Below are 137,495 nucleotides of genomic sequence, written 5' to 3'. Positions count from 1 at the left end.
AATTTTATATTACACTATCAATATATGTATGCTGCTGTTAATGGTTTTTAAATGAGCTCACAATTAAAGTGATGGGTTTTGAGGATTTTACTAGAAAAAAAGAGACACTAATTAACAGAATATGCTTCTAAAATATGGATGGATCCCTATGCAATATTAACAAAGAAAAATGGTTAAAGCACAAGGTTGTAAGCACAAAGTCAAAAAAGTAATTCCATTGCAGACAATTAAGTAAGAGAAAAAGAGATAAATTCTATCTTTAATCCAAAATGCCTTCTAGTAACCAGTTACAATTACATTACAATCTTTATTTTATTAAGCCACTCCAAACTAGACAAAACCCTTCCTATACCCTTGGGCAGGCTTTCTAGTCCCATGGACATCGGAATGGTCTATGATCCAAATTAACATTGACCTTGGCAAAAATTCAGGGATTCTCTTTACATGAAGATAAACAGTTTTTTAACAATTTCTTCAAGGTATTAGGTAATAAAGTAAACTCAAAATAAAGCATAAAACATAAGCCTCCTGATTTGGCATTGTTTTTTATTGAGCTTAAGCTAATAGATGTATGATACATCACTTCTGATGCAAGGTTCCTAGTGGTATTTCTCACTTGTATACACGTATGGTATTATATCGCTCAAAGATTTCCTACTAGGACTTTCCTACATACTAACTTCCACCAGATTATGTTATCCCAGTCTAGTGCCCTTCTCAGGAGCTCCTGATAGACAAAATTTTTGAACAATTCAGGAATGAGATCAATGTTCAATGGTTATGAACTGTTTCTACAGAAAATTTATATTTCACTTTGTTTTCCATCTCTTAATATCTCTCATATCAAACAGACTGTCAGCATGAAGTCTGTTTGACAGTAACCTTATGCACTGAACATGGTAATTTAATGTTAGTAGAGCTGGCTGCATCTGAACGCTCCTCTGCCACTGCACTGAACAGCTAATGGCTTACCTAAAATATGCTTTATGTGGCTTCCGGATTCCTATTTTTTTTTCTTGAGTAGACTAGTGTTGAAGAGGACTTTTAAAAACTTTGGCATACACACCCATTTTAATAGTTTTTATAGTCTGGATGCTCTACAATTCTCCTTCATTTCACCTTTTGAGGACAACTGTCATTAATGTATTGGTGTTATGCTATTTGACTAAAGCAACGTGAAGGACAGCACAGAGCAGGAACAGAAGACGTCTGCATGAAAACCTGTGTTGAAAACACTGTGGTTCCCAGTGCTTACAGAAACACAGGGAAACTGTAGGAATAAGAAATAGGAAGAAAGGTTGGCCAGGGATGAAAATAAAAATGCTGATTCCTCGATGGATAAAAGGATTTTCTGAGGCCAACCCTTAGAGGTTAACAAGGAACACTTACTGAGATAGCAGCACCTGGGAAGGTTGTGGCAAAGGTAGAGAGGTGAGGATGTAAGGATCACCTGGAAAGATTGGAGGAGAAGAGAGAGAAAAGATGCCCTGAATGGAGAAGAAGAAGAAGAGGGGCTTCTAGGTTGTTGCCTGCTCCTCTCTCTGTTTTCCTACAAATGGTGCCCGAACAGGGACCTGAACCCTGGATGATAAGAGAAGCTCTAGAGGACTGGGTGGAGAAGCGAGCTCGACAGGGTGAATGTGAAACACTGTAAATGGTAACAAATCTCTGAGCTACGTGGGATGACTGTGAGCCATAGAAGCTCTGGATGCTCGGGAATACACGGGAGTGTGAGTTATGGAAGCTCTGGATGCTCAGGAAGTGAGCCTCAGAAGCTTTAGTTACTGAAAAAGCAGGAGAAAAGGGAAGATAAAAAGGGAAAACAGGACACTGAGCTTCAGAAGCTCTAAAAGATTGACACTTGGGAATAGAAATGTAGGAATAGGAATTTAATCATTATTTAAAAAAAAAAAATGTGGTGGTGGTGGGGTGGTGGGAATGTAGGAATGGGAAGAAAAGTTGACCAGAGATGAAAATAATGCTGATTGCTTGATGGATAAAAGGATTTTCTGAGGCCAACCCTTAGAGGTTAACAAGGAACACTTGGTGAGATATAAGCAGCACCTGGGAAGGTTGTGGTAAAGGTAGAGAGATGAAGATTGGAGAAGAGGCAGTGGGGCCTCTAGGTTGTTGCCTGCTCTTCTCTCTGTTTTCCCACAGGAAACTTTGAGGAAAAAAACGTGTGTTTCTGAAACAGGCTGGATTGCCAAGTAAATTCCCCAGTGGTGGGGAAAAACTGGAAAATGTTCTATTATAAAGGATTACATAAGAATCTGAATGTTCTGTGATGGCAATTTTTGTAATTACACTGTTTGCCTTAGAGAAAACAAAAGACAGATTATACCAATGATACAAAGCAAAGAATATCAAAACTTACAGAAAAAGCCTACCCAGTAAGGCAAAGGTCCACCCATCAGTCAGAGAACAAGAAAGCAAATAACAGATTTCCTTCAAACTTTAGGAATTCAATTTCAGATGGATACATCTAGGTAAAAAATATGGAAGTGTAGTTGAGTTACTGAAAAATCCTATCCCCACATATACCTAAGATTTAATTTCTTATTACTAAAACATGTGTAATACTCTACCAGGAGATCTAATGCATCTCTACTAAGAGATGATTAATCTCCACCAGGAAATGACTCCAGAACTACGTTTTGGTTTTTAGAAGACAGCTCGAAAACAAAACAAAAGTACCTGCATCTGCATTCAGCATGGTAGGTATGGGCTATACATACATCGTTGGAGTTGTGTGTCCATTTTTCCATCTGTCCAATTCCCCATTTCAACCTGACTCAAGCTGCAAGCCTTGCACAGATTACACTGCTCGGCCGATTTTATGCTCTATGGGAAGAAAAAAAAAAAAAGAGAGACGACCACGTGTGCTTAGGTATTTAATAAATATATTTATGGATATCTTTTAATTAAAACAGAAAAGTAACTTTTATAGCAGGTGCCCAAGGATTTCTGTGAAAGACATTCACATGAAAAACTGGCCTGCATTCAGTGTGGAATCTGGTTCTATTTTGTCAATGTTTTTAGGAGAGCATTATGATTTATTTAATGGCAGCTGGCAGTATCCTTACCAACATGTGTGTCCCTCACAGGGTGCCTGTCAGAAACGCTCAGCAGGCAAGATACAGAATTTGTGTTTTTGTTTGTTACTATAATAGGAAAAGTCCTTAAGTATAGGGCAAGAGAAGAAATTTCACTTGTGAAGATAGAAAATAGGACAACACAGAAGGTCTCAATCTCATTCTTAAATTTGTGCAACAATTACAAGCATTTTTACCAACTCTACCATTTACAACTACGGAGAGTCATGTCTTTAAAGAGGCTTCTTTTAAAAGGCTGGCATAGAAACCTTGCACAACACAGGAGCATTACTGAAAGCCCAGTAGCTAGGACTTGAGTGGAGGAGCTGACATCCTGTGTGTTGAAGCATGTGGTCCACTGAAAGAGTGTGTAAGTCAGAAACTGAAACTTAGTGACCCTTAAGGGAGGCAGTAAGGAGGAGGGTGCTGGCCTCTTTTCACTGGTGGCCACTGACAGAACTAGAGGAAACAGCCAGAAACTGAAGCATCAAAAGTTCCGCATGAACTTGAGGAAAAATTTCTTAACAGGGAGGGTGACAGAGCACTGGAACAGGCCACCCAGAGAGGTTGTGGAGTTTCCTTCTCTGGAGATCTTCAAAATCTTCTTGGACGCAGTCCTGTGCCACGTGCTCTAGGTGACCCTGCGTGTGCAGGGGGTTGGACTAGATGATGTCTAGAGGTCCCTTCCAGCCTTAAGTGTTCTATGATTCTATGAACTACCTGTGAGGTGGGAATAGCAACACTTTGTTCCCTAAATAAGGGAAATGCAAAGAAAATGCATTAATGAGAATATAATACTCAGAAATCAAAGTCATAATGACCACACAAAGGCTAGACCTTGTCTCATGGTTTGGGAATGGAAATTGCAGGAGAATGATTGAGCTCTGTGTAGTTATGGCACAGAAACCCAGCCAGGCTCACTGAATTAATATGTCCTCTCCAGGTACACATGGCAAATATGGAGGAGCTGAAAACATCTCTTGAGCCTATAAAAATATTTAACTTTAGACAGTTACCAAAAATCATTCAGACCCTGGAAAAATACCATCCTTTGAGACTAGAATGAACTGTGTAAAAAGAGTTAACAAAATTAATGAACTTTGAGTAAAATATGTTGAAGGATAAAGAAATAACTCAAAAGGACACATGCAGTGAAACATTGTACCGGTTCTTAAATGTTATTAATAAAAGTTAAAGACCCAAGGAAAAATGAAAACCAAACACCACTCAGACATTTACTTTAGGTACCTCACAGAATATATGGTAGAATTAAACCAATATTAAAGTTAATGCAGAGTAGAAGAAAAGATCAACCTGAGACAGATAGTCTTTCCACATATATTAAAATATGAAGCACTGACATATATTGTCAAGCTGATTTTACACTGCCCACTGTTCAAAGGAAACCTCACAAAAATCTTCATTCACAATCCGCAAGATTAGAATACAGTTAATCAAGGATTAGTGGTAAACAACATTTTTAATGGAAATACATTAGTTTCTCAAGCACGTGTTTAGCAGTGCCTTTGATATACCTCATGATTTTTTTTCCTTTTTTTTTTTTTTTAAAGGAGAACAATCAGATTAAACACAAAGCCATATAAAAATATGTCTCAAAACTCTCAGTTGCATTTTGTAATTATTTACATTCAGACTGGCTATGCTAGTAATTGTACTGCCTTCTGGAGTAAGCGAACCTGGGTAAAGCAGGTATAAAACTTGATGACTGCTGTTTCATATCCTTGGTTTCAGATGTCTCTGAGTTTTCGAAGTAGGACATTTTAGAGAGAACCACTCATTCAACTCCATACTACAGGCGTAAGACTAATATTTTGAAGACCTCTAATTCAAAGACCTGTTATTTTTACTTGACCTTACTTCCTGTCATTGGCAAGAAGCGAGTTGCTTCTATTCACCCTAATAGCCATATAGTATAACCCTTGCTGTGAACAACTGCTATTTATGCATCCCTTTGTAGAACACTCCAATCTTGGGAAGTCATATGTCTGCCTCCGAAGGGTCATTTACAAACGGCCTCTTGTTTGACCTAAGGGATACATCACGTTGCCTCGCCCTGCTCTTTCTACCTTGCATGCTGTATTTCCTTCTTCTCATGTTCAACGCTGCACAGGTGGTTCTGTGTTTCAAAACCAGGTGTGTAAGGCTGAAATCATCTGCAGAAATATTTACCTCATTATTTTTAGCTGGATTTCAGAATTTATAAAAATACAGGTATTTCTCTTTAGGGGGGAAAAATATTTTTCATGGCTTCTTTCCCGTTTGTAAATAAAAAAATTTGATGTCTTACCAGAAATATTTGTCATCTGACCAAATATGAGTAATATTCAAATACTTACCATCTTTTCCAGGATGTTATTAATCATAAGACAGTGATAATAAATGTATAGGTACAAGTATCATAAGGCTGTATCTGAAGAATTAAAAGCATTTTCTACTATTGAAAGAGCCATTAGTATATGGATTACAGAAGATACTTTAGAAGAAGAGATGCCAAATGTGGAAACTTTTTTTTTCAATAGTATAGAAATAGATTTGGTCACATAAATATACCTACTTGAAGTCGTTCCTAGCAGAAAAACTGAAAAAAATCTCTTTTCATTTCTCAATTATGTTTCACCCATATCTATATTTCAGAAGCACATAATATCAATATGGAAAGGAAGCACATATCACAATATGGAAAGGAAGGTATTTTATGCATTTCTATATGATTAGTAGAATTTTTTTTGTTATTGTTGAACCATTGGGACATATCAGCTGCACTGGGAACTTATTACAAAGATTCAAGCAGTCAATAAATAAAGATGATATTTAGCACAAACTGTTGTCATGGGATTTTTTTTCATCAGCTTTGAAAGGATTTCATTTTAAATCTGTGTGGACAAACTAACAAACAAACAAGGGGGTCAGACAAGCATTTCCTCCCAAAAATCCCTTGCTACTGCATTTTATCTCCTCTGTTATGGAAGGAATTGGCTGTTGAATAGTTTGCTTGTGCACCACAAAGCTGAACCTGCCAATAATACTATTATCAACATTTTAAATGTATATATTTACATATCTTAAATAATATTCACCAGAATATAACTTCGGTGATGCCCCAGCAGGGGCCCCGGCATCAGGTTCCATACCTGAAAATACTGATAAAATTGAATATACATAAATGTCTTTGACAGAGAACGATCTCTTACTACCTTACTTTTTCTGCGGTCATTTCAATTCTTGCATAAATTATTTTCTTTCCTGAAAAGCTAAGGATTGTTTTGTATGAGACACTATGGAATTAGCATATAAACTACAACTCTACTAGGGAGGATTCATAGTAAATCAGAGTGTGTGAGATATTTTATGAAGGTTTTCTTTGGGAAAATACTAAATTTTGGGGGTGCAGGAAGGGAGCATTTTCACTGCTGCAGTGGAGCATTTGATGCTTTGCTTCGCAAGTGTTTATTAGTTAAGAAGAGAAGACAGGAAATAAGAGATTTGTAAGTCAGAGGAGAACTTTGCTAGAGGGGAGGTGCTGAAGGAAGGAATATTTGGTTGAAGGTAACTTACTACTGCAATTTTTCAAAGACTAGCTTGGGAACCAACCTCATTTTTTGTGATGACAAAAGTTGAGGGGGTATTGCTGAAAAGAGAATGATCCAAATGACATATGAAGAAGGAGATGGTCGTAAAGGCTACAGTAGTGAAAGCTGGATGAAAAGAAATATATAAAGTACAGGTATATATTTAGCAAATAATATTGAGAATTTAAATTAGGCTAAGGGGTTCATCAGCTGGAAACAGCAGAGGAAAAAAGATCAGGATGTATCACCTGATCATGGAAAGACTGAGTCACCAACATGATATGGCTGGGAAAAGCCAAAAGTGGTCCTGGAATATATGAAGCAATGCATTTCCAGTGGAAGTAGTCAAGTATTCGTAACACTGGAGAAGGTGTTGCTCTAATCTCATCTGGAATAATGCTCACCTTAGTTCACATTTTAAATTAATTTTTGTTCAGAACTGGATGACTGAAGAGAAGGCCTGCTGCAGTGATAGGATCCTGGAGAAGAGAATGAAAAGGCTTGTGTGGTATAGCAGAATGAAGAGTTCTAGGGTGGGTCTCTGTAAATAAATGAATCAGTTGATTAAGCAAAATGGAGAAAATGTATTTAAGACCAAATTGGTACAACAAATAGACAGTCTTGCTCTGAGCAACATTTTTTTCTTATTTCCTGGATTTAGAAAAAGGTTTTTAACCATTAGAAAAGTGACATTCTAGAATATCTTTCCATTGGGGATAGTATACAAAAAAATTAGTTGGTATTAAGACCAAGTCTGATATATTTTGGGAATACATTATATGACCAGATATTAGTTACCTGCAATAGCCATGTCAAAGTAGGTCTCTTCTAGTCCATCACTATGATAATATATATTGCTCATGATAAAATGTGTTTGCTCAGATATAAAAATTACCACTTTGTGTCAAAATAATATTATTTGTAAAATGATACTGATATTGACATAGTAATATTGTTTCTCTCAAAATCTAGAAACATCACTCCTTTCTCTCCCTGTACCATTTGCTTCAGGAGATAGTAAACTTGGCACTATTTCATAAAGCAATAGTAATGTTAGGAATATATTATACAAAATCTTGACCCAGTTATATTGAAAGTTCAGTATACCATTACTTCCAAAAGAAAACATACCTTAGGATGTGGTGAAGTGTTGAAAGATTTTTTTTCCAGGAGCATGGATATTTTAGTTCTTATTTTCTGTGGCACATAATGATAATATGCCAGGAAGTTATTAGTCTTTGATGTATGACTTACAGCCCAGTCCTGCCATTTTAACTCAGATCTGTTGCAACTCCTTTTGAGACAAGGAGTTTCTTTTACATTAAATGAGTATTTGAGTAATGAATACAAAACTGTATTCCCATTTACTACATTGAATAAAATGAGCAAACCAAGTAGGATATGAGAGAGCAAGGAATTCATATTTTGCATTGATTTAGTCTGTAATAGAGTTGTTTTCCAGATTTAACTTTTATTCCAAATTGTCCTACTGCATGATAAATCACTCAGAAATGCTCAGGTCTATGAATATCTTTTACTTAATTCATCTTTCCAGATAGAGATAATGAAGTGGAGAATGTTAATATTCAGGCACAGAAATATTGACAACCCATTAGGAAATCTGAGCACTTCTGCAGTAAGCCAATATTGCCGCTTCTTGCCTCACTCTTTCCTGTCATAGTTTTAGCTACTACTCCCAATACTGCAATGTGCAAACATGCACTGGGACCTGTGTCTTTAAGTTGCAGCAGATTAGATGGTGTGAACATTGTAGATATTACTGCCCTTTCCTGAATACTTCCAATTCCTGAAGAATTCAGAAATGAAAATATTGGGTGCCAAAATTCTTCAGCAGCCCTAGGAAAGCTTTTGATTTCATTACGGTATCTAGAAGTTGCCAGTCTTCCTTATTTTCTCTGCTCCCCCTGAAAGTACACTGGATACAAAAGCCCTCCAGAGATTAATTTCATTATTTTTGAAGTAACAATTATCTCATCGGTGTCAATGTTCTGTATAGTCCGTATATGTGTCAATGCCTGTTCTGAAATGGTACTAGGAGATTTCTGTGAAGAGCAATGAGAAGGCAAGGACAGGCTTAGCGCACAGAAGCTGCTCAGGACAGAAAATGCAAAGCAGGCTCACCCTTCCTGGAGGCTTATCCTGTGATTCTCACTTCTGCAATGGATTTGACTCCTGTAGGATCTGTCAGCCTTGGGAATGGAAGACATACACTTTTCCATAAATTAGAAAATAGTTACTGTCTCTATGAGATAGTATGAGTGAGTCTGATGTCAAAAAAAAAAAAAAAAGCCTCCTATGAGTTAAGTATCAATAAACAGTGAGGATGATGAACAGACACCACAGTCATGTAAAATCAGAAGGGGTATTTTGTACCTAACACTCCTGGAACAGGGAACTGTCCCAAATGAAAAATGATCTTTAGCCAAACTTTCACATACCTACAGGAGCAGGTGTAATATTCCATTTGTTTAATATAAATGTACGTTTCTTTTACCCAGGGTTCAGTTACCCATAATCCTGAACACACAGCTCTCTGTAACAACTGCCACATACCAAGCTGAATGTTCACCTGGAAAAAAAATATAATCCACAAATTATCCATGACATGCTGACATTTTTTCCTTACCTTGTCTCTAGCTTTAATTGAAAACAAAACAGTTGAAGTCTTATGTTAAGAGCAGCCAATTGAACTAATGAAACTAAGGAAAATCAAAAAAGAGAGAAGGAGAGGGGAAGAGGGGAGAGGGGAAGGGGGGGAAGAGAGAGAGAGGGGGGGGAAGAGAGGGGGGAAGAGAGGGGGGAAGAGAGGGGGGAAGAGAGGGGGGAAGAGAGGGGGGAAGAGAGGGGGGAAGAGAGAGAGATAGCACCTCTGAATAGAGAAGGCTTAGTGGTACGTGAAATCTAAAAATTATGTTTAAAACAAGATTTTAGTCACACTACTACCCATAATGCCCACCATATACTTACATATCTCAGTGGGTCTCATGCTTCCAAAGGAAGAAAAATGTTTTCTAAAGGGGTAGAGAGAGGTGAGGGGATGACAAGTCACTCAAAGTGCCAAGTAAGGAATCAGCAAGCCCAGGAAGGAGACTTAGGCCCCAGCTGGGCAGTCTGGAACCTGCTCAAAATATGTGGAAACCTCTTTGCTCTGTGGTGAAGATTGGTGAAAAGGGCACCTGTATTTAGCAAGAGGCTGCTGCACTACGTGTCAAAGTGGGCTATAATTGGCATCCAGCAGCCTCTGCGTAAGGCCACATGGTTAGAAGAAATTGCTAAATTATTTGACTTGCAAACCCAGTTTGAAATGCTAACTCCAGAGTATTTGTCTGAGTGATAAACTCTTTACGGAGAAACCTTTGATCTCCAATGGAGTAAAGACCCTTCAAAGTCCTGAGTTTGGGATAGTCAGCCCGAAGGACCTTTGTTTGCAGCCCTCACTGGAAAGGAGGAGGGAAAAGGTGTCTTGCCCAGCACTTGTCCAGAAGTTCGGCTTGACTTGTAAAGCTGAAAGGTGAAAGGCTGTGCAGCCTTTCCCCCCAGCCAAAAAGGTTACTCAGCTTTATGGCATAAGGCATTTCTTGACTTTAAACTAACGCCTTCGACTTAGCAAAAACAACTGTAATCTGCAAAAAGCATTTTAGACCGAGTGAATTTTCTAGTTCCTGAAAAAAAAAGGTGAAGATCAGATTGAAAATGGCCTATGCTAGCTCATATGCGCAGCATGTTACAATACGCTATGTGTCTCTGGGACCATGATGGAAAATAGTGCAATCAATTTGCATCTTATATCTGGTAGAAGAAGTAATTCACTTTGTCACTGAGCTCAGACCAAGAGGGCCAGCGCTTGCACATGTGCTAACGTTACTCTTCAGCATCACCTGAGCTACATGCAGCGGCGACGCGTGCTGGCTGTAGTCCTCTCCACAGAGTGGGACAGCTGAACCACATGTGAACTCACTCTCTGCCGCTGCAGAGGCAACCTCTGGCGGGGGTATGGACCAAGTCAGTACCCCTTTCTGCCTCCTGATTTTTTTCATTAATAATATTCTTAATTTCTAAAATATCTCATGGCAAAAGGAACTGGACCTTCAAAAAAAGAAAAAATCTATCAGAAGTGGTAAGGTGCATGTGTTTCTCCCTGCTCCAAAAGTTCACTTCCAATGAGCAGTGTCTCTAAATGGCAGAAGATCTTTTACTGCTGGTGTTAGCCTCTGCTGAGCTCCCAAATGGGACAGTGTTGCTTGATGGGGTCATCTGTTTACTTAAAACAGGACTGGGATTAAAAGTTCATTTTCATAGGCCATTAAAAGACAATGATATATTAACAACTTCAGCCAGTGCTGAATTGGGCTGAATGTGACTCATAAGTGAATGACACCATATGCCAGCCCTCCTGTTTCTTACAAGATTTATTTCAAATACCTTCCCTGTTCATCTCAGAAAACCTGGAAACAGCCATTTTCCATAACAATCAGGAAGGTGTACCTGTAGGCAATCTCTGACACATTATCTTCCCCTTAGAGGTCACTAGTGATTCATTACAGCATATTTACAGACATACCACAGCCATTTGGATTTGTTTTAATGAATCAGTAACACTCAGTTTCTGACTAACAAGCTTACCCGTCATCCACATGTTTGGTCACGAGGAAAACACTATTAGCATCTCCAAGAAGCATACTTCTTGAGGAGCATCAGATACCAAGATCAGTGAGTACTTCCAACCTGGAGCATCCACACAGAAGGTAAAGGAGAGAGAGGGGGAAAAAAAAAAAAAAGGCATAAAGATTTAAGTCATTTACATATCTCCAGGCAGCAGAAGTGAAAATGAGCAACAATTCACATCGCTTCCAATCGGCAGTGAATTTAGGCATGAAATTCTGAGTTAAGCCATTATATAATATTTTAAATTATTTGAAAGTATTTTTGCCAATTAACTATGGGGGCTCTGGTTCATAAGAGCTGCAAGCTAAATTTAAGTAAGTCAGAAATACAGACAATACAAGGAAGACTTTCTTGATCAAATATTCACGCTCAGAGCACCCATCTGACAAACACACCTGCTGAAGGTCCAGCATCTGACTGTAGAAGATTCAATTTAAGAAAAATGTCCTTTTTTCCACATGGCATGTTCAGATTGAGCAGGGGTGGTAACCCTTGAGGGGAGCCTCAACTAAAGCAATGCTCTTAACCCCAAGGGTCTGCTGGGAAGCAGCCACGCCATCAGCAAGACCATGGCAGCAATGACCTCACTGTTACCATCCCGAAGGGAAGACTGGGATGCACCATGGCAGTCTGGCATGGTGAGATACTCTCTAGCTGAGTAAGGCCCACTGTGAGGCCTGCACAGTTTTGTGGAAGGTAAGACATGAGGTTACACTTTGTCCAAGGCCTTGACAGGGGCCTTTCCTTCCTCGAGCCATTCCCGAAATCATACTGTCACATGGTCAGAGTTAAACTACCAAACAGGATCTTTTGGAGTGAAGGATTCTGTTTGGACAAAATTTCCATTGCCTCAGGTATTCTGGGGCTAAAAGATTAATGAACCACCACATTGTCGCAACCTGAAGAGCGCAGAGAGCCTTGGGAAGGGCAGAGCAGCCCTATGAGCTCCCAAGCAGCCCTATGAGCTCCTTCTGGTCAGGAGACGGATCACCCTGTCTCAGGTGTCCCCTTCACAGTCCAGCTGCCAGTTAGCTCCCTGCTGCACACCCAGTGCTCACATATGCCGGACAGGGTGGCCTGCGCCTGGACCCCTGCCTGCCCTCTGCACAGGCCGCAGCAGCAGGGTGGTTAGGCAAGGCCTGTGCAGGAGGCCATTTGCTGTACAGCTCCCCCCTTTCCTCCTCCAAGCGCGTGCTTCTCGCCATGCTCCCTCTTCACGTTGCTGTGATTCTCCTTCCTCCTCGCCACTCTAGCACCGCTGCTGAATTTTGATGAGAGAGACACAGGTGCAGCCCATGGCATTTATTCATTTGGAAGCAAATGCAACATTTTTGAGGGCCCAGGTAGGTATTTGGGAATTAGCATGTGGAATGCCAGGTCAGCTGCTTCTTTCAATCCGGAATGAGCTCTTGTATTTTTATATGGTCAATTAAAGGAAATACTTGCCTTGAATCCGCAACTGTATTTTTCCTTTTAGCTATTCCAAACACTTTAAGTCTCATGTTAAAGTTAATGTTAGCTCCTTATGTAATTCATACAGTAGCCACAGGCACCAAAAAAAAAAAAAAAAAGAAAGAAAAAGAAAGAAGAAAAAAAGAAAAGTTAATTTCTTAAAACTGTAGCTCTCCTCTTTTTATGTTTGCAATTTCAATTAACTCTTCTAAATAACTGACAACATGGAATATAAAACATTCCTGCAACAATGTAGGTCTAACAGCAATTACGTTGATTTACTTTGGACCATGTTAAGTTCAGGGAGTAGGATAAAGAGACAAGAGTTTAAAACTTCTTTCACACTGATGTAATAAATTCAGTACATGGCTTTAAAGTTAGGGCAAAATAGCTGGTAACTGAAAGTCAGAAAACCCCTTGTTTTGTTTTCCACTGTGATAGAAAACAATAGATTATGGGAAAGTTCTTCAGAAGGTGATCAGAGGAAAAGTTCACCAGCATCTATCATGGGCTGTGTCTCTGTGGCCTGCTGGGATAGGAGGGAGGGACATAAAGGTGTCAGCAGTTGAACTGATACGGTAAATCACAGTAGTGCTAGTAAAGTGCAATGGCAGCCTCATGTAACTGCCTTCAGACCTCTATTTCTTTATTGAGGTTGTGCTCAGGACACATCCCCTCTTTGTGACCTTATCTCTGGGGCAGTGGGTTGTGCGCTGGTCTTTAGTTTACGAGGACTAATCTATTTGCAGGTTAATAAAAGGTGAAAAGAGCAATCACCAAGGAGCCACCAAAGTAAACGAACAATACCTTTGACTGCTTAAAGAGTCTTGTTTTTTTTTTCATCAGTGTGCTCTATCTCCTGTCTCTTTCTCTAAATACTTTGATAATAAGTACAGATGTCAACTTTTAACTAAAAAAGCACTATACAAAACAGTAGAAAAATAAAAGAGATGATCCCATAAAATGCAAATTGTTCCACCTTGTGAGCATGTATCTAGTCTTTGTAAAATGCACTTTTCTTTGTCTTTCCACATAGCTGGAATCTGTGGTCTTTGCTCGAAATGCTGCCTGGTAATTAGTTCTTCTCCATGATCAGTGCTCTCTCAGCTCAACTCACAGGAAAGGTCCCCTTAGAAATATCACAAATCTGGGCAATTTCATTTCATATAATGAACAAAAAGGCCATGACATGCTGTTACGTCAAGCAATCTTTTGTTAAGATTAATGAACTTTTGTTAATGATTAATTATGAGATTCGTAATACATGCACTAGCCTGCTGCAGTGCTGTCAGCAGCATCATTACCATCAGCAATGTGCATTTAAGATAATGACACCAAAAAGTGCAAGAGGACAGGAGAAGGAGGAAAACACGAGTGGAAATCACCTGTTTCTTATGCATCTGGGGCTTCAGTGCGGTGCTGAAGCAGCGGCACCACTTCCTCCATGTACAACGCTCACACTGTGCCCTGGGCTTCCATCCCACCTCTGTCGGTTCTTGTGAGAAAGAAGAGGCTATTCCAAGGTCAGGGATGGTTTTTGGTTACTTTGTGGCCCCTGCCCTTTCAAGAGAAGCTTTAGAGAGTGGTATTTTATAACTAGATGTATGATGTAGATTGATGAACAAGAGAAACAAAACCACCCTATTCCCACAGGCAGTCCCGACTGTAGCTAGTAGTGGACTATTACACCTCCTTGCTTCCCATCGTGTACAGGAGGTGTTACATCAGAGGGACCTAAATATAAAACAAAATTGAGGCAAAGCAAACCACAAACTTTCTACTCCTTTCAGGCAATTAAATCATTGAGTCAAAAAATCCCAGACTTACAATCACTGCACTGAACATTCAAATCTAACCCTGGAAAGGTTTTTGTCCTTCTGACATTCTACTCATAGAAACAGCGTATTTCTGAGACGCAGGTATATCAAAATACTTTAGCGTTGGTGCTATGCCTCTGCTTGAAAAGCAGAAAATAATGAGTTTGTACTTTTCCTTCCGAAAGGAAAAAAATATTTTATTTAAGGCAGCAAAAAGAAAGCTGGCCTAACACAATCTGAGCACATTCATGTGAGTGCACATCTCCTTCTTACACTGTCTCAGCTCCACCGAGACCCCAGTTCAGGCCTGAGGTCCCTGTGCTGCCATTGAGCTTGTCAGCTCCTGGCCACCAGGAGAAGTTACTGACCTGCCTCCTACCTTAAAGAGTGCAAATGGGTTTGCCTTTTGGTTACTTTGTTTTATCTCTTGAGAGAACCTGTCAGGGACCCTCAGCTCTGGAATTTATTCCCCCCTTTGCTCAAAAGTAGCCTCCAATAATCTTTGACCTTCTGGGTAAGCTGTGAGGCCCAAATCCAAGGATTTGTGTTGGGAGAGGCATAAAAAAAGGCTAGTATTTGTAGGCGTGGAAGGAAAGCATATTGTCTATAGTTGATTTAGTCCCTGGTTTATAATTTTCTCATGTTGAGGCTGTTATCTTGTAGGGCAGTGTAAACTTAACCTGTGGAGACTCGAACTTTTCTAAATGGTCATAAATTGGAAAAAGAAAAAAGAAAAAAAAAAGAAGAAAGAAAAAAGAAAAAGAAAGAAACAAATTAACCAGTGCATGAATGATTGTGGGTTTGTGAACAGAATGACCCTGCAAACAAGTACATCATAAGTCACTTTTGCTAAAATGATCCATCCAGCTTTGCAAACTGCACAAGTTCTGAATGTGTCTTTGGGTTACTAACAGCAAGTGAAACCTCAGTGATGATAGAGGAACGAATAACACTTTAATTAAGAAAGTGCAGAAAGCACTGCATATATTACCTAGCCTATGTTGCAACTGCAAGCCAGCTGTAAAAACCTATTAAAACAGTCCTACAATCTTGTACTCTGTAAGTTTTCTTGCCTGTTGCCTTTTAAATATTTAAATCTGAGATTCATTAAGTGCTGTCTCTCCTGCTCTCACTCTTTGGATATAAACAGATTTGTTAAATATTTTATTTCTAACCCACCCACGAAGTTACATTCATTTACATAACTTAATGAAGGCTGCATTATTCATTGAACTTCTCATGTAACATTTTTCATAAGACATTATTAAACAAGTGAAGCAAGCCAGTCTGGTAATGAGCCTTCTCTAAACTTGCTGCCGGTTACGTTTCCTTACTCCTAATCTATCACTCTAATGGTTGCAACTAATAAACTTTTAAAATCATTGCCACTAATCTGTATATGCTTTACATTGAATGCTGGATGTATAACTTGACAGAGAATTTACAATACAAACCACCTGGCAAATAAAACTCTGGATTAGCAAATGCTATCCAAACCTACACTTTCTTTTTGTTATAAAGAGAGGAGACGATTATAGGTAACACAGTACCTCTAACCCATAAATAAAGTAATTGGTTTGGGGCTGGAACGTAATCTCCTGAGCACTGTGTCTCAAACACAGTAATTGTGAATGCCTTTAGTTTCAGAAACATTGCCAAAAATCAATGGATTAGAGTTTGGTTTATGTGAATAGAGTCAGACTTGTTATAGGATCCTGTGAGACTCTTCTAGCAAAGATGCTGTATAACAAATTTAAGGTAAAAAAGGAAAAAAGACAGAAGGACAGAAAGACAGAGGCTGCTTACGCTTATGCTGCTTAATCCCTATTTTGGGACTAGGTCTAAAGTAATTGGATTTTCAGGGAGTCTGAGCAGTGCAGTTCCCTTTGAGATCAATAGCAGCTTTTGAATATTTATACCTCATAAAATCAAGCTACGGATGTGGAGACCTAATTTTGTGCATGTTAGTTTAAAGCTACTGGGGCACATTCCTTTATCAACAGACATCCTAAACACCTCTGCTGATGTGTAAGATTAACGAAGCCAACAGCATTCTGTTTTCAAAGGTGACTAGAGACAGGTTTGAAAAGGCAGTTTAAGAAGTTTCCTGTAGCACTTAGGAAGGCACCACTTGAAAGTTGATGATGGAATATTTTAATATTGTTACATATTTTTCTCAGTACCTCTCCAAAGGTTGTTTTAAATCACTGAACAGGATAAGAAAACATAAGAAAGATTGAAATAGGGAAGAAAGAAGGGCAATCTTTTTGTCAGTCTCTCATCTTACAAGGTCTAGAGAAAGATTCCTGTAGAAATAGCACACACACACACACAAAATAAAATACACAAAAATATGTGCAATATCCTAGGTAAGCAATATTGTCTATTCAGTTGCTGTTTTTTTCTGAACCAAAAGAAAAAAAACTCTGCTCAGCTGCTGAGCTGCTCAGCTCAGCAACTTGTCTTTTTATAATAATTTTACTAGCACAAACTGAAAAAAAAATTAAATCATTTTTATCATCAATACTTATTTCTGAGGCATTCATCTTCATATTTTTTCTTATTCATGTAGTCATTTTCAAAAGACAGCACTTACCTCTTCTGACCTTCTGAAAAGGTCTGCTCTGAATATACCGTTACCTTTCAATTGGGAATCAGTTTAGCAAGTGACTTTCCTCAGTGTCAGGTAGTTCTTTGGTGATGCTTGTGTTCAAGCATGAATATAGCGGCATCTCCTTAAGCAGAAACACAACTTAAGCATTGCACAGAGACCTCAGAAACCAAAGCACTGGTGATACTGCTGGTTGGCAGGAGCTGTGGTTCACACAGGAGAAGCTGGGCTTCCTGCAGCCCACCTTACCCTTAGAGGATAAACACATAACTACAAATAAGGCTTGGCTTTTCACTTCAGACATCAGATCACCTGCAGCATCTGCAATTTAAAACCTAGACCTAGCTTATATACATGTGTATATATATATATATATATAAAATATATATATTCTTCTTTTTTTAATGCCATGTTAAGTAACACAAGGAACATGAGACATCCCAAAAAGGTCTGGTTATAAGAAAGGAGGATGCACTCTCCCAAATCAGGGTTTTGAATGTTGTAGACTCTGTGTCTTGGACAGTCAGTCACTTACCAGATACAGGGGACATTTGCAAAATGCAAGCTAGAGGGTGGCACTAGGAACAACCTCTCTGCAGCGGGGAGGTTAAAGCAGCTGCGTCCTTTTTTTCCCCTCTGCCTGCCTCCTCTTTCCCCCCCAGTTGCTTTGATCCCCAGCACAAACACAGCGGCTGAGGCCTGGCTGGAAATCAGGTGTGTTTTCGCTGGTAGGTGACTTCTCAGCTGGGTTGGCTCTGCAGCGATGCGTGGCCAGGGCGCAGGTCCCCCTGTGCAGCATCCCAACCTCGGCACCTGCCCGTGCAGCCAGGACCGAGCCAGCAAAGCCACTTCTTGCTCGGAGCTGGTTCACAGCCAGCACCCAACCTGTCAACATCCAGCTGCACAGAGGGGATTAGCGGGGCTTGTAAAACCTGCTCAAGAAGTCGGGCAAATACTTGAGCAATTAACCCGCGCTGAGTTCCCTGTTACTGCAGCTACGCTGCCGCCGCGGCTCACGCTGGCTTGTTTAAAGCGACCTCGGAGATGCCTAAATTACACAGCAGTGACAGACGATTTAACCACAGAGATAAATTATACAGGGGCAGTGCCTAACTTAGGGTTATGTTGTCATGATTTACAACAGCCGAGGATATGTCCCCAGATGTCCAGGCAAAAGTATGATTTCGTTTCCCTCCAAAGATAAAAGCATTGCAAATGACTCAAAAATAATAATAAAAAAAGAATCAGAGAAATGTACAGTCTGAAACTTACACTATGAAAAGGGCATATATTCTTCAGACATCGCTTGGATTCCTGCTCTTAAAAAATATATATATATATTATTGAGATCAGTCCCCATACGTAAACCTCAACTAGCAGTCTTCAGTTAAAAATAAGTAAAGCATTTCTAGACTTTTGTCTGCAATTTTGTTTTGTTAAAGAAGAACGTGTGAACAAGGAATCCCAAAGCGGGAGCCTTAGCATTACCCAGATTTCAGGATCATCTCTGAATCAGGAGGAACATTTATGCTTTTCTACTAGTAGACTGGTAATAAAGGGGTCTTAAACTTAGGTTATTCATCAAATCGCTGAAAAGCCCATTAGGGTAGGATGTTTGCACAGTAAAAATTACTTAAGATCTTAAACTTTGCCAGGAAGACTCAGGTACAATCTAAAAAGAGTAGGTTTTGCATTCTAATATTAAAAAAAAATGGTTATAGCTATACTCATTTTTAATCATACATAGGATTTATCTAATGTTTTATGTTATGAAGTTCATGTTTTGGTTAACTTTTTAAGCACATATCAAATGAATGAGAGACATTCCTTTAAAAAAACAAACAAACAAAAGTCATAGATGCTATTAAACATCTGCAGGGTTTTAGAGCAGCTTAATTTCATCCTTAATGTCAATCTTGGGAAAACTTAAAGAAAAAAATACTGTTTTCCAGAAGAGAACAAAAAATTAAATTATTCTATATGGTGCTGTGTTTGTGACACTGAATTGCCTTGGTTTTCTTTATAGCTGTTTATAGAGACAGCCAACATTATTTGACTTCTGAGGGAAGACTAATAGGTGTAGTGATGGTGGGGGTGCAGAGAAATAAAGAAAAGAAAAAAAAGGCAAAAAAAACCCTCAAAAAAACAAACAACAACAACAAAAAAAACTTATGGTTAAGCCAAAACAGAGGTCATGCCTAGGGCATTTTATCTGTCCTGCTTACACAGCCCTAGGGAATTGCATCTCAACAGTTGATTCTCTGTTAATCAATTCACATTAGTGCCTGCCTTTTAGTTCTCACTTTGCTGAATTCCAGGGAAGAGGTTTGCGCAGGAGCCGTGTGTGCTATCTCTGGCCTGCTCTCAGCAGTGGCATGGAGAGATGAAATCACAGCAGATTTTATTTGCTCCAGGTGCTGATGCTGTCCTGACTTACGGTACCTCCATAAGTCAACAATCATAGACAGGGGACTGGACACACAACAAGATCCAGGGGCCAGTTTATACAGGCCTGGTGTAAGTGGGAGGAGAGTTTTCAGAAATACTTTCTTCTCAATCAATTTCTCTAGCTATAGAGAAAGGCTTTCAGTACAGGCTCTTCTTCTACTGTCTCCCAAGTTTACATGCTGGAGAAAAGTCATGGCATGTGGTAGAGCGTTTTTTTTTTTTTTTTTTTTTTGAGTTTCTGTGTTTTCACACTGCTTTTGCAGAGGGTAAAATTCAAAACATTTTACCTCTTTTAAGTGAGAGCCACATTAGTGCATATGGGGGAGGGGGCAAGGGGAAGTAAGTTATGAACCTAATGGGGAGAGAACAAATCATTCACAAGACCACATCTGACCTCGCATCTAAACCCCTTTAGACCCATTTCAGCTAGTTAAGCTACTCTCTAATATACAGGCAGATCTTTGTACAGAGGATCTTCAAAAATAAACTTTATTATCAGCTTAAAATTCACACATTAAACATAAGATCTAGACACAAGTAATACTGAAAACTTTCTCAAACAATAACCATTTAGGTAATTTGGATGAGTATCTAGTTACAGTTTTTTTGTCTGTTTTTTTTTTTTTTCAAATGTCTTTAAGAATATTTCTTAATACATATACTGTTCTGAAATGTCTTCAAACACTTAGCTGGTCAGCTTTCAATAACATTTTTAAATAGAGGAAGACTTATTTCTATAGAAATAACATTATCTAATTATGAATCAGAGACCCATAATTGTAGTGCTTGGAAAAAAATATCATACCCTTCTGAAATATTTAGAAGACATAAATAACTATTAAACATTTACAAGTTTAAATATTTAAAGGCCTTTGTCACTAAAAAAAAAAAGTTACTTTGTACATACTAGATGCTATAGAAATCCAGCCAGAGACGTTGACCCCTCAGATTTGGCCACTGAAACCTATGAATTTGGTAGGCAGGTTGTCCACGGGGTACACTATCGGGCCAGTTTTCATCATAGGAGGTCCATTGAGCAGCTGCCAGTCACAGCTCCGAGCCAGCTCCACTGTAAATATTTTTAGGAGGACTTTGGCGAACTCTTTGCCTACGCAGGTCCGCAAGCCCCCACCAAAAGGGATGAAACTGAATCGAGAGGAGTCCTCCGGAGCTGGAGCCATGAAGCGATCCGGGTTAAATTCATCCTTGTCGGTGAAGAGATCTGCCACATCGTGAGTGTCGCAGATGCTGTAAATAACATTCCAGCCTTTAGGGATCTGGTAGCCCTGTCCAAGGGGAGAGAAAAGAGTCACTGAGTGCCAGGACCTGTTTGATCAGCCAAAGCCTTGGCATGGGCTGGGTTGTTGGACCCACCTCCCTGCAGGCCTCCCTATAGCCCCTCTGCTCCCCAAATCCACAGGCGTCTGCGGCTGCCCCAAGGAGCCGAGCCCAAGCCCCAGCCCTGCTTACATTGAGTTCAAGGGTCTTGAGCGCAACCCGAAATCCTCCGGGAACGGGTGGGCTCAGCCTGAGGGTCTCCTTGATGACGCAGCCCGTGTACTTCAGCTGCTCCAAGACCTCCATGTCCAGCTGCTTGTCTTGGTGAGAGCCACACAGCAAGCCCTAGGAAGGGAGGTGCTGCCGTGGCATTTGCTGAATGGTCAAACAGGGCGCTCTGCCCCATGCAGGCCAAGGGGACTCCCAAATGTGGCACAGACCCAGGGGCTTGGCAGCACCCACTCCCGTGGAGCAACTCCAGGGAAGCACCCACCTTCACCTGCAGCTCTTTCCTCACTTTCTGCAGGACATCGTGATGGAGCCCCAGGAAGGCGATCAGCGATGTGGCAGCACTAGCGGTGGTTTCGTGGCCCCCAAAGAGCAGCTCTGTTGCAGACTCCTTCAGTTCCTTGCAGGGGAGGCAGAGAAGGGTGAAACAGGCCTCAAATGATGTCTCCCCAAGGTCCAGGCTGCCACCTTCCTTGAGGGAGACAGAGCAGCTGCGCGGTGCTTCCAGCTGGAGCGGGTGCCCCAGGGTGTTGGGCTCCCTGCTCCGCGGGACACAGCCCACTGGGGTGCAGCCCTGCTCCTGTGCTCCCGCTCGCTCCCACAGCCTGGGGGCGGCCCGTGCCCACAGGACACGGGGTGCAGCCCGAGCTGCTTCATTGCATGGGGAGAGAAGGCAGCACCTGCTCTCTCCATGCTTTCCCTACGGGTAGCACGCTGCCGCCAGGGAGAAAAGCGGGAGGTGGAAACAGCCAAATCTGGCCCTGAGGGCCTGAGCGCAAGCCTCTCACCTGCATGTTGAGCTGCTCCCCGTTGCCCTGCGTGTGCTCCATCAACAGCTGCAGGGCATCCTTGTAGCCACCCTCGGGCTCCGTGCGGGCCATCTTGGCACGGATGTTCTCCTCGATCTTGGCATGGATGATGTTGCGCGCCCGCAGGCCCTGGGCAGGAGGCCGCGGGCCTTAGCCTCAGGGCCACCCACAGGGCCAGGTCCCCCTCTGCCCCCAGCATGCACGGAGCCTTACCCGGTAGAGCCCGCTGAAGGGCACGTCAATGGGGAGGGAGAAGAGGTTGCGGATCATCTCCTCGAAGGCCTCCACCAGTTGCTGCTCACCATCGGGGCTGGCTTGGCGGGGCTGGAAGCCCAGCAGGATCCTCATGGCAATGCGGAACATGAGGCGCTTCACCTCCGGGTACACAAGGAGGCAGGGCCCGGCGGCACGCACCCACCGTGCCAGGCAGGCGCTCACCTCCTCCTGGATGACGGGGACGTAGTGCTGCAGGGCATCCCGTGAGAAGGCCTGCATGATCACCTGCCCGGGGAGGAGGAGAGGGAGGAAGGGGAGAGGGGCTGAGCCACGGCGCTGCAGGGCACCCGCTGCCCGCCCGGGCACCATCGGGGCCACCCATACCTTTTTGCGGTGCTTGTGCTGCCCGTCGTGCAGGTTGGAGAGGCAGCCCGAGCCCAGGATGGTGCGCACCGAGGCGGGCCACTGCACGGAGACGAGGCGGTGCTCGCCCAGCAGGATGTGCCGCACGTTCTCGGCGCCCATCACCCGCACCGTGGGGCGGCCGAAGAGGTGCGTCTTGTAGATGAAGCCATATTTCCTGCGCTTCATCTGCAGGAATTTCCGCCGCTGAGGAGGGAGAGGAGGGGAAGAAGGTAGAGGAAAAAAAAATAAAAAAAGAGGAAGAGAGGCGGTGACAGTCGCTCTTCCCCACCTGGGCACGGGAGCCCGGCAAAGCCACTGCTCAACCCCATCTCCTGCAGCGAAAGGAGGCGCCGGGGCGCCGCTGGGCTGCGGGCGGCATCGCCTCGCTTACCTGCAGCACCATCTGCAGCGTCTCCCCGAAGAAGGGGAGCCCCATGGTGCCCGGGGGCAGCGGCAGCGGGCAGCTGCGGTCGCGGCCGCTCGCGCAGTACAGATCCCAGAGCTTGACGGCGGCCAAGAAGAGCAGCAAGGGCAGCAAGAAGGTGCACAGAGCGCTGGCGACCAGGGCGGAGAAGCCCATAGCTGGGCTGGGCAGCTCAGCGCGTCCCGTCCCGTCCCGCCCAGCCCCCCGGGAGCTCCAAGTGCGTGGGCCACGCTCGCCGCCCGCAGCTTTTTATACCCTTCCCAGGTTGCTGCCCACCCCACCTTGATACGATAAATTAGTTCACCCAAAGTTCATCTTTAATTGCGGATTGCGGCCTGGCTCCTCCCCCCGAAATCTTTAACTATTTGCTCGGCGCATCCTCCCGCCGTAGACGGCGGCTGCGCTCGCTCTGCGCGGCCACGGCTCCGGCTGCCCCCGCGGATCTATCGCCGCGGAGCGGCAGGTTGCGACAGAAACGCGCCGCTCCGCCCGCGCGCAGCCCGTGTCCGAGGCGCGCGGAGCGGAGCGCGGTACCCGAGGGGCGCGGAGCCCCTTCCTGTCTCCCGGCGGCGCCTGGGGAGCGGCGGAGCCGGCGCTGCCTCTGCCCGGGAGCCGCGGGCCTGGGGCCGGTGCCCGCTCCGGACGGGGCGCTTGGCCGGGGGCTGCGCCGGGCAGAGGCATCGCGGCGGCGAAGCCTCCGCCGCTGCCCCCTGGTTCACCTCGAAGGCCTGGCTTGTGTTTCTGCCCGTCCCCGGAGGAAGGAGTAGCGGGCTGCCGTCCGTCGCGGCCTCCCGATGCAGGTTCAACCGCGGGTCACCGAGGGAAAGGGAGGTGAGCGCGGAAAGCGAACACCCAGCCCGCCGCGCCGCTCCTCTGCCCGGCGAGAGGCGCTCGGGGGCAGCGGCTGCGCCCGGGGGCTGCCCTGCCCGCCCGGCCCGGCGGCAGCGGCGGGAGGAGCGCGGGGTCCCGGCGGCCGCGCCGCTCGCGACGGCTCCCGGCACCGCCCCGCGCTCCGCCGGGAAGGGGCGCCCGGAGCGCGGCTGCAGGAACCGCCAATTAACTGCAGTGCTCGCCGCCTTTTTTTTTTTTTTTTCTCTCTTTTTTTTCCCTCTCTCTCCGCACTCCTCTGGCCGTTTTCCTTTCTTGCTTCTAGCGTGATCTCCAAGAACCCTTGGGAGCTGCGTGCGTAGTGGCTGAGAGCGCGCTGTCATTTTTAAAGACACTTTTTTAGCGGCAGGCTCGCGCGGCGGCCGGGATCCTTCCCTGCTCCCAGCGCGCCCATCCCCGCGGCCACCGGCCCTCAGCGCCGGCCGCGCCCTGACCCGCCGCTCTCCCCTCGCCGGGCGCTGACCCGCTTGTGACCTACAACACGGACCGTGACATCTGCGTGAACCCGGCCGGCAACCGCGCCAAGTTCACTGTCTATCAAAATAACGAGATACGGTGGCCTAAGCACCGATAATTGCCACAGGAAGCCTTTATTATCTGCCCAGCTGCGTACGCGGCCACCACCGGCCGGGGGAGAATCAAATGGGGAAGAGTGAAAGAGATAATTAAAAACATCTTGGAAGGGGGTCAAGAAATTAACAGCCTAATATGAACGAACTTTGATTACGTGTAACAATTATTACACTTCATTTGAAAATGCTTGTGTTTATTTGGAAACAAAATCAGTTTCAACCTTTTTTTTTTTCCCCTCCCTTTTTTTTTTTTTTAACCACATTCCCGTACATGTCTCAGTGGGCAGCTACTGGGCTTACTAGTACTCGCTGTAATGTTTGAGCATGGTGCTGGGGAGCTCCTGGTCGTGTCTGCTCCATGCTGGGGGCTGAGGGCCCTGGCCCTGCCCTGGTTGGGAACCCCTGTTCCCCCACAGGTCACAGCCACATCAGCAACTCCTGCTAATTACAGTGGTCACTGCCACTTGCAGCCACGGCCTCCGGATTGCACCTCTGATAGCTGGAAGGATTCGCCTCTGGGACAAGGTCAGGAGGGGCAGGGGCTCAGGATCATTACAGAGGTCGACCTGCCAACAGCACGTAACTCAGCCTCGCTGGTAAACCTTTTCCAGATTTGACCCGTCACATTTGGGAGTCACATTTCTGCCCCAGGTAGTGGCTGGGCCAGCTGCACCACGATGCAGGGTTCTAGCGCAGTCACGATGTGCCAGCGAGTCCGACTGCAACAGGGTTATTTTGGGCAGGTGCTGAAGCGGGGCAAAGGCAGGAGCTGAGGGGATGGAGAGACTGTCTGAGCTGCTCTGCCACAGCCTCACGTCCAGGCAAGCGCTGGCGCCCTCGTGGCCATGGCTCCCTCACGGTGGCCCGTGTGGGGACAGGCCCTGGTTTCCTCGGCTGCTGTGAGGTGAGCAGCAGCTTTCCCGGACCGGGAGTGAGAAGCTTGAACGAGTTAGAAACTTATCCCCATGTGGCCAGGTACTTTCCCAAGGTCTGTCCTCACCAGGACTCACTTCCAAACCCAAACTCATTTCCTAGGAGAAAGCTGGCTGGTGCTGTACCAAGGCAGGTGTCCAGCACCTGAGGTCCTCAACCCTGCACCTGCAGGAGGTCGGGGTCCAGCCCAGGCAGCTGCTGAGCCTCTGCCCATTGCCTTCCTCATGTCCCTTGTGACGCCAACAGCATGAGCAGGTGCACAAAGTTCCCATCTTGAAGCGGTGGCATTCAGAAGTTTCCCTTTCCAGGCGTTTATTCCCCCAGGCTCCCTGCCCTCAGCGCGGGTGGCAGCAGAGCAGCGCGACTGCAGATGAGGACTGCGCCGCGGGCCCCAGCAGCAGCAGGGCGCTTGGACACGGCGCTTTGCCTGACTGGAACACCACAGGATGCGGCCGCTTTGTGCCTGCTGCAAGGGGCAGTGCAGGAACCAGGTCAAATGTTCACAATAAAGATGTGTTTATACCCTATTGCTCTAGCTATTGCTGATGCTGGGTTAGGCAGAGCAGGGTGGTGGTGGTCTGCAGTGATGCCTCCTCCCCACACCATTTTCCTGCTCATTCCCCCTCTCTCAAAAGCTACGGTGAGGCAGGATGCTCTCCTTGCTGCTCCTATGGTACCCCCAGGGCTGGGGGCTGCAGCTGAAGCACCCCGTGCTTGGGAGGGAGGGCAGTGTTCTGCAGGTCCCCCCTACCCAGGGGGCCACAAAGATGGAGGGGGATGGTGGGAAACCAACAACAAAAACCTTTTCTTTACTCCCTGGTGTTGAAGGTGGCATGAGGGGCTCCGCAGCCAGGGGCCACGTGCTGCTGGCTCAGTCCTCGCTATGGTGGGTGGGCTGCGAAGGCCGAAAGTAGAGGTGCAGCCCGTCGCCGGCGGGGTGCACGATGGGCACGGTGCGCATGGCGGGGTAGCCAGGGGTGGCCAGCTCCCAGCGGGCCGTGCGGACTAGCTCAATGGCCAGCAGCTTGAGGATGGCCCGCGCCAGCTCCTGGCCGATGCAGCTGCGCGCCCCGCCGCCAAAGGGCACGTAGTGGAAGCGGCCGGCAGCCTCCAGCCGGGTGGCACCAAAGCGGTCGGGGTCGAAGCCGCTGGGGGGGCTCTGGTAGACGGCAGCTGTCTCATGGGTGTCACGGATGCTGTACATCACGCTCCAGCCTTTGGGGATCTGGCAGCCCTGGGGGGGAGAGCAGGGGGAGCGTTAGGCGCCCGCGCCACTAGCTCTGCACGGGGGGCAGCCGCCGAGCGCTAGCGCAGGGGGCACTTACGTCCAGCTCGAAGGTCTGCAGCGCCGTCCTGTAGCCCCCGGAGACGGGAGGCAGCAGGCGCAGCACCTCCTTGATGACGCAGTCCAGGTAGTGCAGGCGGCCCAGCTTCTCCAGGCTGAGGTCCGCTGCGCAGCGGCAGCCCGGCCCCGGTGCCTCCTTGTGCCCGGCGCCGCTCGGGGCAGGGCCGGACGCTTGCAGGGCAGGCGGCTGCCGCAAGCAGCCATCCCTGGGCTCCTTGTCCCCCATCACACCTGGCGGCCACCTCAGCTCTTCACAAGCGTCTTCAGCCATATCAAGGAGCGCCGGCTTCTCCCCAGGGCGGCCCCGCGTGCCCAGGGTGCTGGGGCAGGATCCTGTGTCGGCACAGCATGGGCACTGCCCGTGCAGCTCATGGGACACCAGCTCCTGCCTGATCTTCTCAATTGCCCAGGGGTGCTGCAGCAAAAGGAGGATCAGCGAGGTGCTGGCACTGGCCGTGGTGAAGAAAGCAGCAAAGATGAGCTCGATCGCTGACTCCTGGGAGAGGAGGGAAGGGGACAGGCTTGAATGACATAATCTGGCCATGATTTCAGGCTGTTTTTGCCTTTGGGGGGGTCTCATCTCTGTGCAGGGCTTCCCTGCTCTTCTCCACAAACTTGTGCCCACCTTGGGTCAGCAGGGACTAAAAGGGGAGAAATCCTTATTCACCCATCACAGAGAGAGATGGAAGAACAGGACATCCACTTGCCAAGGCATTCACACAGAAACCCAGCTGAATATCCGTCACCTCCAACTCAGCCTTTCTGAGTCATCCTTCCAACATTAACAAATTTTAACAGGCATCACAACATGCAGTTTAGCATACTGACTACAGTTCTCTCCAAGCATTAAGTTTTTTGACTTCATCTGCCAGTTGCTCTTGGTGCCCAGCCTTTCTGGCCCATGGGGCGTCATGAGGCTGCATGTCAGTGTGTATGTGCTAGATGCCCTGGCTCAGGCAGGTTGCATTTGATCCACTCCTATTAAAATCAACCATCTGCTTGTGCAGAGGAGGACCTCAAGCCAGCAGAGCCAACAGCAGAAAAACCTTTGCTGTAGCAAGTCAGTCCAGGAGGTCCTGGCAGGGAACTACTCCACAGGGATCCACAGATCTGGCAAATAACTGTTTTGCTTTTTTAAGTCTAATAGCTTGAAGGATGGCAGCGTTCCTGATAGCTCCATAGCGGAGGTGTCCATAAGGAGCTTGGAGGTTAACTGGCTCAAACACATCACAGCCGTGTCCGTAACTGCGTTGCTGCGGACGCCCATCCCCGCTGCCCGGGATAGACCCGGTGCAGGGCTCCACGGCACAGCCCACAGCAGGCTGCTGCAGGCGCTGCCCTGTGACAAACTGCAAAATAACCCCCCAAAACTTAAAGGCCCTTGGCAGCCTGCTGGCTTGGCTGTGTTGCTTATAGCTAGAGCAGCCTTGAACCAACATTCAACTCATGCAAAGTTACAGAAAGATCACACTGTTTTTCCTATCCTTGCAGGAAGCCAAAATGAAAATGTTTAGGTTAAAAATACCAACTATTGCCATTTCCAGCATGCATGGAAGTGGCTAAGCTGCCGTTTGGGATGCTCAGCACAACCCCCCCGCCCGCCCCAGCAGCACTGCAGTCACTTCAGGGGTGGACGGACACCAGCAACAGGCCAAGGAAAACAACATGGCAGGAACAGCTCTAAGCCTCACACTTGCTTCCAACGCCAGCAAACTAAAACGGAGAAACGAAAGGCAAATTGCCAAAATAATGTCAGTGAACCTTGGACCCCTGTGAAATCACAAGGAAAATAGAAAAACAAACCTTGCCTTGGCTTCAGTATAGTCAGGATTTAACTTACAGTATTATCTGAAAATCTCCGTGGCACTGTGCCATGGGGCTGGCAGTGCTGGGCCTGGATGGATGCAAAAGTCATGGGAGAAGACCAGAGGCTGATGCCGAGGAGGAAGGCCATGGCTAATATAACGGAGATTATTCTTCGCTACTGGTCCCCAGCACCAGGTATTGGCTGGACATTAGGGGCTTTCACCAAAGTGCAGCTCTCAAGGGCATGTTCAGATGGAATAAAATACCTGAAGTGACAGTGAAGTGACAGTTTCCCCCTGCTCCCCGCAGTCTCCTGCAGCCACTACTAAGAGTTTCTGCTTTCACAGCAAGATTAAATGCATCTCTTAGACTCACAATGCGCATTTAAAAATCAGAGCATTTGATTACCACAGGAGGCTTTCAGGGCAGACTCTGCACAGTGAAATACCAGCCCTTATGCCTCTCTGCATCCATTTCTGACCGTGCTGCTATGCAGGATGCGACACCGAGCTGCTCGTTTCCCTCTGCCTTTATAGCACCAATGCAGCCGGCGATGAGGAGGCTGCTTCCTCCCACAGCTCCCTCACTACTGCCCAGTGCTAAAGCCCGGCTCCTCACCAGGGACTCGGGCAGATCATGCCTGTCTCACCAACTCGGTCACTGACAGCTGCTACTCTGCAAGCTCTTCTTTTTTCTTAAACCTTTCAAATTTTTAATCTTTTTAAGACGGTACTTGTGGCAAAGGGTTACATTTTTAATGACCTTTGTATTGCTAGGCTCTAGCTGAGTTCATGCCACCACTGCAAATCACAGGCTGTGTAAGAAAATGCGACATCTTCCTTCAAATTGTTTGAACAAGACAGGAATTGCTAACTAGTATCTGCTGGTGTTAGGAGCATCTCTCCAAGTTGTGTAGCCATGACTTGCTCTGAACTTTTGACCAAACTAGACCCTTTCAATGGATGAGAGCTCTACTCTGTTTTATTACAGTGCACAATGTCACCATATTTACAAGTACATGCAGTGTACTTTGCAAGTAATTTTGTTAGATACAGACAAGGTAGAAAGTCTGTAACTGTGAGGGTATAAACACCTTAGGAACCTGCTACCACCTGAATCCCCTGGCTGAGTCCTTTTAAGTCACTGACACTTCACTAAGCGTTTTATTTAACATTCTACTGCTGTTGTCCATTTGTGATCACAGCCAGAGACATGATGTGTAACGTACATGTACATACTAATAGACTGGTCAATTGTACTCACTCTCATTTTGATTTGGCAATTATTGCCATAGATTTTCCTGTTTACTGCGCTGAATATGTACTCGTTCTAACTGTATCTAGTAGTCTCTGTACTGTCTTTCAAACACATTAGAATTATTTACATATTTCACTTTTAAAAACGTTTGTCTTGAGACAGTTTTCCTTAACTAGATAAAAAAGTAACACTATGCATGTTCATTAGCTTTAAACCGAATTCAGCTACATACCCATGAAAAACAATTTCAAAACTTGTCATACAAATTTAGTTGCATATTTCTCACTGACAGAATGACCTAGAGATATGAATTATATGGTCTTAAGTCCATTTTTTTCAAGGTTTTCTGATAAAAATGCCCCTTACTTTCAGTTGGTAGATTTGCTTCCATAAGGACTACTGGAGTTGACTCTTAAGTCATGGGGATGGCTCATGTCCATCACCGCAGCATGAAAGTCCCCAGGCTACATGATATAATTAATGACTAGGTGATAGAGACTGATTCACAATCCAGCATCTCACCTCTGGGCTGATCTGGGGTATTTTGGGACCTCAGAGATTTTTGAGCTCACAGCACTGAGGAATATGGTCACATTATCTATAGGCCCTGCTATGCTACACACTAAGGAACACACAACTAGCTCCAATATTTTTCAGATAATAGTATCTAGAGCCTTTTTAGTTCACTGTGATGTATAGAAACTTATCACAGCTGCATAACCCTAATAGCATCCTCTCTAAACCAGGATGAAGCCAGGAGGCAATGAGGAGGAAATGCTAAAGAGTATTTATTCTCCTCTTAGATACCAATTCTTTACTACTGCAAAGAGATGCAAGCCTAGAGAACCATGTAAGCAGTATGCTGCCCACCACACCCTGGTGCTGCCCGAGGGCTAAGGGCTGTTTAGGCACCCCCTTTGCTCCAGCACCTTCTCCAGGTGAGGTACCCATCCACCCTCAGCCCTCTTCAGTACATTGAGTGCCACTTTCAAGAAGGAAAATGGGCTGTTTTCCATGGCAACTGGCACAGAGAGACAGGCACATAGCAAGGCACACTGAGTCCAAGCTTTCCTGCATGCATTGGAGATGGTATCCCCAGAGTTGGTAAGAGGAGGGCAGGAGCCAGGGGCTTGATGTGGGACCCTGCGTGACCCTCCTCCCCTCACCCAAACAACCACCAAGTCAGAAGGGGAACGGCAAAGGAAGAGTCTCCTTACCTTTAGCTCCTGCATCGTGAATTCTTTGCCATGCTCCTTGGCACTGTTTATTATGAAATCCAGAGCATCGCTGTGACCTTCTGAGTTGTTTCTCTGCAGTTTCTCCTGTATAGCCTCCTCCATGTACTTGTGCAGCATGTCCCGTGCTTTGATTCCCTGTAGAAGGCAGACACAGTTCAGGACAGCCTTAGAAACCAACCCCATCCAGAGCGACCTGGGACTCAAAATGTGGTTGTCTTTAATCCCAGGGTCAGTTAACAGCAGAATCTGCTTGATCCATAATTACCCAGCCCCAAAGCCTTGCAAGATGCACTGCTTTGGTGTGATCCTTCTGTCTTTGGGTGAACTGCTGCAGATTTGTTTGACTTTCTGTTGTGAACCAAACACAGCAAGTCCTAAGAAACACCTTGTGGGGAAAAGACAGCAGTAAGCCCACAGGACTGGCTGCAGAGGGACCTGCAGTGAACCAATTCATGGTCTGTTAGGTCCAAAAGAGGCTCATTCAAAGGAACAAGAAGAGGCGATTTAGCAAAATTAAGCCCAGGAAGCAAGGAAGATCTGATACTGTGACAAATGCATGGCTTTTCCAGAATATAATAGCTTACATGTATACGTTAATCATACCCAATCTCCAGTAGATTTGTTCTCCTAAGCAGCAAAACATTTCAGAAGATCTCTGTGCAAAGTGGGGATGAACTGAGTGACAGAGTACGGCTCTGAAGCACAATGCCTCCCTCAAAAGCCTAAAGGAACAGAAGTTTGGGACAAAGAGTGGCTGGACCAGGGGCTGGAAATGAGATACAAGGGCTCAGAGTTGAGGTGCAAAAGACTGAGTGAAGAAAATAGGACAGCGAGCAGGAAAGGAATCAGGAGCTATATGCAACTTGAAGAGGTTGGTTTAGGGTCAGACAGGCTGTGTCTGATGGAAGAGGAGAAGGAGGAACGGGAGAGATGGTGAAAGCTCATGCCGATGGCAACCTCCAAGTGGAAACTGTGGACAAAGGAACATGAGCTGTGACCCAGCGTAAAGAGCTGCGAGGAAGCTGGAGGAGAAGTAGGACTCGCTGAGAAAGGGTTAGGGCTTGGAGTGGAAATCTCGGAGTCTGGACAAGACCTTGCTGAAGGAGCCAGGAGACTTGGGTTGCAGCAACACCGGGCCTGAGGGGATGGAAAACCCAAAGCCTGCGTAGAGAAAGAAGTAGGACACGGTACCCATACTAGGAACGGGGGTGTGGGGAAACAGGCCAAAAGGGGAAATCCAGCAGGGAAGAAGTGCGTTCAAGGAGGCAGGAAACTGTCCCTCTGGCATGTTCTCCTCCAGGCCTCCTCATCGTCCTCTGCTGCTGGGGAGAAGACATTGAGGACTGCAAGTGGCTCTCGCACCCTGCGCCTGCTCCGAGGTGCGCAGAGAGGCCCCTGCTGCGCCCACTTGCCATTTCCTCATGCCCACAGACCCCCCCACCATGAGCTGGCATGAGCCCAGGCAGGGTAAGATGAGAGAGGTCCAAACATGACAGGTTGTGTTGCTCCAGCATGGACAACACACACGCTGGGGAAGGAGAGCAGGCTACGGGCACACAGAGAACCTGAGCAGAAGGGGCCTGACAAGCTGCTTAGTGGAAACTAAAGCCTCGGAGGAGCTGAAACTCACCCTGGGGGAAAGGCTTCATCCAGGCACACGGCAGCCCCGCGCTGTACAGCACAGGGGAGGAGCAGGAGTGGGTGAGAGAAGGGAGGCCGGAGGGGCGGCTGCTGGGCAGTGCTGAGCATGGCCCAGGGCGCTGCAGAAGGGGCCGCCCCGGCCCATCGGGGTCCGCGTGACGGGCCTGGGGACACGGGGGTGCATGTCGCAGGGCCCAGGCCAGTGCCGCTGCCCAGAGGGAGCGGGGCAGGCAGCAGTACCTTGCGCAGCCCACTGAAGGGTATGTTCAGGGGCAGGGAAAAGAGGTTCTCCACCATCTGGTCAAAGGTTTTGGCCAGGTCCTTGAACTGTTTTTCCTCCAGACGGAGTCCCAGCAGAATCCGAGCTGCAATGCGGAAAGTTAAGGTTTTAGCAGAGGAATAAACTGCGATGGAGCCTGGCTCCATGCACCAGCCCCGCAGCTCCCAGCTCACAACCTTCTGGATCCGCGGGAGGTAGCTCTCCAGGGCAGCGCGGCTGAACACTCTCGCCAGGATCTAGGAGGAGAAGGGGGGACAGAGGCAGGCGGTTAAGGGGGGAGCTGCAGGGCACTGCCGAGGCCTGAGCCTGAGCAGGAGGTGCCTGCAGGCCCACACGTCCTGTGAGGGTGGCTGCGGGGCTCACCTTGCGGCGCTGCTGGTGTAGGTCGCCGACGGAGCCGAGCAGCGTGTGGGAGCCCAGGATGATCTGGGTGCTGCGTGGCCACTGGGCGCTGACCAGCGTGTGCTCGCCCAGCAGGATCTTGCGGATGTTCTCAGCGCCTGTCACCCGCACCACGGGGCGGCCCAGCAGGTGGGTCTTGAAGACATTGCCGTAGCGCTCCCGCCGCGAGCTGTGGAAGCGGGAGCCCTGTGGATGGACGAGAGGAGCTGGCGGTGAGGCCGGGGCTGCCGCGGGCCCCTCCACGCGCCTGCCCGGCGCCCCCTGGCCTTACCTGCAGCAGCCAGTGCAGGGTCTCGCCGAAGAAGGGCCACCCCATGGAGCCGCGGGGCAGGGGCAGGGCGCAGCCGCGGTCCCTGCTCAGGCTCCAGCGCAGCGCCCACAGGGCCCGGCACAGGGCGAGCAGCAGCGCCAGGGCGAGCAGCAGCGCCAGGGCGAGCGGCGCCGCGGGCCAGGGCAGCCCGCCCGGCATCGCCCCGCGGCCCGGACCGGCTCTCGAGGTGCTGCCGGCTCCCGGCGGCCCGCCCGGCTCGCCGCCTCTCGCCACATTTATAGCGATATTGGCCACTTGCTCCCGATCCACCTTCGGAGGTGACGTCTCCGCTGCATATTTAAGCGGCGCGGCCAAGTGCGGTGATTGGCGCCGCGAGAGACCCGCGCCTTGATTGAAGGGGACGCGGCCGGGGCGGCTCCCCCCGCCCCGGCGCCGGGAGCCCCTCACCGCCCCCTCGGGCCGCTCCCCCGCCACGCACGCACCCTTCCCACCCCCTCAAGGTGCGTCTGAAGCAGCGCAATTAGACACGCATACGAGTAACGTTTATATTACTGTATTTAGACCGTCAATAACTTAAAAATGCAGCGAGATGTACATTATTTTTTAATTACACGTTGCATTTGGTTCGTACTCGCCGGACATTCGCACCGCGTCTAAAGGAGGGGCGGCGCAAGGAGCCCCGCTAGGCGCTGGGGTGCGGGGCGGGCGCCCCGGGACCCCCCGGCGGCGGCAAAATTGCCCCTTGCAAAAGTACAGTCAGAAACGGTGCCCCTGAGGAACAGAAACAACACCGGGCAAAGAGAGTCACGCTGTAAAGAACAGAAAGGGTTATTTACATTCACCAACGCAAGACTAAAACGCTTCGGGAGAACAAAGCCTAGGAGCTCGAACGTTGACTAAGCATCGAGTCTAGTTCTCCGGTAGTTTTCAAAGGTACTAAAGAAAAAAAAAAGATTTTTTTTTCTTTCACACCTCCAGACTATAAAATCTGGTATACAAAATTATGTCCAATCACTTTAAGGCTAATATACATTTATGCAGGAAAATGACAGGCAGCATCTGAAATGCAAGTATCTGAACATAAAAAAAAAAAACCAAACCAACCGAACAAAAACCAATAAATTAGGATTTATCCAGAAAACCGCAACTAAGGAGTCATCTGTCAAATAATTCCTACCTGGAGCAAGATTTTGGACATCCAGTCTAGCTATATTTAAATAATATTTACAGTTCAACTGTTCCATGTACAATGATTGCTTTTTTTTATTGTACAATCTCATTTTTCACCATTTGTTTACAATATATAAAATAGCATTCAATCCATTAAAAATACATAACAAAGAATTGTTTACTAAAGACACTGTGTACAAGCCATCCATTGCATTTTGCCTTTACTTGCTCAAACCAGCGTCCTAACGAATATCACTGTTTGCTCAGTAGAAAGAGCAGCTAAGAAATACCCCTCGGCATGACGAGGTACATGTAGCTGATTTACCAGACCTATGTGTGCTGGGACATACCGTTCACTAAACTCCTAAGTTGCTTTACTACGGTCTCTATCAGCTTCTGCTTGTCACGATCATTCTTCCTGAACTGAGCAAAAATATTGTTCTTTTTGCTAGTGTCTTTCATTCTGGAGGAAAGAGAAAAAAAACAAGAGCAAAGGACACAGACATTAGAAATATTAGGAGAAGAAAAAGATATATTAAAATAGGCTTACTTTCGTTCTTCTTTTGATCTTTTTATTAATAAGAACTGAAAGGTTACAAGCGCCGTATTTATATGTTCTTAAAACAAGTTCCATATTGTGGAAGTTTAACAAATAATTACTTTGCAAATCGCCTGCAAACGTTCGCAAATAGCCCTTTAGCGGGAATTGGCCCTACAGTTGTCTGAGAAGCAAAACAAAAAATCCCTTAGTACCATCTACGACCATGGTGAGCCCACGCTCTCCGAATAAGTGTTTTTTTTTCACCACCAATGTGCCCGACACCGTTATTGCTAGCCTCGAGCATCAACGAATTAAAAGAAAATCTGGGAAATAAAACAAATACGTGGGGCGGATACGTACCCTCTGTGAACCCTGCGAGGCGCACGTCCACGGCGGGCAGGCGAGGAGAGAGGACACGGTTAGCAAGGGGCGCCGTGAAACGCGGGGCGCTCAGCCCGGCCGCCACGAGCGGCTTCTCCTCGTGCCGGCGCCTCCGCGCCCGCCGCCCGCGCGGCTCCCGCCGCCTCAGCGCGGCGGATCGGCGGCTCCCGGCGCCGGGAAACCCGCGCGGCGCCGCCGCCGCGGTCCCCGGAGCCCCCCGGAGCCCCCCGGAGCTCCCCCGAGCCCCTCGCGGCGCCGCAGAGCCCCCCGAAGCCCCGCGGAACCCCCCGGAGCTCCTCGCGGCGCCGCAGAGCCCCCCGGAGCTCCCCCGAGCCCCTCGCGGCGCCCCCCGCGCGCACTCACTTCTCCAGGAGCGCGAGGGCCGTGCTGGGGCTGACGCGCAGGTACTTGGACGTGGACTGCCCGTAATCAGCGAGGTAGGTCGACCAGTCCCACACCATGAAGAGGTCCAGGAGCTGCGGGGAAGAGCGGCGGGGTCGGGGCGCGGAGCAGCCGCCCGGGGCCGGCTCTGTGGCCAGGAAGCCCCGGCCCCTCGCATGCAGCCCCTTTCTGGGGCGTTTGCTCCTCTAAAGCTTCACAGGCCCCGCCGTGCAGTGGGGAGGCAGATGTGCAGTCTTAGCCCTAACAGGAGGCACTAATGGGCTTCACGCGCTGGTAATTTGGGGGCTCGCTTTACCATGAGGAGGGAGACAGGGACAGTTGTTGCTGTTGTCACTCACAGTAATTTAAAACAGAGGTTCACCTAGATTCAATTTGATGAATTAAGCAATCGGACTGTCCATGTGGGGACCGATCCTCATGACTCTGCTGGGAGCCCTGGCTGTGCTTCCCACTCTAACCAACCACTTAGGCGGAGGGTGAGGGGGAAAGAGCCTCCACATCCGGCCGCAGCTTCAGGCCGGGTCTCTGACTCTCTGTTTGAGGTTGCCATCCAGCAAGGCAGCTTGCTGCTTGCTCTGCTAGGCTGATGCAACACCCAGGGACCAGCACTGTTGAAGCCCGTTCCCCTTGGAGAACCAAAATCGCTCCCACCGGGGCTCCTCGGAGACATGCGGGGGCCGGGCTCCCAGCCTGGGTGCTGCTCAGAGGAGCAATTCCCATGACAACCTGCAGGCCGGCAGGCTGGGGGCTGGCGGGTCCCCGCTCATATTGACATCAATGCCACGGTGCTCGCAGCCTCCGCGGGATCTGCTGCCTGGCCTCAGCCCGGCACAGAACTGAATGGGGGCCTGGGAGGGCCTGGCTGCCCTGGGGTAGCCAAGCCTGCTGCTAAACTAGGTGTGGGGAGGCATCCGCAGTCCCATGGCCCTGGCTGGCGGTGCCCAGGGCTGCTCTGCTGAGCAGGGCCCTCAGGGTAAGCTGTGTCCATGGTTCGCCTGGAGGTTGACTATGCCAGTAACATCAGGGAGAAGTGTGGTGGGCAGGGATTTGCAGCAACAAAACCACTTCAAAGATTGTTATATAAACTCGTGCAGGTTGTACTGCTTCACTGCTTAAATATACAACCCTTTCCACTTAAAGCGTTCACTTCTGTCTTTAAGCTGGAGCACAGCAGTGACAGCACTGCAGCACTGACCTCCCTCCTGCAGACTGTGCCTCAGCACATCGTCTCGCTCAGGGCTGCTCACCCTGGGAAAATGCGAGGGGTCGCCAGTCATGCCCTTCCCCAGAGATACAATTACAAAATAAAAGTGTGAACTGGTCTCCACAGCTTCGAGTTTATTTCCTAGTCTTCTCCAAACCTTTCTGCACCTCTCATTTTCTTTTCTAGTATTTTGAAATAAAGTATCTAATAAAAATCAATGCTGTTTTCTAATTAGTAACTCATCCCTTATCTGTAATACAGTCTTGTGTGAAAATGCAGTTAATTCTCAGTTGCCCTCTGGGAACCAACAAAATGCTCAGCATGTTTCTCACCCAACTAGATTTTATACTTGAATATTGCAGTTTGGAGAAAGGTGTATAAGAAGCAAGGAAACTATTTGATCCTCTCCTGGCTACATATCCATACAGCTTTCAAGATCAAATGCAAATAGTCCTTTCTGCTTTCTAAGGATGCTCACCATCAACTATCCTACTGACCTGGAGACACTTGCCTTTAGTCACTGCACTCACAGTGACCCAGAAGGCTCTGATAACCCAGGAACTAGCGGCATTTGCGAACCCCTTGGCCTTACTTGCTGCTGCATGTCACCCACACCTGATTACCCACGTTAAAGTAGTCAGTAGTGCCCAGTGCTCACAGATGCTTTATGACACACTCAAAAGCCATGGTCAGAAGACGGGGAAGGGGATGGGCAGATGCAAAACAAGATGAGGAGGGCAAAGCCAACAGCAACACAGACCCTAGGTCACTTGGAGACGTCGTTCTCCCTCTCTCCCAGAGAAGGGGCCAGAGCGCGCTGATACGCAACACTAATCACCAGACATCTTGGCATGGGCTCCACATGGAAGATGGCTCATAGGAAAGGACCAAGCAATGTTCTTGCAGTGGTTGTGTTCAGCAAAACCAACATAAAAGATTTAATTTCTTACACCTGCTGTAACATCTGTATTGAAGACTCCAGATTAATCCTAAACAACATAGAGGTTTTCTATCTCTTCAGTAATGAGTAACTCAAAGCCTTTGACCACTGATAAAATTAAGTGTTGACAAGTTTAAAGAAACCTTCCTATTAATAACATGTGAGCAATTTTCATACCATACTGCCAGTGTTTGAATTAGTCATCAAATTGTGTTTCAGGCGTGATAGTGATGGCTGGGGTGGCAGATTAGACCTAAGCTGTCATCTGATTAAACACAGATAGGCACTCAGGGGCCCAAACAGACCATGCAGCCTGCTGCTTTGCAACTCACAAAGTAAAACCATGTCCCAAGAGACCATAAGGTTACACTCTGCCCATCCCCAGGAGTTCCTGGCTCCGGTGAGGTGAACGCCACTGGAAACATGTTCAGCAGAGGGCACATGCTACTAAATATTTTAAGCTAAAACAGTCACCACGATGTGCAGCAGACCACATGAAGCACCGGAGACCTGCAATCACGAGATACATCCCATCGTAACCCCATCATAACTCCCTTCCCTCCTCCTGGGCACAGGTTTGGGGGTTGCAGCATGACCAAGCAAACATGCAGGAGGCCTGGACTGCTGCCGTGCACAATTCTGCATCAAGCATTTTGTCCCCCTCACGGCTGCATGCCTGGACTGCAGCATATTGCTGTGCGTAATGGGTTTTGATAGCGTGTACTGTTCGCTGCGTGGGCAGGCAAGAGCTGCCCGGAGTGCAACGCTTCGGGTCGGTGTCCTGGCCACTCGTATCACCTGCACGGACTCAGCCAACGGACAGGGAAGCGCCGGTTCACTAGGAGAGCGGGCTGTGCACAGCAACAGCCCAGCGAGCACACACGAGTCGAAACGGGCTGCTGCTCCATCACACGTATGGGAGAGCTCCAACCCACTCGTACAAAACTCCTCTTGAGCTCTGCCCCAGATTCTGCTCTGCTCTTGGCCACGAGCTGGGAGATGCTCCATTCACTCACAGGCAGAAAAAACTATTTGGGCTACTTCATATGATGTGAACGTACTCCTGAAAATACAAAGCTGATAATGAAGCACTGGCCCACCTAATCCTTTGGTGAATTAATATTAGTCCAGTAGGGGATAGAGATAGCTCAAAATTCATACTTAAGGTTTCTCAAAAGTAACAGAAAAATATGAAAATGCAAAAAAAGCCTTTTTTAAAAAAAACTCATGCACACAGATATCTTCAAGAAATTTATATTGAAAAACTAACTTTTGCCCATCTCTTCACCAGAAATGAAAAGAAAACAATATCCCCCTATATTTTTACTGTATTTTCATTCACAATAGTCGCATATTAAAATGATCTTATAATGTGACAAGGACCAGGTGTGTGCAAAACCACAAGGAGAGGGAACAATGTTTGGTAATGTTACACAATATTCAAGGTGCAGATATAATGGAAATAATTTGCGGATTTGGCTTGACATACTGACATGACTCATATTACAGAGATGTAATATGTGGGATATGTTAAATCCCATTGAAATAAAAGAAGGTTATAAAACTCTGAGGTTTTAAATACTGTAATTACCATTAATGCATAAAAAGAAAAAAATATTTCAAGGGCAAGTCCCATCACAAAAACGTTAATTTTGCCAAAAAAGGTATCAGCTACAACTAATCAAAACATTTAGGGCATATAAGTTCAAGTCAACTCGTCCTGTGGCTTCACAGTTGTAAAGTACAAAGTACAGGAGAATTCGCTGGTCCTATGATACTGGTTCTTATTGTGGTGACCAGAATAATGGTATTAAAGGCCAAATTAAATCAGCATTCCCCTACTATTATTTACTCTACTAAAACTGTTACCATGACTGTGACAGTAACTGAAAATGACAGTTATTATTTAGCAAGGGAAGGTCCACATTTACATGCACTGCAGTAAGAGAAATAAGTGCACATAGTAGGACCTAGCAATAAATATTTTCCTAAAAATCAATCAAAATCCTACAGTGCGACACATCTCATTAGCACTACTGGGTGTCCACATGCTACTCCAAGGTTAGAACGTGCACTGTGTGCTTCAAAGCTACAATAGGATGTGCCTGCTTCTTCCATGCATCTCTTTTTTTTTTTTTTTTTTTTTTTTTGACATATACAGGAAATACTACAAACCGGGCAGAAAGAAATCTTTTACTCTCAGAGTCTGGAGGCAGCGTAGGCCATTAGCTGCTTGTCAGCTTCTCACACAGACCTGAGGAAACACCTGTCTGTGCTTCAGCAGAACCAGCACAGTGATGCATCCACTAAACCAGATATAGGCACACGATGCATCCACTAAACCAGATATAGGCACACTGCTAGGTGAGGACAATGGCATTATTGTACTCAACTCTCTTTTTTATCTATATTCTCCCATAACAACCCTGGGAAACGAGAATAAGCTAAGACAAGCAAAGCTATACCTGGGAAGAGAGTTTTAGAAGGAAGCAGAATATGGTGTCCTATGAGCAAGAGAGCAGATCTGCTGTGCACACTTGGCTGCGGGAGCGGAGCCTTCTGCCTCGCCTGTGGGGTTTGCCTCTTCCAGAAGTGTCATGGAGGGGAATCTTATCCAACATCCTGAGAATATCACAGCTGATGACCACAGAGCATATTCCTTTCACTGTATGGGAACAAGTATGGCCCTCTCAAAGCACCCCATTATTAATCATGTATAACTTCTAATACATATTTATAATACATCTATAATATATACATATATAACTTTCATTGCTGTTCTACACTTGAATCTTTCTGTTCCTGTCTATCTGTTTTCTAAATGCCTTTTATATGTCTAACATAAGCTCTCCCTGCTTGAAATAAACAGCATTTAGAAAAAAAACAAAAAACAAATAAACAACACAGAAGAAGGAAGGTTATATTTATATCATGCCAAAGATACTGTTGCTATTTCTGATTAGAAGAATTCTGATCTTAAACACAACATTATCATAGAAGATACTGATCTGTTTTTTTCAGTTAAAGAGGTCCTGCTTCAAGAACTTGACATCCGAGACATGAATTTGTCTAATGCAAAATATAACTATATTAATACCAAAAGGAAAAAAAGTCTTAAGACTTTATGGAGAGGATTCAAGTTTCAAATAGGGAATCTGTACTTATTCCTCAGCTCAGAACTCTTACGTTTTCCCAATATCTATGGCAATGTGGGGATATAAATTAATTGTAGTCATCACTGAGTAGTGCTTTGTCTTTTGTTACCTAAAGTCTGGAGGAGCTCAGCCGTAGCCCTCTATTTAGGCCATCTTGTAATTACGTGAGAAATTTGTGCACTGGGAAATGCTTGACTCAAGCACGCAGCTCTTCAACGTTGACTGAGTCTCTATCACATCCCCACATACCATCTGAACGCCTCTTCCTTTTTTGCTTTTGGGCAACTGATTGGAAGCTTGGAAGTGAAGACAACTTTGGGAACCAGCTATCCATGGTCAGCTCAGCAACAGATATGGGTGCCACAGAAGGAAACGGCTCCTATAGCCATTTGACAATACCAACAAGATTGGCAACACTGAAGCACCCCTAATTCTAAACTATCCTGCCTGGTAGCTTTGTACAAGCTCGAATATTGCTTTTATCTCTTCTGATGTATCACCAGTGCTAGTAAATTGCTTTGTTGCACATTTGGGCAAGAGTTGGTGATAAAAATGAGAAGCTGTACATCTAATATCCTGCTGCTATCTTTCCGCAAATCTACATAATCTGCCAGAAGTCTCTTTTTTTAAAAAAAAAAAACATATCACTGTTAGTTAGTTGTGCCTTTCTGGCCCACTCTCCTTGCTCACAAGCAGAATATTTCTCATGCTAAACAGTTTATTAACCCCTAGTCACCCAGTTACTGCTGGACTTGATTGCATGTGTAATTACCTTTTGTCAGGTACAATTTGCCTGATAAACATGTCAGAACACTTGCTGCTTAGTCTGTTTCAACAGATAAATGCTGTCTTTCCACAGCCTTGGGGCATAATTAACAGGAAGAAAAAAAAAAAAAAAGAAAAAGAGAGAAAGAAAGAAAAAAAAAAGAGGCAGTTATAAAAACACACAGAAGCTGATTCAGTGAGGCAGGAGTTCACAGCGTGCAGCCCGCCAAGGCCTGCTTCGTGACCGCTATGCTTGCCTGAGCGCGTATTGAGCTCCAGCCTGCTGTGACAGGGCAACAGGGGCAGCCCTGGAAAACCGCGGTGTAAAGTAGGTTTCCACATGAACTTCAGAAAACAGTGGGATGATGCCTTTTTGGGGAGGAAAAAAAAAAAAAAGGCAAAGTGAAGTAGGAGACTATGATAGTGCTAGAGCCTCTGTCCTTGTCATACATTGTATGTTCGATCAAACTCTAGGATGGTACCAGGATAGGAAAAAATCTAAAAGAAGACAGAGGAGGAACAGCAATAAGACAGGAATTAAAACAAAACAAAACATGCTACTTCGTGCCATTCTTGGGCTCAGCAGCTTCTGCTTTCCGGCCTACAATGTCTGCAGGTTATGTACCCATGCACTATGGGGAGCGCAAAAAAGAAATCCTCACCTGACCTCTGGATAACCCAAACAGGAGATTAGCCCATTTCCAAGCAAAGCAGGTTGTCACACTGTTAGGCCAATTGCTTCTATTGACACTTTGCATAAACATCTTACACAGGGTGATCAGAAAGGACTGTTATGCCATTAACGCTCCTTTTTATTTTTTATACCTAAGCCTTACAGAATAAAGGCCTCGCAGAGCAAAGGATAACAAAAGGGTCAGGAGGTCACAAGCATTCTTTTAAGTAGGTAAAAATCTGAGAAATTTAGATTCACTGAAAAGGGCAAATTAGAAGCTAAAAAGCTTGAGCACCTTGAGACATTTTGGCACACTCAGCTTTGGCTCATTTCACTTCTATCAAATTCTTTAAAGTGCTTTGTTGTATTTTTACTTTTACTTTTAAATAAGAAAATGCTAAAATCTTCATTTTAGGAAATAGCAAGCTGTCTAATCCTCTTAGCTAATCAGTAGTCTAAACAGATTTAGACATTACCATTAAAATCCTCATGGGGAAGGGTGTTAAATATATAGATTTTTTTTCTTGAAGCCATACTGCTGAACAGTCTCTCACACCCAGCTTTCACCTATAATTTACACAGCATGTGGTTTGCACTGTGTACAGGAAAATATTGTGTTTTTTCTTTTGCTTTGTTTTTGCTTTGATCAGAGATGGAAACAATCTCCCTTTAATAGTATAAAAGCCACCTGCTGGGCATTGCAGACTAGAGCTAATTGGTAAATTCTCTGAAATTTAGATATAATGGATTTTGACCTCTTTAATTAAAAAAACCCCAAAGCCCAGAATACTGGTGAACTCTTCTGGGAAATGAGTGGTGCCAAGCATATACAACTGCAAGCTACAAGCTAGCAGTTTTTTTTTTTTTTTTAAGGAAAGAATACAGAGCAGTAGCAACATAAGTTTTTCCTTGAGGGTACATGGCTTTTGACCTAAGGAAAAAAAAATTGATTTTTGGTAGCTATGTGCCATTCAAGCCACTGAAACACAAGAACAGCAAGTATACAAATATACAGTTATTACTACTGTAATAACTGGTGCTGAAAAAGCTTCAGCCACGCAGGAACTTTGCCATTGTAAGCAGGGAAAGGCCCTGAGCTGTGAGGGGCTCGCGCTACCTGCCTCCACGCACAGGGATGCACCAGGCTGCTGCCCGCAGAGCAAGCGTGTCAACCAGAATCACTGTTGTTTCATAATTTCTGACATAACCGTAACCTTCCAGTGGAGCTATAATCTCATCAGCTTGCAATTTCTGAGGCGACATTGTCTTCCTTTTGTTAAAACACTTATTTATACTCTGGCCAGCCTAATGGGGCCATGGCCTATGACTGGACTCATCTGCGCCGCAGTAATACAGCTACCAAACAAAGCCGCTTTCTTCCCAGGCTCTGTTTCCATTTCATGCACAAGAAGACGTGAATATACACTGCATAGGTGCACATCTATTCCCAGTGAGTTAAAAGCAACAACAGTAACAACAACAACAAAAAAGTATGAACATTAAGACACCATGCCCATTAGTTCACAAACTGCGTTCTCTCCCCGTTTCTGGAAGCGAGCACAGCGTGACAGCACTCACTAGGATGGAACTAAAATGCCAAGGAGCAGAAGCTGAACTGGACAAAGACAAGTCTTGTTCACTCTAAACATTTCCTAGACACAAAGGAACAACAGCAGTGTTGAAAATATAGATATCTAAATCCAACCCGCAAGGAACAAAGAGGACACTTGCTAGCTGCTGAATAACACGGCACCCACCAAATTCAATTAGCACTTAATCAGCTGGAGCTCTTTACTGCTGACAAACGCCTTGTTAGCCTGGTTAGCAAGTCTGTCTGCCACTTGCCAAAATATTTTGTTTTATTTACTCCTGGTGACTTATTTTGTGAAGGTGGTGAATTTTAAAATCCCCCCAGCCACTGATCACATAACTGAAATAACACACATTGGTTTTGTATTTCAAAGTGTAAACTGATCTCTTGAGCTGTGAATGTCTCCCTATAGCATTTTCTGGATTGCTATAACAAATGCATTTTCAAAGTGATGTTATGGGGACTAAGCTATGCAATTCCCATTAGTGTCAATGGGGGTCGCAGGCTAAATTCCTAGGCATTGCTTTGAAAACTGAGCCCTAGATTTTCAAAGCAAAGATAGTTTGTGTTATAAAGGCAGTATCTTTAAGTTTTTAAGCTACTAAATTAGAAGGTTTCCTTTCTTAAGCAAAATGCACCTAGCATTTGTGCCTAAATGTGGAGCACCTAAATATTCACCCAAATGAAACAGTTATTTGAATGCTTGCATCTGTTTAAAATTTGTAAGTGAAAATCATATCTGCCGCTATCTTGAATGCTGGGATAGAATCTTTAACACATTTGTAAGTGTCTAATACATAGACTCAGAGGTTATGAAAGCTGAACCACTCGGAACTGTTGTTATGCTAAGAAAGAAAGAAAGGAGAAAAAAAAAGAAAAAAAAACAGAAGTCACTTGGGTTCAAATTAATTCTTTAGAACCTGATTTCTTCCAAAGGGCAGAATACTTTCCTAAAATATGGGCCCTGAGGTACATTCTGAGATGTCTGGTCTTGTTATATACAAAAATTAACGCAAATACCATTTTTTTATTCTGCAGTTCTTCAAATACACTTAAGCCTGCCTGGAAAATAGAATCGGTATTGCTGAAGTGCTCGTTGCTTATCATAAGCAGAGAAGCAGTGACACTGTTCAGCTTTTATGAGCCCCATTAACATTTCCAGCAGCCAGGATGAAACATGTGAAGAAAGTACCTTAGATACAGTAATCGAGGCAGATATAAGTAGCATATAAGCCCTATGCAATACATATAAGCCCTATGCAAATAAGACCTACTCAAAGATGATTTAATTGCAGATTATTAATTAATAATTCATTATTATTAATGAATAATCCTTATTATGAAGTATGTTCTTCCTCATCATTAAAAAATAAGCTGGACTAGTAGCAAAAGAAGTATCCTTCGAGCTGTGAAGCGGCCAAAAGCTGGAAGGGCGGATGCAGGCGGACTGCCAGGCTCCAGAGGGCAGTCCCTGAGCCTGGACGCCAAGTCCCTTTACACAAGGCAGAAAGCTCTACCAGCATTTAACATTTGCACGGATAAAAACTGTGTATTATGCGATGTTCAGGCCATTCACTAAGTTTTTGAGCTTTTGATACAAAGGCATATGCTTTCAGAGAGCATGCAGGGAGTTATGTGCACAGCCCCAAATACGACTTCTGCCTTTCATCAGAAGGACACTTTGAAAGTCTGAGTTGGTAAAACCTTGTAGAAGCACTTAGACCATCCCAGTTAAATTGAAAGCTGTCATTTTCACTTTGCTTCTTTTGCTTCTTTCTTTTTTTTCTTTTTTAAACACAGGTTTGTAAGTAGCACTTAAACCTTAAAATTTACCAAACATTCCTATCTTAAGAGGAAATTTGTACAGAATAGCTTATTTAAACTTCCATTTTCCATAGGCTTTTTCTCCCCAACTGCACGTGACATAAAATAGTCTTGCTTTTAGGTATTTGCTCTTATCTGAAATAGTGCTATAAATGTCATATAGCATGGCACACTACCTTAAAAACATTTTTTGGGGGATTAAACATTCATTAATCTCATTCTTCAGGTAAAATTCCATTTAAAGTATTCACTAAAAAGGGGTATTCATAAATGCTAAAATCAAATGGTAAGAGAAGGTGAGACTAGTCTAATTTATGGTAACTGAAATAAAATTTAAATACCAAGCACATTCACTTCAACTTCCATAGCATGTTCTGGAATTGAACGCTCTTGTCCCAGCTAAGTAAAATTTAGCAGTATCCATATGAATAAGCCTAGAGCTTTGTAGGTTGATGCATACGTACTACGCCACAAAAAAATCTTTATCTGAAAAACAGTTTTGAACTAATTACTCCAAATTGTCTTCTAGCCTATGAAGTCCATGTGTTGGAGCTAAACGTCTGAAGCAGTTTGTCCGAGCACAAAGGTTGTGTGAGTATCCTTGCTGAAGTATCTTGGGGCATCTCAGGCGCTGAGTTAAGAGAACCTGGAAAGCCACTCAAATAAATTTAAGACATAGCAGGCCAGAAATCTACATCTTCTGTTTGCATTTGTGACGACAACAACACAGCACCTCGTGCACTCTGTAAAGGCCCCTGTGGATGCGTGTGCTGCTCATCACCAGCTCACCCTAAGCAGAGCTCCTGCCTCTGCAGCAGCGCGAGGCGCTGCTTGCACAACGGGCTACCCGCGGCAGCAGACAAAGTTACACGCCTTAGGCAAAGCCATGCCCAACCTGGGAACCACCGCACAAGGAATGCCATAATCAGTAGCTCAGGAATGTAAATATAGAGAAGTTGCAAGCAAAGCCAAAACCACTAGCCAAAAGCCACACATTCATTTTTTTTTTTTTCCCTCCTCTCTCCTTCAGCTACTGCTAAAGCTTCTCTATCACATGGCTCTAAAAACACTTTAGCAAATTCCATGGTCTACATATAATTCTGGTATTTGGTTTTATTGTCTAGCTAACTTGCTCTACCGAAGGCCTTTGAACCTAAAAGTTGCTATAATAAGAGACCTGGATAACTCTGATATCAAAGACCTGGATAACAATCTGCTGTTGTGACGTTCACAAACACTTTAGGAAAGACTCTTTGTTTAATATCAATAGTTAAGACTTTTTCTTAAGAAATGCATCTTCAAGAAATCTTTTGCCTTGGAAGCTGCTATCTTCTTCCTTTGAATACGCCTTTTCTCACCACTTTTCACTTTTCATTTCTTAAAGTTTCCTCTGATAGATCCCACTAGACATGAAACTTTTGCTGAGTAATGATGGCACAAAACAGCCTCCAATGCCTGCAGCAATTCGAAAAACGCTTCCCCTGATTTTTCTTACCACTTTGAAATGTTCTCCCTTTCTGGTGAGTAATCCTGTGCTAGATTCTTTTGCTTCTTAAACGAACATTATTCTTACCCTTTATTGATTGACCACATCTATTATCACATGTAAGCCGTGTTAATCCTCTAGTAATTAACACCCTCATTAAAGTAAATTTAACCCAAAGAAGTTTAAATTGTATTATTGGTTTTAATTAATTAAGCTACAGGGAATGTTTTACACTGTCACTTGAGTTTTCAGTTTGTGTTTTTTCAATCTATCAGTTACACCACTTGCTGCCCCACCACAAGTTACCTCATATTCCTGTCTAGGGACTATTCAACATTATTCTGTCTCACTGTGAACTTTTTTACGATTCTCTAGCTCAATGGGTGCAAGACTTGGGCACCAGGCTCATCATAATACTATTCCAAAGCATATCATATGGATGTGCATTGTAATTATATTATCAAAGTTAGGATCAAATCTCCTTTACTCCCACAAAACTCAGTATCCTGTAGCGCAATTTTCATGTCCTTCTCATATGCCCTGAGAGAAGGCAAAGATTTAGATTTGAACTCCAGAATAGCAGTGTTTGTAAGATCCCTTTTTTGCTTTTATTCTGAATGTTAACTTTGGGACACTACTTGCAGTAGAACTTATGATCATGTCACTTAAGCACAGCTTCAATCTCCTCTATGAATTACACACACAGAATCACATAATGGTTGAGGTTGGAAGGGACCTCTAGAGATCATCTAGTCCAACCCCCCTGCTCCAGCAGGGACACTCAGAGCACGTGGCACAGGGTGGCATCAAGGTGGTTAGGAAGATCTCCAGAGAAGGAGACTCCACAACCTCTCTAGGCACCCTGTAACATTAGCTAATGTACCATTCCCCTTGTATTATACAGAATCAGGAATTATGAATAATCTTTCTACTTGTTCCACTCCCTCCAGCCAATTAGAGGGAAAAAAAAAAAAAAAAGGATCTGAATGCACTAAGTCATGCCGCTGGCTCCGTACTTTTTCTGTAACCTAAATTTAAAAAGTCAGCCTTTAAAATCACTTTTTTTTTTTTCTTCTTTGTCTACTGCATGTTTCTTATTCTGGAGAGGTATCTAAAGGCCTATGTACTTCTACAAATTTCACATAAACTACTCAACTGACACGTTTGACACAGTGTCAAAAGATGAAAATTGTCCTCTGGTTTAGCTGCATCATGTTACACTGAGTGTTTGGGAATAGCATGGGCTGGCTGCATGCTCTCCTGGAATGATTTCCTGGAAGCATGCTATTTAAACTGGGAAAGCTGGTCTTTTCCTGGGAATAAGACAACTGGAGGGCTTTGTTGGACTTTATATATCACATTTTGCATACTGAAAGTCTTTTCCTTCCTCTGGGTAAAAATACCTCTTTAATGTTTCTTCTAAAAATAATGCTCTTCAAGGTTCTCAGCATAAACCATGAGAATAATAAATTGAGAGAAAGAAGAAAAGGACAGGGAGAATAAAATGCATTTATGGTCAAATAAATTGTTGTTGTTGTTGTTCTTCCATTTTTAGGCCCATTCTCTCCAATAATTTACTGCTTTCACTTATTCAAATATTGACACTTACTCTTTTTTTTTTCCTATTATTTTATCATTCTTAATTCTGTCTTTTTTTCCCCCATAGGATCACTCTCTTGTGGTTGTTGGAGGGTTGTCCTTTGCTACTAATGCTCTAAAGAAAGCACTCCAAAATTTTCTAAAAGACACCTTACATGTAAAACTTATATGTAAACTTTGTTATTTCAGCATTCCCTAATACAACTTGTAAGATGATAAATTGATACAGAATGGATAATCTTCTCAGACATCTGTGTTAATATAGTATAAACCAGGATGATACAGACCTGTGCTTAAGGACATGCTGGTTCAGTCAAATCTCTTACAGTATAATTATTTCACCTCATTTATCTAAATAATGGTATTACCTCTTAAATATGAGAATATGAAAATATGAGGATAGCCAGTTTTCATCTTCTGGACTTCACTGACTGACTGGAGGCAGTAAGATATTTAGAATTATTATTTATTTTGTATTTCTGCAGTTCTAAAACTCCCTGAAGGACAGTGCCACCCTATATTACATACTAGAGAAGCGTTTATGAAGATGGGGGGCAAAAGCCCCCAGAGACTACGCTCCAAATGATTAAGCAATCATTAACTACATATCACTTATTTCAGTGCTTGCTATACTGTGTATCTGCAAAGCTTTGGAAGCCTTGACTCAAGAAGGCACTCTGTGCATGAAGGAAAGCTCCACTTTCTTGCACTATTGCTCTGAAGTGGAGAACAATCCTTGTTTTTTTTATTGTAAAAGATTCATTTGCTTTAAATTAAATTTGCACTGGTCCTATGGTGACTTTTGAAAGAAGAGACATATAACATTTCTTTTCCACAGAAGAAATTGTAGCAAAAAAAAAAAAAAAAAAAAAAGAAGAGAGAGAGGGAGAGAGAGAGATATCCTGCTTACTGCCCGTGATTGACAGATAATTTACAGAAGGAATAGAATCTAAACGTGTTTGTTGACTGATGCAATGAAACACTACTGAATGCAAAGCTGTATGGACAGTGGGTTATGCCTACTGACCAGTGTTCACTACATACCAGGGATACTACTGACCTAGCTCAGGCTGGAGTATGTGGCAAACCTGGGCCAGAAACTACTGAACACACTAACACAGCAACGAGCCCCTTGGCTCCCTGATGGATGACTAGGGCTCACAGATGTTACCAGAATACAAGTAACTTGAAGGAAAACAAAAATTTCTTCTTGGGTGTTTTCCAATTAACACTGGTCATTCGTTACTTGGGAAGCACATACCACCTAGGGATGCAGAGGAAGTCCTGTGGAGCCAGGGGCTCCACCGCTAGACTCCATCCATCAGCTCAGGCCTACAGAAGGGCCCAGGCACAATGGTAGTGACTCCACAGCAACGGGCTGTCACTGGGAAGACAACAGCTTCCTATGACGTATTCACTGTCTTCAGGGAAGTCACGTATCCAAAATGTCCTGCAGATAAAACCTCCAGGTTGCATTTATGTCATTTCTAAAGAGACAAAGATAAAGGTGTGCCTGGGAGCAGGAAGCAAAGCTGCTAACAGAAAGAAAATGAATAGAGAAAATAATTCCACTTCGTTCCACTCAATAACTTATCTCCTTCTTCATCTTTAATGGGATGCAAGAGCAGTGACTCATAGTAAGGGTAGGCAACAGTTTGTAATAGACACAAGGACAAACTTCTTCCCATTCAAGAGATTTATTTATTGGAAAATTACTTGGAAGTGAACCTAGTGACTCTTTCCTACCAACACCTGCTTCTGTGAAATAACAGAAACCTTCAGACAAGCTCTTCTGTTAGCAGACAATATTGAGCCAAACCTTGACCACTTCATAAATAGCTTTCCAGATACATAATTCTGGCATTACGAACAGGGTACAAGTGGCACATACATGTCCAGTACCAAAGATACAGCCACTTACATTGTGATCTTCTCTAACTATGGAAAGAACTTTCTTTAACAGGGGGGTTTCCTGGGGATGTGAATAAGGACTTTTCATCATAACAACAGTCCTATAGGTTTTGAATGCATTGATGAACTATTTCTAAATCTTATCTTGTGAAAGTATCGATGATGAGTTAAAAGATGGCTAATTATGATATTTGGTAGTATTCTGCATTATTCTGAGATGCATTTCATTCACACACGGCAATGAAATCAATAAATGCCATGTCCTGTCTCTGTTCTAAAAATTATTATTCATCTAAACAAACAAACAAAAAACTGGGGTTAAAAAGCCTTACTCAAGGCTTATGTTCTGAATCAAAAGCTGTTATTTACAGGTCTCTCTGTCAAGCTGAATCAGCACTTCATGAACTCATCTATTTTCTAAATATACAGTAGAGATTTCTTGACAAATCATCTAATATCTGGATATTTCTGGTTGTGAAAGTAAAGAACTAAGACAACTGCATCCCTTAAATGCTAGTTTAAAGAAATATAATGAAAAAAATGAATAAATAAAAACAAGCTTAAAGAAATAACAGGTAAAATATTCTCTTATTTTTTGGTAAATTACCTGTTACAGGATTGCTACAGCTCTCTTCAGATTAGGAGATGTCATCCACTTTAAGCATTATACCTGTCATCACATAGTCTTTACACTTTCCTTGGAAGCAACTGCCACTGCTTTTGCCTTAGATCAGATGCTACATCTTGCAGATAAATAGCCACATCTACAGGGTTTTATTCAGGTAAGTTACTGATAAGGGCTACTCAGATGAATTAACAGCACTGTTTTTAAAAACCTCTTTTTCAGTTATGCTGCCACATTCACGGTATACCATGATCCAGAGTTAAAATGTGCTGGGTTAGCAGTATGTTATTTGCACTTCTCTGCTGAAAAAGAGCCATTCAGATGTAGAACTGGATACGATCAGATTTGCACCAAATTTGGTGAATGATCTAATGTCCTGGAGAACACACTACCAAACACGCGCCCTAGCTCTTAGCCCCTGGCAGTTGCAGGGTAGGAAAACCTACTGCTGGGGAATGACAGACATGCCATCCTGCTTTGATTCTGCAAATCCTTATCAAGACAGTGCAACTAGAGCCATGCTTGTTTTTGAACCCCCTGCTGCTGATTTCTCTGCATTTGCTTCCAGAGCCTCCTAACTCTTACCAGCTGGCAGGTATAAATCCCTTCCAAGTGATGAGCTGGTTTGTTTCTGTGTAAAGAGCACTGATTGAGACCTTCCTCACAAGCGCCTCTACACACACAGCTTGTGATCAGAGTCTATCTACAGGCTTTTCAGAGTCCAGGTGAAGGGGAGAGATCAAAAGCAAGATTTGCCATTGGGGAATGTAAGTTCTTAATGCATAAATGCTCACGTTCACATGAAGAATACCTGTTTACTGGTAAGAATTCAGAAAAAAATATTGCATGTTCCCTTAAAGCTTACCAGCACACATGCACCATGCAGTCCATAATTAAGTAACTGAATCATTCTGAATGCAGATTTCTTACATATAGGCATGTTATGCCAGTATGATGCAAATATGTGAGAAATGCAACCTTGAACAGTCTCTGTTCTGCTCACAGCTTGCCTCTACACTCCTTCCCTTTACTGTGGAACCAAGTTATGGAGACGAAGGTCAGCAAGAGACTTGTTTCCTTCTCCAAAAGCTTGAGGATGTGGCCTGAAATCCAGAGAAGTGGATTTCCCATTCCCATTTCACTGCTGTCTGAAATCTGAGCTCCTTTCTTTATCTGAATAAGTGGCACTGGACTGAAAACTAGAGAAGCACAAATCCCATTTCACAGGACCCTGAGGCTGGGCTTCATGTTACAGATGTGACATGCTCCTTTGCTTGTTCAGAGAAGCTGGGGAGCGTATAGGGGAAAAGGGGATCCGTAAGCACTGTGAAAGAGCCTCTGTGAAGATAAAAGTCTCAGCAACCATTTCCCTCAGGAAAATATTTCATTTTACTTGCTCTTCAACAATGCAAACTGATGGCTTTTTATGAAATGGATGCCTCTCTTTTTTCTTTAAACTCTGAAACTTTAAGATTCCTAAAGATACTATGAGAGTTTTCTCTCTCTTGGAAAATTCTGGTGGTCTTTTTGGCCAAGAAAAAAAGACTTCTGCAGAGCAGAAGTCATGGGCAGGTGCAACCTACTGATTTCAAAGCCAGGGCTGTGAGGGCTGGCAACCTGTGAAGGAAGCCACAGCGCAAACCTACCCTCCTGAGCCACCAGCACTGATAATGGATGGTTTCGGCAACAGGCTGCAACTTATTCTCTGAAGTCTACAGAAAGGCTTGAGAGAGTTCTCTGCAGGGAACACAGATGTGAGAACTTTAATGTGCTGCACATTGGGGAAATCAGAAAAAAAAAAAAAAAAAGCCAGAGCTGGAATGCGTTACTACCACAGGAAATGAATTCAAATCAAACACTGCAAATAAAACGACCAGGAAAAGTGAACTACAACTTGCCTTTTGTGGCAGACAGTCTAATGGCTGGGACTGAAGTTCAGTGATCTGCCCCACAGTTTCTAGCTACACACGACTTTTGGGTTGATCAGATGGATGGTATGATCTCTTAATGATGAATGAAAAGCAAACTTGAGTAGCAGAAGAAAACTGAGGACTATATTAGCACACTATCAAGAATTTTCTCCTTGAAATAAAATTATACCTGTTGCATACATTACTACAATTACTTTATATGAACTAGCTGATTGCATTATGTTTTAAGTCTTCTCTGCAGACAATGAATGGATTCCATGAACACGTATTTGCTACCTTCTAGTTAGCTAAGAATCATTCAATTTGCCCTAGGAAAACAACAATTAACACAAAACACAACAGGTTATCTCCAGCTACCAGAAGGTTATCATGCTTATCCACTGCTCACTAAGTTGATTCTCTCCTGAATATTGCACTTTTTTTTTTTTTTTTTTTAGGATTCAAGCCTTTTCTTCACAATGTTTAGGCATCCAGGACATCCAAAAAATCACCTCTCATTCCAGCATGTTAATCCTAGTCTTAAACCCTAAAGAAAAGATCATAACCAGGACAAAACTAATTCATGTAGGAGCTTGAGCTTCCGCAGAGACTAATTCAAGTAAGAGGAACTAAGACCTGTTTACTTTTGAAGGTTAATTCCAATTGACCTAAGATCTGAATTGGTAGCGAAATCCCCAAAGTTCATTTCACCTCAGTTTGGTCAATGGTGCTATTTACCCAGGTTCCCTCTATAGTCAGTAGCAAGAGATTATCTTCAGAGAGCAATGTAGGTCGCAGGTGGCCTGGGTCATCTTCGAGAGAAGATTCCCTTAAAAGCATCACATGCCACTTTGATAATCTTGTTGGCGAGCTCACCTGCCCCTCAGTGGCTTTAAGTAAGTGGGGTGAAAGGGTGCATGTGGGCAAATGCACCTCAGGTCATACAGTAAGACAGGCGACAACAGACATGACACAATTACAGCAGCTGTAGAGAACCAGGCATCTATTTGGATTTTTTTACTTGCTTCTAAACTAGCCGGAATTGCAAGTTTATAGATGATCATGTCTATGTGCTTCTGTATTACAAATCTTATACTGAGGTGGTTCTTTCAGTAAATTTCAAGTAGTTTTCTAAGAAAGCCCCCTATTACCCTGCTGTTGTCCTGTATATCCACTGCTCATCTTTCCAGGTCTGCAGCATACTCTACTCTTACCAGATCTGGGATAACCCTGCACAGTTGAATGTATCCTTTGGAAAAATGCCCTTGGCCACTGTGAATGCAATGCTCTACAGTGATGTAAAAGCCAGGAGTGTGTCTGACTATGCTTGTTACACTCCAGTCAGCATAAAGCAAGTGAAATGGACTCTTCCCTTTGAAGTTGATCATTTACATGGAAAAGACCGTTCAAACATGAAATTATCCTGGATCATTTTTCTAGGATACTTCACGCAATATATAAACTTCTAAGTTCTTCAGAAATTGTGGCACTCCCCCTCTTCAATGAAAGATGATTTCTGTCCTATTTTTACCAACAAAAAATATATAGCAGAACACAGGTGAAACATAGGAATTAGAAAGAAGTCTGTGCACACAAAAGTTTTCCTTCTGGCAGAAGGAAAAAGACTGGAGAACAAGCAAACTATCTGTGACTGGCCAGGCACATCATGTAAGTCATCTCTGTAGGATGACAGCCATAAGAGTAGCACAAACATTTTTATTCACTAAATTCATCTACAAATTACTAAGCTCCATTAGGGAGAATATTAGATATTACAAGAAGTAAAGGGGGGGATAGTGTAAAAAGAAAGAGGTAGCTCATCAAAAGGGACACTGGGAAGCACTTGCCCCTTCACGATTTCTGGCCCCTTAGAGCTTTCTGCTACTATATCCTATTCTCTTTCCATAAGCAAGTCCTCATTATGTCCTTATTACGGCAGACTAGAAAGTATTGTAAGACTAGAAAGTAAAAACTGAGCCTGCAGGAAGACAACATGCTGTTCACACTCTGCCTAGGGAAAGACTGAGGATCAGGAACTATTACCATGAAAACATCCTCGGCAATTATTTTCCCTTTTTATCCAAGTGTAGTTGTTCTTCCTTCTTACAAGCCGGTTCCTTGTAAGTCAGTTATTTCTTTAGCAAAATGCACTGCAATATTCTACTGCCCAGTGCTCACTAATCTCACACATTGTCCTTGCACAACACAGGCAGACTAAGCTGTTGTTGAGATAACTGGCTTCCATTAGCGAGTATGTGATTGGCAGGACGATAAAGTCTTTTCCCTTGCAGGTCAGCTGCTTTTTACGAAGAGGGCAATCCTGCTGATCCATCTTTTAGCTACAGTCTCTCACTGAGTCCCAAATCTCCTGCCTTTTAGCTTTGATACGGTTCAAGCTTTCCCCCTTGTATCAGCCCCTACCTGTCATCAGCTCCTCTGTACCAAACAGCCAATATCAGGAGTTTGACCTCAGGGCACAGTCCGGGTGGGCAGGTAAAACCTGACCACTGGACCTACTTCCTTATCTTTCATATCCTGCGATTCATGAAGAAGTATCAAATTCAAACTAAAAAACAGAGGCATGACCTCTTATAAGAACTTTCTGAAAAAGGCTCTGTTGCCTTGCTAAGTATTCTTGAAAAGAACTGTCATCCACCCTATTAAGATAGAAATAGATCACAAATAAGGAAGAGAGGGAAAACAGTGCAAATCCTTACTAAATGGCAAATGTTGCTTTTAATGTGTGCTAGCAATACCTCAGTGTTTTGGCGAGGCACGCAAAACATAGAGCCTCCATAGTCCAAAATGCAGAATTATTCTACATCTACAAGCCTAACACAACCTATCACAACCTAACAAAAACAGCTGCCCAAATTTTTGCTGCTTACAAAGTACCTGAAATTGATTAGATTCCCATGGCATAGAGCAGAGAGTTACTCGCGCTGTGAGAATTCTAAATATAAGTTGCCAACATAAACCAAGTGCTATCATAAGCAACATCATCCTTATTTACGTGACAAGCTCGATGCCTGGTACTTAAAACACACAAAAATATTATTTGTTTCCTGGCGCAAGTATGCAAACACCCTGCCCTCCTGCATGGCTGGAAGCCACATTTTCCCTTGAAAGAAACATAGGCTCTGCAAGAATTTATAGCACTTAGGAGAATGAAAGAAATGGTGCCAAAATCTCTCAACACCCTTTCCCTACAACTAAATTGGCTTAGTACAAAGTGGAAGATGTTCAGTCACTTCTAAAAATGATAAAAAAGAGAATGAAAAAGAATCCAAAAGAGGAAGACTGCTAGTCAAGGCAAGACTTCTGGTATTTTAAGTTTGGCAGAGTCTATTTCACATACCCGGTAGCCGTTTTTGATCTTCTGGAACTCCTAATATGCAGGTATCATATGGTATCATATTAACAAGTTTTAGGGGCTCCACCTTATATCACTCTTCACTCAGCCCATACTCATCCCATTGTAGACAGTATTTGCTAGGATATATCCCTACGAGAATCTAACATAGACCTCTACGTTTTAACTTTTTCATTGAAAAACATACCTTAATGAAATCCTTTCCAATTATTAATTTATTTATCACCAAAGTCTGTAGGAAGTTAAAATCTCTCCATTTGCAGTTAATGACTCACTTCATGAATGACACTTGTACTTGCAATTTTGAGAATAAATATACCCTTTCTAAAAGCTTACTTTAAGAAATAAAAGTTTATGAAAATGAATTTTTATGGTTGGACATGATGTCAGAACTTACAGAGAACAGGGAACAGAAATAACTAGGTGAAATTAAGATAAATTGAAGTTAGGTTGGAAAAACCTTCCTTTTGGCAAGACCCGTGGAAAAGTGCTTCCAACACAGAGGTATTTAAAATTAAATTTGACATAGAATAGAGATCAGCCCACTGGAATAAAGCTGCTTTCTAACAATTTAAACAATTTTTATGTAACAAGTTAAGGAAAGGAAATGCTAAATAATATCATGCCCAATACTGCTCTCCAGGGAGTAGTTTTGTAGAGAGGATCAATTGCTCAAACTGGAACCAGGCCAGCCCACCACAGTAACATGTACACTCTTGCAAAAAGGTGTCACCAAATTTTTACAAATTGTCAGGATCACAATTCAACATTTTATCCAGTATTGATTCATGATTATATTCAGTATCACTAGTAGCACAGTGCCGTCTAACATCACATTGGGGAAAAAAAAAGTTTTATACTAAATTACAAGGAATGGTGCCACTAATAACATTTCAAATAACTTCTGCTTTTCAAAACTAATTACATGGGAATGCTAAAACATGAAAGGTTCTTGAATTTAATAACTTCAACATTGGTCAAAAGGGGAAATTAGTAGGATAAAAAACAACAACTAGTGTCTTACTTGTCTGAGGTCGATGAAAGCTAACTGCAGGGTGTCTCCCTGGAATCCTGGCACAGGCTCAGAACTAGCAAACACTGCAAGGAAAGGTTGAAAATATTACGGATGCAGATTTTGGGAAAAAAATAGCAGCAAATCAAGTCTTTCTGCATTATAAATGCTCCTGAACATTAACATGAAACTATTTTGACAGAAATAGATTCCAATTACTAATTCACACTGATAATACAGCAATCAAATGTCCCCAACATTTTCCAGCTCCGTGATTTCCCAACAAAAAGACACTTAGGTGGTTTCTCTTGCGTAAAATTGTAAAACAGTAATAATGTCACAACCATATGCATCTCTACATATTTGTTTAGAAGTGAACAATTACTGAAGTGTTTTGAAATGATACCAATTCCATGGCTGTCAACATCTTTTTAAACAGCTGCTTTTGTTATAGCATCTGTTCTATAAAAATCCCACCTCTAGCCAAATGGCCATAAAAGAGAGACACTAAGGTGAGAGCTAGCTTAATGTGCAGGCCACAGGTGGGAAGTCCTAAGGGCCACAGTCTGAACAAAGCTGGAATGTCTCTTCATGCCTTTAACCAGCTTATTGATAATGGACCTCTGCTCTTTATGAGCCTTGAAATAGACTGGCAAAATTGGAAGGCAAAAGTATGTTCAAAATAAATAAAGAAACACTTGTGTCAAAGAAATTAAGTCAGCTCTTCATTTAAATTAGTAAACTATCAATAACTGTCAAGCTTCAAAAAACAGACTCTTTTAAGTACTTTTTTTCATGGTTTTAATGTATTTTGAAGGCAACTTAGGGAATTATCTGCAACAACCCCAATCTCACAGATTTCAGTTTCTGTTGTTCAGTAAAAGAATAAAATAGGAAATGCACTAAAACCAAGACTCTACAATACATGGTGTATACATGAATACAAACTAACAACTAGAAATACCAGAAATTGATGACACAAGTTGTTGAAAGGAAGAGAGCCTGTACTCTCCTCGCAGGAGAAGGTCTGTTCTACCTGATCCTGTATGACTTTCCATTCATACACTGTGCAGGGATGTCAGCTTCTCCCTCTTGAATCTGAGTCACACCAGTCACCCATAATGGTACCCAGTAGGAGAAGGAAGCACTAGGGAAACTAAAGACTTTACAGCTCCCGAGCCATTCATAGAGACTGGGAGTAAACGCTTGCAAGTAGCTTTATATACTTCCCTATACTGGGAGATACTTTCCTATAGTGGGATAAATTTTCTTACCACAGGAAAATACCTGCCCCTTCTATAGACTGTCTGGCTACTCTAGTTTGGAATTCATCCCGATGTATTAGATAACATAAAATTATTTTACTCCTTTACTATGAGGGCAACTATAAAAGCAGGAAGCATACAAGGCACCAAATTTAATTTTTATATATGCTCCATGCTCTTTACTACTAATTTCATATTATAAATACATTTACAACCCATGTGAGGGGGGGTGAAGGCAGGGGGCAATTGTAAAAGCATAAGCATCTGTTCTCACGTTTGGTGTCAGTTTTGACAGGTGACTACAGCAGAATTTGTTTCATTATTATAATTCCACAAGTTCAAAGGGCAAAAAGATAATCTACTTATGGTAAGGTCAGACAGTTTCTCCACTCCCCCCACTCAGGGCTTTTAAGTTTTGCTAACAATTTTACAAGGCTAATTAAATATTTTCGACTGCACAGCATTTTAGGAAGATATTACAAGAAGAGGATTAGCATTCTTAATGTCTTTGTCCTAAGGGTCCCTTTCAAGATAGTAATGAAACACTGTCATTCTTGTATTTTTTAAAATATTCCTTCTCTACATTCATTGCAGGCTTAAAAAGGATTTGGGTAGTGGGGGAGCTGGTTGTTTGTTTGTTTTAAAGTGCATAACAACATTCAGGAATTTTACAATATATGAGAGCAAAAATTCAAAGACCAGCACTAAATAGTTTTCTATAGGGACAAACAACTAACTGCTCTGTAGTTTGTGACAGACCTTAGTGTTTTCAGAAAAACTAAGCTGAAAATAAGCTTTGTACAAATCTGATATCCACAGGGCTTTTGTTAAATTTTTTTCATTAACATTTTTTGTTAACAGATGCACAAGAATAGTAAATTTAGTCACTGGAAGGATGACTTACACTCGTTTTCTTTTTAATACTTCAATTTGATCTTTTAATTACACTTTTTAGATAGGATATATGTGAATTCATGTGCATATGCATTATGCATAAATCAGCACAGTTTTTCTTCCCGTCCTAACACGGAACCTCGACTCAAAGTCTGGACAGCAAAGCTGCAAATATATTTTTCAATGCAAAGCAGTGATTCAGGTGCCTACGGCAGCAGCCACTGGCCACTCGGCAGCCCGGCTGGGCGCCCCAGCTGTGCAAACACCCCGGGGCGCCTCGCGAGGGGCTGCCGGCTGCCCGGGCCCAGCCCCAGCTCCGCCGTGCGTCTCCCCGTGCCCTCGCTCCCGCGCTCCAAATGTGGCCACTAGATGAAGGATGAGCTCCAGTAACCTGGCTAATGAGATGGGAGACAAGGCAGGTAAAGCGAAGAGAATAGGGAGCCTGTTCAAGAAAAAACAGCATTTGGGGACCTCGGCTTCAGGCCCGCTTCCCTGTGTGAGATCACCTTTCCGTACACACAGCCAAGGCAATCCACATTAAGAACAGCTCCTGTCCTTGGATACAGCAACTCCTAGTGAACCCAGCGAGTCAAAAAGAGGGACTGGTAGAAGTCCTAGGTTGGACTGGTCAGGAGGGTCAGAAGAGGGTATTGAGTCTGGCTTTGCACTAGTTCTGCGCTAAGCCATGCTCTCCCAGGCCTGCTCTCCCCCTGCCTTACAGGCAGGGCACAAACCTTCGCATCCTTGCGCAGACTCCTGCCTGCATGAGGCGGGGTGCCTCCTGAAATAAACCTTGTGCTGCCACTTCATCCTATCTCACAATTCATGTTTGTGAAAACATGGGCATAAATTACAAGACTTACATAAACTACAAAAATTACTAACAATTTTTTCAACCACTAGATTTTATGAACTGGTTACCAAGTAAAATGCTGGTGCAAGGCATCTAGGTCTGGATGGCATTTTAAATTAAAGCTCTGTGTCCCCTAAAACTTGTATTCTGAACTTTAAAGATTATAAGAAAAAGATGAGGAAATCTAAAGACAAGTCTTTCTAGATAAGCCAATATCACCCAAAAAAGATTATTTTCTTTTTCCATGGAAGCAGAAAATGTAAGTACCTATTATTCCTATGGAGAAGGAGTCTACAGACTGGTGGGTCAGATCTCTTCAACAAAACAATTTGATGTTAATGAGAGATCTTCAAGCATACTGTGTTAGTTATTAAATATTATCAGTAGCATAATATGTTCAATATGCTGCTATTATCCTTCCCTTAATTCTGTTTTATTCTCTTCACAGACTCACTATAGACAAAAAAAAAAATCAAATTTAAAATATTTTCCTGGTATTTTCACTAGCATGTAAAGCTATACTCGAATATAATGCATAATATATTCCATATATGTTACAGAACAAAAAACAGAGATCACATAATTACTTCAGCACTTTTCACTTCAGTGATCACTTTTACTTCAAGAAACACACAGGAAAGATTTCAAATACTACTCTGCCAAGCAATTTCAAGCACAGTAGCTGGTTTCATAAAGGTATGATATACATAAAATTATTCTGTATCTGTGTTACATAGATATATATCATATTAAGTATATTTAATGACGAATTATTCTGATGAAACAGAATACATGAAACATTATCAGTAACTCTCTACTACTACTATTATCAAAGTTCAGAGGTTGTTATCAATGGCTTCAGGGTTCCCTACCAAAACCAGCATGAATTCCCCAAGGGACCTCTGTCCCTAAAAAGCTCATTTCCTCTTACTTGCACCTTGCTTCAACCCACATCAGAATTTCATCTTCAAGAAATGGCAAGTGCCTCCCTTCCCCAAAACACAACCTTCCTCAAGGCACCGAAATCCAGTGTGCAGGCAAGGGGCTGTTCTCTTGAGTTGTGTTCTATGAAACCTCATAAATTCTATTTTTCTGGGAACTCTTGTAAGAATCTCAACCACACTAGGAATGTCACTGCTGATAAAGAACGGTGGAAAATACAGAGGTAAAACACTGCTCTGTGTTATGAAACGTGTTGAGAAAGCGGAGAAGTACTTCAATTAGAAAGGGACAACCTGGAAACAAACTTAGTTTTTGGAACATCTGGAAGAGTCTTAGAAGCAGAGCAGCTAAAACCTGCCTTCTTTAATATGGAGAAGACCATCATTATTGTTTTTTCTATCATTAGAGAGAAAATCTCCCAACCTTATTCTCTAGCAAAACTATCAGAACAGTACCTTCCAGATTTGTAGCTTTGCCTCTTAAAAGTCAGGCAGTTTCGTAGAAATGCAGGATAGTGAAATCACAAAATCACCTCTTTCCCTTCTCCACCGCTACCTCCATTTCATAGGAGTCCTCTTATCATTCTATCTTATCATTCTACCTGTTTACTAGGACCGCAGGATATCAGGACTTACTGACTTAACAGTTCATTAACAGATTTGTTGGGTTGTTTGTTGGATTGCTGATTGGTTTTTAATGGAAAAAAAATCTGACAAATAATCACAATTTACTGCTGTTGTTTATATCTCCTCAATTTCATGCCAGAAAGAAGAAAAATGCAGATTAAAAAAATCCAATAAACATCTTGAATATTGTAAAGAATTAATGTATGTATATATATATATGTATACACACACATATAAAACTTTGAATAGTCATTACTTTCTGCATTTCACACAACTATTTAGTTCAAAATGCATCTGAGCATACTTGCCTCTATCAGGAAAATGTTCAATCTATGTATGCAATACAGTAGGAAACTACCCAACTTTTGTGAATTATTTGCACAGCCTGAGCGCTAATTGAAATGTCACTGTTGCATCCATTAATCCCAAGACGTCAAAGAAGAAAGCTGGAGGAGGGTGATGAGTAAGAACATAAATCACAGGCATCACAGTGATGCCTGGAATGCGCCTGTGATGGACCTTATGAATGAAATTGCAACAGCAAAGCAATCTCAAGGCAAAATCTTGTGACAACCCCTTACTCCACCGACTTTAAGATGCTATTTGTTGTAACATACCATTGTGACAAGCTTCCACTATTATATTTAAACTCCCCAAGGGGCTTCTGTTCAAGCATTTTTTTTCTGTCATTCTTTAAAAAGTTTTGTAGGAAGAAAGGGACCCCGTGATATTTGCAGTTGCACAGCCAATGCTGTAGGTTATGTAATGGTTGAAAGAATGCAGTTTTCTATATCTATCACATTACTACCTTTTCTGAAACTTCCTCATTTTGGCCCAAAGTTTGCATGCCTTGCCTGTGGGGCAAGAAACGGGAAAAAAATCAACTCTGGGGGAAGAAACTGGGAAAAAAAAAAAAAAAAAACCCACACCTTTTAGCTAATTTTGAGATATGATAAAATGGAAAAAAAAAATCATATTTCCTTCATAGTTTTATTTTTGTATTTGAAAGAACAAGCAAAATTTGGAACATTTCCCACAAGTGCAAGATAATTATCTCATAGGGGATTTTGCCAAAATATTTCAAGGGTAATGCTTAGCTTAGGATTATTACTGCAAAAAATGATGAAAATGAGTTTAGAGGTGGAAAAAAAGAAATCTTTTAGTTATTTTCCCCTCAAAAATAAAATAACACCAAGATTTATACTGCACAAGAATGCCATGTTAGACATCCTGTGCTTGTCCTGGGCAAACTGCTATTTCTGTAGCCACAGCCGAGCATGTATATGAGCAGCTCACACGCTGGAAACAGTATATGGTGTTAGAGCAATGCTGATGCTGGACTAATTGGTAGCCTTGTCAGCAGTTAATGGTGTTTCTGCTTCTAACTGTAGCTCCTCTGGCATCAGGCTCAGTATATACACACGCCACCACTTTGTACTGCGCTGCAGAGTTCACTTGGAGATGACTGAGCTAAACAGAACAAAACATGTTTTTTTTTACACAAAGGTATTTTCTTTCCTCTCAAAATAATGAAATGTTAGCATGTTATATTAAACTGAATTCTACTAAGGTCTCTTCACTGCTTGACCTTTCTGGTGTATAGCAACCAAGGATGGTAGAAAGACTGATAACGGAAACTGCAACAGTAAGTAGCAGGACAAAGCAGGAGAAGGGAAAAGTCTGAAAAGACCTCGGACATGAGACGTGAGCTGGATTTCTGCGGACTCTCACTGCTTTCCTGTGAGAATAGGGTTTGTGAAAGTCCCCTGCAAAGCATGCGTTTTATCCCCTCTATCGTTAGAAATCCTGAGCGGCAGTGAATGATGAAGCTGTAAGGAGTAGTTTGGTGTTGTGCAGAGATAACATTCCAGATTTTAGCAGCGGAACAATACAGCACTAGGCAGAAATTCTGTGCTCTCTGTCCTGCCTCTTGTGCAGGAGGCAGACGGCTGCATAGTAGATGCTCAGACTCACATTGCCTGGATGACTGATTTTAGTTGTCCCTATTATGAACATTCTGGCACTTCTTTTACAGCTGGGAACTTTTTAAAATCTGGGAAATTAAATGAATCTACATGCATACATTGCGACTCACCCTACCTGAAAAGAGCACAATTAATGTGCAATATCAGCTATGCTAAATGTAGCAAATGTCATGGCCTGTGCATCTCTATCTAGGCAGCTTGCACAATCACATCATGAAACAAACTATCATGTCATGATCACAAATACTTTTTTTCAAACAGCCCTTGACAGTCCTGACGGTTCATTCCCTGCACTGAAAGGACTTAAGGCTTCATAATGAAGGGCTATCAGAAAGATGCCTGCTTTACCCGTTAGTGGTTTTAGATGCAATGTAACAAACAGGGCAGAAGAAAAAAAAAAAAAAAAAAAAAAAAGGGTGGTTGCCGAATGCATAGTCCCTTTTTTTTTTCCGTGTTCAAATTTAAAACCTTAGGATATCTTATGACTAGCAGAACTGTCATGTTTTACAGCAATCCTAAACACAGTGAAGTCTGCTTCAAATGCAGAAAAGGAAAGATGCTTAGAAAAAACATATAAAAATCTAAAAATATGGATTAAAACCGCCTAGTAAATCTTTTCTGTGCATCTGTCATCAAGTAGAAAAACAAGCATAAAACCTAGTCATCTACAGCAATGTTATGAAAGTACTTTCCTTAACACAGATTAAGAACTTGTTTTACAGTGGTGAATTTCATGTAATACACGAGGAAATTAATTTTGCCTTCAGTGCTGGTTTCAACCAGTTTTATAAAATAATTCTGAGGCCATAGTGTGAACAGCAAGAATAAAAATCAGATGTTTTTTACATGGACACTACTACTCTGCACAATAAGGCAGTAGCTCTGGAAGGCAGGAAAGTTTCCTATGTAACAGTAATGGTTAAAATTTGCATCATCATAAACAAACTCAAGAAGAAAAATAAAAATCACAGAGATATTTGATCATTTTTTTGTGCTCAACTACAAAACCATAACAAGTGCTGTTTGGGGGCAATTTTATACTAGGTTACCGTCTTTTGACTGAACACAGTGATTATGAAGGCCTTAGGCAGTAAAAACAAATGTACATTTCAAGCAGACATATAAGTTTAAAAAAGGCTTTATCAAAAACTTTCCCAGAAATGTTAAAATACTCAATCCATGTACTTTTACAGTAAGTTGTGGCATAATACAATTATATAAAGAAGGACAAATTTTAGTAGATTACAGAAAAGGATCACCATACATTATCTTAAATTAAATAAATTTTTGCAATGTTAAGATAGATACAGATAGGAATACTGGAACATCTACTTACATTCACACTGTATCACATCTAAATTAAACTGCTGAATTGCTCCCATGCTTATTTGTTTTAATTCACTGTCCAGTAGCATCTGCATTAGGGATGTTGAGAGATGCTGGCAGGCTGACATGCAAGCTGTCTGGGCCACTTTTCCCTAATAGAGAGACCAACAAATTTTTAGGACAGAAGCAAACGATATGACACTGAAGAACAGCGTATCTGATGTGATTTTGTAACACACTCAAGGTCTTAATGATGCAGCACTTAGAAGAGTGATCAGACTTTCTGTTATTTCTTTGATTAGACTTTCTGTTATTTCTGTGACGTGTTAGCTTTGGCTCTGTTGCATCAACTGGGGGGTTGAAATTGAATCTATATTAAAACAAGTACTGCTATATCTTCCAGATTTATATCCAACAGTCTTCAAAAATACAGATACACTTCCAAATGTGAAAGAGCATAATGAGAATATAAGCTGGTGAAGCACATGAACAGCTTTGTGGATTTCTTCTACCTGAACAGAATGAAAGCAAGAATGGAAATCAACATGCTGCATATGTTTCACGATAGTCAGTAAAAAATAAAACAAAATAAAACAAACCCCTTCATATAAACCAAAACCATTGCTTTCAGTTAGGACATTTCTTATAATAGCTTGTGCTAATCATTGTCACCTAATTGTTAGAAATGTACCTCAAAACTTGCTGCTAAGTTATTTAAAATATTCAAGTTTTTCCAATGTCTTTTCAGGTGTTTAAAAGTCAGTACAGTCAGTAATGAACTACTTACAAAATGAAATGCAGCCCTCTGCTGTACAGCATAGAAACAATTTGCCTATCGAAATCTAGTTATTAACATTCCTCTTCACAATGTATATGATTGAAACAAATAATTTTCGAAGACTGAGATCAATAAAACAAAGCAAGAAATCAGATATTAATTTGCTCAATTATTAAAGAGGTTTAAAAAACTGAAAATATTTCCATATAAAGCAAATCGGTGAAGACCAGATACCTGACCAGACGACAACACTCTGTTCATAATGCTACAATCTCTTAGAGCATAGAGATTTTGGCTTTTAATGCAGTTACATGATTCTCTGTGTCTCTAGTCACCATGCTTGTCAAGTTACCTATATGTTACAACATCTGTTGATACATGGGTAATTAATAATATGCTTATATGAAAAAAAAATTACAGTTATTTAATGTACCTACCAGAAGGCAAACCACTATCATTTTACTTTAATGCATTAGTAAAATGATGACGCCTGTTCTCTAAAGCAATGGTTCCTCAACTGTTTTCTGCAAAGTCAGGATGATCAAGTGGATCACAAGAACACATAATAAGCAGTGATTTCAAATACAGATTGGATGATAAGGATTTGTATGGATTGGTGAAAAATGAGTGGATTCACTGTCTCAAAAGATTTGGAAAGTCCTGGTCTACAATCCAAAGGACCAGATCTTGCTCTTAATAAGACAACATGCTCACGTCATTGCATCTTGATGTGCACATAATGCACAAATCCAATTTTGTACCTTTAAAATCTATTTGCTATAATACACACCATTAAAATGTAGGCAATATAATACAAAATGTTCATTTTCTTCACATGTCAAACTGAAACATTAAATAATCTTTGCTAATACTTCCTTAGCATTAACACACCTTGAGCTGTAAAGAGCTTCATATCTAAAATGAGATGTCGGTTTCTTAATTGAAAAATCTCAGAAAGACAAATAACATTTTTGACCAAAACAGATGAACTGACAACAAGGAATGTAGGAAACAATGCAAGAACAGCATGCCTAAAAGTCTCCCAAACCCAATGGTAATTACACTGGGAGACATGCAGCTCTATTCCCCAAGCAGAACAATATCAATATGAATGGCAAAAAAAAAAGCGGGGGGGTGGAAGGCAGAAAAAGGGGGGTGACGAGGGAATCAATGGGCCATAGTTCATTTAATTACAATGTAGTAGGTTTGAAATACTTAATGGAAATGTCATTTTGATTTAATGGAACAACTAGTGCATTTCAGTTTAATGTACTGCTCCATCAAATCAGCTCCATGTCCTATTTATGGTGCCACTATAATGTAATAAAAGTTCAAGCAGATTAATAGGTTGTCAAAAAAAATTTTAACGTTCAATTTATTTTATATGCAAACAAATTGTACTCCACTATTATTATAAATAAAAGACAGAATTTTATCTTTACAGCAAGCATCTGTACTTAATTGTTACAATTTGGCAAATATCAATAGTACTGGAGCACAAGATAATGGTTACAAAACAGAAATGAGAGGGGAAAAGTCACTGGGACTTTAAATAAGTATCAATATTTGTACATGTAATGCTTATTTTAAAATGTCATAGAATGGAAACATCCCATTTTTTCTTAACTATTTGCAACTATGCAACTTGAACTACAGGCTTATTGTTCACTTGGCACATTAAGAAATAATACAAGTTTACTCTGCATAATGTTTACTTAGTAGGATGATCTGATTTTTGTAAAACTAGAGAAAAATTAAGCTTAAATCTATGAAGTATATAATTTAAAGAAAGCTGGATTATAACTTAGAAAAACATAAACTTTATTGTTATTTTCCTCAAAATTCAGTGTTTCCAAGTTCAAAATACGTTGGATGTACAACTTAGAAAAGAATGAAGAAAAAGTATTTCTTTGAAATCAGGGAACACCATTTCAAATTAATGCTCGACAAATGATTTCTAATTAAATATCTCCTGAAGTCTCTACCATCTACCAAGTAATTGATTACTTGCCTTTTTTTTTCCACAATGCATTTTAAAGAGAAAAAATGTAAAGATTTGTGAAAATGCTAACATGATGTTTATTTTCCACAATGAAACAAGTTTAAGCCAGTTTTAAAGCTAAAGCTAAGACATTCTTAATAGGGTTTGTCAGCTGTTCTTTTTAGAGAGGGTGGCAACAGTTACTCTATCTAGCAATTAAATAGGGATATTCAGTAGCACGCAGAGATCCAGCAGCCCTCCTGCATTCTCTCCAGTATCGCCTCCCATTTGGCGACACTGCTATTATCTCCACTGCGCCCACGTTAATTGCTGCTATCCACAAAACCTTTTCTTCCACTTAGCCGATGTAAAGTTTAGGAAACAAGGACCCTATTCTATAAGCAAAAACACCTGCTAACAGTGTTAAAGGCAACTATTTTTTTTTTAACCCAGCCTCCACATTTTGCTGAAATACAAGTTTGCAAGAAGAGAAAACCCTTAGACAAACTTCTTATATTTCAAAGGAGCTTGCAAAGAGAATCTGCTGACATATTAAATCCTTTATTATAGGACCCAAAAGCTTTTCTCCTAAGAACAATTGCAGTAAAGAGACATTTGGCTCCTAGGAAATTCCCAAAGGGTCACCCATATGCATCCTTCCATGGCACCTTCACGGTCCTGCTTTCTAAGACCCACGCTAGCTGTCTCAAAAGCAGCTTTCATCATTCACTATGGTGTCAGTCAATATGATTTATGGACTGCATTCAACAAAGTCAAAGCATATAGAATGAGAAATATGACTACAATCTGCTAATTTGTTTTGTATTGAGCCACTTAAGAGTCAAAGACCTGATGTCAGGCAGAGACCAGCAACACAATTAACCGGCCGGTGACAGATTCATCCATCCTCCCTGCCAGGCTGTGCCAATCAAAGACAGCATGAAGCGGCATTTGGAGAAATAACTAAGAAAACCCATTCTTTAAGTAGCCTGTGGAGGCTTCTGATTGACAGTTTTTGAATATAGCTGCAGAAAACCACCACCCATTCACCCTCAGTGCAAGCTGTGAAATTAGGCTTTTACTGCCAATCACAGAAACAATAAAATAACACAAACTGCCATCCTCAGCATAAAAGGAAATAACTAAGCTTATATGCTAAAGCTAGTAAGCTTAAGAAATAATTTAACAATATGAAGTGATGGAAGCAACAAAAAGCTTCCTAAGCAAAGAAACTAAACTTACAGATTTCACCAGTCATTATAAATAAAATATGTTTTTTGCTTAACAACATGACTACAATCCAACTTTTGTATTACAGATAGAAACCAAGAATACTAAAACACATTAATGCATTTTTTAGGATTTAAATTTACTTCCACTTTTGTAATTTTGCCCCAAATTCCCAAGTGGTACTGAAAACAGTCACAAATATCTCATTCAAAGCAACTTGTAATTCTTTTTGTACCTAGGATTCTCTCTAGGAGGAGCACATTTAGATTGCATGCTTAAAAAAAAAAGTAAGAAACTGAAAATAATCCAAAATAAAAGGAAATTGGAAAGTAAGAATGATACTATTTTTTGTACATCCAATGTATTTTTGGCACTCAGAAAGAAAATCTACCAGATAAAGGATGATGTTCAACTTTATAGCTGCTCCCTGCACACTCCAACACAAACTACTTTGGATCCACTTTCATCTTCCTTGGAAATCAGGAGACTCAGACTCTCCCTTTCTTTTTGACATCTAGTTGTAGTGGGCTGTGCTGCTTCCAAACAATCTATTTGTCTTGATCTTCTGAACTGCACTACAGATAAACACAGTAATTGAAACAGTCTACGTTACTATTGAAAATTACTGAAAAACATGGCAAGAAACCTTAGATAATAACACTGATCTTACTATTGCCTCTTTAAATTGATGTATTTTGCTTTAATTCTATAACTACTTTAATTCTATATAACTACTTTACTACTATGTAACTATGTAAGTAGTAGTATCTTCTACTATAATTGCTGGTAGTTATAATAACTGTCAACAACTGATTCAATACAGACTGGAGTCTTTAACTGTAGGACAAAATGGCCACACTGTATTTGTTCACCTTTTAAATTTATGCTTTTTTGAATACAAGGCTATGACAACAGATCTGTGCATCAGCTAGATACTGATTTTCAAAGCTTTTGCCCAAGTCAGTATTTAAATTAACATTAACAACAGTTAGAAGTATTTTCTCCCTGGAGGAAATACAATTTTAAGTATAAAAAATACATCTTACAAACTACGAATCCCAACACTTTCTCCAGTATAAGTACCTTATACATTTGTTCATTTAAAAAATGAATGTATGGCAATAAGACCCAGTCACATGGAAGTTGTTAAATTGGAATTGTACATTCACATAAAATTAGGAAAAATTAGTTCAGACAGTTCCTAACAGGACAGTATAAATTTCAACATTCCCATTATCATGGAAATGCTTCTGCTGAATCAAAATAAACTGTTGATGCAAAAATTGGTGACTTGCAAATAATCATGGCTCAGAATAATTCTTAAACGCAATCCATCATCTTCTAAAAAATTCTTAAATGCAATCCATCATCTTCTTAAAAAAAACACACTTGAACAGAGACATTCCCTTGACCTCAGGCAGATGCAGCAAAGCAGCAACGCAGCTTTCACAGATCCTCTATTCTGATTCCCCACTCTACCCTATTCTGTGTGCACGTCTCAGAGCTGCATTTCTGATACCTGACCTTGCTTGCAAAGGGTCTCACGGTCTCCGCCGCGTGCTCTCATTGGGGATGCGGCGCACGCCCTATCAACCTTCCACATGTTTGTAGGACTCCTGCTGTCCCAGCATAGAGAAGACCAAGGTTAGTCATCAACCTGATTCCTGCATGCAACCACACACGGTACGCAGCAAGTCACCAGCACACAGAAGGGCCTTTTTTATTAACTGACTAAATATGGAAGCAATAAGCCTGCAGGCAGTTCATAGTTTTTCAGTTCACATGCTTTTTCTTCATCTTGCGTCTACTTACCGACATAGCTGCATGGTCATTGTTGTTATTCTGAGAAGGAAACCAGTAAGGCAATCAAAACAAAAAATTAAGATGTACTGTCAACATCAAAAAAAAAAAAGAATAAAAAAATGGTAGCAATAAAAGGTAAGAAAAAGCTTCCCAAAATAACAAAAGTATCTACACAATTACTTTCAAAATACTTTTTAGCCTATGAACTTACTTAGTACTTTGTCAAGGCACAGCAAAGAAATTATAATTGAAATAATACAAATTTGTCAGTAAAATGTTTTTCTGTGGTAAGAAACTGTATGCCATAAGATTAAAGTAGCAAACTCCATATGAAGAAATATGCTTCAATTTGACTTTCAAAAAGTTTTCATTATAACTACATTTTATTTTAAAATACTGAAGAAAAAAATGCCTCTTTTACTGCATTGACTTGCAAAGGCTACAGTTATGCTACTAACATAACTTGCACAGGCAAGACTTAGGAATGACTTAGGAAAATAAAAACCTACATGCATTATAATGCATTAACATCTTTTTAATATAAATCTAATGTTAATATAACTGGAGGGTGGAATGAAATTCCTTTATCAAAACTGCTGCTGTTTTACAGCAGCAAATAAAGCAAACAAAAACAACAATTAACAGCAAATAAAATGCTGTTTTACAGTATGCAAATAGAGAGGAGAGAACAAAGATGGAGGACTCAGAAGGAGAAAAAATATGCTTTAGAGACAGAAGATGTTTCAAATGACTCCATGGAGATATGAGATCACGGGTTCAGAAAAATTAAGGTCATAGTCTAACTTCTTTAGATTTCTTACGTTCTAATAAAAATAACATACTTTTCATAAAGCAGATACTTGAAATAAGATATACTTTTTAAAATTATGCATACATTGGTACATAACTACTTCACAGCATAGACCCACATGGAAGCAGACCTATACAAAGGGACATACCCTTGAGTGCTTACACAGTTTACATATACATCCACAATAAAAGAGGATAAAAGCAGCACCCAACAATCCCAAAGAACACACCATAACTTTTCAACAAGATGACTCGTTTGAGACAACATCAGCGAGTCAACGATCCTTGCTTGAGCAAGACTACAGCCAACCACTGGGGCAAACTAGTTGCGCCTCTCACCTTAGAAGGGCGTCTGCTAACACAATTGCATATGCCAAGGTGGGAAGAGAAGGCATTTCTCCACCTGTCCAACCCTCCTCCTTACTAAAACCATGGCCAACGCCTAGGACTTTTGCTCTTTGATCTCTAATTCTAGACAAGGTCCTAAGAAACTTATGAATAATAGCATGTTTTTGGCAGCTATACAAAAGTTGTTATAAAAATGACATTATGACATTTTTATTCCATAATGAAAATGACCAACAAAAACTATTCCAGATCTCAGCTATGACGTGATAATCTAGTTTTGCTTAGGATACCAAAAGTACTCACATATGGAAAGTAGCTCTGGGATTCTCTTTCAAAACACCTTTACTATAAATAACTATGAAAATAACTATTACAAATCTAACTCAAATCACCATAACAAAACTCTAAATACATTTTTATATAATTTCCACATTCATGCACAACAACATTCAGAGGACCGGATGCTTCTACAGTCAGCCAAGCCAGAATAGCAGCATATGGGAGAAGTAAAAAATCGCAAGTACCCTCATTCCAGACCAGACCAGGCGTCCATGTAGTTCTATATCCAGCCTATTAACTGGTTAAGACTGAATGCAAGAAAATATAAAATCTGAAATTACAGACTTTCTTCACAGAGGCCATCCTTAATGGCCTTATGCCATTACAGTCTAATGGCCTTAACCCATACCTCACATCTCACATTCATACTGACATTATGTGGTGTATTTTGAGTGAGCTATCTGTTTGAATCAGTAAAAAAAAAAAAAAAAAAAAAAAAAAAATTCAGAAAAGTCACAGCCACTTGACAAATGATTCAGAATACCAGATAAGCCCCCTAACCCAGCAACTTCAGTATCTCAATCCTGTATAAAGTCCTTTTTCTGAAAAACATAATTTTATCAAATACTTTCTTAAACTGTACAGCTGTGCTGTAATGTAGCACACGAAGAAAATACCTTTGAATTTCAGTCTGAAGCCTCAAAACGTTCTGTGTGTTGAGAACTTACTCTCTAGGAGAGCTGCATATGAGTAAAGTGATCAAGCATCAGCGTGACAAAAGCAACAGTATGCTAGTGGAAAGCAGATGTAGCTTCAGTGACTCATTCTAATTCCTGCAGATCTATACAGGTATAAACTGCAGTGATGATAACTTAAACTAGATGTTTTATTTTCTGTCTTGAAGCAGGGAGAATTAGGCAACAAAGTAACAATAAGCACATAAACAGGTTAACAACACCCTTTACCTGGGACAAAATAACAAAAGATACATACAAACATGAATGAGGAGTCATTTCACTGAAGCTCAGTTAACTAAAATACATATATATTTTTTAATAGTTAAAACAATTTAACTGAAGACAACCTTGGAGAATATCCGAGCCCTCCAGGATCTCATGCACGAACCAAGACTTTGCATTAAATTCTGTATTCTTTAAATCAGTGAATATGCCCATAGAAGAATGCTAATTAAAAAGGCCACCCTCAGGTAGTCTGCTCTTGCTTGCCCTAGAAAACTGAGTTCTTACTATCTGTATTTTAGCTCTTGTTAACAATATTACCAAAGTATTTGAAAGTATTTTTCAAAATATTGTCATGGATAGGTATCATCAATACCAATGCTAAAAAAAATACATTAGACAGCAAATGCACAAAATCAAATATCATACCTTTCTTCTAATATACTAACTTCACAAGTATTTTAATTTAAAAAATCTTCATACTTTAAAATAATATAACATGCCAATAGCTATAAATCAAACAATTTTGAGCACTTACAGGTAAATGAGTAAAAACTTGAAATGTGCTTCTTAGAAAGTTAATAAGGTCCATTAGGTATCCACTGGCTCTTCCATCTGATTCGGACATTGTCCAATCATAGTCAGCAATCTGAATAAATTCATCTATTTTTTGGTTAAGTTTTGTATATATTTCTCCTTCTGCACCATGTCTTGCATCCTGAAATAAATAGTGAACAACTGTCACAATTCTAAAACATTATTAAGTTAGAATAATTATTTTTATTAACAAAGCGAGTCATGTGTTTTTCTTAGAATTGAAAAACAAGTTTTAAAATTTGTATTTTAACTAGTCTTGAAGCAATACATCTGAGCATGCATTTTTTTAAATATACCTGTAAATGCATACTATAAGAGTGTTTCTAACAAAACATGCCTGCAGAGCAATCTAAGTTTACAGAGATAAACGAAACACAAGTGAATTTGCAATCAAAGAAATTGCTTTACTTTCCTTCATAGACATCACCTTTGATTCAGCCTTACAAATTTATAAACCTCAAAACAATTTTTATTGGTCCTTTTATACAGAAAAATAATAACAAAAACATAATTATTTTATCTGTCATGACTGGAGGTCCAGCAATCACAGGATTTTTGTCTAATTAATATCTTAAAGTTGCACATCTGAAGAACACTTATGTCTTTACATCCTCCCTTAAACATGCTGATGATACCACAGCACGATTCAGAGCACTCCCCTAAACCCTGCTCATCCCTTTTTTTATTCTGCCACCACCCAGAGTCTGTTCTGCATGAACACGAGACACAGAAATTACGTGACCAGAGGTAAAATATAACATTTACTGCGAAGTGAGTATATTAGTTGCCTCATTTATTTAGAGCCATTCCTCACAGCTGTACTGGAATGTACTCAATGATGCTTGATGAGGGGTCTCTTGCCAGGAAAGTTTTACTTTTCCCAGCTTGGAATTTAATGATGTTTGACAAATTCTCTAAGTCGGTCTCAAGGTAAAACTTTCTTCAGAGAAAGAGCCCAAGAAAGAGGGATCATGAGGATGGGTTGCTCAGATGCTGAGGTTTTCTAGAGAGAAGGAATCAGCTGGGTATATTAGAACCACACAAAACTGGGTGAAATCCCCATCCTTAGCTTCCTCTAGGTAAAAGTAGTCCAAAATTACAGCAGTTCAGGCAACAGAAGATAGAAGTAAAAGCAAAAGGAACTAATCCTAAAGGTGGCATCAAATTTTGTGTGTGAAATTCAACCTTCAGCCACATCTCAGCCTGTGAGGCACTTGCAGAAATGAGCAAGCCTATAGACCCTCCATGTAGAGATGCCAGAGGAGGTTTCCCTAAAAATGGCATTTTTATGGCAACACCAACTTGTAAAAACTTCTAATAAAAAGCTCGCCTAATCTGACACGTAAGAATCTCATAACTTGTTAAAATGTCAAATAAAGGAATATGCTGACATTTACAGTTACGTAGATGGCTATTTCTATAAAAGCTTCAAATAGGGATAAGCTGTTGTTTAACTGCATAATTAATTATAAGACCTAGGTTTTCACAATCTATAATGATGTGACCTATAAATAAAAGAGGTAATAAAAAGAAAGGAAAAACATATACCTATTAAGACATCTCTGGAGTGGCTGCAGCATTTTATCACTTTTTTTTTTTTTCCTTCTTCTAATAACTGGTAAAGACAGAATTAGTCCCTCAGGTTTTGTTTCTGGAAGTCTGTTTTTGGCAATCTTTTATTTTGCTTTGGTTACTGGGATACAATAGGAGCAGTGTGGCAATACTGTAAATGAAGAGATCTGTACTTGTCTGTGAGGTAACTGCTAAAAAGACTAGAAAATGGATTTGAAACCCAAGAGAGACTTTTGAGAAGCAGCACTGTGAATCCCACTGCACAAGTCAGGAAAGGGTGAATTAGGGTGAATTCCCATTTAGATCTGGGATGACTCTTAAAAGCAGAGAAATCCCTGCATCTCTTCTTTTAATTTGGGACAGACAGCTCACAGGAAACTTTAGAAAGTTCACCAGACTTTCCTCCTGAATAGGGAAAATGAGGCTGTTCTGTTCAATAGCTTCTTTCTCAGAGAAATAGTAGGTTTGGAAACAGTTATTCTATTCTCATGGGCACCAGATCTAGCCCAGCACAGGATCCCATGCTGTGTGTCTGGCTCTTCAACAGTCTTTACACAGCTTAATGTTGAGATACTCATTTCAAAAACTTCTACCAGCTAGACCTGCAGTTACATCTGTTTATGCTTAGTGTGACTGCTGATTGAAAAAAAATATATGTATGAAAAAGATGGTATCCATCTCTTCAGTTATCCAAAGTCAGAAAATGTGATTATAATATTGAAAGCCACACACTTTTATATGATAAAACGATCCTGCCTTTTTTTTTTTTAAAAAAAAAAAACCTTCACCCATGTGAAACAGTACTCAGTATTTGAATGTCATCTGAAGATGTGATCTTATATACAATAATAAAATGGGAAAAGCAGCCCTCTAAAAAGTTGCCATGAAATAAGTCTGAAGGCTTCTATTAAAAATTCAGTGTAGATGTATTTCTAAGATCACCTCCCTGGGTGTGAATGTGAATGGGATTATCAGCATTGCTAACAAAAGGAAATGTTTGACCATTCAAAAAGAATGAGGGTGACAGGATTTGCCACCAGGAGATGTAATTAATAACAGCAGAACATACCAAACTCTGTAAGGGCCCTGCTGAGGAACTGCACACAATTTTTCATTAATACAAAGGAAAAAAGGGGGGATTAATGAGAAAAGGATTTTTTTTTTACTACGAGTACAGGATAGTGTGCTAACGTTCAGGGAGACAGAAAGAAGGATAAGGAGAGAAACCATAACATTCTTATGCATTTGTCCCTATTCATTCTGCATTTTGCAAAACTGCTCTGTAACAGACTGAGCACCTAGCCAGTGAGGTAAGATATAGCTATCTGAATAAACCCTTATACATGGCACATTTTTACTAGCCTTTGATGAAAATGCCAATAACTGAAAGCAGAACACAAAGTTACTGCTACATGAAACCTCAAAAACCATTTAAACCAAGATAATTAGTATACAATGGTTTCATCCACAAGATAAAAAACAAATCAAAGCTGATATTAATAAATCTATCTTGCTTTTATGCTTACTTGAAAGACTTCCAGAATGTAAACCAGAGGAAGACAAAACTTGAAATATTCATAGAATACTTAAACATAACGTGTTGAATGACAAATAAGCACAAAACGTAAAGCATTTTTAAAATTGTGTTTATCATATAACATTGAAGGACAAAATTCTTGACAACTCTTGACACTTAGTGAAATCAAAGACTACAGCTGCACTCATTGGTTTGTTTTGAATATTAAAGAATATAAATGGACCTTACAAGAAAGTATCTACAGACATACGCATTCAAACACACACGTGCTCTATAGGCAAACCGCAAGCAAATTAAGCAATGGAATTTTAAAGGACAAGGCAAACACAAGCAGGGCGATGGTAGCCTAACTGCATTTCCCAGGCCAGAACCTTTCCAGCTTGCCTTCTTCATTAAATCCTCAGCAAAACAAATGATAGTTAATGAGAAAATTGCTGGCAATCAACTGGAAAATATAAAATATAAATACTGCAACAATGTCTTATTCCACCTCACCCACTTTTTAAAATCTATGCCAGAGGGGATATTACAACAGGATAAGCTGCATCTTGTATCAAGGGGGGGAAAAAAAAAAGTACAGAAAATAGATAGAACTCCTCTCAATAGGATTAGTCTTTCTTATCCCATTAATACAAGAAACCACCTTCTTTTGTTTCAGTGTACACTGAAGAGAGAAAGAAAAAAAAACTTGCAAACGTAAAGTTCAAATTACAACTGCTTTGGAATCCTATACGATTTCTTCTTTTATTTTCTTCTCTTCCCAAAGTTTCTCTAGAGAAGCCCTAACTGATGGAGAAGGCAAGCACTGGCTGAATTAACTCCACAAGGTGACCTATACAAGAATATTCCTCCATTGTCATTCTAGAAGATTCTTTGCTAATTTTAATTAACAAGCATATACACTGATGAATCTTGTTTTATATGGCATTATAATTTATATGAAATACGCTCCTGTGTAGCACTTGTGAGACCACATCTGGTCAGAGTCACTCTGCTGGACTGAGTATTGTGTCTGGCCCAGGTTCTCCAGCCCAAGGAAAGGCACTGACTACCCAGAGGGAGCACAGGGCAGCACAGACAAAAAGGTGTGAGGGCTGCAGCACCCAGCATGTCAGCAGGGGCTGTAGATTGGGACTGTTTAGCCCAAAGAAAAGAAACCAGAAGGGTTGACCTAATTGCTGCCCTCAACTTCCTAATGGGCAGGTGCAGAGGGGATGAAATCTGGAGGGGCACAGCAAGAGGGCAGAAGCAACGGTCACAAGCTGAGGCTGATGAGGCTCCCATAAGATTTAGACTTTTATTTGGGACACTTCTGTCACCTACTTAGATTTCTCCATCTTAATGTTACTCCCATCTCACCCAGCATTCCATGTGGAGACAAAATATGACCCATAAAATATAATTTCTTATATAATAATTAATTGACAACCAGTTTCTGGAACAGATATTACAAATATCTATGACTACTTTATACACTGCTTTGAAGCTAAGCTGAAATTTTTCTCTTAGTTCTCTTCCAGTTTTCTTTAAAAATGTGGAGACTTTATCATAAAGTTCTAGAGGTGATAATGTAATTTGGGGAATTCTGAATAACAGATCTCTGTATACATTGTTAACTTCAACTATTTTCATTTGGATTACTGTATAATAGTTCTTTTGCTATAAATACATATTAATTAAAAACAAATACATCACAAGAAGAACAGATGATGAAGGTACAGAAGTGGGGTAGCTTAAGAGGAAATAAACATAAATGTTAAGTTTGACAAACAGAACTCTACTAATCATCACAAGCATCTCAAATATGAATCAACACATATATAAATCACTGAGACTGTATCTGTGTATAATGGGATTATTATTCATACATCCAAAGCATGACATTTTAATTTATATCACCAAATAATTGCCAAGGAAAGAAATTACTTAAATGGTAAACATGCCAGGATATGAACAGATAAACACATTATGAATAGAGGTTCACTTCTGCATGTTTTATAAAAAAATGTGTTTAGGACAGAAATTGTGCAGATGAGAATACTTAGATGAGATTTTAAAATGTATAGGACAAACTGCAAAGCAACAGGACAGATAATCCCAAAACCTTTTGCTTAATTTTCTATAGAAATTATTACAACAACTTGGCCTTCCAGCCCATAGCAATAATTATGAGAAAATTTGAGGCAGATGTAACACCTCTCATTAGACCAACAGATATAACTGTTTTTTTTTTTTTTTTTTTTTTTTTTTTAAAGACGATGTTTCAGTCCTAGAAATCTTCCTCCAAAGTATGTCTGATGTCCAAAAGCTTTATGTTTTGTTTTCTTTTTTCTTTCTGCCTGACTATGGAAAGCACTAGTATCTACACATTTATGTGGGATTTTTTCCCAAAGAAAAGAATCCCAAATCATACCCATTTTCTTCTAATGTAAACCAAAAATACTGTTTTGGCTGCAGCAGGTCTGGGAAGCAATTCCTGCCGTGCTTGCTGTAGACGCGCTCCTAGACCGGGTGCTCAAGTGTCACCCCAGCACGAGGGGCCTGAAACGCCCCCTGCACCCTCAGAGGGCTCTGGCCACTTGTTAAGGAGGAGTTGGAATAATATTCTAGTGTCCTGGACATATCTTTCATCCTTATAGTATAAAATTGACTCCAATCTGATCACAATTCTAACACCTGAAAGGAAAAGGGGGAAATGTGTTCATTCTCTATAGACATTTGCTATCGTGAACAATTTATGACACTTTGTAAAATAATTTTACAATGGACTATACTAGATACACACAAAGAAATTGAGAAATTAGGAGGTTAAGTGACTTATTTCTGAGTCATAAGCCAGTGGCACACTAGGAAAAAGAGATTGCAGTTCCTTGCAGCGCCAGCTCGGTGCTCTCTCAGTGCTGCTTGGGGTGCTTGTGAGACTCATGGCAAATGTTTGAATGCAAAAAAATGAAGAACTTTGGAGGGGCATCAACAGAAGGAAAAAAAAGAAGGATTAACAAGCGGGTAAAAGGGGACAAGAATTAAAAGTGTGAGCAAAATGCTAAAGGGAAGAGAGGTAGGCAGAGAAGGAGCAGGAGCAAGAGGCTTTACAACACCAGAGCACGCTCCTGTCAATAGCAAACGTAGAATTACTGATTCTCAACACTGCTTTGATCTGAGGGAACAACTTTTAAATGTGGTAATAGGTGGTTCACATCCAGGATAACAGCCCACCCCTGCCTTGAACTCCTACATGGGCAGCCCTGAGCTCCTACACTGCTCTCATGTCGGGTTAATACAATGGCTCCCTAATGTGAAAACAGGTTTCTCTCCCTTTTTTCCTTTTTTTTTTATATATATAAAAATAAAATAAATAAATAAATAAAAAAAACACCAAAAAACCCCACACATCCAGGGAAGCATTCACAAGAAAAATACAGTTGTTGCAAAGTCAAATATTAGCATGTTAGGAAAACTCAAGATTGAAGGTTGTCTTAATAAATTAATCTCCTATTTTGATTATGATACAGACTTAACATTTATTGAGACACCTTTTGTAGTACAACAGGAGAAAGCAATGGCATTTTTAGATGAATTCACCAATGTGACCGTTGTCCAAACCGCTGCTTTTTTTTTCCTCAAGCTTTTGTGCAGATACACTCTAAAAACACATTTAAGGACAATCAGGCAAGTGGGAATATTTCCAGTGAGGCAAGGAGCAGCGCTGCAGCCGCACACACTGTTCCCTGAGCAGCACTGCACTCCTGGGCTCTGGCCCCATGCGCCATAAACTGGAGATCGAGTTATGGCACAGTATGTTTAGAGAGTACATGCATCACAAAATTCTGATAACTAGGGCAAAGTACACAAAATAAGCTTTGCCAAAAACAGTGGAAAAATACTAACTTAAAGCTATATTACAAGCACACAGGAAGTGAAAATTGAAGAACAGAAAGAAAAGAAAATACATATTGCACCACTCGGTTTATTATCTTGCTAGGAACAGCTCCTTTTTTTGTCCTATAAGACAAATATTTGCGCTTCTATACGGCGATCACTTATAGGTTTACTTTCTGAACAGGCAATTTTGAAGATTATGATCTTCTCAACCATTCAGTCATGTACATGTAAGTGATCAACTTTCACCAGCTTAGGAAGCAAAATCCTCCTGCACGGCTCTTTCCCCGGCTACTCAGCTATTATTATTTAATGATAGCAAATATCAAAGCTTTTTAAAATGATAATTTGTAGATTAGAATTACAGGTAATTATTCATATTTGGCCTTGCATATTCCACTTAAGCAAGTATTAATGCATATATTTATTTATAAGACATGGTAAAAACATGGCTCTAAAAATACAATTATGTATTTTTTGTTGGTTTCACTTTTACATTATGCATTACTAGGTCACTACTTGAAAACATAACAAAAATTGCTATTTTATAACAAAAACAAACAAAATACGTTCGTGTATTTTAGATCACCATAGTACAGTTTGGCTTGATTCTATTCCCAAATGGAAGATACTACATGATTTGGAGCTTAGTCTATAAAAGCTTCTAGTGAAGTTAGGTTCAGCTTCTCATTTTGTAACTTAATAAAAGATCCTAACATGTCTGGAAGAGAACATCAATGCATCTGATGGTACTGACATATTTCAAATCATACTGATAATATGAAAAAGTGCTAATCTGCTGAGTGTTGAATTTTAATTTTCATCAGTTCAGAATACTTTTAACAACAAAGTGAGAAAACGTGCCATTTCCCTTCCTTTCATTTTTAAGATACTTAATTTATAGTTATTTTTATATAACTTTTCAGACACGATTATTTTAAGGATGACATACAACATACCTTAAATGTAGAGAGTCCATAAAGTCTTGCAGTGTGAACAGTCACTTGGGAAACGCTTGTAATGTTAGTTATGAAATCCTCAAGGTATTTACAGGCTTGTTCTAGGTGTGTTGTGTTTATGATGATTTGAACAAGCTACGAGACACAAAAAACCCCATTTAGTGACTTTTTGTATCATCCACTGTTACTTGATTTTTTCCAAGTGTTGTTACTCCTTTCAGCAGCAGTTTACTAAAAAGTAATTACAGTATTTCAAGTTACCACTTAACAAATGCCAATTTTCAAAGATAGCTTCCAAATACCGCAATTTACGCAGATCATGATAAAAAAAAAAAAAAAAAAAAGACTGCGACCACCTACCCAGTGAAATAACTTGATATTTTAGAAATAAAAAAGGGAAAATAAGGAAAGGTATCATCAAAATTACCATCCACATCATTAAAAAAAGAAATAAATTACGACAATTAAGAAAAAGAAAAATTTACAGAAGTATCTGCATAGTAAAGCATTCTTAAGTTAGGAAATTTCAAAAATAAGGCTGTCAATGTTTTTTAAAAATAAGGCTGTCAATGTTTTTGACAAACAGTGATAATAACCTGCTGCTGAGTTATTTATCTTTTTACAAGAAGGACATTCATTCATATTCACTCACAAATTAAGGACCACTTATAATAGACAGTAACAAACATCAGTACATCATTTCCTGAATCATCACTGTACACTGGCTCCAACAGTGTTTTAGTGAACACTATTGAAATGTTTCTTTTTTAAACATTTTTCTTTCATAAAGCATATTGCCTTGACAACTAAATACCTTCAAAAATATTAAGCAATTTATTTTCATATCCTTGCAAGTTTCTGCCACCAGTTTTTAAAAATGTAAAGAACTACAGCTCAGAAAAACTGCACATCTTGATTCACTAACATGGCAATATATGATTTACAAAGATGTTTCTTCATCTACTTTTTCACTAAATAAGTGAATCTTGTAGTTTAAAAAACAGCATTTAATATGATCTAGTACAGCTCTACTGGCTACCATTTAATTCCTTCTCAGCAGTGTTATGCATCATCTTTCAGTAGGTATCTGCCAACTCCTAACACTGCAAATAACTGCAGGAACGTTAATAGAGCAATTCACCCTCTTAGCCCTTATTTTGTGTGGTAAACCCAATGAGACAAGAGTCCTGACACAGAAACAATATGTACAAAGCTACCAGAATATTTTAATATAATTAATACAGACAGAAGAAGTTGCATGTCTTAGAGTGAACTTCAGATTTCTTAATCTGGCAGCTTCATGTGAGGGAGATTTTCTCCCCCCTCCATCTTTTCTTGGGAGACAAATAAACTCAATAATGTCCTAATAATTGCTAGACAGGAGCACAGCACACTGAACCATGCACTACAGGCAGTTTGAGAAACAGAAGACCTTAGCTAATTCTCTAGAAGCCCTTGTTTGTCATGGAGGAGAGAGCTCTGTCACTGTCACATCGTGTGCGTCCCAACGTACACATACTCCAACTAGACCCAACACTGTAGTGCTACCATCTCTATAAGAGACTACTTCCAAATACGGCTACTTTTCCTTATGTCATCTTTCTTCTCTTCAAATTTTCAGCTTTGAAGCAAATGCTACTTTTATTCTTACACAAATTTTAATACTACACTATGTCTACACTTACAAGAATATGCTTAACACTGCCTTAAAAAACAAGCACACACACACAGTTTTGTGAATGTATTTTAAAACTTACCTCAGTTAAACCTATATGAGGTTTTTTAATTAGGTTCTGTAAGCAACTACTTAGAGTTCTGGTTAGCAGCAAATTTGTAGATTTTCTGAGCATATCATCTATTTCTGTTGAACTGAAAAACAATTGCATATTTTTATAACTATCCTGTGCATGACAATAGCTTTTTTTTTCTTTTTTATGGATAGTAAATTTTTCATGTTAAGAATTCCCTATGTGCCTATAATTTCTAATAGCAGTAAGTTTCTGTGATCTATCACACACAATACCTCTTTCACTCACCAAATTATCCACTAACTGAATTTCAACACTGAAGCAAAATCTGTTATTTTTAGATTTTGGACATGTTTATTACCACAGCGGTTAGGAAAGACTTATTTGTGCTTTTAATGAGTTATTATGGAGGTCAACATGCACTCATTAGTACGTGTAAATTATAAACAGTATCAATTAAGAATGTGTGAAAGAGTCATTTACATCTTTAACAGTGCGGAAGCGGGTGACCAGCAATCAATACCTTCCAGGTTTCAGAGCTACAAATGTTATTTTATGTAATTAAAACCAAGTCTTGCAGGGGCATAATGGGAAAGAAATCAGGGTGCCTTCCATAAAAAAAAAAAAAAAAAAAAAAAAAAAAAAAAAAAAAAGGGAGAGGGGGCAGGAAAGAGGGAATCAGTATGCAGCCAGTACAGTTTTCTGGCAGCAGAAATCATTACTAACGAAACTCAAAGTACAGACAACAAAAAGCTGGGCTGAACTACTCAAGGCAAACCAATTATTTCTGAAATAATCAGTTTTGAGGAATTGTTTTCAAATTGTATATACTTTGTTAAAAGAAAAGCTTGTACATTTTTAGGGCATGGAAGGCACATGGAAGTTATAGATTACTTTATACTCCTGGCATTTAAAGCTTACCTTCGGTGAAGTGACTCTGAAAATTTAAGGCTTGCATAAATAAATTCCTTAACCTGGATATAAATTTGAGGCACTGACTGAGACATTGGAAGCTTCTTTGGAAAACACTGCTACAAAAACAAAGGATAACACTATGTTACATCTTGAACTTTGATTCTAAGGAGAAATGGCATGAAACAACAATTCTATTTTTTTTTTAGCTTTAAGCTTTTCTGGTTTTCATCAATATAAATTGGATTTTTATCTATTTAAATAGCTTATAAGAGAAATATAATGTTAACATTTATTTATATTAAAATAAAATTCAAACACTCCAGGTAAATTATCAGATCACCTTGTAGAAAGCAATTTAAATATACACATTAAAAATGAAAGTACCAAAACAGCAAAGCTGAATATGGTGATATCTTCAAGGCATCTTAACAATTTTTGACATGTATATTTACTGCCACACATTTACTGGTTCACAAAACTAAAACATTATTTACATTCTTTTTCATAAATTTGGATGAGCATATTTTATGCATACTAGTAGTCTGTAACAATGAAATCATGCCTCTTATTTCATTTTTAAACTTGATAATGTATTTGGGGGCACAAAGAAGATAATGCAATTCAATTAAATCTACAACACCAGATAGACAGGTCTGCATTTAAGATATTGCATTTGAAATACCCCAATTAATTTTCTGTTGACTCTATGACTAATGCATGAGAAAAATAATTAACAACTGGTATCATCCCAGGAGAACTGTATTTCTTCAAATAAAAGCCTAATAAACAGCAGATCAACACTCTGGTATTAAAAAATAACAATAATAATCATGATCTTGACATCCTCTTTTAACTATAACTTTTCATTTAATATTTGGCAGCATGACAGATAACATAGCCTAAGAGCAAAAAGTACTGTCACATACAACTTTAAGGATCCCCACGAAGTCCCTTCAGCAGGGCTTGATCTCAACCTTCAGAGATTCAACAGTTTAAGAGTTTAATTCTCTTAACAGACTAATTTAGAAGAGGCAGTAAAACAGAGATGAAAGCCAATTGTTTCACTTTTGAACGTATAACAAAAGTGCAGAAGTTAGATTATATAATCAAACCATGATAGCTTGCACATTCAATCTCAACAGCAGAATGCAGGAAAAAAACATATATTTTGTCCTGTCAGGTTTTATCCGCAATAATAAACATTAGGTAGGTTCAATTCACAAATCTGTCTCAACATGCCTCAAGCAGCTCCTATAAGCAACTTACTGTAAAATTGTGAGGGGGATTCATCTTAGCTAAGAGTTAGAATTAGTGCTTACTAATATTACTACTGGATCTTTTAAAACTAAAACATGCATTTTCACAGGCATTTCATCTTAATCTGTAATAGGCATTGCAAATGCATCAAATGAAATAGCCCTCTGGGGTTTTTTTTTTTTTTTCTCTCCTTCTTCTCTCAAGTTCATTGCATCTTTCAGTGACTCGCTGGGATTTACACATCTGTAATTATTTTTCTTTTCATCTAAACATAGACTAAATTAACCCACTAAATAGGAGCTAATAACATCTCCGTGCTTTATAATCAAAGAATCACAGAATGGTTGAGGATGGAAGGGACCTCTAGAGATCATCTAGTCCAACCCCACTGCTCCAGCAGGGACACCTAGAGCTTGTGGCACAGGGTGGCATCCAGGCAGGTTTGGAAGATCTCCAGAGAAGGAGACTCCACAACCTCTCTGGGCAGCCTGTTCCAGGGATGTCATTCTCAGAGTAACAAAGTTCTTCCTCATGTGGAACTTTCTGTGTTTCAAATTTGTTCCTATATATATATATATGTATATATATATAGCCCTGAGGCAACAACAGAGGGGTGACGTGGATGAGTTTATAAACTGTCTACAAGTGATGCTGTGGCATTTATCAAGCTTTTCTTCCATGCAGATTCCTTGCTATCTAATAAAACGAAAGGTAAGACTTCAGTCTTTCATTCAATATGGGTGCTTTCGCAAACTTTTAAGAACTTGATTATCTTTGAGACCTCTGCCACTCTATTAAATCTGGTTAAAGTCAACTAAAGTGGCTCAAAGATTGGTAGGACACAAGGCGGGGTGAGGGGGAACACACAGTTTTGTTCCTAATGATGCCCTAAAACAACACACCCTAGTTAACATATAGGTTTCAAAGCTTTTTTATAAACATATGTAAAAATCATTATCCCTGCTTTACAGATGAATTAACAGGGACAGAGAGATGTGAAGTGACTTACCCAGTGTCACACAGCTGGTCAGTGACAGAGTTGGGAACAGAATCCAACCTGATTCCCAGCTTTAATCTCAAATTCACTCAACCAAAAACTAAGTATCAGCCTGAGATTCTGCCCCAAAAATATCCACAAATGAAGTGCTGTTCACTATAAAATAACAATCCCTTTCTGTGTCTTAAAACAAAATTAAAATTGATGGCTATACAAAAATATATTCTCCTTCTAGCAAAAGACAAGCTAAATGTCTTTGTTAACCATACGTGTTCGTACACACACACACGTACACTCAAATAATAAAAACACTTGCAATGATACATCAGAAAGAAAGTGAAAGTAAGGGAGGCAGATAAAAATTTTAAATACCATTTTAAAATCTCTGCAATTTATCAGCAAAATCATCATGCTAAATAGTATCAGCTGTACTCTATACTTCTGACATCATACAGAGTTTTCTTAGACTGGTATTATTTTATAATAATATATCACATTGACTAATTATTTGATGGAGAACAGCATCATAAAATAACTTCAATAGATGAACAAGATATTACAAAAATTAAAATACTATTAAAGCCATCACAACAGAAATACCATTTTAAAAGAATTTTTAAAGATAATCATCTATGACGATGTGTAAACCCAGCATGAGCTTTAGAGTCCTAACCATCATAAAACCCACCTTTTATTTTTCATCATCTTCACTGCAAAGCTATTAATATGGAGCTCTTACAGTTGCCTGGTAAATCCCTGCTAAATTGCAGGTATCTCTAATGGTGGATTTTGTAGAAAATACCTTCCCACTAAATCAGTTATTACCTCTGTTTTATCGTTCTTAGTTTTAGCTCCTCCTCACAGACTCCATCTCATGATGAGCATTACCAAAAGCGTATTTGAACGGCAGAAAATACTTATGACCTTTCTGTGAAAGCAGCTCTCAGTGGGAGAATGGCTAAGGGTATACAAGAATATCCTGCTGGAATGCTACCACTGCAGAACTATTTACAGTCTCTTGGGGTTTATTTCTCCCCAGGTATCTAGACATAAATCATGAACTTACAAAGAAAAATAGCAAAGTCTATTATTTTGTGCAAAGTCTGCTTATTATTACATACATATATTTTTAATACTAACACATATAACACACACAGGTTACTAAATCCAATATGATGAAATAAAATTTAAGATAGTTGTAATTTTAAAAGACTATTTTAATTAAATATTAGTATTAATTAACCAAAGCGCTTATTAATATGTTTAGAAAAGAATGGGTCACATTATTCACTCAAACTTCAGAGATGTAATATACATATTACATACTGAATTACATATTTATCAATGACTATAATTACCCATAAAGACAGTGACTTAGCCTCTTAATCCACCTGGTTTTTCAAACCTTAATTACTTTTTAATTATAAAAATCATTACTGTCCTAAAAGTCCTTAATTAGATTTTGGCAAGCTTTAATATTTTTTCTTACCTTATCAAGTTCTGGATCTTGAAAAGGAAATTTGCTTATAACTATTTTGTATTCTTCTTCATTTGCTACAGGAATAGGGCTGTAGTTGTCTGCTTCAAAAATATCCCTGATCAGAACAGTTAGGGAGGTGAAAAAAGATAGGACATGTATTAACACTGAAAAATAATGTAAATAAAATATATGTAAATTAATATAAATTTGATTATCACATTTATTATCACATGCAATTTCAAAAAGCAATTTACTGTAACTATAATCTCAGAAATCCAAACTAGGTGAATTTGCAAGTACCTTTTATATGCTACTTTTTATAATGAGTCTGTCTATATACAGAAAAAAGATCACAGCTGAGAAAAGTTTTAGTATGCATGACTCAAAGCATAATACAGCAAAAGAACTTCAGATCAAGTGGTCTACTCCAACGTTAACCACAATGAGATACTTGTAAATTATGGTAGCCTATACTGTGCCTGCACTAACCCAGATATTCAGACTGTGAAAGAGTGAAGATGATTCAGATACCTCTAGTAGACATGTGGCCACAACCTAATTTAAGTACCATTTGGATGTCTCTAGTAGTCCTCTGATGATAGCAGGGGTCTAGAGAGCTTAAAATCCTTAAAATATTAAACTTAAGCAATAAATGTATTTTATTAACATATTCTGCAATACAAGATAGTTTCTTAGCCTGTGCTTTCAGAGATCATACTCTCTATCTGCAAAGGGCTCTGCAGTACAGTCCTGGGCTGTCCTATTCCTGAGTTTGTCCTGTCAAATACTTCCAAGGCAGAGATGGAAGCCAACTTGCATTAAAAGCTCTCTCTTTCTGGCAAAAGAACAAGACTTACTGGCAATAACAGTTATCTGTTGAGAAGATAATATTTAAATTTAGCTCTTAAATGTAAGATAACCCAAATTAGGAACCTAATGCCCTGCTGTGATAGCTGGGGGGGTGAGTAGGTTCCCAGTGCAGAAAGAGGCACCTCTCTTCTGAGTCTTCCTCCTTTGCAGGACCTCCTGTTCCACATGTACTACAGAAGTAGTCTTGGACACCTGCTTTCCTAAATAACAGTTACCTGTGATTAGTCCTTAGCCCTACCTGACCAGGTTTTCATATGTAATCATTGAGTTAACCAATTCTTCCAAAATTAATTGTTCTATCAAAAAGTGAGGTTTAAGGAAAACAATAGGTGCAATAAAAAAGGCACAATTATTTTGAAACACTAACCTGAACAATCCAGACCACTTTTTGAGCAATGTTTCATTGTACTGGTCTCTTATCTCAAATAAAAGATCAAATAATCGATTGACAGGAAAACCATAACCCTAAGGTAGAAAAACAGAAAGGATGATATTTGAAGAACTAATACACTCATTTCTATCACATCAATTCAAGATATTAGGATTTCTTACCCAGTCTTGCCACTTTTATAAAACAAACTCTAGTACTTGAGACACACCACTACTTTTAACAGACTATATATAATACTATTACTAAATATCTTCATTTAGTATACTAAATACTTCCAGGTTTTGAGCAGAAAATTGTCCTCTTTCTCTGTAACGCTTTAGCATTTGTTATATTTATTACATTTATTTAAAAATTAACCTGCTTTATCAGTGTATCTCTTATTATCAGAATAACTTGATAATAATTTGATCTTCCAACTAGAATACTAATGACAAATGCAATATTATTCTTCCTAAAGATCAGAAGTAAAGAAAAATCACATACAAATCACAGAACTAATAATTTTATATAGCTATGGATGCTAAGTGGATTGCATGAATTGGTAAAATTGAAAAGTAGGAGTCAGAACAAGAAGTACAGATGTTTTTATTATTTAAAATATTACTATATATTTATGTTTTTGATTCATACATAGATGTCAGGGAATTTCAAAGCACTGCACATACATATCTAAAAGAAAAAAGACCACCACAGTGTTTCAGTTGAGTTACTCATATGATACCAACCTGTAAAGTATCAGCAAACACTACAATGAGATTCTTCAGTTCCAAAACAAGGTCAGGATCACTGCAATATGACTGAAAGCGAGATACTCTGATTTGGTTAAAATATTTTAAAATCTTGGACACACTTTTTCAAATAACATTGTCATAGAAAGGTAAGTCTGCATCTTATCCCTTTACCCAACTGCCTTTGTAAAAACAACTTAGACTCAATTATCTTCACTTATTCCAGTTATATATGAGCATTTGTCTATCCATGCTATAAAAGGTCATAAAAAGCAAATGAAAATACACTGCGCCATAAACAGAAATGTGTTTTACCTAGAATCAAAAGCAGTGAATTGCACTTACTTGTTTAGCAAAGCATTTTAATGTGTTCCATTAAAGTAGCAGAAAGGGATTTCCACAGGACATACCTTTGAACATAATCTTAACTAGCATTAGCACTGTGCCACCTCAGTTTCCCAAACGTAAGGGAAAACCTTACAAGAATACTTACTAAACATGTATATCACTCAAATTACAAACTCAGGTGTGAAAATTCACATACCTAAATTACTTAGTTCACTAAATGCCTGATACATTTCAGAGACGTGGAATCACATAGCTGAGATTTTCATCTTTGTTTCACTATTCTGAATACTGGATAATGCCTGTTCTGCCTTTCTGTAATTTTTGTTCTCAGCATAATCAAATAAAGCAAGGGTTTTGCTTATAAAACGTTAGAAGACAATATATGCCTATGTAAAAACTAGTCTGTACTACAGTCATGTTTGGAGAGGTTAATTTCACAGAATGGGATTTGATTAAAGTCATGGATTTTAAGAAGAAATACTGATCAATCATATCACAAGACCTTGAAAAGTTCTTTAAATTAGAGATTGCATAACTTTTACATCTTAAATTATCATATTTTTATATAAGTTTATAAATCAGTATTAATATACAGCCAACTAACCTGCTTAAAAAAATCCTGAGTATGTCTCAGCTTAGCCCAACCCTCTGAAATAAAGGACTATGAGAACAAAACTTGACCAACACATTTCCTTGATCTTAAACAATAATTGCAATCTATTTTTCCACTATTTTTCTTAAGTACACATGAAATGCTAAATATTCCTTAAATTAAAAAATAGTTGTAAGAAAAATAACATGAAGGAACTGTTTGTAGCAAACCTTAAAAAAGGCAAGGTAAGACTCTTCTACTTTTCTTCATACTAAAAGTTAGGCCAAAGACGACCTTGCTGATAACTCTTAAGTAATATACCAACAGTTAGTCTCAGTAAATAGTAGTATTTGATTGGTTATTGAAGAGGAATCAGAAACAGCATGCAGATATTCAGAATCAGTTGAGCAAAGAGTAGAAGTGCAGCTTTAGGACCACACTTTCTATATACTAGAATGTCATGCCACTTCAGAGTAACATTCTGAAATCTGTCAAGATTTTTGTGTACCTTTACTCCCACATCAAGATGTTACATTGAAGAGGTAGCTCCAAGGGTTTTGCTGGTAGAGTTTATTTTGGAAACACAGCATTTGGAATGATAATTAGGAACTATTTCCTGGTGGTGTTTTCAGTGCTGAACTATTCAGTCTGATCTAATGAAGAGGTCAGCTGAGACTAATGAGGAAGGATTGCAATAATAACAGCAGATTAACTCTGCATATTCTAAACTGCTGGACTAAGAGAACATTTGGAAGACCCAGTGAGTTGTAAATCAGTGGAGGATTATGCAAATAGCCCACGGCTGGGGATCACAGCCTGATACTGTTGGGAAAAACAAAAGCTTGGCAGGCTCCCTCCCCAATCTGAGCAATTTTTAATCGCAAGGGGAAAAAAAAAAAGGTGATGGAGGTAATTTTTCAGTCTGTTATTATTATAGTTTTTGACACACATTGCTCTTGCGGAAATGGATTTAAATTATATTACTGCTAAGTTTTCTCACTTACTGAATGGGTTCTAAGGACAGCAATGATCTTTGAAAGGGCCATGTTCCACAATTCATCAGTATATGTTCTAGTTACCAATCCTTGGGTCACATGTAAGATGTGGTCTTCCACTACAAAGAAACTAAGACAAAAACAATACTTAAGTTAAAAAGTTATTTCCAAACACTAGAGCAAATTTTGCCCTTTCATACAGGAAGTACAAATCAAACCCTGGCCATGTGAGAAGTAAAACTTCAGGGTTCTGTTTTGCCCACCATAAAGCCATAACACTAAAAGCTGGTTTTATGCCAGTGTGGCAACAAACTTCTGACATATGGGAGCTTTATGCTGCCCACAGGAGTTGCACAGAAACCGAATCTTTCAGAAGAAAGTTTTAGGAAGACGTGTGAACAGAGGGTGGTTAAGAATCAATACAGTAAAACTGGAATAAATCTCAATTTAGAAAACTTACCCTACAATTTGACTGAAGTATCTTCTATAGCCTTCTACTGTTTCATGCTTTCAGCGAAAAAGAAAACAAGTTTAGGAATAAAAATAGCATTGAATATTAGGTACAACCCAAGTCATTGCAAAAACAAAAGTGGTGGTTACCATGCTTGATTGCGGCTGCAGAACTAATCTTGCTTGTTTCCTTCTTTGCTTTCTGTAGTAAGTTTCAAATATTTCTCCATCACCCTAAACCAAGAGGAAAATAGTTTAAACAAGAACACACTCTCAGTATGAAAAAGTACTTCTGAAATTAGGGGTAGAATACTCTGTTCTAAACTGCAACCACATATTTTGCATTTGTTCCACACTCAAACATCCAGCTAAGATCAACGAAATTTTACATGCATGAAATATTCACTTTTTTTTTTTTAAAGCAGTCTACAGATTGCACTGAAAAGAAAAATTCTGCTCATGTGACTAGACTTAATCAAACAATATTTAAGTTTTTAACACATTAAATATAAAGAAATGTGTAAAGACATGAATTATAGGGGAGGCATTAATTATCATTCTGTAGTGGATACTCACTTTTTCTTTAGGTTCCTCAAGAAACTGAGTACATTATAAGTTAGCTATAATAATGTTTCTGATATTATACATCTCAATACGAAATGCATTTGCTCTGCATGAGCAGAATACATATAAGTTATATCTAATATTTGTTTATTCCCTCTGGAACTTGTAAATATAATTACTGCAGATTTGGATTTTTCTGCTATTAGTCCTCAAAATAGCACAATTTCTGTGCATGATTATATTGTGAGAAATTCAAGTGACGTCCTAGCCATCTAATTAAGATGGCTACTCAGTGCAGACCATCTGTCCATCTGAAATCAGTGCTATATTGACTCATCCGCATACTAAATGCAATGCAATTTGTATGCAAGCAGAATAAAGAAGCTTAGCATTTTTTAAGGTTTGGTTTTACTTCATAATCCTATTATTAGACCACTGCTATTAAGAATTCTATTACCTGGGCTTCCAAAAAATTTCCAAAATCCAAAAATAAATATATTATAGAAACTGCACATTCCTAAGCCAGCATTACTTATCTAACACTTATGAGATAGAACAGAGAAAGTTTAATTTTAGTATTTTATGTTCATACTGAATATTTGACCATATTTAAGGATATTGTTAAACCACCCCCCAAAAATGATTGAAATCAGCTTATTTGCTGGAACAGCTTATTATAGCAAGATTTTACAATGCATTATAATTCATACTAGCATATATTTATCAGACACACTAACCAGTCACCTCCAGCCCAAAACTTCAGTGCAGGTTCTCAGACATCCCAAAACAGAATTTATTCTCCTTCCCATACCACATCTCCACTCTGCCCCAGTAGAAGTGTCTCAAGTCAAAAAGAACTGCTGTTCTTCTCAAAAGAACACACCCAAAACTGAGATTTAAAATATCTCGTGATTATTTACACATCATGTAATCCTATGCAATCAAAACCAGCAGTTGAGGTGCAACTACCCCTTTAAACAGATGCTCTAAAGCAATCAGTAGATTAAAGAAAGAATCCTATAAACAACCTCTACAGATATAGGTTAGCCTATAAGATAAACAACAAAAAAAGGAGAAATGAAGAGATTAAACTTTGTTAAGACATTCCAATATGAGTGACAAGTATAAAATTGCTAAGTTACATTGGGATCTATCTCACAGTTAGAAAAAAATCATAATATGAGTGAGTACAACATGAGTTGCTCCAGAAGAAAAGCTGAATCCAAGCAGGCAACAGGCATACACAACAAACTGGAAGAACTTAACAGCTGCCAAATACTTTAGACAGTCGAATATAGCTGTTGTTTCTATATGATCCACCATGTTAAGAGTATTTTTTCAAAAAACCCTTCCATTTCATAGCCTAAAGAAAAGATCTTGCCCATGACTACAGTCCGTTTGGTGTGCTGACACCTTGTAATCACAAGGCTGTAATCACAAACCTTCTTTATAGTGACTGAAGCTATGGAGTGCTCTGAGGTCTGCAAAAGTTGCCTTTCCTCTGCAACACAAAGGAGTAGACAACTTATGTTCTGTGTTAAAAATCTGTTTTCTACAACTTTGTGGGAGAGAGATAATTCACTCCTTAGGTGACATCTGCTTGTGAGATAAGGTCTCGAAGCAAAAATGTAATGAACCACCACCTCTTGTAACCTTCCCACCTCTGCTGTCATCATATAATTCTGCAAGCTCCAAAATATGAAGAGATGGTTTACAAAGGGAAGTAAAGGAGAAGGACTCCAAGAGTGGTTAATGCACCGCTAATCCTACCAAGGATTATTAATCAGATGATTTCAGTCGTGAGAAAATAATAAACCACTTTTTACCGAATTACTTCCAAAAAGTTTAAATTCTTGTTAGCCTGTTCATAGTCCTTCTTCTGCAACAACTAATATGGGCTGTTGTTCCTCTGCCACTGAATCTGGCCTAATCTGTCCCATCACAGTCTGTCACCATCTTCAGCTTCTGCAGACTATTTTGCTCTACTTGTTTTTTTTTTGATTTCCGCAAGGTTCAGACTGAATATACCTATGCTTTGTAATGTTGACCATCTTCCCCCAAACATTTGGGCACTTGGGAGAACTGCAAAAACAGTGTTATTATTGAGGCAAACATGCATTTATCACTTATATTCTTAAGACCACTTACGAAATTAAGTCTTGTTGTGTGCTCCTTTTTTATGCACATAAAATAAACCATGCAGTAATACCCTGAGTACCTAGGCTACATCCATTTCAGCCAGTTCATCCAGGACTATATAAGAAATATGCTTGCTTATGAATTTCAAGAGCACAAAATGTAAGAAAAAGAACACTGAACTTCAAAAAAAAAAAAAAAAAAAAAAAAAAAACCACAATCTTTTTAAAGTCAACTTAATACATACCAAAACTGAGTAGATGTGCAAACACCTATAGACGGGAGAAAAGTCTACAAGATCTTGAACAGTTAAAACCTGAAGGAGGGGGAAAAAAAAAAAAAGGCATATAAGCATATAAAGCATATAATCTGCATAATGTGATACGTCATCAACAGAACTTGTCCATTCCATAAACACTTTGTAAGGCATCTTACTAGTAAGGAATTGTCATTTTCTTTTAAACTGAGTTTTAGTGCCCTTAATTTTAAAACTGCTCAACATGGCTTCTAGGAATATGGATGCTTAGTGAGGAATTAGTAGTTTAGTAGACTGTGATGTCAGTAGATCAGTGAATTTAAATTTCAAACAAATATGTAAATTCTTTGGGTTGATTACAAATACATGATCCAATCAAGCCAGCAAAAGGCAACTCCACTGACAGGTTTTATGGTCACTAAAACCACTATTTTGATAGAAAGTGTCATAGAGACTATGCTTTAATGAAAGATCATGGTAAGATTTTCTTTTTCTGCCAGTAATTTCAGTCATTCTGTCATGAAGAGTGAACGAAAAGCTTGTCTCCTTCCTCTCTTTCTATTACAGTTTTAGATTTTCCTTGTGTTACAAAAAAGACTGTTTTCGCAGTATTTTCAGAACTTCAGACTCCAGCGTCTGATACTTGATCCTTTATTCAGGAAAAAATATGAATACTGAATATTTAATAGCTGAAACAGGTCTAACACAAGCTGAAATCCTCAACAAAGTAATGATGGCTGCACCACTAACAACAGAACACTGCTGTAAGCCACACATCACCTGCAGTGGGCAGGTAATATAAGTTGCAATGGAATTCCTGAATAATTACAAGTTCTATTCAACAGAACACCTCCAAATAGGACACTGAAGCTAACATTAATGCAATCAATATTTTGGCATGCTTTTTTTCAAAAATGCTGATCTGCCATAGTACCCCCTTTAAGGGATTCTCTAACTCATCCTAACTGCAACAATGTCACATCTATAGATAGTACCTTTAAATTTTATTCAATTAACCTATAAAATTCACTTTAAGTAAGCTCTACTGATTTAGGATAAAGTTACCTCTTCCTCATGCTCATCTTCTTCCTCAAATGTCCTCTTCAGTGTAATTTCATTCTTCGATTGCCAAACTCTGTTTTTACCTAAATGCGTATTCCGACCATAATTTACATTATTCTGCTTCTGAAGAGTGGTACTAAAGGTTTTCTGCTGCTGTGCCTGTTTTAAAAGTAGCATCAATACAGAGCGATGTAATACAAATTTCATTACTGAGGAATATATGCTATGGCAAGAAAAGCAGATGTCTTTTATTCATTCTTACAGGCTGGCTAGATATGCATCTCTCTGTTCTGGTAAGTCCTTACTTCGCACCCTGCTGTTGAGTAGCAGAGTGTCTTGGGGTTAAATATATTAAGTTTTTCTTTTCTCTCTGCATTCTCAGGGAAAAAACTGCTTCTGGTCTAGGCCACAAATACAAACTCAGGAGGAAAATCTGAGTGCAGTGGAAGAGCCACACTGCTGCTTCCTCTATTAGTCAGACATTGCTAGAATTAACAACTTTGTGTCAGGAAGAAGAAACTATTTAGGATGTTAACAAGCACTTTACAGCTCTACTCAAAAGTCTAGGTGATGACTATAACCCCACACAAATCTTTTGGGCTAACCTGAGGCTATCAGTGACAGACTTATGACAGTGTAGCCATACAAGCATACAATCAAAAGTAAATTAACTGTCCAAATGAGTTTTACAGCCCACAATGAACTCCATGTTACTGTAACTACACCAGTGGCACTACGCAATAGTAACATAAACATACCCTAAATTATGTTAGTTAACCACATTTTTAGGAAGCTTCTATTTTTTTCAGTTTTAGGATAACTTTCAGCAGATAAGAGGATGGAAGTCATACTGCTTACCCAGCAGATAGGCTTACCTGCTTCATTGCAGTTTCACCAATTTTATCAGAATGCTTTCGAATGCTCTCTAAGAAATCCTTGAGATCTGACATGGAAATTTCTTTTATTTCTTCACGCAGTTTTGGAAGATTTTCTATCATTATCTGGCAAAAACGGTATTGGCTAACTCTAGGAAGATACAGATTTTCTAGCTGTTCCATTGTTTTTAAAGCAGAATAATATCTGTAAAGAAATGAAAAACAAATTACGTAGCTATTTTATTAATGTTTATAAAAACGTTTTATTAAATATATCAATTTCATTCCTGCAGTCTCTGCCCACAGAGGGGCACCAAAGCTATAAAAATTATCTCCTTTCTTAGTTTAAATTACTGTACTGTGAAAACTTTTTTTTTTTTTTTTAATTTACTTATTTTTTTAATTGAGTCTTGTATTCACCCAACTTTTTCAGTACCTGCATCAGACATTGAAAAAAAAATCTTGGAAAGGGGTGCCTGTTACACATGTCCTCTTTAGAAATATGTGACCATATGTGCACACACATCCCCCCTTTTCTTCCAGCTAGCGATGGGACAAAACACGTACACATCTATCTTGAGCTGTACTTTTCCCAGAAGTATATCATGTTTTGTCTGCAAACCAAGAGTCTATTTATTGTTCTGACAAAGTACAGGACATCCCATCAAGAAAATGACTAAAAGAACTGAACCTGCTGTACCACATGGTCATTATTTACATTTTAAGCAGCTTTTTTAATGATCTGTTATTCCCTTGGCAAAAGAAAGCCAAATCTTTGAGATCCCTGTAGGAGACTGTACAATAACACAATAAGTAAAGAAACTGAAGCAAATTTGACATCAGAGAGTTACTTATCCACCTCCTCTCTAAGTACTCTCCTAGATTACAAGGGTTTCAGGGTCAAGACTTACTTGCTAAAACCATTCATCCATTGCAAGCCTGTATCACATAAGGAAAATTTTGAAGTTTCCAGCTGATTTAGGGAAGCATTACAATAGGAAATTGTTATAGTTAATAAAGGGAAATTAGTTCTCAGACTTTCTGAAGAGATGAGTACCACCAGAGGTGATTCAGAGCACTGAGTTAGATTCCTACACGCCTATTCCTGAAGTTAATTCATTTTCAAACATCACATAGGCGCCACAGTTCTGGATACTGCCAAAAAGCTTCTGAAATTTTTTATGTTATTTTAAAAAATGAAGCAAAATAAATATGAGGCAATTCTGCTCCAGACAGTAAAACTAAGAAGGCAATAAATGGAAATATCATGATTGCTAAAACCACAGAATTAACAACATTTTAAAGAGAAGTAGACAGAAGAGGTCAAGAAGCATCAGAAGCATCAAACCTGTATAAAAGATTTTTATTTGAATTATACAGATTAGCTTATCAAGCCACTGTTAGTTCATCTGGAAGGTTTTTGACTGTGGTCTCCAAGATCCAAATTAGCATAATCCATTTTAAATCCATTCTAGAGTCCCTCACTGATTATACATACACTGATTATACATATATGTATATATACACATATATATATATATACACATATATATATGAAGCTCAGGACCTTGCCCTTCTAACATCTGTTCTGACAAAGCACTGAAACCATCTTGTTTTGAAGGTCACTTGCAGATCAGGATTAAACTAAAAAGTTTTACATGTTATTTCATAGAATGATGTATTTGTATTTTTTGCTTAAAAAGCATTATATAGATTTAACTCGATGGTTAAGATCTTCTCTGACAATTGTATTAGTTGTCTCCATATATTACCAAACACTCAAGCCAAAAAGTTGCCCATTTAAATAAAAATGAATTAAAGGAGCATCTTCAACAGTATTTTGTCATAAATACAGCAGTTCTCTACTTATTCTTCTGAGTTACTTTTGTAAGAATAGGTTTATCAAAACAAATTTCTTCATTTGAAATTTGAAACTGAAAATGCAGATTTGAAACTCTAATGAAGGTCTGTAAGATAAGGCTGTGCAGAATTGAATCGTCTTGCCTTCAGGGCCAGAAAACTGTAAGTTGAATTGTACTAATCTTTACTAACTCCTCCAAACTTTAAGAATGAAAAGTTCTAAAAACTGCAAAGAGCAGAATTGGAGGAAAAACAGAAATTAGTGTCACAATTTTGCATGATCTTATTTTACAATCATCCACCTCCCTGGCACTGAACAGTCAGGTCTGTACTAGAATTTAAAATTTTAGGACAGGAATCATTAGTTTGAATTTCTGCTAGCAGTAATTTATGTTTTAAATGACAGAGTGAGTTAAGATTTTTATCATTGGAATGTATTTTGGAGACAAATAAGAGAAATACTGCAACTTCCTAAGGAAAAAAAAAAACAAAACTCATCAAATTAAATTTTAGCTAAAACATCAAGCAGCGACGAAGGACAGGAGCTAGACAGACTCGATAGCATTGGGTTTTACTGAGGTCTAAGAGCTTGTAGGCAAGCCTTTGAAAAAGATAAGGGTACTCGTGTCCCAAAATTTCCTGCTGAAAAACCAAGAGAAGAGATAGTAACCTTTAAAAATTTAATTTTCATTCGATTAAGGACACCAACAATTTGCAAAGCAACTTTGAAAAAAACTCTGACTACTGTGCTTCCTTCTGATATAAATGCTTTACATTCCTTTTTATTATATTTCCTGTATTTATTCAATACATTTTTATACTCTACCGAACCAAGAAAAATTTAAAAGACCCCACTAGAATTTTTCAGTTACACAGAGGAGGAGCCATTCTTCACCTCTCGCAAATGACATATTGAAATTGCAATTTGAAGCATGTCACCCTTTCACCATAGGAGCAATCTGATCCTCAGCATGATTCAGCAATGTAAACAAGTAATCAGCTGCATCTTTGACACTGTTCTGAAGAAAGGTCCTAGCAAGGTTGGGAAAAGAACCCAAGTCTTTCAGTGGCAAAATGCTCAGTCTGCAAGACCATACCCTTTTTTCCACCTCCTCATAACAGATTGAAGAAGATTCAGCAACACCCTTACTAGAATTATTTAATGGTATTTTCACTGTAGGTTTGGGTATTTTGGTAATATCTTTTGTGGAACAAGGGTTGCAAATATGCTAGTTATAACAATTCCTGCGAGACTGTTCACCCACCATCTTCTGAGGTAGCCAGGAGCTTTCTCTAGAGACACATATCAATACCCATAAGCAAGCCAGGGCAATAGGTCTGTATAAAGCGTGGCATGTCCTTGCCTCTGACTTACAGCTAAGTATCAGGGAAGTTCAGGCTAAATTTATAATCCTCCTCTAGGTGTTTTGGAAAAAAGCAGAGAAACCACATCCTCTCCCTTGTGCTTCCTCAGCTAAGACTTTAAAAACCCTCGTAACGCTTTCCAGCCAACTTTCTGTTTAGAGCAGATTCCTCAATTATTTCCCCTCACCACTATAGTTCTTGTCAACTTGTGTTATACATGGCTCAGAAGATAGATAAATAGGATGCAGAGCCTTTCACCTCTAGGTCAACAGTTCAAATAAAATCCATGTTAGTAGTGACCAAAAGTTGCTATCAGCAGATGGCTTTTTGGACTCCTCAGTAAACCTTCATTCCGTCTGCATAAAACAGTCTGTATCCCAGATCCGGAAGATTGCATTATCTTAAAAGATAACTGCTATAGAGAAAAGGAAATAAGACACCAATATTTATCCTAAAACAACTGTTCAAAAATGTAAAACATTCACACTTCGTTCTCCCCTAATTTAAACATTAGAATTTCTAGTTTTAGAATTTTGCAAAATTCTATGACAAATCTAGCAATAACGAAATGATACTATAAAAACATACACACTCAAAATAGAGATTGCTTTCTTAACACCAATGTAAGCTTTGCTGCAATAACAGTGCTCAGCAAAGATTTATGAGAAAAGTTATCTTGGCCAAAAATAAACACTCCTCATCGTTTTGTCAATAAAGATTTGTGAAAGCTCCTATCTCTGATTCTTTTAAGAAAGAGTCATAGCAAAAGTTGAGAAGGTCAGTTTTGAAATGTCTTATATCTGTATGAATCATCTGCCAGCACTGATGTTCTATAAGTCCTTGCCACTTCTGAGTCACTTAATGATAAATGCCAGGAAACAGTCACTCCGGATTTGTTGCCTGTTAAGCCACAAGGAAATTACCATTTGAATTAATTGCAAGTTCTACAGTTATCCACAGGATACCCACCCCTGGGCTCTGACAAAGAGAATAATAAGTCACAGGCAAAAAGCATAGTTGATGAAAGAGATATTTGAGCTAGAGCAGTAGCCTGGAGCTGAGTCTGAACATTGTGTGCTCCACGTGCTTTCAAGGTACATCAAAGCTATGGCAGCTCCCCTCTCTCTTATAGCTTGTTACGGGATGACGATGACATGTCCAAACTCCTCAATTCAGTATACTTCCATTTGACTTTGCAACATTTAACATTTCCTGTGTGGGGACTCCTTCCACAGGAGTATTATCAGATCTTAAACTCTTAAAATAATGGAAGCAGAATTTTAGATTTGAAAAGCACAGATCTCAGAAAGCCCACCAGCAATCAGTGGACTTGAACTACAAAACTATTAATGAATGCGGAGTCAAAATGCTAAAAGCTATCTGCCACTTTATCTCACCTCAGTGATCTACTCCAGTGACATTAGGAAATACAACTCTCCATTGCTCTGGCAGCTAAAAGAAGTACCATCCTAGTTTTAGCATTGTTAGAAAGTTGCTCTCTCGTCTGTAGCAGAAGGGATATCCAACCATTTCATTCACTCTGCTGAGCTGCTCTGAGAGCACTGCCACAAATTACTTAATTACAACTACCTTAAGCGGGTGTCAAACCAGTGCCCAGTTTACAGGAAGCAGCATACACTAGTCAAGCCAACAAGATCTACAGCACTCTTTCCCATCTAGCAGGGTCCGCTTGTAATAGGACACAGCATGGGGCCATGGCTATTACAGTTTTCCTAAAGCTCCTCTATTTCTGCAGCAGACTTCCCAGAAAGTATTATGGCACCAGGACAGACCAGCTGGTGTGGCTGCCAGCAGCTGCGCCAGGCCCAGGGAAAGGTGATGACAATGACACAGCAGGGGAAGAGACAGAGGCACCAACAAGAGCAGCCAGGGGTGAAGGCAGCAGTGGTCCTGCAGAAAGCAAGAAGGTGAAAGCAGCAACGGCAGCAGCAGTGCTGGGATGGGATGCCCGAGGTGCAAGGCAGCAGGGTGAGCAGTGGTGGGATGAGGTGGCAGCTACAGAGAGGGGAAGGCAGCCAAGACACTGCAGAGAAAACTGGTGCTACTGCAGCAGCGAGTGCATCTCTCATGGGATGAAAAGCAAAAAGGTGCAGGTGGTCAGGTAACAGTTAGAAACCATTATTGCAGAGATTTTTTTTTTAATTACAGATTTACTATCTTTTACAGATCAATTTATCACACATGAGAAAAAAAAAGAAAATATTCTTTGCATTTTATACTCAGTCACATGTACATAAGAGATTAGAAATACACAGAAGGTCTTTCAAGACACATACAGAAAAAGGTCCTTTTTCACTGATTTATAAATGATCTTTAAATATATTATGATTAATACAGGTATTAATACCTGTAGATTATGCAAGTGTTAATAATGTCTACAAAGATCATCATTTTCTATTTCAGTTCAACTCCCTAAAGATCTTACTCTTCTTACTTCTTAAACTACTTTTAAGTACTAAAAATAACATATTATATTTCACAGTTTATAACCATATTTTCATTGCTTATTTAAGTAAAAATTATTTTTCATGGTATTCACTAGGCTCCTTTTTTTTTATTTACTATAACATCTGGATATTTGTAATGATAGTGTTGAAATGAAGACTAAGAACTGTCAAAAAGGCTGTAAGTACTGAACTCAGTATTTAGTTGTTTGCATTAATATTTGCTATCCTATTAGGAATTATAATATTCCTATAGTAATATTCCTGTATTCCCCTTTTTTTTGGTTTTCCTCCAAAATTCTATTTTCTTATAGATATAATTCACTCACCTTTTTACATTCATCTGTTCTTTTAGTTTACTGTACATTTCCAGCACTGCATAAAAACAAATAGATTAATTCATGGATCATATAGTGGCTTTAGTTAATTAAAATAAAATAGACACAAAATAGGCCCCAGAAAAAGATACACTAAATTTATCTTATTAATTTCATAGTATAACAAAAACTAAACAAAACAGGCAAAAAAAAAAAAAAGAAAGATTCTAAAATGCAGTTAAGGAAAAGAAAAAAGACACAACATATATTGAGCATATTCATCCACTTAATACTTACCGTAACTTCATACAAATTACCTGCCTCCATTAAAAGGCAACAGTACCATCTACTGTAACCACAAGTCAACACAAGACTCTTACAAAGAAAAAGATTCAAACCTTCTTTATGCCAACACCACAAACAGGATAAAATCCTTATAGAACTGTGTGTAATCCTACAATATTATCTTTCTGAAACATTTAGAGCTCTTATTTTTTATGAAAGTATTATTGCAATGTCACAAAGCTAAAAGACCATAAAATGTTGAAGAGTATCGATAATATTTTCCTTACAATTTAAACAAGGAAATAATTCTTAAGCAATGATTTAGTAATTAAAAATAGGATGGCATTTAAAGGTGTCTATAGCTACATTTTTTGCATCATTTATATCTATCTCATTGTTTTATTACAAGCTAGCATAATTATCCTATTTCAAATGCCGTAAAGTGAGGGAATCTGTAGTAACATCTTTTTGAACAGTAATTCCTTTGTTAAACTGAATGGTATAGGACAGATCCTTAACTCAAAAAAAAAATCCTTTGAATTTTGACTACTGTGTCTTATTACCAAAAAAAAAAAAAAAGTTACCATCAAATTTAGTTCTATGTCACTCACCTGGAAGGCACAGCTGTAGTTTTTCAACGACTGTTGTAATATTCCGCTGCTGGACTCTGCATCGGATGATCTCCTCTGTTTGGGCTATCACCTTAGAGATTTTTTTAGTAGAAAATCACAATTGAATTATGCAAACAAATTTAATTTGCTATAAATGTTCATAACACCCATATAGGAAGCACCATTTTCTCACCTCTTTTCCCGAATCCTGAAGCCTTCGGTTGGTATCAGTAACTTGGACCTTAAAAATAAATTTCACCTTTGTTAGACAAATATGCATATATTGCCCTGATGTGACTGCTCACCCTTGTAATCAGATCATGCTTCATGAGAAACTTAGAACAAAGAAATGCAAATTCAAATTAACTCTACAGCTTGAACTTGAACTTTTGATCGCAAAGGGCTTTTGTTAACTTCAATTACTTATGACAGTTCTTTCTAACAGATTCTGTGGCAAACTTCTCAAATTTACTTGGGATTTTTGAACTTTCCTTGTTTCTGTAGGTCTGTCAAACAATTCAAATCATTGACCCAATTGACCACTGGTCCCTTTTTGATAACCTCAATGAGCTCTATGGGCCATTCATTGTCTCTAAGAAATGGTGATTGCATTTTATGGTAATTAAACATTCATACTTTGCTGAATGCAAACACTGGGTGGTTGATTAACATCAAACGTGGAAATCTCCAAACCACAGCAACATTTTAATGCTGCAGGTGCAGGCGAAGCTCGACCTCAGATTTTCCCACATAGTAAGTGACTCATTAGGTCATCATAATAAGGAAGCACATTCTAGTTTATTAAAAATCTCATTAATTTCTGAACAAAGATGCTCAATGACCTCATTGACGCTGTATTTGGTCTCTTGTTATCTGAATATCCTTTATATAATGCTCTTCTAATCATAACCTCTGATGAACTATGCTCATTCTGTCTGGTGTGCATATTTTGCTCTCAAAAGTGTAAAGAGAGCTAAAAGGGACAGATCTCATAATTCACCATTTACGATTTGATTTGTGTGTAAATCTTAGATCTCATTTCTAAAGAAAACTACCAACTCCACCTACTGTCCTACTCACATTGTAGGACAGTAAAACTTATTTTTCAAGATGCCTTTTTTTTTTTAATCAAGACTTGATATTTTCTAAGGTCTGAGCTCTATATATACATACACACACACACACAGAGCTTAAAAATACTGGGTCCGCCAATATGTTTCCTTCTGAGAAAGGCTTTAAAAAGGGCAAAATAATTTTGGCAACATTTTCTGAAATCTTTTATTAAAACAATCATAACTAGACCTAGTAAATATTCAATTTTGCAGATGTACTACAGGACCAGACAACAAAGCCCTAAACATAAAGCCTAAACAACCTGAATTAAGAATTTGTTGTAAACATTACAGTGTACATGATAATTGCAAAAAAATATATTTTTCGGTAAAGAAAATAAGAACAAGTTACTCCTCCTGAACTGAAAGACAATGATATATGAAACTCTGAAAAAAAACATTTCCTTACCTTTAGCTTTTCTGCATTAGCCCTAACCTTAAGAAGTTCCGTAATAGCATCCACAAAGCCCTGATGGTGAAAATTGCACATCTTTTCTATCTCCCTGTCATGGTTACGTATGCAGGCATCTAGTTTTTCCATAAACCTCTGGTGGGCATTTGGTTGGTCATCATACACAGATCTGTGAAATACAAACAAGAAAAGCATAGCTTTTTTTTTTTTTTTCCCCAGTTAAATATAGTGTGCAAGAATCTTTATCGAAGTCTCCCTTAAGGAAAAAAATAAACAAAAACAGGCAAGCTCACTGCCATAGCGGCTCATTTGTGATCAACTCCTCTAAGGTCAGCATTAAAAGAAAGAGATAGCCCAAAACTGAGCACTGAACCCAGCCCTTATGGCATTAATCCAGGTGCTTAGCCCGTTACATCATGGTTGACCTGAGCCTCACTGCTTGGCTCTTTCTGCCCTAATGCTCAAATAGGGGTACAAAAGAATCCATTTCTCCAGCTACCTCAAATAGCATGGATCACTTTTCCATCAAATTCCGCCCTGTGGTAAACATAAAGAAGCGCAAACACACAAATGTGCTTTTCTGGTATTCCCAGCGTCAGAGCTGCTCAGCGCAGGCCGTGCTGGACGCTGCGAGCCGAGTCAGGGGGCGAAGCGCGCGGCAGCCCGCGCCGCCCGGCCGCCTCCCGCGCACGCAGCGCAGCTCCTGGGCCAACCAGAGCACCACACGGCCACGCTGCGGCCTAAGCAACGGCTGGAAACCTAAGGGGTTACGTTTACATGTGCTGGAGAAATACTAAATACACAGATAAACAGGTCTTCTTTGGAACTCAGAAATTGAAACATAGCTTGAGGTGCTTCATTTATACGACTTACAAAGTTTGGTGTGTACTTCAAGGTGAACAGATTGTACATTTGTTACAGGTATTGTCTGGCTTTTTTTGTTCTAATTATTTTGAGACGCAGACGACTTTTCCAGCTGATAGAGTTTATTGGTTTACTAATTGTTAGAATAATGAATCTATAAACGTCAAGTAGCAAACACAAGTCAATGAGAAAATGGGAGTGCAGCTTGCTGAGCTGGGTCCAAAAGAGAAGCTGCATGGAAAAGGTGCAGGTGTGAAAACAAGCACACAATTTGATGGGCAATTTAAAGCTCTGAACCTTAGCAGAGGCAGCAAGAAAAGTATTATTGAAGATTGTCCTGGGGAGCAAAGGTATGAAGTTTCCCAACACAGGTAAAGGCAGCATGAGAAGGAGAAAAATGCTGGATGCTTCATTTTTTTCCAGTTTTAAGATAATCTTCAGAATGTTTAATCCCTTAGAATAGTCTTCCTCTTGGCATCAGACATTTTTGTTCTACAAGATATTTTCTGTCCTCCAACAAAATACTCTGTATGGAATAAGTGTAGCTGTTAACAGACATGACTGTGGATAGCTAAGAGTCATTAAAACCAGGCCGTGCTGCTGACAGCAGGGATGTCCAAACACTTAGTCTCTAGAACAATACGGACTGCAAAACACTTTCCAGTACTTACACCAACCAGAGTCCTACAGTGTTGAAGTGTGTGTATATATACACACACACAGGCACTCTTCCACTTCCCTACTTTGCTCTGTTAAGATCTGGTTCATAATAACCTGATCGATAAATCCATAGCCTATGTCTGACAAGAACTTGTCCTTTTGAAGAGGAGAAGGGCCAAAAAGAGACTCTCACACCTAGAGTCCTTCCCTTTAACCTTGCTAGCTTTTAGGCAGCGTGAGAGAAGCAACAGAAATTAGAAAAATTAAAAATAAAGTACGCTGCCCTACAAAGGGAAAGAAGCAAGCCGACTCCTTAGAGCTTGCCAGATTTTCTCAAGGAAAGTGTGTTCAATAAAATATCTCTGGTGGGGATTCCCAGCTCCTAAAAGCTGAGGAACGTCCTTCTTCTGATTAGGATAGCAAAGGTAGCAAACATGCTAAAAGACAGGCTCTTTCCTCATAAGTGCTCCAGGAGACTATCCAAAGTTGCCGACCTGTGAAGCAAGGGAGAAACACCCCTAACATTAGTAAGGGAACCCATGACTAAAAGGACAATAAGACTGCAAAAAAGATGATGTGAAGGGAACATCATGCCTGGTTAAATGCTGCCGAGCTTTTGCCTTTGGTGGTAACAGTGCACAGGCCTTTTGGACCTGGATGTGTTCTGCTGATTTCGGAGCTACAGCTCTGCAGGGCTTTTCTGATACCTTCTTAGTGCTTCAGACCTATCAACCCTGACACTCAAGTTGTTAAGATACTGAAAGGAGAAAATAATTTATCATTGAGGTATTTCTTAAGTGTTTTAAATAATTCCAGAGAGCATAGGCTAATAAATAAATAAATAAAACCTCTAGAAGGATATTAGGACAATTTGAAGTCACACAGAAAGTACACGATTAAAAATAGGAAGGAAATCAATACAGTATATGTTCCTATGTGCTGCCTTACCCACGAAATTACCCTTCTTTATTAGAGTTACTATTTCATGTCCTGCATTATATCACTTTCTAGAAGGGTACTAGCAAAATGGTGACCTATGATCTGAAGCGGTATTTGACAGTCTCTTAAAATTCACAAGCAGTAAAAATTCCATATTGTGTATGTAAAGGGCTCCATCTTGTGGGAACAACAACAAATCCACCCTTTCCACCTCACTGAAGAGGCACTGAAGAGAGTTCCTGAAGGAGAACTGCCTTAAAAAAGTGTCATCACAGTATTTAGAAGAAATTCACACTCTGCATTAAAACTTCTCCGATATATATGAGATCTAAGAGGATGAATTAAACAAATTCACTAACTTTCTCAGAACACTGTATTCTTAAGGCATGATACTACATGTTATTTCAGAAGCCTCTGACCTAAAATATCGGTCACTTTAAAAGCAAAGTGCACTTTGTCTAGACATAAATTAAGCTTTTCTCAAAACCGTAAACACGCATGAGGAAATGAATGTCTGATTTACCTATTAGACATGCTTATACTGACGCTGATTTCTATGCATACATTTCAAAAATGGTCTAGACATATCTGGGAAAAATAATTACTAACTTATCTGAAGTTGTGTATTTCAACAGCTTATGGCTGCTTGGGCATGCAGCACTACAAGTAATCCGGATGGTAAAACTGGCTTCACAGAGCTAAACTGGGAAGCAGACAAATCAAGACAGAAGAGAATTTAGGAAACTCCCCAATTCTTCTGGGAGGAAAGTGAGAAAGCAGCAACCCACCAAGATGCACTTTTTCAGACTGTGACTACTGCATGCAATTACCTCAAACCTAAAAATATCTCTCTCACTTTATATGGCTTCACATATTTCAGTGGAAAATGTCTTAAAAAGGAGCAAAGAAGCCTAAGTTAGTATGAGAAATGTTACATGTGCCGTGTGCAGTTCTTTCAAATTTTCTTAGACTCATACACTTCTGATGACAGATACCCAAGAATCCTCTTCAGCTTTAGGCGCACCTGAACTGATTGCTGGTGATTGAAATACAACACAAACCGAACTGAACAAAATTTAAATACATGATCCAATTGCATTACAATTGCTTTCAACCTATGATCAATGTATCCCCAGGGACCTATGGGTTACTACTGACTCCACACAACCATGAAAACCAAACCTGTTGTCACTAGACATTTGCAAAATTGAGGAGCGAAAAAAGTGCAAAATCGGCAGTCTAAAGCAGAAGAAGTTTGTGCTTAATTTTGGCACAAAACAATATATTGCAATTCCATCTCAGTTTTGAATCTGGAATGAGAGATGATTAATTTGAGCGATGTCCTAGACAACAGACTTGGTAAAAGAGTCAAGGACTATTTACTTTCTCAATTGATGGAGGAAGTAGAGCACCCATGGCAGGGGAAAGAAAAAAAGAAAAAAAAAAAAAGAAAAACCAGCTGAGGTCAAGCACTGAACAGTCACAAAGATAAATGGGAAAAAAAAAAAAAAGGAGAAAATGGCTCAATGTCATTGAAATAGGGACACTTGTGTCTTCTGTTATTAGCTGGATTAAAGGGAAAAAGAAAAACAAACAGATTCAGGTTCCAAAACAAATAAAGACGCCTCTTTATCATTAAAAAAAAAGACACTTGTATTCCTTCTTACAATGATAAAACAAGAGTAAAGAAATGTTCACTTTCAAAACAGATGTATGCTGTGAAACACACATAATCTTCCAGTCTTTCTTGGAGAAAGGGTCAGGGTTTACCAGCTAGACCCTACTGAAACACCAGAGGGCACCATTCTATACCCAAACACACTATTTGAGGAATAGTCAAAAAGACTATTGCCAGAGAGTTAAATTTCAGTCAAGAATCTAACTATCCCCTGCCATAAAATGCAACTAAGCCTTTATAAAATAAAAATCAAGTGCCCTCAAATCATCTGAACCATTAGATTATGAAAACTTCTCTACTTACGCATTTTTACTCAAAGCCACTCTTGTAGATCTGTTCACAAAAGGGTTACAGCCTAGCTTCTAATATGGCTTTTTTGCTATAGCATCACCTAAATAATTTCTGTGGATACAACCCACGATACAAGTCTTAAATATCCAGTTGTAAACTGGATAAAAAAGAAGGGGACAAAGATCATAAATAAAGGAGAAAAAAAAATCCTAAATCCATAAGCCCCGTAATTAGTTTAGCACGTTGAGTAGACTAGGCAAAGGAAGTACATACAGACTAGTAAGTGAGTGTAAAAAGAGAGAAACCAAAATATATTTGCTGCGAGCTCAGCAAATTCCCCTTCCCACCACCCATATCTGAGCCATCTTCCTGCCTGGATAATCAGGAATGTGTACGGAACTACAACCCCCAGTGTCACCTACCAGCCAGGATCTTATCATGGTGAAATGGATTTCCAGAGTCGTTATAAAGAGAAATAAGTTGTTTTCTTCTCTTACAACATAACTTTTCAATGCTAGGTAGAACTGCCCAGGTACTCAGATTTCATGCAAGCTAAAAAGATAAGTTAAAAAAAGACACTGCACACTTTCATCAGACACTGATCCAGAAGATGAGATGACTTCCTGGTTGGTAGCAAATAATTCTGTCAGTGAGAATTAATTACTAAAGCTTATTAGTTAATTAAAGACAAAGAATAATTTTTAACAAATCCCCTTGGGGTTTAAAAACAAATAAGTCCATTATTTCTTGACATGTCCTAAATGGACAATGATTTGACTTTTAATCACAACCTGTATTCAAGATGAACATCTCTGAGCTTACAGAGCTAGTTTCTGGAGTGCTCCTCTTAGTGATTAAATCACTTCTAACAACAGTTTCTAACAGCAGCAGTAGAAATAAAGTGAAGACTTTAAAAACAGAGGTTTGTTTGGAAAAACATGTAAGAAATTAAAGTTCACCTGTCTTTTTTACAGAATAAAGATTTATGAAAACTTATAATAAGAGTTTGATGATTGACACCCCTCAGATGGAGTCTCGGCAGTAAAACAGAGGCCTGAATGTACCTGCATTTGTAGAAAGGCCGCAAGAAATACATGAAAATTCTAAAATATTTTCCATTCTTATTATGAACAAGGCCACCTTCACTGTAAGAAAACTACCTTTTAAGCTCAAACGTCGGCAATTAATGACTTCCTCCTCACTTCTCTATTTGACATTGGGAGCAGATATCCTCAGAAATGTACAACTCTCCTGTTTCCAACACCAAGCCTTCTGCCACACTTAGGTTTTAAAGATGTAAACAATTCAGCTCAACACACTGCTGAAGGAATGCTGCAAAATGACGTGGAAAAGAGCATAAGAAACTAACAGCAGATAGAGAAGAAACTGTCCATGTTAAAGCTACAGTGTTAGGGCAAAATGAGCAAAGCAGTAGTTCCTCACTATTCATGACTTGACTCTTGCAACCATTTTCTCTCTCACACACACACACCGGCCCATCTCGTTCTGTTCGGTTCCTTCCATAAATTGCATGTTCCTCCCCTGGCTGCCCTGCCACAAAGTCTTTCATTTCCTGGTTACACAAGACACATGAAGCAATTAACAACCGTGCACACTCCTCTCTATCCCAATGCCCGTTTGGCGGGTGCTGGTTTCATTTCCCAGCCCGCCGTGACGAGAGGGCAGTTGCACAGATCAGCACAGCAGCTGGACAAGGTCGCCATGGAGCACAGACTGCAGAGGACGTTAAGAGTAAAGATTCACATTTGCAAGTCTGGGGTAAAAAATAACTAACTGATCACTTAGACATGAAAAATACATTGGGGGGAAAAAAAAAAAAAAAAGAAGCAACTGCACTTGTTAAAATTTGTGTTTTAAAATTTGTAACCAGTTACCAAAAGCAATTTTAAAATTAAAGCTAGAGATGATCTCTCAAGTAGCTCACAGCTACACACTGGAAGAAAGGGACAACTAAACATTTCTTCCTCTCCTTCCATTTCTCATTTAATTAAAAAAGTTATAAGATAATATTTTCAAAGACGCATGATGAGTTCAGCAGACTCTGTGCAGCACAATAACCCTACCATGCAGATCAAGTTTCTGCCGCTAAGACAAGAAGGTCATTTTGACTATAACTGTGCCATCCCTGACCAGGAGACTGTATCAAACATTCAATTTAAGCTGCAAATTCACAGGAAACCCTGCAAAAATTTCCTTTGTCCTACAATATACAAAGATATTTTCTGTTTACACAAAACTGCAAACTTTGCAGGGAGTTTTCCATGGAGTAATTTCATATAGGTTGCTGCATACACCCTTAAAAAGCTTTATAAAATAATGTCCAGGTGTTTCCTGTAATTCAACTGGAGTTATAGTAATAAGCACATTTCTTAATACCTAACCAGACTTTCTATGCCAGACACTACCTAGGGTCCAGTTTTGCCATCCTTATTTATAATTACATTTCACTCTTCTAGAGTGAAAAGATCCTATTACATACCAAAATAACGCAGAACTTGGGCCACAGCCTAATCACAGAAAAGATTTTATTAATCTTAGTTTTGCTGTTATGCTTTACTTGTCTGGTTTTCCTGTATGTGCAATTTCTGTGAATTGTTCTCACTAATAGTATCCTGTTTCTATGAGCAGGAAAGGGCTGAGTACAGTTTGTTAGTTAACATTACTTCCTATAAGCAGGGTCCATATTCCGTGGCAGGCACCGTGGAGCAGTCATTGCTCATTCTGGATAAGTGTGTATCATGCTGATGGTTCTTAATGGACATCCTCTGCAGCAACATGAACTGATAATCAGCAAACCCAGATTTGCAATAGACTTCCTCCTTCCTGTTTTTACACTGCTGACCAAGGAGATGGCTCTTCCTGTCAAGCCTTTGTGCTACTTACTGATGTGTGCAACAAGAAGCTGAAAAACAAGTGCCGGGCCACCACTTTTTTTTTTTTTCCTTCAAATTTTTATTGTATTAGTATATCAGAAAGACAGCAAAGCTGCAAAGAACATGGCAACTTCTCCACCTTGAGTAGCAGCTATTTGCAAATAACAAAATGCCAAGTTTAGCCACCTGTTTCATACAGGTAAATGAATATAATGGAAGTAAATGGAACCTGTGATTATTCAAAAATAATAAAGTGATACACTGAAGTTCATATAGTCTTATTATATTTCATTATTTCCACAGGCTGTAATCTAAATTGGTCCTTTTCAGGAACAACAGATTCATCTACTAATGAAAATGTGAATTTCTGAGTTGTTCTTAAAGATTTGACCAGACTTTTGTTACATACTTGCCCAAAACAAACAGCTATTTATGGCAATCTGTAGCTAATCTCTTTTCCTTATTTTGGGCACTTCATACACTGTCTTTAAGATAAAAACTTACAATTGTTTCTGAATATCCTTCATGACACGTGAAAATAAAAAAAGAGCATTTTTATGTAATAAGCAAAAATGTCTAATTAAATTTTCACCAGGACACCAACAGTACACAGATGTAAATATATGATTTTAGAAACCGTGGAAACTCCAAATTAAAAGAGTTTTAAAAACAACTGGATTCTTCTGCAAACATATATAATAAACAAGGAGCACCTTTTCCAATAATTTTATATTTTTAATTTTTCTTGGCTTTACAAGTTCATATCAGCTATACTTAACAAATCATGTTGCATTTTTCCTCATACAAGCAACAGGTTGTACTGCATATATCTTTTGTTCATGCACATGCCTTCCAGCATGGACAGAAAGAGATGATGTAAAAAGAAATGTCTCCATTCTAGTTCAAAAACCCACCTAAACTAACTCTCGATGTTTCTTTCCTTTGGGAAGCACCTACCTTTTGCAATAATTCACCTCTCATCTTTGCTAGCTCACTTCAGTAGCCCTATGTGCTTGAGAAATGGGCTCCAAGTGCAGCCCTTCTGAGGGCTTGTCCATCTCAGGACTGTCCCACTAGATACCAGCATTACAGTATATACATTATTAATTTAAAATTACTCTGGTTCACAGGAGAGCTTCAAGAGTTGCATTCAGTGGTGGTTGGCAAGCAAATGCATTTTCTCTAAGATATGGCGAATTTCCCACTCTGAGTATTAAAAGTGAGCAACTTGAACAAAGCTGGATTCTGTCAACAGGAAAAGCAAGCCCCAGCCCTCTCTCCAGCTTGCCAGCTGAGAACTGCTCAAACCCATCTTTTAAGCCCTCCGTGTCAATCCCAAATCTTTCTAGCAGAGCTGAAGGCCTCTAAACCCTGCCTCTTTCCTCCTTAATACCTCAATCGGTGATTAATTCCCTCCTGGTTTGGTATTACTGGCAAAGGTTGTGGTACAGGAAGCGCTTGAGCCGGTCTCCAGGAAAGATCATTAACTCCATCTGCACAGGACACCATTTGTCAGGCATAAAAGTATTTCCTTAGAAGGCAGGCAGGAGATAAGGAGAAGATGTATTGTTGGGCATACATTAAGCTGAACTTTAAATGGAATATGATGTCATTGCTTTACCATGGCTGTGGTGACAGGGATTGGTCTGGGCATTTCAACCACAGTCAGAGAACAGCCAGGAAGACTAGCGAGCGCGAGACTTTGTAACCAGCCATAGCAAGCCTTGGAGCACGATAAAATCTGATTTGCTTGCCTGATGGCAATGCAAACCAGCCTAACGTTTTTAAACGAGTCAGTATCTAACAGCTTACTACAGCTTATAGAAATAGTTTCCTATTTGCGAATCCACTCCTGGCATTATCTTAGAAACATCATTTGAAATATATCAGTCCTCACAGACTTATGAACTCCTTTTAATAGTCTGATCCATAAAATGCAACATGACGGATTCAAAACTTATTTAATTGCTATAATTCAGCCTTTCATATGTAAGTGTCGAAAACAGACTTATATTTCGTTGAATTAAACTACTGGTCCTCAGGTAGACATCTGTATTGGGGAAATTGCATAGTCTCTGGGAAATGGTTCAGAAACATATATGGAAATCTGCAGGACTGTGTAAGCTATGGTCTTCCAAAAAAATCTGAAAGAGAAGAATGGAAAAATTTGCATTTGCCATGCATATGGCAGGTCTTGAATCAGGACAACTGACAAGCACTGGGAAAATCAGCTTAAGGAAAATCATGTTCAGGAATAGGCCAGTGAAGTGCTACATAAGTAACACTGGCTTTCCTGCATAACACTAAATGACCTGCTCATAAGAGAGAACAACTAAATTTAGATGAAATACAGTGATACAAACTGCTTCAATTACCTTTCGAGTACACTATTCCGGGCCTCTTAGCAGATGATCCCTCTATTTTAAAAGCTTTATTGCATTTTGAAACATATTTCCTAAACATGGGAACACTTTCGTGCTCTCTGGTAATGCTTGTGAAATTACAGAGACCTATTTCAGAAGTACCCTTCACACACAATGCTAGTTAGGTTAAAGCTTCATTTAGCTGTTCACAATTCGGAAAATGCTACAAGAACTCAGTCAGATGCTGATGTTCAAACACTCTTACAAAGCTCAAGATGGCCTAATTTTCAAACATTTATTTTCATGAGAAACCTAAATAGCACTGAACCTAAAGATTTTTGCACAAGAAATGCTATACAGATAAGATCACCCAGAGACAGGTTCAGGCTTTGAAAAAAATTCAGACGTACTGGTTCGAAATTGCAGCAAAGGAAGCAAATCCTTGCTAATTTTTTTTTTTTTTTTGGCCACCAGTGGCAAATCTGAAGAATGTCTGAAATATGAGGCTAGCCTACAGAAAATAAAACAGAACTACAGGTCTGTGATTTAATATATATATTCTAGATTATCTGTCTACAGCATGCACTGCTTTTGTGGTTATGCTGTTATGACTTCATGCAATGGGCTAGTGATAAAAACAGTTTTGTTACAATGATATAAATGCCAATAAATGTGTTCTAGCAGCTAACTGCTTTACCTGACTGCTGTCTTTCAATTTGCAACTAATATCTTGAAATCCGCATCAAGCAACAAAACTCAGTAAATGCAGAAAACACCCTACAGGCAAAGCAGATGCTTTTCAGGATACTGTTTGCGGTGGACATGGCTATTTTCAACAGACTACAGAACTTGCATTTTGCAATTGCAGTGTACTACTATAATAAAGATAAACTGACATATACATATACATTAAAGAATATTTTATAACCCGATCCAAAAAAAAAAAAATCCACAACTGGCAACAATTTTCTAGTTCTTTCAGGCCATTTTTAACTTCAGTTTGAAGGAGGAATCAGGAATGAAATACATTGACTTCAAAACTGAGTACAGGTTTAAGAAGAGCACTAATAGATTGAGACTCTTAATTTTAAAACCATAAAAATAGCTTATAGCATTGTAAGACATTACCATTTTAATTGAAATACATTAAATCAATTTAATTTTGATTTAAAACCTCAAGTTGATTATCTCAGAACCCTTTAAAGTTTTTCGCTGTATTTATAAAACAGTCTAAGCTGTAAACAGAGACGAATGTGAATCTCTGGATCATAATCCAAAAACAAAAAAATAGAACATGGAAAAATTCCTTTAGACAATCACACCTGACAAATAAGACCACAGGGAAAAGCTGAGGGCAACCACATTTTGTCACTGGATAACCACATCAGAAATCCCAACAACCCATAGGCAAGTGTCCAGAAAAAAAATATTTCCCAGGCTGTGATTGTTGATACTGCACTGATATCTTTTACCATCTGGAGAAATCCTTCAAACTGGCTTTGCAACTCCTTACTAACTATTCCGTTGAAGACAAATAATCGTGTAACTTACTAGCCATTCCTATCAGCAACGTTCAATCTAAATTTAGAAGAAAAAAGCAGCACTGTGCAGAAACAGTGCTGCTTTGCAGTTGGGCAGCTCTGAACTTTGACAGTCCAAAACAATCCTAGGTTTGTCAGAGATCCCCACAGGACAGTGCAATATCAGTCAGAAAACAATTAACGCTGTAGTCCTAATCACTATGATTCCTATAAAATCATAGCAATATATATTTATATATATATAATGTTTATATATCTGTGTGTGATATATATTCCTAACATATAGGAGATGCACATATATATCTCCTATATGCTCCTTATTCCAGATAACATGTCAGTCATACATCTGCATACAAGACTCTGAGCCCTCATGAAACTGAGCAAAATTTCATGGCTAGTGTAATTCACAGCAACTCAGAGGATGCTCTAGTATTTACAAAGGGCCTTGCATAATAACTGACTTCAAGATGAGCTGAATAGAAAAGCTGCTTATAAGCACCCTACGCTCCCTCACTGACGCGAGCGGTGCTTCCATGCGGCATTAGCGGGTCTAAGCCACAGAGCGCGCTTACAGATGCGGCAGCAGACACAGCACCTCCTTATCCTCTGCACCTTACCTGCCAAATCGTCATCACCAATTCCACCGCGATCCTTTAATTATTTTACCTTTGTACTGTACTAAAGTTTGCTCTACTAAATGCAGGTCCTTTGACATGCTGAACACAGGGACCACAGAACACAGCCATCTCAGTGATGCAGTCATGCAGAGACCAGGTGTACAGAAAAAGAAGCATGCCACATAGGTGCTTGACATCTCCAACCTGCAGTTTAAGCGTTCATTCACCTTTCTTCTTCCTTTTTTAACATCTTTGAAATATTACACTTTCAAACAAATTGGATAAGTCTTCAGCACAGTATATCAACACATTGCTAGAACAGCATCTTCCATTCAGTTAAGTTCCACTTTGTCACATTTTAACCAACATATTTTTAATCAGTAGATAAATTATATAGAAGAGAAAAATATAACCTGTGATTACCTTATTAATAATTACCCTGGTATGGTCAACATAGTATTAAAGAACAGTGAAAATGTTCTTCTTTAAAAATCAACTCTTAAGATTTTGAAAATCTTTATTTATACAAAGTTCAACAAGGGCCTGAAACTTTTTGTTACCAACTTTTTAACCATATCTATATTGGGGAGGGCAGTAGTGGAATTGGCTTTCTCTCTTTCTGCCCCTTCCCCCCTTTTGCTTTATAAACATCAGAAATTTAGTGACAATCAACTCTTCCTGGTTTTGCAAAGACCAATGGTATGTATATGACATGAATTATACTATATTAACACATTATATAAAAAGGTGAGAATGATGAGCCTTTAACAGGGATTGTCGTTAACCACATTTAGTTAGCCATTAAGCTAGAAAGGTGTTGATAAAACAATTTCAGAGTCTGCTGAAAAAAATCTGGCCTGCTCTATCTACAGTTTACCTATTTAAGGAAAGGTATGTCATACAATTGATTTAAGCCCCACTTAGAATGGCCTGGCTTGGGTTACTGAAATGACAGATGCAAATTAAATGCCAACAATCTGAAATCAACAAATTCATCCACTTATATTTGTTTAAAATAAATTTATTTCATTTAATTTATTTAAACAAATATAATTGCTGCATTTATTAAGTTGCACAAAAGCCTTTAGAAGCTGGCTTTCCCTCCTAAGTAACTCCAGTTGCTTTGGCTGTACCTTCATTCCATCTATAAAGTACCGCACATTCCTATAAATGAGTGGATCGCAGTACTATAAAATCACCTGCACGGTTGATCTGTGAAGTGTTTCTCACCTTCCGTATCAATTACATACGCTAATATTATTTATACACACACATTTATATGTGTGTTATACACACATGCATATACACATATATAGAGGATACCACACAGTTCTCTTGTAGTGATCAAACTAACAAAACAGCAAAGAAAAGCTTGAGAAGAAAAGTGATTTCATGGAATCTGCGTAATACCCACAAAAATATTACACTTCTTTTGTAAGCATTTAGATGTATTTAAGCTACTAAGATCATGCTAGGAAAAATTAAGGAAAAGTCAGCTCTTGTCTATCTCACAGCCTTCTACCTCATGCTCCTCAGCCGAACCACTCAGCTTAAACCCTTTCTTTCATTCTGCTAATTAAATAGCTATGCTGGTACTTTATTTCACATCACAATGTGATAAATATTTGCCCAGCGTTACAGGTCATATATTACAAAAACATTTCACTGGGTGAACTGTCTGCTGTCAATGGATTCTAGGACTGGAAATCACGGAATCAACAGATTGCTCTATGCTGTAGGCTTATGCTATGGAATTACTAAATTCATTTATTTGATCTATACTGTTCAGTTGATCTATACTGTTCTAAATTTTGTGCAGAAAATAATGTTACATTTTAGTTTGTGCTTTTGTTTATTGAAATAGATCTTGAAACTGCATTTGGAACCTCAGACTTCAGTTTCACACAGCAATTCACAAATTTCCAACAAGCGTAACAGAAGGGATAACACCAGTTTTGATTTTAAACATTTATGTTTTTCTAAAGTAGCAGAGTAGTTACGTGGGGTTGGACAGGCTGCTTTCAAGACACTAAGACAGATGTAAATGTTCCTTAGTCCAATTGCTTGGCTTGTAAATGAGGACAAGTTTAAATCAGACCAACATGCACATCTTTTCTAAAAGCTCTGACAGCCTCCAATGCAAAACTCTCCTTTGGAAAACTTACTGGGATAAGGGGATAAAAACCTATTTAAATATATGAAAAATAAATAGAAAAAGGACAGAAACACGAAAAAAAAAGTTAAGAAACTAAGTATTTAAATCATACCTATAAACATACAGATTGAAGTGCTATAGCACATATAAGAGAATCACGTTTTGTTTGCCCATGTTTTATATACGGGTCCCTACAAAAAGTTATACACTGGAGACAGTAGGGGAATTGCAACTACATTTCATATTCTGTTGCTAGGTTTTTGCTTTGGTACGGGTGCTTTTGCAGGCATCAGCTTTGATCTGCCTGGGCTTGTTGGCTCAGGCCCGGCTCAGGTGCCCGCGGGGCCGCCTCGTTTTCTCACAGCCTGAGCGCTCCCCCAGAGCGGCTCCTCACAAAGCTCAGCACGGCGCTTCCAGCCGTATTCCCAGCTCCAGCCATGCTGAGGGACACAGGCCAGGGCAAGCAGGAGCAGCTCTGCACAGCAGCAGCCTCCAAGACAGGGCTGATGCCATAAGCAGCCTCCCCATGCCCTTGGACGAAACCCAAGCCCCGCACTAATGCCCCCGCTGCAGACCCCACGCACCTGCGTGTGTTGGAGGGAACCTGCTGCGGTCCCCAAACACCCAACCACCCAGTACGAAGCATGAGATGCCCCATGTCATGCGCCAGGGACATTCCTCCCAGCCAGCTCTCTGCTCCAGACCTTCTACGCCGTCCCCACACAGCCCTTCTCCATCACCGCTGCAGTACAAGCTGCATTTCCAGCTCCCCCAGCGCCTTCCCGAGGGAATAAGGGAAACATTCGCAGCTGTCCCAGCTCCGCTTCGCCAGAGCCCCTGCTCTTCACCTGCTGCTTCATCTGCCGCCCCCGCTCGGTGACCTGCGCGGCGAGAGCAGCTCCTGTCCCCGGCATCTCAGCCCTCTCCTCCCCCGGCCCTGCCCGGGGCCGGCGCCACCAGCAACATCCTGCTCACCCGCAGGAAAGTCAAAGCAAACCCGTTTCGATGTGCGATCTAAGTCACTGGAAATTGGAATTGGAAAAATAATTGGAAAACAATAATAATGAAAAAAAAAAGAAACGTCAATGAAACGCGGCGCTTCAGAAAGGCTCCGAGCAGCCGTCCAGCCACCGGGAGCGGGGACGCGGCCGCGCAGGAGGCCGGGGAGAGCCCGCGCCCCTGGCGCCCGCTCGACTGGGGGAGGTGGGGAGGCTACGAGGTGCCCGGGGTCGCTGCGGGCTCTGGGGCGCCGCAACCAGCCGCGGGCAGCCCGAGGCCGCCGCCGGGCGGGTGACAGCGGCCGGCCCGGGCCCTCCGCGCCCCCGCCGGCGGCAGCTCCCCCGGGCAGGAGCTGTCAGCGCGGCCGCCGAGCCCGGCAGCTCTGCGGGCCGGGCCGGGGGTTCCCCGCGCGGCGGCCTCACCTCAGCGTGGGCCCCACACAGGCCGTGTCGGTGCTCTCGATCTCCTGCAGGATCCGATCGTGCTCGGGGAGACTCTCCGCCATCTTGGATGGGAGGGACCCGGCCGCCGTGCCGCAGCCGCGGCGGGAGGGAAGGAGGGAGGGAGCGGCCGAGGGCGGAGGGAGGCGGCGGCCTCCCGGCCCCGGCGGCACCGGTGAGACGGGGAGCGGCGGCCGCAGCGCTGCGCGATGCGGCGGGGGCCGCGCCGGGCCCCGGCCTTGCTCTGCCGCGCCTCCCGGGGCGGGCGGCTCCGCGGCCGCGCTGCGTGTTAGAGCAGCCTCTGAAGGCTTTAGGGGACACAGGGGGCTTTTTAATTATTAATATTAGTTTTTTTGGCTCCCCTGGGGACTGTTCTTGGGGCTCCCTCTGAGGCAGCAGATACAGTCACCACGCAGGCTCTGTTTATCACCATCGCAGCACTGAGCTAACTGCCACCTAGCAGCTTTTTTCATCATTACTATTACTTAATTTAGATCACCTGCCTCTTTGCTTTCCTCAGGTGGCAGAAATCCAGGGGTAATGCTCACTAGAAACTCACATATGGTTTCCTGCATTGCCATAGCCCCTCATGCTGTGCCTGTGTACAGCTAGGCTCTTTTTTTAATGTTATTTTCAATGAAGAAGGAATAACTCATTTTCTATTTAAATTCTACACTTTGTGGTTTGTGGCCGAAGATGAGCCGCTCCTTGGGTTTTGCATGTTGAGGAGACAGGATACACCTGCTTTTGGGGCAGAGGTATCTGCAAAGAGGGAGCCAGCCTGAAGAAACAGGCCTTAGGCATGAATAGGCATGAAGCTGGGGGGTGCTTTGTGGCTGCTTTTCCAAAGAAAAAACTGGCAAAAGCTTATGGTTATGAATGCATTTAGGTCCACACACCAGTGAGCTACAATAACACTCAGCATCCTTATGGATACTGTTGTCAGACTTGTCGTATCTCCTGCCCTGGTGCAACTACACTTGTACACTGGTGAATAAACGTCGCTTAGGAGCGTGCGCATCCTGTCTGTGCTTGTTTTATCATACTCAGTGTTGATTCAGCTGAATTTGTTGATGACACCTACTGAAACAACAGGGAGGAGTCCAGATGTAGGCAAGTGACTACAAAAGTGCATACTCCAGAAAGAAAATAGGAAAAATCCTACAGGTTATTTCTGCAATAGTATTTCCTTCAAGAAATTACTCAAAGGTAGTAAAAAGTCTTCCCACTTTTTTTAATCACCAAAATACTTCAGTAGATTGACACATACGTTTTTCAGGGTAAATTAGATTTTCTTTCTTTAGCCTAGTAGTCACTGCAACCTGATGCCTATAATCCAGGCAGGCTATTTTTAAAACTTCTACAGATACTAGCAATATACTTAGGAATATAATATTATAATATTTTATACGTTACTTTTGTATGGTTGAATATCCAAAGGATTTTTTTTTCACATGCACTTCTACCATTAAACTGTTTCCATAAGCTGTAAATTAAATAATATTAAAATCTTCAGATATTTAGGTATGTTGCTAAATAAAACCTTACTCCAAGTATGTGTGCCTTCAAAATGAGAGTTCTATTCAGTAAAAATTAAAAGCAATTAATCTTAAAAAACTGTAGCTGTCGACATCAAACTGAAAGTATCCTGCTGCACAAGAGTGATTTTTTTTTCATGTTCAAGTGCAATTTCTTTCTTCAGAGAGAACCTGCAGCCAGCCTTTGGTAATAGCTGTCTGTGCCTTGATAAAAAGAAAGAGTTGATGCCTTCAGTTTATATTTTTTGGTTTAGAGCCAATCACACGGGAATCAAATACAACTTTCCTGTATATTCCAGTGTCAAGATAACCAAGTTTCTAATATGTTGAGCTGGCTGAAAGAATGGCTAACGAATGGAGCAAATCCATCATGAACAGTATAATATGATCTAAACGATGCATACCTTAGCGTGGTTCCAAGAGGCAGCTCAAAGGACTGGATCTCAGCAAGAGCATTTTCATATATCTGATCCTTGTTTTCTTCTAAATACAACTCTGACACATTTGACTTGCTTTTCCTTGCCATAGATTAGCATAAAACAGGTCTAACTCTATGAGAAGACTTTTATTCTGATTATTATCGTTGACTGAGCGTGTAGTCAGCAAAACCAGGCATGAAAAAAATAGATCGTGCATTAACCTCGTGACTCTTGAGGACTTTGTGTCCAAGAATGGTGCACAGCTGCTCTTTTCCTGTCTCAGCTAGCAACATTTGCCTTGTATGCAGTACCCAGGCCTGCATGGTCTTTTTTGTATGTGTATCCCATTCACCTTAAAATGAAACTGACTGGCAAAAAATTATATTTCTGCATCCTCAAACCAGTTCACAAGTGATAAGTATGGAGCCTGAAATTCAGCCCATTTGAAAAACACAATTATAAAGTCATTTCAAACCCTAAACCACAATGCTCAATTTCTCTGTCCAGTTTTGTGAGATTAAAATATATTTTTATAGAAAATTGTGATTTTCCTTTTGCTGTCTAAAAAAATCATACGAATAAGTATTTAGCAGCTTTTATGTAGCTGCTTATGGACTTCATAAAGTAAACTAAAAAAAAGATTTTTTTGTTGTCACCTTTCTCATTTTTAGCAATAGTAGATAGTATTTATAAGAACAGCTTGTAAAAAATGTTCTACATTAACTCTTTTTATATGGCTGCGTTCAACTCTGCAATAAATAAAACAGTTACTAATTCATTACATGTGTTGCATTCCTGCAGGGAAAAGAGTATGGATGGACTCCTACTAATGTTTAGAGCAATGCTGATATCAGATAATTATGATAACAGTAAAAAAAAAAAAAACTTTGTACATCTGCCACTATTTATTTTAATTTCAAGCAGTTATTTGGAATATAGACTACAATTCTGGATACTTCCATTAAATCAAAAATGTATTGGAAGACTGATACCAGCATTATTATATGGCACAGTCACTCTTAGGATAATTGTCTATTTCTCATTTTTCAAAGATTTTAATGAAAATTTAGCTCTTTTCTCAGAACTGCTCCCAATGAAATTCATGAGAATTTTGACACTTATGGTGCAGTCAACAGTTGAATGCAGCAAAACAGAAATTCCTCATTTCTGACTAGGGCTGCATATTGTTTATTCCCTTCCCTGTGCTCAGCAGGAGTACTGGGATGAGTTTACTTCAGAGGCAGTGGGAAAGTGCCCTAAAGGGGCGTTACATGCATACAAATTCGTGGCTTTCCCTTGAATAAGCTTCTTTAATCATCTGTTTATTTTGAAACCCGAATTAAGCAATTGCTCCATTAGTATGAATATTCAATGCATGTTCTGCCTTTGTGTCCTAACCAGCGCTGTGAGCCATTTTTACACCTTCTGCAAGAAATGCCTGCCTGTGATTGACCCATCCAGCCACTGGATGTCACACAAATGCAGATGAAAGGGCATCTTAACTACTCCTCCTAATCTTGACAGATCCCAGGTTAAATATGAATTTATCAGTTATGTGGGGATCCTGTAAATTTAATAACTGCAAAAGTTATTACACTGACTGACTTGGTTTATGAACTTGTTTGTCCTAACTCTCAGTCATACTATATTTCTGATTTAAAGTTTCAAAGTTCTAAAAATCATACCACTACAACTTCCTCTGTGTTTGCTTGTCACTAGATATAACTGCTGGATGGATATTTTTAGAAGATTCCTTGCACTCAGCTTGTCTTCACAGCTTTACAGCTTTAATGTGCAGCTCAACTAAAGCTGCTAATTACTGATGAAGGAATTTCCTGTATTTGATGCAATCAACATACATTAAACACGAAAATAACAGCTTGCTGCAGCAGTGTCTTACTACAGTCTGGGCTGCAGATTTACTCTCAAGCACTACACAAGCTATTGGCCCTCCTCTGAAAAGCTCAGTGTGGGGCCGCCACATGGCTTTTGGCACCTAACTTGTTTGATCAGGCTCTCACATTTCTGCCTGTAGTCAAAGGGGAAAGACAGGGTCCTCTACAGAGCAATGTAGATCACATACATTAATCTGTGCTCAAAGTCTTGCCTCACTGGAGCCTGTTTGTCTCAGACATCTGTCTCAATCCTGTTGTCTTCAACACAAGCTGCAAGTGGCAAAGATTGGGTTGTTTCCTGGAAGGGGCACTTGAGTTGATCAACTATTGCTGATGCATCATCGCTTTGCAAAGCTTGTGATGACTAAATAGGTTAATTCACTTTTATATCATTCTAGAAAGAAGCACAGTCCTTGGATGCTGAGGACAGCTGTCATTTACTGGTGTATTTGAGGAGTAGGATTTAGAATAATATCTATTAATTTCAATAACAGACTGGTAAACATTTGATTCCTTCCAAATAACATGGCTATCAATACAATGTGTCTACCCACTTTTATTTGGAAGAACACTGGCTCGTGATAACAAGGCACATAATAGAAGAAAGTGCCTCTGCTGCCACTGTGGCTGAGCACTGGCAAGAGAGATAAATCAGAGATACCTTGGACATCTGTACCCAGCCATCACACACAATAACGTACAAGAAAAATCTGATACAGTAATGGGAGCATGAAGCCGTATGAAGAGAGATTTTTGTGTTTTTAATGGGATTTAAAGTAAGTTTAATACTTACAGAGGCTTTGGATACAATTTCCTCTTTCTTTCCCAAAATCTCACATACGAGTTTATTTCAGAAATAAATCAACTAAAGTAAATAGTGCTTTGAGTTTGTTGCACAAGTGTTGCTGCAGGTATCACAGCTGCCTGTAAAAAAAATAAGTTTAGTAACAAAGTCAAACAATGTAAAAGGGGGCAAACAAATACAAAAACGAACGACCAAGAAATGTGCAACAAGTATTGCAGTCCAGTTGGTTGTAGAGTATCCCAACTTCACATCTACATATGATCTGTTCAGAGACTGCAGTTAACTTCATTATAAGCAAGGACATACTAATGATAAGTATTTAATATTTGATTTTTTTCTCTCCTTTTTTTTAATGTATAGTATCTGTTTTTCTAGAAGGGAGGACAGCAATAATCATTTCTGAGGCTTGATATTGTACTGGTTGAAATTGAATTTATTCAAAAAGCCTGAGAAGGTGTTAATGTGCTACAAGTCCTTGATCAGAAAATGGCAGAATTTTTCTAGGTTTGTTATTCCAGCAATTCCTGTGAAGGAAACATTGAATTGCCTACATTCTGAACAGTCAGAAGCCCTCAGGACCTGAGAGCTGTATAGATCATAGCTGAAATTGCTCCAGTCATCCCAAGATTTTCCTGTGCAAAAATATGCTCAGTCAGGACAAAAGGAAAATTGAGGCAAATATGAACAAGATCGTGATGCAGGATGCAGAAGCTTATCCAGAGGAAAACCTCTTTCTTCACATCCTTTCTCTCTCTCTCTCCTTCCCCTCCAAGGTCTGCTCTTCCCTCACCCCAAACTGTCTCGTGACTGGGGATACCAGCATCCAAATACTGCTGTTCCACCAACACCATCCCTGAGCTTTACATATAGACTGTCTGGGATAATACTTTACAAATACAATTTAACTATGTGACAATTACAAAAAGAGCAGTATGTACTGTTCTTTTTATAGTATAGTATATAATATGGGGTCATGCCTCCTGCGTCTTTAATTCCAGTGTGTGTGTGTGTGTGTGTGTGTGTGTGTATATATTCATAAGCAATGCAAGCTTAGGAGCAGCAAATCATCAGAGACTCCTTTAATTATATTTTCCCATGGAAAATGGTAGAGGGTGAAAATGTCCACCCTCACATAAAGTTACTGAATATAATGTTCACACGTGATACCCTCCATAACAAATGACTTCACTGGTCACTGTCTAGATATCACCTTCTCTTCCTATTTTTGTTCTGTTCATACTTAACAGCGTCAGGCAGTGTCTGGCTGCCATTGCATCTCCTGCATTTCCTTTCCTGAGCTCATGCCTAAACCAGACCTTGTTCAACATGACCTCTGGGCTAATTTCTCTGGACAGAAAAGTGATATTTGCAGCCCCACTGCAAAACAGTCCCCAAAAGCCCCAGCCAGCAGACCTGGGGCAGCAGCTCCGTGTGTTGCTGCACCAGCAGCTTCGAGGACACAACAGTGAGAAGCAACACGAGCAAAACCTTGGTGCTGGCCTCGCAGCCTGGTTGTACATACCTAACTGTGCTGAGCCTTTCCTAGACACATTAACCATTTCCTACAGGGCTGAGCATTGCAGTCAGCAACGTCTGGGCCAAACCAGTTTGTACAAAGCAGCGCTCCCCGCACCTCTCGTCTCCCCTTGTAAGAGAGCAGAGAGTGCCTTCTCTGCCCATGATGGACTGGTGCACTCTGCGTGTCCAGCTCATGCACGGGGCAGGCTGCTCCTCGCATCAGCCAGTACCAGGTCGTCTCTGGGGTCCCTGGGCAGCACAAGTTGCACCACTACACACACCTCCCCGCCAACTGCCTGGTCTGGAGAACATGATTCTTCTCAAAGATAGCATTGAAAGTCTGGAAAGGCAGCCCAGAGTGATATAGCGCGCAAGCCTACAACCTCAGGAGTTGGACACCTTTGGCCAGATAACTGCAGAACAGCAAGGGTGACCCTACAGACACAGCTAAGCTAATTTCACCTACACAGCATAACCGATGTACTACTGAGCTTTCTGAGAGTACCAGCTTGAGAGATCAGAAACGTGCTCACGATCGTCATCATTCCCTGTAGAAAGCAGCCTCAGTAGCTGTCTAGGCCTCCACTCATTATACACAAAAGTTCCCCTTGGAATTTCATTTTTCTGAAATGCAGAATATGAAATTGTGCATGAATTAATAGTATATGGGTTAACTGTTTCTTATGTTTTGATCTTATTTTTTTTTCCAGATTAAACGCCTGAACACACTAAAAACATTAACATTGAACTTTAGGACCTGTAGGAAAACCTTTCTCAGACTGGGTAAAGGCCTCTATGCATGATTCACTAGTATTTGCTACAACTGAATGTGTCAAATATGTTTTGTTAGGATAAGGGTTTGCAGGACAAACTGTGTCTTAGGTTATCGTACACAAATTTGTTTCAAAATGTAAAAGAACATTTATTGTAAAATATTACACTACACCCAATAGCCAAGGAAAACATGTTGGGAAACTGTACTCAGTCTTGCAGCTCTGTGCAGGAAGCCAAGGCGGCAACTTGAAAAATCAAGGCTTTGAGCTGCTTTATCTGATGCTCAAAACACTGACCAAAAATCTGACCCTTTTGGAACCAAACTGCTCCTGGGGCTACCTACCTTAGTATTAAAACATCTCTTTAGCAAGCATCTCACAAAATGTGCTCCCACAAGATGCTGATTTTTCTGATCATTTGATTCTGCCAGCATATGCTATCCTGGCAAGGGAATAGTTGTTTTTTAGGAGTGGTTAAACAAATTGTGCTTCCTGAGTTACAGACAACATTTTTAAATTCATGATTTTCTAAAATCACCCTATATTTAAAAAAAGGAATGCTATATAAAAGTTTTCACCAAAATGTGAGGCAAATGCTCTATTGCACAGTTGCCCCTGATAATTTTTATAGTAGCTTGCTCTGACAAAGCACATCTCTCTTGCTAGGATGGCAGCACATCACTAACTACTTCTGGCATTTCATTGACATCATTCAAGTGGCTGGTGCTGATGTTATCTTTGCAAGAGTCATTAAAGCCATAGAGACTACAGACTTAATAGAGGCACTTCTGATTGACATCAGTGGGAACAAGAGGAGAATCGTTTTCATCCTGTGTGTTTGTACAGTGTTCAGTGTCATTGAGAAAGAAATACTATTTAATTTTCTTTGCAACACTCAGACCGTGAAACAATGCTCAGCCCTAGCTCGAGGCACACTCAAAAATAATTAAGAGTTCAGACTAAATAAATACATCTACATTTTAACACGGTGTTTGGATTTCAGATTGGAGGGAGACACTGCTCAATAACGTTTTACAACAGTTTATAACATAGACACAGTTTACCTCTGTGCTGCTGCCAGAAACAAAACACTGACGCAGAACAATTTTGCTCCTGACTTACTAATGCTTTTAAGGGACAAGCCTCAGCAGTAGCCCGGAACAACCCTGCATGGTGGAGCTTAACATAAGGTTTGATCAATTTAGCTGAGAATTAATTAAACCAAATGTCTCTAACAGCATTTTCAGTCTCTTAACTTCTTGTTTCAGCTTAGTTAAAATCTCCACCTAACAGATTTTAGTGAAAGAAATCCATTGCCAAGAAAGAAAAACGATCAACTGTCTTTGTGCACTGATTCTCCACAGGTCATAGTTGTGCTTCTGCTACATTTTCCACTCTTGCTTCCATGAAGTTTAATTAACTTTAATTAAGTGTTAATTTAATTAACATTAAATATTATGGGGGTAATTAACATTAGCATATTACTACATGATATATTTGGTATTTTGTTATCCTATTATTCAGACATAGCCAGAGGAAGTCTTCAAAACTGGTATTTACAAGAGTGCCTATTTATACTAGCGATCCTGGTTACTAGTAACATTAGCAGCAATAAGAGATTTTAAGAGACAGTTTATTAGGGCAACAGTATCTCCTATTGAGCTAACAGTCATTTTGTCCCCATGAAAGACCAAAAAGATGCATTACTCAAATACTGTTATACTTCAAGAGAAAGCTTACTTTCTCAGTAAGTGAATGCAGGAATCATTGCTTACAATACCACCTAACTTAGCTGCTTTAGCAGGTTAGACCTTGAACACCAGTGCTAGCAGCTCCAAAAGGAACCTCTTGTTTTTTAAGGACATTCCAGTGCGCAAACACATTTTCCAGCATTTTAACTGAACAATCGCAATGCAAGTCTGTTTTGGTAAGAAAATAGGAAATGATGCTAAACAAAAGGGAATGTTTGTTTAGAAATACCAAGGCTGTTAATTCATATTAAGAATTATTTTTTGAGCTTAGAGACTATAATCAAAAGGCGATGTCAATCATTGATCACAAAAAGGACTTTATAGATAAGGAACAAGTGCAATGCTGGATGATTGTATTATATATTAACAGCTTTCACAAGCACCTTTTGCTGATTCATTTGGCAGGAAATGAGCTGCTAAGAGTGATTTCTAGAGGAGGAACAATCAACAATATTTTCATATAAAATAACCTCCAGTTGCTGCATTGTTCTCACAACATTTGATAATGAATGCTTTCCTGTTTAAGAAAAAAAAAAAAAAACATAAATCACCAAAACAAAGGCAAATCTGGTTTAGTGTTACATGGTTATAAATACCCACGTACCCTGGCAGAAAGAGGAGAGGACCCAATCGATTGAAAAATAGAAACACTGGGGAGCGCTCACTGGGAAATTATTACACAGCTGGGGATTAATGATACGGTCACTTTGTTTGGGGGGAAAAAGATGAAATCTGTGCCATCACCTGCCTTCATGACAGGAAGGCCATCAGATGCAGCACTACTAGGATCCACTTCCCAAAGCCGGATTTGCTCCCATTGCTGGAGTGCAGGGATCTCACATGCACTAACGCTGTGGCTCCCTTGGGGCTGTTGCAGAAGAGCTGGAGGAGATGGATATTTTGAAATGCAGAGCTGGACAGTCCTGAACGGGTCTCCACTGCCCTGGAAAAGTCACTAGAGGGGTGACTTGTGTCCCCGGAGCACTGTGGCCATGCATGGCCCAGAGGTGCCCTAACCAAGGCACTGCATGTGCTGACGGGGCTATACCAGAAGGACAAATGCCTAAAATTCATCTTAGTTAAAGATTTGCCAGGACTTGGTTACCTTGAGGGTTCAGCCTCGTCTCTGGCACACCAAGGCAGCACATGGTGCTGGCCAAGGGAAGAGGCAGGACAGAGAGCATCGCCGCTGCGACCGGCAGCACAGGAGATGCTGCAGGGCCTAGCAGGGACTCGGTCCCTTTTGCTTTCCTAGAGAAATCTTTGCAGGGAAAAACATACATGCAGAAGCCAAACACATCTCTGGAGATTTTTTTTTTCTTAAGAACAACTGGCCTAAAAAAAACGCCTTTTGCAAGTTCTGCTCTTTCTAGATACCAGAGTTAGATATTCCTCGCAACCAGTGGTGTAGCTCCTCAGCACAGACTTTCCTATTATGAGGTTTTCAGCAATTCTTGTCATTAGAGGCATAACAGCACTAAATAACAGTAAATTTAGGAAGCCATCTTTATTTGGATGACTAATAAAGCCTTCAAACAAATTAGGAAAATAAAATGCCCCTGTGGGTTTTGATGCAACACAATACCTTGCAGGTTTTTGGTTCAGCATCTTTTTGTTTTGCTTTGCTGTAAAACATATAACTCTTCTATGATTTGGGAAATATATATTAAGTAGCTATGGAAATATAAGTATTGCAAAGGAAAAGTGACCTGGAATAAAGAATCTTGCTCTTTTTGCCACAATACATCGAGCTCCAAATGGCCACGAGAGAAAGTACTGAATATTAAGATCCTATCATTCAAACACACATATACGTATACAAACACACATATACGTATATATATCTCATATACATATGATTAGAAGGAAAGCATTTTGTACTTTTTATTAGAACATCTTGAAATGTTTGTGTCAGCAAAATTAATTAACATATCCAGGGCCTGACATCAAGATAGAGCTTATGCAATTAAAGCAAAGTAGACTTGAGAAAACACAGACAGCGATGCCAAATGAAAACTCACACTCTCACCTCTGTGGCTTGACTTCATCGTGAGAACACAGGCAGCCCATCTCTCAATAACAGCACGTTATCTCAATAACAGCACATTATAAGATTTAGGCTGTCCTGATAAGGTGGCTCATCTAAATGACAGCTCAGTCAATATATAACTAAAATCTGTCCAACCAGCACTGCAAGAAAGACGAGCTCCAATAATGGCAGCATACAGGCTGTGGAAATGTCAGAAATTCCCACCGGGAGAGTTAGCTGTTCAGTAAAAGAAATTATCTGAGTCCATTCACCTCACTACTGTAACTCGGCAAGGCAGGGGAGATACCTTTAAGCATATAAATTTTACGAAGTTACACAACAACAAATTGCAATCAACACCACAAACAAGACTTGACAGTTGAAAATCGGTGGTATAAAATCCGAATGATAGTTGCACTGTATTTTTCCCTTAACATATACATCTAACATCTAGCAATGTAGCTGAAGCATAGAGATACATCAAAAGAAAAATCTTGGGAAATATTACCTCTTCAGGGAAATTGTTTGATAAGAAATCTAGGGATTTAACAGCTCCTTTTTTCCAGTTTCCTGGGAAAGATGATGAAGATGTCTGTGCCATGTTAAGAATGAAATCAGAGCATTGACCACTTTTGGAACTATGGCAGCAAGAGGACTGCATTGAAAGGGGCAGGCTGGATTAATTCCTCCGTTCAGGAGTTAAAGCACATTTATAGGACAAATCAATAGAAACAGCACTCAAGACACAAACCTTAGAACACAGGAGAATGTTGAGTCTTCCTCAGTATCAGAAAGATTCAGATTTTCACTACACAGTAATCCTAAAGAAGTGAAAAAAAAAATAGTTACCTAACTCACAAGAACTGATGATGATAAAATAATTGTTCTTTCTCCTCTTAATAAATCTCTATTACTGCAATCCTGCATTCAATGTTTTATTGATTGTTTTAAAAATTAGTTGTTAAATTGAAATAAAGGGTGGAGGCATAATCTTAGGTAGCTTTTGAAACAAAATCTGTTTTCTTTTCCCTTTATTAACAGGTATTGGAGAGATGTTTAATTGTGGTGAGTACCACTCACTGAAACAAGTATTTTCTTGTTTCATAGATTTTAAGAAAACGAGGGACTCATAACGCTCAGAGATGCTGTGCCACAAGAGGAAAAAAAAAAAAAAAAAAGGATCAATGTCATATTTAGCCTGCCTCCCCTTCCCTATCTCTCCATCTAACATAAGCTTCCCATTCATGGTTGCCCTTTCCTCTTAAGGCCACATGTCATTTTCAGAAGTTAAGAACAAGCAACAAAAATTCATCAGACAGATGAAACTTAGCTTTTCTTAAAAGCTTTGGTGGGAAATTGCTCAACAGAGACATAAAGCAATTAAGACTTCTGCATGGCTTTTATATATTTATGTATTTATTTATCATTATTCTTCCCCCAATGCTTTAATTGCAAACTTGCTGTAAGAAAGCAGACAGGTGCTTTCCCTGCGGGGGACGAGCTCCTTGCACAGGCTGCTGCTCAGGCACAAAGGGAAGCAAAAGCACCTTGAAGTTGCAGCCTTAACTTCAAATTTCCCCGGGTTGGTGTGCTTAAGCCAGACACTTAATGATTTTTTTAAATGTAGGTTTTGAGTTTGAATAGTACTTTAAGCACTAAACTGTCTCCTTAGTGTTTGGAGGGGATTAAGTTCAGAGTTCATTGTGTTGTCTGTCATTTTAAAAAGATTAGATAGTTTAGTTCGGCTCCTACTGGCAATGTAAGAGTCTCTGTATTTATTGACTGTCTGGAGTCATTATCAAAGCTTCTAAAACCAATCGACACCTTGTAAACAAAAATCCCATTATTTTAGTGATCCTGATAAGATTTACATGGTATTCGCATTTTTGTTATGATTGATTGAGTTGTTAGAGAGATTCGTACTGTAATGGGTACCCTGATAAATAGTTACAAATGTAATTAGCAAATTAAACTTTACATTGGTTTGGAAAACACAGAGGGAGGTAACCAACCCTTTTCTATACCAGACACAATTTCAAGTTTTGGATCAGGAAAATTCTGGGAAAGGTTTCAAATTTTCTTCCAGGAAGAAGAGCCATTCAAAGGGTGGAAATGATATAGTAATGAGGGGATTTTTCTTGGGTCTCTTAGTAAACTGAGAGACACCGTCTGGAAGAATAGTCTGAAAGCACTAAAATATTAAATTCTGGGCATGTAGAAAGAAAGGTACATACCATTATAGTGCTACTGTACCCGTTTTGAATTGTGGGAACTACTTATTTTGTATATAACCACATACAATCATGATAAATTAGAAGCCCATACTTCAAAGAGGCATTTTGAAGAAGTGGTTGAAGGGGCTGAATTTGGTTTTGAGAAGTGCCAACACTGAGTGACAAGGCTGTCACTTGAACAATCCACATTTGTAAATATTATATGCACAAGCAGTCCTGCTGACAAAGCCCCTAGTCTGGCCTCTCTTAATCAGATGCTATAAATACAACAGTGAACTGCAGTGTATCTCTGAAACAGGATATTCTTCATTAAAGTCTTTTTAAGAAACGGATTATTAAGCCTAATCAACACACTGAAGAAGTTCAAATTAACTTCCAAATTGTTATATATTATTGTCAAATATATATAATTTAATTTATATTATATGCAAAATAACAATATAGTTTTGTCACTGTACTGTCATGGCAATGTTCTTCTCATCATGATTGTGAAAGGAGGTGTGGTTCCCCTCCAGGGATGGTGATAATTTTTGTAGACCTGATGATATAGTTGGTTTAAAAAAAAAAAAAGGAAAGAAAAAAAAAAGGGTTCTGAATACCTATGTTATAGTGAAGACTCTGTGTAGGACTCTGGTTTCAGTGACAGCCTGTCCCTATTGGATTTCAGCTCACATTGTGCAACGAGACACTTTCTGTGGGGATCCTTCTGCTGAGCTGATGTTTACCGACATTTGATAAATACTTGCTACTGCAGTTGTTAATCAAACGCTGTTAATAAATCAAATAAGTTTGTTAAAACCTCGTATGTTGACAGTGCCAAGGTATCCTGTAATGTATGACAAAAGAATCAATAGAAACACATGAAGACATTACCACTGTGGGACAATATTGATTTTTATCTTAGAAATGCTTACTTAGCTCCTGAACTGAATCACTAAAATCGATGGGGAGTCTCCCATTGACTTCCCTGCAACTTGGGTCAGATTTTGAGCCTAAGGATTCCCAATTCCCAGGGTTTTGCAGGAGCAGAACAGTCAGGGGCCTGGGTCTTTGCCCCATGCACCTCTGCCATAACAGAAGCAAAACATTATGGGGGACCTAGCACAGCTCCGTCCTTTCATTTACCTGCGACTGTGTCTTGAGGGTGGATTTAGTGCAGATTTCTCTCTTACTCCTATTGACATATAACTTAGGAATTACAAACCAAGAAGGTCTACATGATGAGGAAAAAAAATTAATTCCCCACCAATATTACTTAAGTTTGTGTGACTTGGCTCTTCAACCTTAAATTATCCTCTTTTTTTTTTGTCATATTTAAACACAATGCTTTAAGTAATGCCCTTCTCCATTAGTATAATTTCTCAAAGAATTTATAACCTTCAAGCTAAAGGTCTGTGTAATGGGATGACAAGCATAACAACTGCACAATGGAATCATTAGGGGCACTTCAGTTACATTTACTTTCCCAGTGCTTGAATTTATTGCCACACTGTAAAGTGTCTATTCAGAAAAAGATACATTTACCTCAATTTATAGAGCAGGCTTTGCCTGAGAGAGATTAGAACTAAAATGATCTGAGATAGAATCAAAGAATTCCATCTTTTTAATTAGTCTCTTAAGGTCAGGAGCACGTAATACAAATATTTAACCCTGTTGTTACACACAACTGCCGAAGTCATCAAGAGGAAATTTATAGGCAGCTCTAAAGTCACTTGACAATGATTTTCTTGGGTTATGACTCCTCAAATTGCTGTTTATTGCCAATAGCACTACATTTGGACATACATAGGATTCATGGGATTAGCGTACTGTCCTGGTAAAGATGTTTAATCTTCACTTTAAATGAGATATGGTAATTGAACCCTTTTCTTTTTGTGCAAGAAGTGCCTTTAAACAAGGTTAGCTATTTTTATACACGCTAATGAATCACTAGCTAAAAAACCTTTTTGGTCAGATGCCAGATTTGTCTTTTACCTGCTGTTCTCAGTAAATATAGTGCATGATGTGGATGGAGAGTGGGAAGAGGAACAGAAATTACTGTTTAGTGTCCTAATAAGGATGCTAAGAAACCATTAACTAACATAGCTTGAAATGTTTCAGCATCAATGGGATTAAAAATGAGAA

At 40.1% G+C, this 137,495-nt stretch overlaps 3 protein-coding genes across 6 annotated transcripts; all 3 read right to left on the bottom strand.

The window, feature by feature from the left end:
- Positions 1-20,326: 20,326 nt before the first annotated feature.
- On the bottom strand, positions 20,327-23,215 carry CYP26A1 (cytochrome P450 family 26 subfamily A member 1). Its single transcript, XM_010211365.2, has 7 exons — positions 23,027-23,215; positions 22,615-22,839; positions 22,228-22,515; positions 21,994-22,143; positions 21,471-21,605; positions 21,170-21,322; positions 20,327-20,985 (listed from the first exon to the last, which is right to left on the bottom strand). The coding sequence occupies exons 1-7, from the start codon at positions 23,213-23,215 to the stop codon at positions 20,644-20,646; spliced, it is 1,482 nt and encodes a 493-aa protein (XP_010209667.2). The 3' UTR covers positions 20,327-20,643.
- A 3,108-nt stretch (positions 23,216-26,323) lies between these two features.
- CYP26C1 (cytochrome P450 family 26 subfamily C member 1) lies at positions 26,324-33,890 on the bottom strand. The gene is made up of 6 exons (XM_088528833.1): positions 33,693-33,890; positions 33,383-33,607; positions 32,980-33,255; positions 31,078-31,233; positions 26,778-27,293; positions 26,324-26,686 (listed from the first exon to the last, which is right to left on the bottom strand). Exons 1-6 carry the CDS (start codon positions 33,888-33,890, stop codon positions 26,324-26,326), a joined length of 1,734 nt encoding a protein of 577 aa, XP_088384959.1.
- A 1,040-nt stretch (positions 33,891-34,930) lies between these two features.
- EXOC6 (exocyst complex component 6) lies at positions 34,931-124,541 on the bottom strand. Of its 4 annotated transcripts, none has more exons than XM_088528754.1 (23): positions 124,352-124,541; positions 106,966-107,137; positions 105,638-105,685; positions 105,445-105,535; positions 104,561-104,606; positions 98,542-98,746; positions 97,670-97,825; positions 96,596-96,664; positions 93,799-93,882; positions 93,659-93,705; positions 93,208-93,328; positions 91,261-91,332; positions 90,512-90,609; positions 89,284-89,389; positions 85,547-85,656; positions 84,635-84,746; positions 82,878-83,012; positions 74,872-75,051; positions 71,947-71,976; positions 66,156-66,297; positions 58,267-58,340; positions 36,148-36,260; positions 34,931-35,325 (listed from the first exon to the last, which is right to left on the bottom strand). In XM_088528754.1, the coding sequence occupies exons 1-23, from the start codon at positions 124,471-124,473 to the stop codon at positions 35,193-35,195; spliced, it is 2,466 nt and encodes an 821-aa protein (XP_088384880.1). In that variant the 5' UTR covers positions 124,474-124,541; the 3' UTR covers positions 34,931-35,192. The 4 variants fall into 4 exon arrangements, with proteins under 4 accessions (XP_088384880.1, XP_088384882.1, XP_088384881.1 ...); XM_088528756.1 differs by lacking the exon at positions 124,352-124,541 and adding an exon at positions 122,392-122,515; XM_088528755.1 differs by lacking the exon at positions 71,947-71,976.
- Between the last annotated feature and the right edge of the window lie 12,954 nt (positions 124,542-137,495).

The sequence above is a fragment of the Tinamus guttatus genome, unplaced genomic scaffold (assembly GCF_059628265.1).
Source record: "Tinamus guttatus ecotype Peru unplaced genomic scaffold, ASM5962826v1 Tinamus_guttatus_pri_ptg000314l, whole genome shotgun sequence".
NCBI lineage: Eukaryota > Metazoa > Chordata > Aves > Tinamiformes > Tinamidae > Tinamus > Tinamus guttatus.
Note: the sequence above shows the minus strand (reverse complement) of the source record. Positions and strands in the feature narration are given on the sequence as shown.

Excerpts from the sequence above, each read along its gene's own strand:
- CYP26A1 (XM_010211365.2), bottom strand. The coding sequence starts at position 23,215 with ATGGGCTTCTCCGCCCTGGTCGCCAGCGCTCTGTGCACCTTCTTGCTG. Across the intron at positions 22,144-22,227 it reads CCTTCAGCGGGCTCTACCGG|GGCCTGCGGGCGCGCAACAT; the intron begins GTAAGGCTCCGT and ends CCTCCTGCCCAG. Across the intron at positions 21,323-21,470 it reads GGAAAGAGCTGCAGGTGAAG|GGCTTGCTGTGTGGCTCTCA; the intron begins GTGGGTGCTTCC and ends CTCCCTTCCTAG.
- CYP26C1 (XM_088528833.1), bottom strand. The coding sequence starts at position 33,890 with ATGCCGGGCGGGCTGCCCTGGCCCGCGGCGCCGCTCGCCCTGGCGCTG. Across the intron at positions 33,608-33,692 it reads CCCTGCACTGGCTGCTGCAG|GGCTCCCGCTTCCACAGCTC; the intron begins GTAAGGCCAGGG and ends GTCCATCCACAG. Across the intron at positions 27,294-31,077 it reads TCACGATGCAGGAGCTAAAG|GAGTCAGCGATCGAGCTCAT; the intron begins GTAAGGAGACTC and ends CTCCTCTCCCAG.
- EXOC6 (XM_088528754.1), bottom strand. The coding sequence starts at position 124,473 with ATGGCAAGGAAAAGCAAGTCAAATGTGTCAGAGTTGTATTTAGAAGAA. Across the intron at positions 107,138-124,351 it reads CCTCTTGGAACCACGCTAAG|ATCTGTGTATGATGACCAAC; the intron begins GTATGCATCGTT and ends TGTATTTCACAG. Across the intron at positions 98,747-104,560 it reads GAACAGATGAATGTAAAAAG|ATATTATTCTGCTTTAAAAA; the intron begins GTGAGTGAATTA and ends ATTTCTTTACAG.